Source organism: Lathamus discolor, chromosome 2 (genome assembly GCF_037157495.1).
Source record: "Lathamus discolor isolate bLatDis1 chromosome 2, bLatDis1.hap1, whole genome shotgun sequence".
Taxonomy (NCBI): Eukaryota; Metazoa; Chordata; class Aves; order Psittaciformes; family Psittacidae; genus Lathamus; species Lathamus discolor.
The window spans coordinates 156,852,508-156,983,164 of record NC_088885.1 but is presented as its reverse complement, the minus strand read 5'-3'; the positions used below and the strand labels follow the sequence as shown (position 1 = coordinate 156,983,164).

Here is a 130,657-nt window from a genome sequence, read left to right as displayed (position 1 = left end):
GACGTTCCTGGCTCTCCATCCCCTTTTCAATACAGATGGATTTGTATCCACCTCGGACAGAACGACATCATGCAACTGAAGGCAACAATGAGAATGTCCTCCATGCCCTGGTGTGGTTATATTCATCATCCCTACCCCTCCACCCAAGGCCTGTGTCTCAAGGTGCTGAGTTCTTCCTGATGGAAAAGGAAGGCATTCTATTCCCACATCCACATGATCTCAGCACTTCATAGCTAGACCATGTCCTGGGCTTCCTGAGTGGGCTTTGAGAACTGGTAGCTCCTCTGTTATAGAGATAGTCTATAATATAATATAATCAGATCAATAATTAATGGTGATGAGAAATGTATCTATGGGAAAGGCTGGGGGCACACTTGGGAATGGCTCCATGTAAGCTGTGTGCTCCTTCTCAACATTTTCCCCCTAGTGAGCTGGAAGGCAAGCAGAAGAGCAGGTCACCAGGCAAGCACTGAGCTCAGGGATGTCTGGACCTATTGCCAGTGATGGAGATGACCGTGCTGTGATCTCTGCAGCTCCCCAGAGGAGCTGGCTATAGAAAGCTCCCACCAGCATAGACGTAGCTCTGGGACAGCTATCACAGGAAGTGTATAGTGCTACCTAACCTGCCCAAGCCAAGACATATACCTGCTGTCCACAACAGCGATGAAGTGGGTCGTGTCTTCAGTCCAGCCCATGTAGTGCCTTGCCCTTCCCAAAAGTGACTGTTTCCAAGCGGAAAACTGACATCCATTTGCCTGAGCCCTGAGAAGAGCAGAGGACAGTGAACACGCAGCAACAGTAGAAGGAATTAGGGTTACTCTGTACCTGGTAGATTCATACTACTGTAGCCACAAATGGAGACTATTCCTCTTCAAAGGAAGACCATGATCCTACCTTTGTCAAGAGCAAAACTTCCAGTGATTTCAGTGGCAGCAGAAAAAAGCCTTGTGGGGAAAAAAAAAGGCAAAGAAGAAACACAGCAAATTCATAGTTTCCATAAATGTGCATCCACATCAGCTTTCTATGTGTAAAGGCTCTGCATAAGCTAACCCCATCCCGTCACCACAAGCCGTCAGCGTGCCTGTGGGTGGTCAGGGCAAGGTGGACATATATCAAGCTGCTGAGCACCCCTGCTCTGCTCTGCTCAGCGGGGAGGGCCCGTGTGCCCATGTTAGGTAGTGCTCAAGAGACACACGGATCGTGCCAATCCATCATGCCAGAGCAAGGAGACAGAGGGAAGTCAGGTGTGGGGCTGGGAGCTTCCCAGCATTGCCACATAGCATCATTTTTCCATGGTCACTCGTTCTGCATTGATTTCAGAGGCCAAATATGTTATCAATAGGACAAGATTAGGGACTGTAGTGACAGGACAAGGGGTAATGGGTTAAAACTTAAGCAGGGGAAGTTTAGACTGGATATAAGGAGGAAGTTCTTTCTTGTTAGGGTGGTGAGGCACTGGAATGGGTTGCCCAGGGAGGTTGTGAGTGCTCCATCCCTGGAGGTGTTCAAGACCAGGTTGAACAGAGCCTTGTGTGGGATGGTTTAGTGTGAGGTGTCCCTGCCCATGGCAGGGGGGTTGGAACTGGATGATCTTGAGGTCCTTTCCAACCCTATTCTATGATTCTATGATTCTAAGAAGTAATGGGTTTAAACTTAAACAGGGGAAGTTCAGGTTAGGTATAAGGAGGAAGTTCTTTACTGTGAGGGTGTTGAGGCGCTGGCACAGGGTGCCCAGAGAAGTGGTGAATGCTCCATCCCTGGCAGCGTTCAGGGCCACGTTAGATGGGGCTTGGAGCAAGCTGCTCTAGTTGAAGGTGTCCCTGCCCATGGCAGGGGGTTGGAAGTGGGTGATCTTAAGGTCCTTTCCAACCCAAACCATTCTATGATTCTATGATTATGCCGTACTGCTGACACTGTGCAGATGAAAGTGATAGAAATGGGAGTATCTGGGTATTGTTTCAAACTACAGCTTTGCTCTGAGCTCTTTATTGCCCAGGAAAAGGAAAAGGTCCAAGGCAGCTTGCTAGGCAAGGATCCTGGTATCTCCAGCTCTGGGCAGCTCACATGATGAAGAATCCTGAATGCCCACAGGAAGCCCAGCCTGTTTAGTAGCCTCCACATTAAGCAGCAGAGAACCATGGCAGGAACCAGGCAGACATGTACCATAGTCTGTTTTGGTAGGAGCTTTATCCACCTAACTGTGACTGCTGGCCTGTCAGCACCATGCAATACTCCAAGGTATGGGATGGTCTGGCCTATGCTCCCACCATAAGGGTAATTATTCTTCATTTTCCTGGCTCGTCACATAGGCAGTTAGGCTGGTGGAGCAGAAATGCCTTCTCACTCTGCCTATATGCAAAACCTCTCTCCTGAAAATCCTACAGAGTACTTAGCACACGATAGACTTGGCGATACAACTATAGGCTTGGACAGATACCAATTTTATAATGTTTTTTTTAAGTAGGGAAGCGTTGACAACCTTTTGGTGGAAAGAAGAACTTTCATGATGAAATAGAGAAGCAGATGATACGTGAGTTCGCATCTTACTGAGCTGTGTCCATCAGAAGTATTGGGGCACTGGATTCTCAGGCGTTCATCTCCAGCTCTTGTACAGAGTTCTAAGCCATCGAGCAAAGGCTTTATCAACATTTTCCTTGAGTGCTCTTCAAAGGGAAACAGTGTCGTTCCACTTGAACTTCCTTCAAGTCATCCTCATGGTGGATGTCACCATGGATAAACAAAGCGATTTTGGGGCTGGCCACAATGAAAAGGGCAGATTCTTCCCTGAACAAGAACACCAAGAGCTACCTTGCCTGCTCTTGGGCTGTTTTGGGAAGTGGGATAGAGCCCAAAAAGGCCACAGAGACCTAACTGCTGACCCATAGCAGCCTTCCAGTACCTGAAGGGGGCCTATAGGGTTGCTGGGGAGGGACTCTTCATTAGGGACTGTAGTGATAGGACAAGGGGTGATGGGTTCAAACTGAAACAGGGGAAGTTTAGATTGGATATAAGGAAGAAATTCTTTCCTGTTAGGGTGGTGAGGCACTGGAATGGGTTGCCAGGTAAGTTGTTGTCGTGGTTTAAACCCAACCACAAACCTCGTCCACTCACTCCCCCCTTCTTGCCCTCCCCCTGCTTCTGGAGGGACGGAGAGGAGAATCAAAAAGAATGCAACTCCCACGGGTTGAGATAAGAACAGTTTAGTAACTAAGGTATAACACAAATCACTGCTGCTACCACCAATGATAATAATGATAAAGGAAATAACAAGAGGAAAGAATACAACACCTCAACACCAGCTGACCAATAACTCACCCCACTCCCCCCAGCCAAGCACCGACCGGTACCTCCTCCAACCCTGCCGTCCCTCTCGCCCTTCCGGGGTAACTCCCCGTTACATCCTGGGCATGACGTGCTGTGGTATGGAATACCTCTTTGGCTAGCTTGGGTCAGGTGTCCTGTCTCTGCTTCCTCCTGGCCTCCCCTCCTCCCTGGCAGAGCATGAGGCTCAGAAAGTCCTTGGCCAGACCAAACATTCGAGCAGCAACTGAAAACATCGGCGTTATCACCACTGTTCCAAGGCCAAAAGATCAAAACACAGCACTGTACTAGCTCCTAAGAAGGAGAAAAATGACTGCTGCTGCTCAAAACCAGGACAGTTGTGAATACTCCATCCCTGGCGGTATTCAAGGCCAGGTTGGACAGAGCCTTGGGTGCCATGGTTTAGTGTGAGGTGTCCCTGCCCATGGCGGGGGGGGGGGGGGGTTGGAACTGGATGATCTTATGGTCCTTTCGAACCCTAACTATTCTATCATTCTGTTCTATGATTCTATACTGTCACAAGAGTACCACCATTCTCCTCAGTGGGACAGAAAATCCCCAAGACAATTGTACCTGAGGCCAGCTCTCCCTTTTCATCCCTTGCTTTTCAAAAGAATCACCATCGTCCAGTTCAATGCCATTCTATACCAATATAGCCCCTTCATCTCCAGAGCTCAGAAGAGTTCATTGCAACTTGGTCTTCCTGCTATTTAGGCACTATTTCCCACCTAATTCTTGCAGCGGCTTCACTAGTGTTGGAACCTCCATTCAGGTCATGATCACCATGTTTGATACAGGTTTCTTGGTCTTAGAAGGGTACACCTGAATGTCAGCCGTGTCAGCCTATGTCCACACTAGCTCAAAAAAAAGGATTACATTAAAAATAATGAGTCATCAGGTTGCTTAGTGATGTCTGAACCCAAGGTCATTATAGCCTTGATGCTACTGCAACATCTCCTTTTGATGTAGATGTCTCCACGTGTCAGTCCCTTCAGCATAGAGGCAGAGACAATAACAACATCTTACCACGTCCATTTTCCCACTAAAATAAGGATTTCTTTGACTCAATCTAAAACGCTTTCATTCCCCAGCTCCAGTGCACCAAGCTGAGTGTACATCACCTCTTCAGGCATCCCTTGGGACTAATGGGAGAGCAAGCTACGTGAGTCAGCATCCTGCCTCCGACAGTGGACGCCCAAGAAATAACATAGGCTTACAACAAATATATAACAATATTTCCTTAAACCACTTCCCATCATTCAGCAGCACAAGGGCTGGGGATTTCCCAGGTAAGAAAAGGGATCTGTGCATTTTGAAGTCTTCAGTGACCTTTCCCCCTGGAATTTTCCCATCTCTTTCTGAGCATACACAAACATCCCAGATCCACAGTCTCCTGCAGCAAGGTCCTCCATGGTTTCATGTCACACAGTGTGAACAACCACCTCTTCTTCTTGAACTTCGGTAGCTTCTTTTGGTGTCCTCTAGTTCTTGCATTGCAGGGCTTGTGAAAAGCCATTCCTTAGCTTCCACCTTTGTGCTGCTGCAGTGATATTGTCATATGCCCTTTAATCCTTACTTTTCCAGCCTGAGGACTCCTAAAGCTTGGCAGCACTGCTTCTCTGCAGAGCAGGTCAGCAGAGGGAGCTGATGGTCTGAGCCCTTCCAGCAGCTTATGAATCTTTGCCTGTTTCAGCTTTAAACGCTCAGTCTAAATATAAAACAATGTCCATTGTTCCTCCTAGCTGCATGTCCGAGAGTTTCAGAGCAATCAAACAGCCTATTAAGGCAATGCACTCAGAAGCAAGAATAATGACACTTAACATAATGTTTTGTTCTGAACAAAGGCAGATTTCGGGGCTTGTTCAAAGATCAGCCGAGAGAATGAGACAAGCAAGAGTAAAAAGCCCTGATTCAGACAACTTGACAAGGTTGACACCTTGTAGGCTGCTGTTCTCACTTGTGTTACCAGAGCATGAAAGATCCTGCCTTGAATATCATGTATCATCCGGATCTATAGGAGCATAGCTTGACTTTTGATAGAAACACCCTTTAAGCCTCAGAGACATCATCTGTGCCTCTGTTTCTCCATTCTTTTATGTTTTGTCTTCTTTATGATCGTTTCATCAGGACAAAAAGAATGCCTTGTCATAGTGGTTAGAGAAAGCCCAAGCTAATGTAACCCAGACTGAAGTCCCAGCTATTGTGACCCAGTGTGGCCCAGACTTTACCACTGTACATGAACTTTGTCATGGGTTCAGCCTGGAGGAATTAATCACCTGCAAAAAGCTCAGTTTCCAGAGTCTTTCCCCAAATTCTTGGGCATGTTTCCCCTGAACCTTTTCTGCCTTGTAAAAGGACATGGTCAAGTTTGAGGCATCCCTGCCCATGGCAGAGGGTTGGAACTGCATGATTATAAGGTCCTTTACAACCTAAACCATTGATTTCATGATTCTATGATTCTATGACTTTGCCTCGGTGCGAAGGAAACTAGAAGTTTGGGGGATGTTGCCCAAGAGAAGGTGATGTTGGTGAGGTCTGCATGATCCAGGGAACGGGAAGCTCTGCCTGTAAGCCCTGAGATCCCCACATGTCCCTAACCTGAGCCCTGCAGATACCAACTGAAGTAGAGGCTGAGCCCCTCACTACAAGAGAGGTTCTGGAGCTGGGCCAGAGAAGGGCAATGGAGCTGGTGCAGGACCTGGAGCACAAGTGTGATGGGGAACGGCTGAGGGACCTAGGGGTTTCAGTCTGGAGAAGAGAAGGCTCAGGGGGGACCTGATCGCTCCCTACAAGTGCCTGACAGGAGGATGGAGCCAGGAGGGGCTGGGCTCTGCTCCCAAGAAACAAGAGATGGGACAAGAGGAAATGGCCTCGAGCTGCACCAGGGCAGGTTTAGATGGAGCTGAGGAACAATTCCTGCCCCAAAGGGTGCTCAGGCACTGGAATGGGCTCCCAAGGGCAGGGCTGGAGTCGCCATCCCTGCAAGTGTTCACACACTGTGGAGACGAGGCCCTCAGTGCCATTCTTCAACATAAAAAGGACATGGAACTGTTGGAACAAGTCCAGAGGAGGCCACGAGGATGATCAGGGGACTGGAGCATCTCCCGTATGAAGACAGGCTGAGGAAGTTGGGGCTGTTCAGCCTGGAGAAGAGAAGGCTGCGTGGGGACCTCAGAGCAGCTTCCAGTGTCTGAAGGGGGCCTATAGGGATGCTGGGGAGGGACTCTTCGTCAGGGACTGCAGTGACAGGACAAGGGGTAATGGGTTAAAACTTAAACAGGGGAAGTTTAGATTGGATCTAAGGAGGAAATTCTTTCCTGTTAGGGTGGTGAGGCACTGGAATCGGTTGCCCAGGGAGGTTGTGAGTGCTCCATCCCTGGCAGTGTTCAAGGCCAGGTTGGACGAAGCCTTGTGTGGGATGGTTTAGTGTGAGGTGTCCCTGCCCATGGCAGGGGGGTTGGAACTGGGTGATCTTAAGGTCCTTTCCAACCCAAACTATTCTATGATTCTATGGGTTAGTTGTGGCCTTGGCAGTGCTGGGGTAAGGATTAGACTTGATGATCTTAAAGGTCTTTTCCTACCTGGTTGACTCTATGACTCCATGGGAAGCCAAATGCACCAGGTGACCCAGGGCCCTGATGCTTTCCAGTCCTCCGGAAATATCAGGAGAAAAAAAAAAGCCTGTTTTGGTCCGATCTGGCCCCAAACCAGCTCATAAAAAGAAATTACAACCCACACTCGATGGCACTTCCCGCTCAGCAGAAAGCAGCGAGCTCTCACTCCCCCATCACCCCCGGGTTTGGCACCCTCCAGACTCCACGTGCTTTGGCCGAGCATCTTTGATGCGCGGCGCAGAGGAGCCTCGCGTCTCGTTTCTGGCAGCTGCGTTGCACCGCTGGGTAATTCTGTGGCTAAACTGTTTAAACAACGTTAATGGCTTTACAAACTCGCTCTCAAAACAGCCTGAAGTGTAAAGCCAGCGCAGCTGAAGCAGCGTGCTGGGGCTTAGGCGTGTTTAGATAAGAGTGGGTGCAAAGTAAGCTTTCAGAGTGCTCCAAACGAGCTACTCGAAAGCTGCGAACTGGAGGCTTCTGCCTCTTAGCTCCATCTCCTGTGTTATAGTGGGGTGGGTGTTAGCTACAGCAGGGCAACAGTTGAAAGCCAGCACAGCTAGAGGCTTTGAGGGGTTAGTATCATAGAGTCACAGAATGGTTTGGGGTGGAAAGGAACTTAAGATAACCCAATCCTAACCCTCTGCCATGGGCAGGGACACCTCACACTAAACCATCTCACCCAAGTCTTTGTCCAACCTGGACTTGAACACCACCAGGGATGGAGCATTCACAACCTCCCTGGGCAACTCATTCCAGTGCCTCAGCACCCTCACAGTAAAGAATTTCCTCCTTATCTCCAACCTAAACTTCCCCTGTTTCAGTTTAAACCCATCACACCTCGTCCTACCACTACAGTCCCTGATGAAGAAGTACTTCTATTTGTCTTGGCAGCCAGCTCCCCACATCTCCAGCTGGAGAAAACAACAGCAGGTCCATGGGTATTCCCAGCTTTGCAAAGCAGCAATAAATAACATTCAAATAAAAACCAAAGGCTTAGCTGGGTGTGCTGAACGTGTGACAAAAGTTCAGCCTTTAAAACAGGGCAAATCTGGCTCGCACCCACCTACCTGAGGCAGAACCTGCAGTTGTGTGGCACAGTGTCATGCTCTCAGCTTTTGGTCAGGATGTGCCCTGGCTCCTCAACCAGGTAAGGAGGAGGTTGAGAAACACAGTGTAGCTTGCTAGAGGGCAAGACTCAGCTGGAGGGGAATGGCAAGAGTGCAAACCACAGTGATGAAAGGGACTCATCATCAGGGACTGTAGCAATAGGAGAAGAGGTGATGGGTTCAAACTGAAACAGGGGAAGTTCAGGTTAGATGCAAGGAAGAAGTTCTTTACTGTGAGGGTGGTGAAGCACTGGAATGGGTTGCCCAAGGAAGTTGTGAATGCTCCATCTCTGGCAGTGCTCAAGGCCAGGTTGGACAGAGCCTTGGGCAACACGCTTTAGTGTGAGGTATCCCTGCTCATGGTTGGAGCTGGATGATCTTAAGGTCCTTTCCAACCCAAACCATTCTGTGATTCTATGATTCTAAGCCAAAAAGCAGACGCAGAAACATGGCAGTGTGGGCAGTGACCACATTTCCACATCCAGACCTATTCTGGATTCAACACAGAAACCTGTCAATGTGTACCAGAGCTCTACATGCTCATGTGTATTTGGACACCTACCCCAGTGCTTGCACGGGGTTTTGTGCCCACCACACAGGTCATGCTGTGATTATGATAGTCATAACAGCACCACATCTCCTCTTAGCAGCCCAGGTTTCACAAGTTACCCACTGCATCCGCGTAGTTGCAGCTGTACTCAGTAATCGTGGCCAAAGAAAATTGGGTTAGGGATGTGTTTGTGCTGTGATTTACACCAGGATAAATCAGTTGTTCTGCCCCAGTGGCTGGCTGTCTACCAGCAAAGGAAAAGTGAGATAAGGTCAGCACAGACCTTTGGAGTGTCTGCAGGAGAGATTTAGTGCGTGACAGCGTGGCTCAGACTCGTACTTAGGAAACCAAACAGATTCAACATTAAAACTAAGGGCATGTTTTAACAATACGCATGACAAACCGCTAAAGCGAGTCAGTACGGGAAGGGGTGGATTTGTTGGTTCTTGATGGCTTCAAATCAAAACCATAGGCTTCCCTAGCCAAACACAACTTGTGGCAAGTGAGATGCTCTGAAACACCCTTCACTACAAACCATGGATGCAGTGTGAGATCAGGGTTTCTTACCAAGTAGTTTTGCAGCCAGTGGTCAGCCATCCTCACACTGGTCCTGACACCAGCTAAGAGGAAACCCAGCCATGAATGAGTAAGACCCAAAGCCCGAACACAGACCATGCTTCCAAAACAGTGCTTATCAAGCCTTTCTCTCAAGTCTGTGTCCCAACGTGAACCAGAAACAGCTGGTTCCTTCTGGATCCAACTCTTTGGTTATGCAGTGCCCTGGCCTAGACCATCCACACTCTTCCCAAGTGGAAACCATTGGGTTCCAGAGATGCTCTGCACAGAGCTGATGTGGCACAGACCTTGTGTGGTCCCAGGACTGGGTCTAGTGGGACAGTCTCACTCTCAGAGCCTGACCCAGAGCTGGATTTAGGCATTGTGTGGGGCATGGTCCACCCTGCCATGCTATTCCCATGTCACACGGTTCTGGCACATCCACTTAATGGGGACTCTTGAGTCACTGCTTTCCCATAAGCTCCTCTTCTCCAAGTGGTGAGAGGTTTTCCAATGTCAGCTGTACCCAGAAACATATGAAATGCTGCTATACACTATTCCATCAAGCTTCCCCACATCCCTTCACCTCCAATTCTAATCCCACATGTTCCATGAAAAAGGAGCTATGTCCAGAAAGATAGGAACGAATCACTTAAAAAGGGGGATTTGTGGTAAATTCCTTCCCTCTGCCAGGCCAGTAAATGCTTCTCAAGCATGTTGTTCAATCTGTGCACATCTGGAGTTAATACAGACGGTGATTGAGAGCATCCAGAGATTTACATGTGATGGCAGCCACTGGTCATCCACAGGATGCTTTTTCTTAACAGTTCCTCCCAGAACTGTCTTGGGCAATTTACTGAGCAATGATGCAAAAGCCTGAGGCTGCTGAAGTCAGGAGAAGGTCTGCCAATGACTCTGAAGGTTTGCAGTCTGGTTTTAGCATTGACAGGCTGAGAGGGATCAAACAGGAAAGAGGGTTTGGGAAGAGAGGCAGTGTCTGGCCAGCACAAAAGGCAAACCAGTTGTTTGCTACTTTACAGCGGTGGTTGTGGGGACCCTACAGTGAACATGGGCAACTGAAGGATTCAGTGATTGAGGTCAGGGCTGGCCGAGCTGGGACCTCAAGCACAATGCAAGTGTAAAGGAAATAAAAGGGTTGAAGAGAGGCTGTGTCCACTGCTGATGATGTCTCTCAGGGTAGCTCCTCCTGGCCTGGCAGCGACCTGGGACATGTCCACCCTGTGGTGATGGACATTCTATAATATGATTCCTGGGATGGTCCTGTCCCAGAATCCCCAGGTTATGAATCCAGTCTCTTGCTCCAGGACAGAGACTGGACAACCTGTATCCTTGGCATTGCGAGCTGATCATCATCTACCTCTCTAGGCTGGGGTCAGGTCCCAGCATGGGCTCAAGGGTGTCAGAGTCACCCCATTCAAAGCACCCACTGAAGAGGCAGCCCAGGGAGGATGCACAAGGAAGAGGGACCATGCTCACTGATGCTGGACACAACCTGGCAGCCTTCATCTCTCTCCAGGAGCAGGCAGGCCTTATGAGCCCACCCAAGGGGGTGCAAGGGGCTCTGCCCTTCCCACGCCTTCACTCCCCATCTCCTTTTGGCCTCTCCAGTAGGAGAGGAGGCCAAAGGAAACCAAAGGAGGCCAGAGGCACCTTGTGCTGTTCCAGGATGGCTGCAGCTCCTCACAGTTCAACCCCTCCAGCAAAGATGCCCTACAGTGCTTCTCCAGCTCACTGCCCTGATGTGATTCACGGCTCCTCTCCTGCCCTTCCTTACATGGGAACTTTGCATTTCTTCACATTTCCTGCACTGGGAAAGCCAATGCCAAAAAGCATCTTTTCATATGCTCTGCCACCAGTTTGTTCCCCTTGTCCCCTGCCAGGAGCGGGTCACAGACCCAACATGCTTCTTGGTGCTCCCCACACAACAGCTCCTTGGGGTGCCCCTGTCCCACGCCATCCCCTTCCATGTGAGTCATCACAAACGCTATCCACATCCACAAGTGCAGGTCCCTTCCCCATGTAGCAACCCCTGCTCCTTCCTGTGTCCCCAGATGATGGAGCATATGCAGCAGGTCGGTCAGGCAATGCATCCCTGCTGACCAAAGCACGTGCGAAGAGCTGTGGTGGGGTAGCCTCTCTCAACATGGGCATTCACTCTTGAGTGCTGAGAAACGCTTTGAGGTCCTCAACCATCATCATGTTTAGTTCCAGGTGGCCGAGAGCTTGAAAAGCTGGAGCTGGGAAGAACACAGGGAGAGATGGACAGGAGCCCATTTCCTTACAAACCCAGGCTAAAAATAGGGCGAGAGCAGCCCTTGAGATGGCGCCGGGTCCATCCCTTTGTGCCGAGGTGGGACCACTTCTACGAAAGCATTTGCGACACGCACTATTTATAGTCCCCTCCAGCTCCTCCCTGAGCAAGCTGCTTGTGTCTGACCCCAGCACCCTGCTCCCTTGTGTCAGGGGCACACCACAGGGCTGCCCATCTATTCCCATCAGCGGTCCTTCCCTTTGCAGCCACTGTTTATGGACCTGGAGGCTGTCACCATGTGCCTGCACCCATAAGGGACCATGGAGATGGTGGGTCCTCATCCTCTTCTTTTTGTTCCTGTTTCCAGGCACTAACTCGCAGGGATTCCAGCTCTTGCACCCAGTCAGCACAAGCCTCTGAAGCAATGAGCTCCTCCTTCACTTTTACAAAATAAAATGGAGTGATTTAAAATTAATTGTAGTAAAAGTATTTTAGTAAAGTGTTTTTTAAAGTAATTAAAAACGACATAGTTTTCCTATTTCTTTATGGTTAATTTTTGCCTCTTTATTTCATGGCTAGTATTTTCATTCCCATCTATTTCCACGGGAGATGCTTTCCTCTGATGAATGCTATCTGCTCAATTCTCTCATCCTTCCTCAGCACAGATACACCCAGATATCCCCAGCATCCTTGTGCTGTTACACATGCTATGGATCCAGCAGTCACAGGCCAGGTTGGACAGAGCCTTGTGTGACATGGTTTAGTGCGAGGTGTCCCTGCCTGTGGCAGGGGGTTTGGAACTGGATGATCTTAAGGTCCTTTCCAACACTAACTATTCTATGATTCTATGATTCTATATACAGGTTAAGATGGACCAGACCTGGTGATTCCTCAACCGTATCAAACCCACATCCTCAAAGGGGGCCAAATCCTCAGAAATGCCATCCCTGCTCTTTGCAAATCCTCCTCTTACCCTGGCAGTAGTGTCCAAGGAGACCTTGTCTCTTAGCTCACCCCTTGTTTTGAGTCAGAAAGTTTGCCTTTCCCCATCATCCTTCCTTTGTCCCATTCTGCTCCGATGGACCAGCCAGCCCCATAGAAGTTTAATACTCACTGAAAAGTTCGTTATTGTCCAGTTGCACCAAAAGCAGAATTTTGGGTTTATGCTGGGAGGTGAGGGTCTCCCTGTTTAGAACCAAAAAAAAATAAGGCTGAGGATTTATATAGGGAGAAAAAATCTAATAAAATAAAACAAAATTAAATTAAATTAAAATTAAATAAATTAAAATTTAAGAAAATAAAAAAAAAAAATATAAAATGAAATAAAATAAATCACAGCCAGAAGTGCAGTTGCCGACTCTCAGAGCAATTAATCCATGCACTTCTTACTGCTCGTGTCCTTGATGGGCAGAGTTTGCTCTGCAATGACAACCTGTCTTCTCCACAGCCCCTTCTTATCCATCAGTTTCCATACATGGGTATGCGAGACCTGGCTGTGGCAGCTGGCTCAGAAATGCTCCTTTTGCTACCAGGGAAACAACGACACTGCAGATGCGGATAAATGGGAATGGCCGTGTCAGGGGGGCAATTCCTAGGAAAAATTCTTCTGCCTTGTGAGAAGGGGATGGGAAGGAAAACCCTCTTGGGACAGCAGAGGCTGGGGAGGAAAGACGAGATGAGGCAGAACTTCAGGCAGTGCAGCTCTCTCCAAACAACACAGAAATGAAGCAAAGGAACATGAATCAAGACCAGGTGGTCACAGGGGCTTGGAGTAACCTGCACTAGTGAAAGGTGTCCCTGCCCGTGGCAGGAGGTTGGAACTGGATGAGCTTTAAGGTCCCTTCCAACCCAAACCATTCTGCGATTCTGTGATTCTATGAAAGGACGAACAAGTGTGGGGTAGGAATGAGCTGGTCAGGAATTCCGGGAAAGGAAAACCAGCCTTTTCCAAACAGATTGGACTGGAGAAGAGCATCCAGCAAGAGGGCACAAAAGCCCAGCAGGATGGGATCACTGAACAGCCGTCCCACACCCCTTCCAACCCACCTATGGCAGGCACAACACCCAGTCACAATCCCTCTAGGTCGGGGGACCATTGCAAACATTGTAAAGATGAAAAGCAGTTGGAACAAAAGGAAAAATGGACCCTGCTTGTTCCTGATCCAAAGCATAAAATGAGCTACGGGTTTTTGCAATTTTTCCCTCATCTCTTTCTGTTTTGGCACCTCCGATGTTTTCCAGGGTGACTTTGAGCTGGGTTTATCCCTCCTGCTTTCCAGTAGGACGAACTTTCCTCCCTTTCCATGCAAAACCAGCTTGTACAAATCTCCAGGGGACTGCAAAGGGATGGAACACTCTGCAGAAGTCCCCGGGGCCCTGGCTGCGCAGCCCCATTCCTGGAAGGAACAGGGATGTTTAACCAGGATGGCTCCTGTTTGCAGCTCCAACATGCACAGATGGGGTTTGCAGTTGCAGAGATTTGGCTCCAAAGCCCTGGGTGTGATTTCAAACCCAACAGTCCGTGCTGCCTCCCTGCATTGCTGCTCCTTTTCCATGTCCCCGGCAGGTGAATAAGGAAGACATGACGTGCAATCTCATGGGGCTTGCGTGATTATTGCTTCTGCTGCTCATATTCAATAGCCACATGTTCCCATTGACTTCTATTTCAGATGACATCCGTTTCTTCATACAACTATCACATCTCTCCGTATGGAATATTCAGCTTCTCTAAGCATCAAGCTGTGCTGCTTGTTCCATATGGGAAGGATCGGAAACGGTTTAGGCGGTGTTTCAAGATGGAGCTTGAAATGATGGGCTGAAAAAAGATCTTGGTTTGGTAGCACCATGAAAACATCATCTCGGGTTTCAGCAAGCTGAAAGTTAGGAATGAATGGCACGCCAGGATTTTTCAGGCTGGAAAGAAAGATGAGCAACAGGAGGGATGACAGAGATCTATAAACCCATGAAAAGCACAGGAAGGGGAGACTGAGTTTTCGTTACCTATTCTAATGCAGAATCTAGGCCTTTAATCAAACCATCACAAGGAAGCTTCGAAGCAAATGCAGGGCAGCTCTTCCTGTAATGTGTGGTCAAACTGTACAAGCCCTTGCCACTAAAAACTGCTCAACAGGAGAGTAGGTGATAAAGACAAACAATACGAAAGTTAAAGATGTAGAACTGATATGCAATTTGAAAGACCTTTAATGCACAAGTATTGGAGGCAGGGAGAGCACTTGGAGGCAATAATTCATATGTGTTTATTCAGTGTGTGTAGATGCAGACCAAAAAGCTTCAATTCCCTTGTAAGCACGGAGGAGACATCCATCCACCCGAAGCTGGGTAGCACACAGCAACTAGAAAACACCTCTGTTGCTGTTGTTTGAATCAGATGAAAACCAAATATCCCAGTCACTGGTCAGGGACAGTTTGTTCCTTTCTCAATTCCCAGTTCTTCAGGCCCTTCTCCAGCAACGAAAAGACAAGTAAAGGGAAAATCCGCATCCACTGACATCACCCTTTCCCTGAGCGGGCTGTTGGGAAGCAGTAGTTTGATTGGAGGTGACTGTGTATGTCCCAAGATACCACGAACAGCCCCACTTTGCCACGTTAAGTACCCCAAGGTGTGCATGTGAGAAGGCATCTTGGTGTTTCATCACAAAATAAACACCTAGCATCCCTGGATGTTCCTGATGCTGCTCTGAGCCAGGAGAATGGACTAGAGGCTGCAGAGGTCCATTCCAATCTGAATTACCCCATTACCATCTGATCTGGTATTTATTCACAGCCACGGTTGGATTCTTCCATTGCTTTCTTGACAGTGGATTGGTCCATCCCTGCAGGGTGAAACCCACAGCAATACCGCACAGTGTTGCAGTGTGACCAAACCACAACCAGACCCTGTAAGCTTGTGTTTAAGTTCATGGAATCATAGAATAGTGGGGATGGAATCATAGAATAGTGGGTATAGAATCATAAAACACTGACCCAGGTGCAGGACCTTGCACTTGGCCTCATTGAACCTCGTGAGGTCCACATGGGCCCACTTCTCAAGCTTGTCCAGGTCTCTCTGAATGGCATCCCATCCCTCAGGCATGCTGACTGCACAGCTTGATGTTGTCTGTAAACCTGCTGATGGTGTACTTGATCCCACTGTCTATGACATTGATGAAGATATTAAACATTCTTGGTCCCAGTCAGACCTCTGAGGGACGCTACTCACCACTGATCTCCATCTGGACATTGAGCCATTGACCACTACTCTCTGGATGTGACCATCCAGCAAATTCCTTATCCACTGATGGTCCACTCATCAAATCCATATCTCACTAGTTTAGAGAGAAGGATGTTGTGGGGGACTGTGTCAAAGGCCTTACAGAAGCCCAGATAGATGACATCTGTAGCCGTTCCTTTGTCTACTGATGTAGCCACTCCATTATAGAAAGACACAAGGTTGATCAGGCAGGACTTGCCCTTAGTGAAGCCATGCTGGCTGTCTTGAGTCACCTCTCTGTCCTCCATGTGCCTCAACATAGCTTCTAGGAGGATCTGCTCCACGATCTTCCCAGGCTGGTAGTTCCCAGTGTCCTCCTTGCTACCCTTTCTAAAAATGGGTGCAGTGTTTCCCTTTTTCCAGTCACCAGGGACTTCACCTCACTGCCATGGCTTTTCAAACACCACGGGCAGTGGCTCGGGAACTACATCAGCCATTTCGCTCAGAATTCTAGGATGCATCTTGACAGGTCCCATAGACTTATGTATGAAGACAGGCTGAGGAAGTTGGGGCTGTTCAGCCTGGAGAAGAGAAGGCTGTGTGGAGACCTCAGAGCAGCCTTCCAGTACCTGAAGGGGGCCTATAGGGATGCTGGGGAGGGACTCTTTGTCAGGGACTGTAGTGACAGGACAAGGGTAACGGGTTAAAACTTAAACAGGGGAAGTTTAGATTGGATATAAGGAGGAAATTCTTTCCTGTTAGGGTGGTGAGGCACTGGAATCGGTTGCCCAGGGAGGTTGTGAGTGCTCCATCCCTGGCGGTGTTCAAGGCCAGGTTGGATGAAGCCTTGCGTGGGATGGTTTAGTGTGAGGTGTCCCTGTCCATGGCAGGGGGGTTGGAACTAAATGATCTTGAGGTCCTTTCCAACCCTAACTATTCTATGATTCTATGAACTATTCTATAAGTTCCTCAGGTGGTCACAAACGTGATCTTCTCTTACAGTGGGAAGGACTTTGCTCCCCCAGTCCCTGCGTGCGGTCCATCCAAGTTAAGTGTATAGATCATATTCAGGTCCCTGGGATGCTCTTGTATAATTTACTGGTGTAGACATAGCCTGTGCATCTTATCTCCAGCCATGGTGGGACTCATGAAGCCAAAACACTACAAGGCTGTCATCAAGCTGTTGGGCACCATGAGTTCAGCTGTGATTTATGCCCCCAGTGTTCCTCATTGCCTATATCTGTCCGGGCATGTGCAGAGAAGAGAACATTTTCCACCTGATCTAACTCTGTTGCCGATGCTCCTGAGCACTGACAATCAGGCAGCCCTGATTTAACACTCAGCCTCTCAGCGTGTCTCTCCTGCTCCGTGCCCTCAAGTTCAGGCTTGCCTCCAGGGAATTGCAGCACGACTTGGCTCTAACCAAAATAAACTGCCCTGGCACCAGATCCTGTTTTTCAAGATGCAGCTTTAAAATAATAAGGAGCCACTTTTCCCTTTCCTTACTCTTACAGGGCTCCATTGTGAAAGCTTCTAAGATTGTCACCTACAACACCATCGTGACCCCAGAGTACCCGTCTATTTATCTTCTCATGGGAGGCAATTCTGAAGCCGATGGAGATTTATAGCTTGAAAACAGACAAGATTTTCCATGGCTTGTAAACTTGTGGAAAAACCAGAGGGACAAAGACAGCTTGAGGCTTCAGAGCTGTAAAACAACACTCAGCCCATCTGATAAGTGTCTTAGACCTTATATCAATATTGTTCTTCCATTCGGGGGGTAGGAAGAGCGATTCTTCTACCCCAACAACAAGAGAAATCTCTTGGAAACAACAACAAAACCACAGGGCTGGGTAATCCCCATTAGTATAAACAGAGCTGCGGCTCAGATTGTACAAGCTGGAACTGGGCAGATTTATTCCTGTAGTGCTCTGAGACCAAAGAGATATCAAAGTGGTCACGGAAGTATTTTGGAAGCTCCCCAGTTGCATCCTTTTGTCATCTTCTCTCCTTTAATTGAAAGGAATCGAGCTCCAAGAACTATAATCCTGCTCGGATCTCCCACTCTGTTCCTGCTGTTATTTTAACTTCAGGCACAGCAGCCCTTTGAAAAAGGCCCTGTTCCCACTGCCTGGGAGCTATGGGAAAAAGCTATCTTGGTCCTATCAGGAATGTGCCTCGCCTCTGCCCTGCGGTTGTGCTGCCTTCGGAGAAACTGGTGTCACAAAGCACCGCAGGACGGGCCACGGCGTTCCCTTGGAAGAGCTGGGGAAAGAAGGGGACAAGCGGATCAGGCTGTGCTGTCCTTTTGCTTCTTAGAGCCTTAGAGAGCTGGGATCTTTTTTATTCCCTGTTTCCTGGGGATGCGAATGTTTCAGAGAGGTGGAAAGTTTAGGACAACAAGCAGAAGGGCTTTGGAAAACCCATGACAGCTGGAGGCCGAGTGGGATGCTGGAGAGCATCTCACACAGTGCTAGGAGCAATGGAATCAAGACCTTTCTGGCTGGTCTTTGTTAACTAGCTCTCCACAGGATATAATGGGAGCTCTTACCTAGTACGTGTGCATCCATGGACATGGAGACTCCTGCATGTCTGGGTCTCACCCTGGAGCTGGAGGGATAAATTCCACCATAGGTACTGGAACCATGGAAGTTACACAGGAAGGGCTAAGTGGAGAAGAACTGGTTTTATAGCTTGGGTTTGCTGCAGTTCCTATCTGACAAAGCTCCTGGGAGTTCTTTAAACCCAAAGGATCAGTCCCTTTGAAGGTGGAAGCTATAAAGTGAGAAGAAAGGAGTCCAATGGGCAAGTACTGGCCCATGACATGAGCATCTAGTCCTTGACTTCCAGTCAGGAAGGGTGTTAAGCTGGATAACACTGCATACTGGAAAGATACATCTGGCATTCCCTAAATACAACCCCTACCCATGGAAAATTAGAGTATGCTGCTCCAGATTCCCTTAACAGGGAAGCAACCAGGAGAGTCATGCTCACGCATTGGGACACTCGATCTCAGAGGATGAGTCTGTGCGTTAGTTCAGCATTCACAACTGGAGTCAAAATCTACTTTCCATGTCAAAACTACTGTCTCCCTCTACCTGTGCCACTGCCCTCCAGCCCATGGCCTGTGCAAGCTTGAAGTTCCAAAAGTGTTTTATGCCAAGGAGGGGTCCATCTGGGCATGGAAGATCTGACCCCCCAGGAGCTGCACAAGGTCTGTGACTTGAACCAGTTGATGAGGAATATTCCTAAGGGCATGTCAAATACCACTGAATACCCCTGTTTGAGAAAGTGGAGCCTGACCACGCCTGACCGTATCCTATACATCCAAACCCAGCATCTCCATCTGATTTGTGGGGTCAGCTCATGGCAATTGGTTGCTCAGAATCCAGAAATGGGCAGTTCTTCCTTCCCTTGGTGTCCATAGCAAAACTGCCACTGATCTCAGAGTATAGGGCCAGCAATCGCAGCTCTCAGTGGTACAAAACGCACAGACGAGTGATGAGGAGGGAAACCACAGAAAACATCTTACCCAAAGCTCCCCAAACCACTGTCGAGGCTTCCTTCACCTCAAGCACATGAACTCCCATCCACAAGTGAAACTGTCAGGAATATTGCACTTGATACCAGATATTCCCCTTCCAAATACCTTCAGCTGTGAAAAGCATGGTTGGCTCCAGCCTGGAAACACAAGATGCCCTGAGAAGAGTTCTTTCCCCACTAGCTGCAATCAGATAGAGCTGCTTAATCATTTTGCAAGGGTGCTAGGCCAGCTGCCAACCTGTGCGTGGGGAAGCCATCCAAACCTGACTCATCCTCCAGCCATTCAGATTGTTCCCTTTAGTACTCTGGAAAAGGTTATCAGTTTTCTTGCTTCAGGCCAAAGCAGGATTGATGGATGCGGGGAGAGGCAACACGCACCACACTTGGCCTCCTTCAGAGATGGGGACTTTAGCTGTGGAAGGTAAATAAGAGACTGGCTTTGGGACTGATCAGTAGCTTGCCTTCCACAGAGATCTGTTTTCCATAGGAGAAATGATGGGATTTGCTCTCAGTATCTGCAGCAGGTGACCTCATGTTAGTCAATAACCCCAACTGTACTGGACAGGGACCCCATAAGGAACAAAGCAAGTGGTGAGTGAAGCAGTTGGTATGCTGCCCTTGCAGCAGCGTTCTGCAGTAAATGCATTGGCCAGAACACAAAACCCAGTCGAAGAAACGTAAGGCCCAGTGCAAGCACAGCCTGAAGCTGGGAACATCACTCTCTGCTCTCCACAGAGGTTCCCACATCCCCAAGATCATGATGTTTTCTAGACTCTGTGTGAGAATGCCTCATCTCTGCTGAACCACCAAAGGCAAGCAAGGAGATGACAAGCACCAAGCCACAGGTAGTCACTGCTTCCTTCCATCCTCCCTTTGCAGTAAGCAGGTCCTCATCTGCACACTCAGGTGAGTAGGATCTCCCGCAGTGGTCATGCAGCCACGTCAGTGTGTGCTCTGCTAATGTTGGGGCTGGTAAATAACTACAGGGACCTGTAGGAGGGAGAGGGAAGAGCAGCAGGGATACCTGGAAAGGAGCAGCGTGAGCTGGTTCTGCTGCAAACACACACAGCACCACTTGGCTCCATGCCTGGTTATCCCTCTGACTCTTCTTCATCTGAGCCCACATCTGCCCTTACAGGTACCCTAGGGAATGTTGTACCTCAATCCCTGCTGTCTTTTGTCCCTGTTCAATAGATGATCCAGAAGCTGGTCGGATTCTGTCTATCCAGCACTTGGTCTTTCCAGCCTGGTTCCAAGTGAAGGTCTCCAGATATTTTCCCTTCTCTGAAAACCTTCCACCTTGCTCTGTTGCATGCGCTTCATCCTGCCCAGCGCTGGCAGAGGATGCCTGACAATTCCCATGTATCCTGTCCACTGCAAACTGGGTGACTCTTCAGCAGAACATCATGAATTGCACAACAAAAAGAAATTGCTTGCAGTCTGCCCTTCAGGTGAGTTTAGATAGATCCACCATGGATATGGTTCTACCTATGTAATAGCAAGCTATTATACTCCAGTCTATCCACATCCCCACACACATGCCCACCTCGTGAATGGGAGATGCATCTCTTCACATGGTCATGTCTCAAGGAGCTGCCGTGAAGGGGACCTGCCTGTTTGCTTGCCAGATGCATTTACTAAACTATCACAGGAAGGGGTCACAGATACAGTTACAGCACTTTTAAGACCAAAGGAGATTTAGGAGTCCTTTTGACCAAGAAGTAATGAGCTGAAAGCAAGAACAAAGCAGATCAGAACATTATTTGCAAATACAGACTCTTTCCAAATATTGTGTCAGAATAGTCCTAATTACATCAAAGACATAAAAAGCAATATATAATCTAAATGGGAGGGCATGCTTATGTCATCATGTCCCACCCATAGTGGTCAGAAGTAACCTTGGAAGACCTCAGAACCAGAGGCTGTTTCCCATAACAGCACATAAAGGCTGCACAAAAGCATTTGTTCGTCAGTGCTTGACATGGCTTTGACTCAGATTTGTGCTGCCAGCCAAAGATAAGCAACATCAGTTCCCTGTTAATTTGTGGTCCATGCAGCCATTGGGTTCATGGAATCAAAACTGAGGTCCCTTCCAACCTGTATTCTATGATTCAAGGAGCTGCTGAGATCTATTTTTTCCCCCCATTTCTACATCCCCTGTCCTTTGCCAACCACTCCCAAAGCCAAATCAGGAGGAACAAAGGAACAAATCAATAACAGGCCTGTAATCACTTCCAGGAATGAAATGAATACCTGCTTTTAGTAACCTCCTAAAGGACAAGACCTTAGCCTCATTGCTGAAGCACACAGAATGGCTTCATAGAGTGCAAACTAACAAGCTATAAAATATACCAAGGAACAAGCTATTCCTCAATATTTCACTGCTTCTTTTTGTGTTAATAGATCTTCTTGACGGGCTTGAGGCTGAAGGCAATTTGATGGATACCACTCGCTACGCAAGTAGCTCCCAAGAAGGGAGCTTTGCACTTTCTCTTTAGGCTAGATCAGCCAAGCTTACACAATACAGCCCCTCCAACAGGCTGGTACAGATGGTGATGTTAGAGGCCAAGTGCACATCAGAAAAGAAGCATTTTCTGAGCTCAGAAGGGTGGTGACTCATGGGAGTGAGTCCTTACCAACAATGGACTCAGCATAGCATTGAGGTCATCTCCAACCAATGCTAAGTCCAGCAAGGCCCAGTCCAGCTTCACCCACCATGACCTTCCTAGCACACATGAGCTCCCACGCTCCTTTTGTGCAGAAAGGCTCTTTGGGGAACTGGTCCAGCATGGGATTAAGGAATGTTTCATTTTTCCAAGACCCTTTCACATCACTTCTCTGAGTCAGTTCCCAGGAAGCAACTCCAGCATTTGCCTGGTGCAGATAGAATCATAGAATAATAGAATCAGCTGGGTTGGAAAAGACCTTTAAGCTCATCCAGTCCAACCATTCCCCAGCACTGCCAAGGCCAGCACTAACCCATGGCACTGAGGGCCTCATCTACATGGTGTGTGAACGCTTCCAGGGACAATGACTCCAGCGTTGCCCTGGGCAGCCTGTTCCAATGCCTGAGCACCCTTTGGGGCAGGAATTGTTCCTCAGCTCCATCTGAACCTGCCCTGGTGCAGCTTGAGGCCGTTTCCTCTTGTCCTATCGGTTGATACTTGGGAGAAGAGATCAACCCCACCTCATTATAACCTGCTTTCAGGCAGTTGTAGGAAGTGATAAGGTCCCTCCTGAGCAAAAGATTAAATCCTTTGATTCCATCATCAATGTCCAAATTGTTATTACTCATCAACAAAGTGAGATTCGTTAGGAGTCTACCTAACACCAGCAGGCTGGCTTAGGCCTAATAACGCCCTGGCTATGCCTCCATTGGCTGTATTACTTTACATAAACCAAGCATGTTATTTTCTTTCCAAACATCTCAGCTCATTCCAGCCACAAATCTTAGAGTTCAGTACACCCTTAGAGCAAACTGGCCAAGAGACAGCGAGGACACATTTAACAGAACAGGACAGGCAGTGCTTGAATTAGTGAAGCTGGAAATCAAAGGGAATCACTATTTCCACCACCACCCCCCCCCCCCCCCCCTTTTCTGCTCTGGGATAATAGATAAATCCCTCTAATATCAAATTTCATATATGACCATGGTCAGCGCTGGTTTCATACCCACATATGAAATGCTGTTTACTTGTCAAACCCACTTTAAGTAGCCAAGGTGCATCACATAAATGGTCAGCTTTGCATCAAACTGGTGTTCCCATGGCACACAGCTTATGGTAACTCTTGTTAAGGTTGGGAACAGCTCTGCACACGAGTCCAGGCAGTGTTGGTACTGCTGCTGTGCTACAGGGCACCCATCCTATTGCATTGCAAGGACAGGAGCAGGTAGTTCCCTCAAGATCCCAACCATGGAGTCATAGAATCATAGAATGGTTTGGGTTGGAAAGGACCTTAAGATCATCCAGTTCCAAGCCCCTGCCATGGGCAGGGACACCTCACACTAGACCATGTCACCCAAAGCTCTGTCCAGGCTGGCCTTGAACACCGCCAACTCCATCAAAGGTTAAACCATAGAAAATCCCCAAGTATCAGATGATCTGCCACGTGCAAATCAGACATTTGTGTCCTTCTCTGGCCAATTGAACTAGGACCTACATGAGTTGTCCTGTTGACTAATGGAAAGTTAAACCTTAAAGGCTCTGAAGGTTGGGCCACTGAGCCTTAAAATCACTGTGCTCTGCCAGTTTGTCTGAGACACTTTGGGCAGTACAGGACATTGTTGTTGAGGTTTTATTTTCAATCTTAATTTTAGCCCTAATGGAAGCTCAAGACGATGGAAGAAATGTAGGGAGGGCATTTGAAATGGGCATGGAATTTTACACAGGACAGAGCGCCCAGAAATAGCTCCCAAACAGACTGCTCTAAAAGCTCTAAAATAACAGATTTTATTGGTGTTAGAAGGGTGATCTCTCAGGGCTCTATTTACTGTGGCAAGCCTAGAAGGGAGGGAATGCATATTCCTACACAACAGAAAGCTGGAGACATGCCATTACACAGCACATGAGACCAGACTACTTCACCATATACGCTGCTTAGGTGGCGGCACTGCAGTGCTGTGTGTTCATATAGCAAAATGCTGTTGTAGATACAAAGAGTACTGGAGCTATGTCCATATCATAGAAGAGTAAAGATGCAGATTGGTTACAACTGCCTTCTTCAGCGAGAAAGGGAAAAAAATATTCAGGGAACTGCTGCCATGTGTTCATTTTGTTAATATATTCCTTGTATATTGTATATATTCCTTATGTATAAATAATTCCTTGTATGTATTAGTCTGACACCTAAACTTCTGCAAAATGGGAAAGGAGGGAAAGGAAAAGCTCTCAGCAAAATCAGCTCAACCTGAATTCCCACATCCTCACCCTGAGCCCCTTTCACAGACGTCTATGAGCAGCACAGCAAGGAAAGCACAGCCTCTGAATGCAACCATCAGCTGAGGCAAATGGGCACCGGGAGGAATAATAACCCCTGGCAGGGCCCCAAATGAACCATTATGTCTTTATGAGCCACTGTTTCCCTCATTGATGGATAAGCTCTCATTCACAAAAGGCTGCTTGTGTGAGGGAAGAGGAAAAAACACATTTGAAAGCACAGGAGGTGGTTAGGGCATTATGGGAGTGTTGTGTGATCCCAGATGTTATTTACCCTGCATGGACAGTGTAGAAATGCCTTCAGGGACAAATCCACTCGTTGCTTCACTTCCTCATTCCTGCAAACGCTGCTGTGGAGTTTTCCCTACGGGGTTAATGTTTGGGGCAGCATTGCAGCTCAAGGATCTCCACCAGTTTCTCTTGCCTTCCCTCCCATCAGCACACACCCCACATCACACAGATAAGGCATTGCTCAAGGATTTAAATGAAGGTGAAAGAGGCTGAAATCTGACCCATTTCATCCCTCAATTGATCAGCTGGCCAAGTGACAAAACCAAGGGCCACTCAGCTTGGGAGAGGGTGCTTGGGTTCAATCGGGTTGGTGGCACACAAACACTGGAGTTGTCTATGAGACATTAAAGTTGTCCTTCAGCACCCAGTTAAGGCACGTGAGAGTCCAGGCAACTAAACAGCAAGCAGAGGCCAAGTTAACAGAACCTAACTGCAGAACCACAGAAAACAAAGTCAGAGGACCATGAGTGGAATTCATTGATGGGCAGTCAGAGGGTGCGCTGTTGTGTCAATTAAAACCCACAGAATGGATCCATAGACAGATGTTCCTTTCTTTAACAACCTCAGTGGTTTAAAACTTAAACAGGGGAAGTTTAAATTGGATCTAAGGAGGAAATTCTTTCCTGTTAGGGTGGTGAGACACTGGAATGGATTGCCCAGGGAGGTTGTGAGTGCTCCATCCCTGGCGGTGTTCAAGGCCAGGTTGGATGAGGCCTTGTGTGGGATGGTTTAGTGTGAGGTGTCCCTGCCCATGGCAGGGGGGTTGGATCTTGAGGTCCTTTCCAACCCTAACTATTCTATGATTCTATGATTCTATATACAGGAGGGTGCTGGGCTGTCTTATCTAGACTGGTTTTGCAAAGAAGGGTTGGAGCAGATGATCCTTGAGGTCCCTTCCAACCTGTGATTCAACGCTCATAAGGGTTCTGGAGTAGTGTGTCCTCCTGTGGTGGGTGAGAGGGATTCTGTTGGCAACATGAAGTGCTGAGCCCTTGTTGGGCTCTGTCTCTGCATATTCACTTTTGGAGACTCCTCTGCTGTTTGTGGAGTGCTCTCTGCTCTCACTCTCCCCAGGATACCTTGGATGTTCGCATCTTCAAAGCACAGAGCCATTCTCCTGCACCTACAAGCACCACCTTAGCTCCCAGCACTGGGAACTGCAGGGCATACTTCATTCCACCCTAGAAAGCTCCTCAGATATGTGCCAAGCTAAAATCTACACTGTCCCAGATGCTTTGTGCTCCTTTACACAATGTGGACTTGGAAAGCCAGTGCATCAGCTCACTGAAGTACCTCAAAAGGCTCCCCAGCAGCTTGAAGCTTTACAAGTGTGATGCTGCCTACATCCCTGCACTGGAAGAATGGGGAAGCTGGGAAAAGGTACATCTCATTCGGGGCCAAGAGCTGCTGAACACACACAGGACATCCTTAAGGAAAGGAGCAGCCAAGTCTACCCAGCAGGAGGGAGATGGTAACCCTTTTCCCTCCTGCAGATCTCCATTTAAAGTCCCTTCTGCACACCAGGGTGTTCAAATCCATCACCTGACTCAGTTTCCAAGTTAAAATATCCACGGATGAGGCCCTCATATTCACGTCTATAGAAGATCTTCCAGTTTCCACTAAGACTCCCTGTACAGACAGGGCACATTATTGTGCAGCCACATAGCCAGGGTCATGGAAGAGATTCCATGGCTGTCTCCATGAGTATAAGAGGAATATGCTTCTCCAGAGTTAACAAAGCAAGGAGTACAACACAGGTCTCCACTAGGAGCTTTCTATCGATGGGGCATGACAAAGAGACCCCAAATCTCGGCCATCCTTGGATGTTACCACCATCAAAGACTGCTTAGGCTTTTAATTCAAATTGAGAGCTCTATATACATGGCTTTTAAGTCCCTTCAGTCAGGTATAGTATGAGTAGTGGTTAGAAGACCTCATTCCCCAGACACCTCTGAGAGCCCTACCCAGGACATGCCACAATTCCCTTTCAATCCAACACCTTCATTATCATAAAATCTCCCTGAACAACCCTTCACACCCTCCAAAAAGACTGGAAAAGTCCCTGCCAGGTAAATGAAGAGTTAACATCCTTGCTACCTATGAGGTTATCACTAAAATGGGCCTCCTGCCCAGGAACGATGGCTTACGGGTACCGCTCTGCTGTGATGGTTTCTTGACAACTACTTGGTTTTCCTTCTCCTATTCAGGAGGTCCATTTGTATTAAGAATCTATAAATAGTGTGATAGGTCAGGAGGAGAAATGCAAAAGGGTCAGTGCTGGGTCATTTAACGTATAGACAAATACGTGTTCGCTTCGTGTGCCATGTAAACCTCAACTGTTTGAGTTTATCATTCACTGCCAACAATGCTATTACAGCAGCTTGAGATTTCAAAGACAGTTTTATTCCTGTTTCTGACTGACCTTTGGATGGATTTTTCAACTCAGAAAAAGGAAAAAAAATATACTTTATGTGCTCTGAAAAGGAGCTCAGCTTTAACACATTTCTAAGTATAGACGTGGTGATTTACAAGGACCTCTTTTTCTGGTTTTTATGTGACTCTGTCTTTCTTCAGCCATGAACAATGTATTGGTTCTGACAAGAACATTGGGAATCTTTGAGACTTCAACATTATTTATGATGAAGAGTATGTGATCCAATGGCCAAGAAACAGGACTTATTACTTGGCTCTGCCACGAACATGCTGAACAAACTAAAAGCTTTCCCTTCCTGTGTCTCTTCTTCTCTGCAGTGATGCTACACTAGGGTCGAAAAGCTGTTTTCTTACTACTGGTTTTCAGTAGAGCCCAATCATTGTGGGGTACCAGATAATGCTTCCTTGTGACTAATCCCTGCTCCCTGTAAGGTTTTATCACCAGTTTCCAAGGGTCAACCAGCCCAATTATATCAATGTCACCAGGTGGTTGGGGCTGTTTATGAGTGCCGGTGCCAGGATTCATACAGAATAACCTCAGTGCTTGAGATTAAATCATTGTCAGCTAAGAGGTTACAACGAATGCTTTGCCTCAAGGTATCGTACAGATGGTCTAATAAAGGATGACAAAGCAGTTGTGTTAAGAGCTGAACAAATGCATCATAGGACGGTGATCCATGACTCAGAGAGAGCACAGATGCCGTTGTGGTTGTGCAACAGTACTGGGGCAGACTCCGTATTTGCCCTTACCTGAGGCCCTAAGATCGGAGTGGTCAAGCATTTGCATCACACTACCCAAGGGAATAAACACAGAACAAAACTATCAGCATTTAGGGCACGAAAGCCTTACGTTTGGATTCCTGGAAGTCATTTGGCTGTGTAAAGAAAGCTGGTTTTGCCCCCAGCAGAGAAAGAAGCCCTAAACACTGGTGCGATTAATCTGCTCTCAGGTTCATCTGGACTGACAGGTTCCACTTACTGACAGTGTTTTCCAAATCCCTCACAAGCATCAGCCCTTTACCACACTCCAAAAACATGTCCATGCACTGTGGATGCACAGGGATGGAGGATGGATGTGCATACCATGCAGCAAAAAAAACAGGATGATATCAAAGCTTGAACCTGAGAGACCAGGATCTCAACAGGAGTTCCTTCAACCTTACAGGTGTCTAGGGAGAGGTGAGTTATTGAGGCCTTTGAATCTAAAAACTAGATGCTGTGACCTTTAAGCCTGTAAAAGGCTGATCTGTATGGATAGACAGGCATATTTGTGTGCACTTATCTACAACTGCATGGCCCATGTAGCTCATTCACCAAAGATCAGGGAAGGGCTTGTGCTCATAGTCAGGGTGCTGGTACAGGTGGAAAGCATCTTTCTGTGCCTGTAGAATCAAAGACTCACAGAATGGTTTGGGTTGGAAAGGACCAACCCCCAGTCATCCAGTTCCAACCCCCTGCCATGGGCAGGGACATCTCACACTAAACCATGTCACCCAAGGCTCTGTCCAGCCTGGCCTTGAGCACCGCCAGGGATGGAGAATTCACCACTTCTCTGGGCAACCTGTGCCAGCACCTCAGCACCCTCACAAAAAAGAACTTCTTCCTTATATCTAACCTGAACTTCCCCTGTTTAAATTTGAACCCATCACTCCTTGTCCTATAGCTACGTCCCTGATAAAGAGTCGAGCCCCAGCATCCTTGTAGTCCCCTTCAGACACTGGAAGCTGCTCTCAGGTCTTCAAGCAGCCTTCTCTTCTCCAGGCTGAACAGCCCCAGTGTTCTCAGCCTGATGGGTCAGGCCTCCAACATACCCATGTCCAGGTGATGATCTACACCCAGGGCTCCTTCTTTCGTCATTACCACCTAAAACCTCCCACGTCACAAGAACTCATCTCCAACTTATCCTGACTCCTCTCCCTTTCCAACCCTTTCCCTCCCCCCTGAAGACATCCTTTGACCAAAATGAGCCGTGGAGGCTCAAAAAGACACTGACGTCAATGTAAAAGTAAACCAAAGAGGTCTGGTTCCTGTTTCATCCCTGCTCCGGGCTGAGCGCTGAGGAGCGCGGTCACTCGGTCGAGGAATCTGGGAGCGGGCTCAGGGATCAGCAGCTGAGCTTTCTCATCCAGGCTGTGTGAGTACAGGCTGTGGCATGCTTCTGGCTGGGAGCGAGGGGGGAGAGGGAGGGAGAGCCACCAGCTGCAGCTCGGGAAGGCAGCATGCTCCGGTCCTGGCTGCGCTGGGATGCAGATGGAATCCTCAGGTAGGGACCAAAGCACGTGGGTTTGGTTGTGGTTTGGCTCCATGTGGGTGGGAACAGTGCTGGAGAGGACAGTCTTCTATGCTGGATGCTGCAGGGGTAGAGGAGGGTCAGGGAGGTTTGGGCTGGTGCAAAGGAAGAGAACATCTCATAAAGAGAAATGTGCATTTTTCTAGATACTGAGCTGATCCATTTGGGTACCAAAGTACATTTCAGTGACGTGCATGTGAGAACACGTCTGTGTGTAAAAAAGCAGGTTTGGCAGAGCCATGTGGAGGATTCTGCATGAAAGCTTGAGTATTTCTTGTTACCTCCATATACTGACAGCTTCTGCCAAGGCCAGCTGTATACCCATCCTGCATCCCTGTATAGAGATGCAGAGGTAGACACTAGGCCATGAAAAAGTGGTCTGAGTGGGCTCAGCATGAACTCTATAATAAAGGGTTAGGAAGCAGAAAACTTTTCCCCTGGGAAACAGCACGAAAATGTCCTTACTTTGGGTGCTGTGTGGATGGGGAAGTGGCTGGGTTGGAACTAGAGTGGGTGAGAGGGATGAATGGCCCCACTAGCTCCGTCAGCAAGTTGCTGCCAACTGAGTTGTGTCCAGCTGCAGTACATCATATAGAGAGCATCTCCCATGGTTTACACAAGCTATACTCAGTGGCAGCGTGATGAATTGGCAATGCAGCTCTTCAGACTCATTTCAGCTGTGTTTTGGTAACACGAGGCGCCTCTTCTTCTAACATTTCTCACATGCCAGGCCCGATTTCTCTTCTTCAGCAAAAAGCCAGCCCCAGTCCTGAAATGGCAGCTCCTTCAGCAGAGCTTAAACCCCCCCATTCAGACATAAGACAGTGGATATACAAGTTTAATCCCTATTACATGTGCGTGACAGTCCCAATTGAAAACCACCGGGGCAAATGCCTCCATCAGCCATGATTAGATGCAATGCTGCATCTCAGCTCTCTCTGTAAATCCCTCCCTGAGCAAGGGAAAGCTGGGTAGCCATGTAAAAAAAGAGGTAGAAATACCCAAAACCTCCTTGTTGAAGCATCTGCTGGCACAAATGAGGGCAGAAAACTGCCTTTGGTGGGAATGTCTTTACTAAGAAACTTTTCTACCATCTCCTTTGTGCACAGAACTCGCTCTCAACCCACAATTAGAAAGAAAACTCCCTTCTTCCTACTCCTTTCTTACCAGGAAACATGGTAATTTAGCAATGCAATTGAGCTGCTTGATTTACCAATTGATTTCAGTGCATTTTGCTTCATTCTGCTTGAACCTTCTTCCCCATCTCCCAGTGCTTTGAGATAAAACAGACAAGGAGCCATTTCTTCCCTCCCCGCAGAGCGCAAAGGTGCCAAAAGCACCCTACAAGCCTTCCTTCCCCTGTTTTGAAGAAGGAGGCAAAGGCCAAGGAAGTAAATGTACATGGAACATCTCTCACAGCACGTTCTCCTGGAGGCAGAGCAAGCAGAACAGGGGAGGCTGCTGAACAAAGCAATAAATCCCACTATGTGCACGTACAACACCGCTGCAGGCCTGCTCCCCTTTGCATGCATTGTGTCCTGGGGATGACGTGATTTCCATAGGGACATGGACTGCCCAGCCTCTACATCCTCTTTAATGGGGGAAAGGCTAAACCCTGCAATCCAGCTTGTCCAAAGGGATATGGGATTTTGGCTCTCTGCATTTTAGCAGGCTGGAGACACAAAACCAGGGATGTTTAGTACATAGGTGCTCAGCACGATTGGGAAAACATCATCCTTTAAGGAGATGCTATCTAAAAATGGAGACATCCAAATTCCTGAGCCCTTTTTAAAGTGGGAGCCAAAACCCCCCCATGGGAATAATGCTCTAACAAACACAGTGTTTGGGCTTTCCTTTACACCATGCCCTGTTAGAGCAGGTTTCTATAAATGCCCTGTTGCTAGGTTTGGGGAGGTGAGACAATATATTACCTAAATGAATCTCCTGTGACATCTAAGGTAAAGTCTACAGCCTCTTCTGAGGAATGTCTCCTGCTTCTTAGCAAGCTCATTGTAAATATTATAAGCACATTGTCATCCTTTCATGCTCTTTCTTTTGCCTCCTCTCCAGTTTTCACACTTGCATTTGAATTTGTGGCTTTTAGCTGTAAATTTTGCTCCCACTCAATAAAACTGAGTACAGAAAGCTGAGCAAATCCTATCGATGGCTTAGCACAGAAACACTTCCCATCCAGTAAGTCCTAGGGAGGCACAGCAGAGTCCAGCTAAGCATGACAAAGCCCAGAGACAGAAGTGGTTGTGCTGAGGTGAAGGATGAATGAGGGGAAGAGAAAAATGAAGCCCAGAGCAAAGGGGAACAGTGAAGCAGTGGGGTCAGATGGGACAAGGCTGAAATGGCCGTGACGCCCAAAGAAATTATGTCACCCTTCAGGATGACACTAACCAGGGATGCTGCTGTTCAATCTCAGCGTGGTATTTACTGGGATCAATATACCATTAGTGTATAGACACAGAGGAACTGAGTTCTTTATTACTTCTTATGCATGATCCATAAAAGATGTTCATCTCATCTATCACAACCTGAAAAGCACCATTACCACCCAACAGTAAGAATGACTTCTTCCACCTTGGTTCAAGAAGATTTACTGTCACAATTTACTCTCCTCTTCATTGATTTGCTCTCCTCTTCATGGCTCCAGCCTCCTTCTTTGCAAATACCTGACCAGAAGATGGGGCTCTGGGAAAGGCTAACAAACATGGGTAGGGCTCCTGATGTGGTGGTCCACTAGATAGCTCCCCATTCTTGCCTGCACTGAGGCTCTCAGCCCTTTCTATGGGAAACCTGGAGAGATGGATTCGGGGATTTGCCCCGTAATGAAGCTATCACAAGTAAGCTTTGGCCTCATGGATGAGGTTGGGGATGCTGTGAAGGATTGATGAAATGCACTTTCATCCAGAGCTATAAAAAGCTGCAAGGACCTACCTTAGAGCTGCTCATTCACCACAGGCAGGCACTGGCAAGGTGAAATGACACTGGGCTCTTAGCATGCACATAGAGACCATGGCAGGTGTTCATAAGCCACCAGCATCCTCTCAGAGTGACAACACAGAAGGATGTAGTAAACTGGGTACCTGAGCACAGCAGAAGAGGACACTGAGGAAGCTCAGCCAGCTTCTTGTATGACATGAAGAGGGTTTCTAGCATTTGAGTGCAGAGGACAGGAGATTGCTGGTGGATTACTTATGTGGCAGAGTGGCGGGCACAGATCTCCACCACACAAACCCATACTGAGCAAGCATCCTCTCCTCTCAGTGGGGTGCATAAGCACCACCTTGCTGGTCTGCCCACTCCCCAGGGGCCAGCCAGTGATCAGCGCAAATCAAACACACAGAGCATAGCTTCCCCTACAGCCGGCACAGCGTGACTTGTCATTACCCATCTCAGCAGAGAGGCCAGTGCATGGCTCTCAGAGTATTTAGCCAGGTAAAACTTCCTCCTCATCCCAAAGGTCCTTTTCTGGCAGGATGGAGAGGAAAAGCTGTGTGGTCGTACTGCGTTTCACCCACAGACACCCAGAGAGCTGCAGCTCCGCAGCAGAGCCAGGCTGGCTCCTTTTGCCTGGGTTGCATATGCCAAGTAATACATCTCTTGAGAGAAACCCAGGCGGCCAAGCTGTGTAATGCTGTCTCCAGCTACCAGTCATGTGGATAAATTGATGGTCATCAGAGTGATGAAGGAACTCAAGAAATAAAAGTGCCAGGAACAAGGCAGCCCATTTTTCACACGCCAGCATCAAGGCTTCCTGCTGCTTTGATCAAACACACAGACAATTGTCTCTAGGATGCTCTGGTGTTAGAGACACACTTGTGATGGTTTGAGCATGCCAGCATGGAACAGAGATTTATAATACCCCAATAACCCCATATTCATGCATTGATACTTTCTGAAGGGGTCCAGGGCTGAGCTATGGAACAGAGTTACACAAAGAGAGGTGGTTTTCACATCCCACTGCTGCATGAAGCCACCATAAAGCTCACTCCAACCAGCAGCTACCTTGGAGGATACCCAGGACTGAAACAGCAAGGGGCAGACGTCAGGAATCAGAGACACTGGTGGGACAGGGAAAGGAAGGGGAGTCATGCTGCCTCTGGCCCCTGCTAAGATTAGGTCTGTCTCATACCAGGGCTGTTCGTCTTCCACTCACGACAGTATTAAGTTCACCCAGAGAATCAGAGCCTCTAAGGCACTAGCAATAATAAACCCCAATGGTGTTATTCCTAGTGAGCAGCTTACCTAGCACAAGTGCATGATTATTTTAAACACACTGATTTATTAATACACTCAGGAGAGCTGCAGCCACTCATTCTTGCCCAAGGGAGCTCAGCAGCGGAGCTCAGCATCTTGACTCACAGTATTGGGACTGATATACGACTGGCTATGATCAGATGGCATGTCTAAAAATACACAGCCTGTGGTTTATTTTTCTTGGAAAATGGAAAGACACCCAAAGAAGCAGAGCCTGATTTAGCAAGCACAGAGGCCGGATGGTTGCTTTAAAGAAGCCAGCAGAATTTGACCAAAAGAAGGTGCCATATAGGTTGTGTTACAGCCATGGGGTTGATCTGTGGGTCTAGCACCATGGAGTGATCCTCAGGCTGCCCTTGCTGTGGTTCTTACTCTGTATTACAGGGATGCTGATCACATATCCCTAGCCTAGAAGACATAAGCAATAGGATTCCCCTTACCCAAAGGAGGTATCTACAGTGGGACCACTACAAATTGAGCTGTTCACTTAGTACAGACTTGTATTAATGAACTAAGCCCTGTCAGATTAAACCATCTTGCACCATGCCCAGGGAAGCTACCACAGACATCTCCGCACCAGCTATCAGGTCTGCCTTTAGTCATCCCTTCTATAGAATAAACAAGGCAAGTCCTGCTGCTCTGTCCTGGCGGGTCGTGTTTGCTGGATTTCAGGTCATTCCTACTGCTTTGGTTTGCACCTTTTCCAAGGCAAAGACACATTCCCCTTTCCTTAGCCCATTTAACACCATTTATTACATCTAATAGTGCTTTTGTAGAAAAAAAATCCCTCCAAATGACATGAAAAGCATGTCAAATAGCACCATATAGCATCTCCTAACGTAACAAAGACTGAAGCGATCAGTAACAAGACGAAGTTATGGAAAGGAATGATTCAAGAGCAGCAGGTTGAGCTTTTGCTCCTGATTAGCTTTGAGGCCATGAACATCAATTGGAGCAGGGCCTTGGTCTTCCCTCCATCATGCCATCCATTGTTCACACCTCAAGGAGTTCAAGGCCTCCATAATAACCAGCAGTGACCATCTGTTCCTGTCTATAACCTCAACCCCGGCAGAGAAAATATCCCCCAGGAGTTCTGAACCATCTGGTCCATGATTCTACAGCAAAACCCACACCACCATAAACAGTGTCTGCAGCATCTTGCTGCCCATCCATTTGCCTTCAAGAGACAACTGCTTATACCCTGACATTGCAATTTCCAGTAAGAAACCCCTATAAATCACACATAGGATTCCCTCCTTCCCTTCCTGAAAACTTCCCAGGGCACTTCTGCCCCTTGTGATTAGAGGGGCCATTTCAGCAATAGGGAAACTGAGGCTTCATCCCCAAAAGTGGTTCTTTATCCCCAACGAGGCCCCTCACACAGAACTTGGTGCTGCAGCAGGAACTGGCTGCAGGGACAGAAGCTGTAATCCCAAACAGCTGAAAACACAAAGGAAAACACCCTCTCCAAAATAACAGGCAAAAAAAACCCCAGCAAATGTACCAGAGGCAGCAGTTTTAGGAATCACTTGTAACCAGGCAGCAGCAGGGAGGCTGAGAAGGGGGGATGTCCCCACATGGGGCCCTTTCTTTTCTTCCTGTTCCTATGAACCCTATGGGTTTTCATCCCTGTGGCATTTCCTATGATAATCCATCAGATTTATGCTGCCCTGTTGCAGATCAGAGCAGTGCTGAGCTCTGTGCATGTCTAACAAAAGACAGCCCTGCCCTGAGCCACTCAAAGTCTCTACAGACCAGGCAAACAAAGGGGAGTGGAGAGGAGGATTAGCATGGTTGTGGAGGAGAGCAGGGAGAGAACGTCTCTCTCTAGAGCCATTTGAGGAGAGTGGTGTCCAAAGATCTGATTTTCTGGGTTGTAAGTGTCCTTCCTCCCTCATACAGTAAAGGGCCCTGGGAGCACCACACTGTCCCTTGCCAGGTTTGTGTTTGCTGCTAAATCAGAGTACGTGGAGGTACCAGACTGGTCCCCTAAGGTCCCACCACTTCCTTGCCATGTTTGTGAATATTCCTTCCGTGCTCTGCAGCCTCACAGGGCACAGTGCACCTCGTGTTCAAGGTTTTCCAGCTCAGCTCTGCCACGCTGTGCTTCCCACCTCCCAAAAAGAGCAGAGTGCCGAGACCTTCCTCTCAACCACCCTCAACCCACATCCCAGTGCTGCCCTCCGAGCATCCTATCAATTTCTGCTTTGAAGCCCTTGATCCAGAGCTGGGCAAGAGCTGCTTCACCCTGCTCTGACCTCCCGGGGTATGTGTGCCCAAGCGATGCCAAAGCCCTGGCTGCCTATGTAGCTTTCCCCTCCAAGCACCAGTGTCCCTGTGTGCCCAGTGACAAACAAATCCAGCAGGAAATGCCTTGCTGGGAATGGGGAGAGCTCTGCAGTGAGGCTGTGACACTGGACATTGTGTTCTTGGCATTTAGCTCCTGAAACTTTGAACAAATATCAAGAAAGGAATAAGAGGTGGCGGCTGGCCAGAGCTGGGCTGGGGGACAGAGAGGACAGAGCAGGACCCTGCAAGGGATCCCAGTGTGACTTGGACCCCAAGGGTTGACATGACATGCCTTGTTGGGTGGCCAAAGGATCTCTTGTGTCTCATTTTGCTGGTGCCTTGACTGAGGAACCTTGTCGGAAACCTCACTGTTGTGAGAGCTGTGGTGGACTGGATAGACTGGGACAGGGAGAGGGATCCTGACTCATCATAGGGTACATTTATACCAGGATAGGGCACATCTGGCTTCACACCCCTTGTCATGCAAGAACTGGAGAAAGGCAGGACTGATGTAGTCCAAACCAGTCACCTCATGGTCACGCAGAGGAGCAGCTTTCTCTTTGTTCCCTGCAGACATCTTCATTTTCCTTTTGGCTCAGCAGGTCCATCAGTAAAAATGCCATGGAGAAAAATGGGAAGGGAGGCAATGGTCAGGAAAATCAATTTCCAAATATGCAGCAGGCAGGAAACTGGCTCCTACACACTCTCTCCCCCATGACTCACCCAACAAGAGCCATGACCATCATTTGGGAACCACTTGTCTTTGCTGTTCCTCATCAAACAGACAAATCACGGCTGGGTGCAGTCAGCAGAGGCTCCCATATGGCGACTGTCTGATCTCCCTCCTTGCATAAACAGCAGATGGAGCCTGTTCAGAGGCAGGGCCACATGCTAATGGTGGCCTCTGGCCTTTGCAGTCCTCTGAGGACAGTGAGTGACAGCCACAGGGAAGCGCCTGTGAGCTGCTGGCAGAGGATGCTGGCTGCTCTCTACTGAGCTTCTTATGTCAGGTACGGGCAGCTGCCTCTGGGCCTGCTGAGATGCTGTTACAGAGGCAGCTGGACCATGTTTATGGCTCACCATTGCCTCTGTTGCCCATGCTGAGAGTCAGACATATGAGCATGAGCAGGAGGAGTGGTTCAAGCCCTCCATCTCCAGGCAGAAGCAGCCTCTTTGGTGTTTCTTTGCCTTTTTGGTGTTTCTGCCCCAAAATTGTAGGAAAAGGACAAAGGTTGTCCCTTACCCACAAATGCTGTCTAGGGATCAGTACAGAGGGCTCTGATCCTTCCTTATGCATCCTCTCCAGCTACCACGTTAGGCATAGCCACCATGAATGTTTCAGGGTTCAGATCCCAAAGGGATCTCTGATATCCCAGATCCCTGGATCACCACGAGAACAGCAGGGAACAATCTCTCAAATAGCCCAGCCCTGTCTCCAGATGAGCAAGTGCCACAAGTCCAAAGCCAGGCTGGAGACAGATGTCAGCCCCAATAGTCAAGGTACTTCTTTGAGCGGGACTTCCCATGGACTCTAACAAAGGCACCAGATAAAACCTGGATCTGCTTTCAGGATCCACCCATTTGCCATGCTATTGCTTCCACCAAGCACCAGCTTGGGAGTCACCAAAGGGGAGGGTGCTCCCACACTCCTATCCAAGGCTTTACTTCAGGGGCAAGGCAACGTAGATTCACTTCTCAACAAGGGAGCGTGATGAGGTTGAAGCACACTTGATCAAGCCCCTTTTTTAAGGACGGAAATTCTTACACATCTGGGGAGAGTCTTTGTATCCACAGATTTCTCCCTAAATCAAACTCCATGTGATGCTTTCCCGGCAGTTATGCTCTGTAAAAGGATAGTCCAGTGGAGCAGCTTCTCCACCCTTGGTCTCCCATCAATCTTTCTGGTTCTCCTGCTTCCTGGTGCAGGAGTAAGACGGTGGTTAAAATACCTCAGGAACATGTGTGTTGGAAGGAAAACAGGAGAATGTTCAATGGAGGTGGCCTGTGGTGGTGTGTGTTTAATTTCTCTGAAGCAGCTGATAAAAAGAGGTTTCCCAAACAGCTCAGTGAAGATGCCACCCTTCAGTGTCCTCTGGGCAGTGAGGATCCCATTCTTGGGTGTCCTCCACATGGTCATGACCATGGTAAAGGCTCCTCAGTTCTCTGAGCTGGTTCTGTCATGTCTGGGTCCAAGACCTTCTTGGATAGAAATTCTTCTTCACCGCTGAAGAAGATAATTTGTAAGGATCTGTCCAGTATATATAAATACATAAAATATATATATCCAGTATATATAAAATAGCCTACATTCAGCTTCTTAAAGATAAACCAGGCATGTTCAGACACCAGATTCTGGTTTGGGTCCTTACAGAGTTGGTCGACAAAGATATCTTGCAAGCTGATCTGACCATGTGCCTTGAGCCCATCTCGACTGTGTGACAGTTCATTACGCTATGTCCAATCTCAATCTCATCTGCAGGGATGAAAGGACACTCAGCTCCTCTTTTTGAAGAGGACTGGAAAAATGTATCCTTTCTCCTGACAGAAAGAGAGGAGACATCTCCCCAAGGCGATGGGTGCTATCAGCTTCCTTCCCACCTCCTTCAGAGGAGTCTGGTCTCCTGCTTTGCTGCTCTGTGTCACAGGAGGCTTTTAAACACAACCCTGTTTTACATGGCAAGGTTGAGGGATTGCTAGGAATTTATTATAAGCTAGTAGCACTCTTTCCTGCTGCAAGTATTATTCCTTCTCCTATGTACTGATTTTGATTGAGTAAATACCTTCTTCCACCTACAACCTCAAGACATCCACTCCAACATTTACTAGTTGCACATTCAACGAACAGGCTTGAAAATTTTCCACTTAGAAAGCTTAACTTTTTTCCTGCCTTTCCCCCTCCCTCCGAGATGGTGATAAAATCAGGAGATGAAGGGAGCTCCTCATTCATCAGCTACGGTTGCAACTCCTCCTGAAGCTGAGTGTGGGAACCACGTCTAGGACAAAGCATGGCCCTGAGCCCGGATGTGCCTTCTCCACCTTAACAGCAGCATCTGCTTCCCAATATGGCATGTTCTGCACTATCTCAGGCACAACTTGAAGCTTTGCAGCTGTTGCCACTCCAAGCCTAGCTCTAAATCCAGCAAGGAGGAGAGGCTGGGATAGTGGGGGAGTGCAGAGCACTCATCCTGTGCGCAGGGATGGGAACAAAGCTCAAATGCATCAAAGCACAAAACCAGATCCTTGCATAGGAATGGCCAGGTAGTTGCAGAGCAGGTGAACAGGGCATAGGTACCAATAGCTCATAGCCACCTCTTTCGTACAGTCTTGCTCCAGAAAGCTATTCCCTAAGTAGAAACGTTTTGTCAGAGTAAATGTAATCATTTGCTACCATGGGCAATAAGAATGATAGAATGAGAATCATAGGATCATGGAATCATAAAATAGTTTAGGTTAGAAGGGACCTTAAAGTTCATACAGTTCCAACCCATCTGCCATGGGCAGGGACACCTTCCACTAGGGCAGGTTGCTCCAAGCCCTGTCCAACCTGGCCTTGAGCACTGCCAGGGATGGGGCAGCCACAGCTTCTCTGCGCACCCTGTGCCAGCGCCTCAGCACCCTCACAGGGAAGAGCTTCTGCCTAAGAGCTCATCTCAGTCTCCCCTCGGGCAGGTTCAAGCCATTCCCCTTGGCCTGTCCCTACAGGCCCTTGCCCAAAGCCCCTCTCCAGGTTTCCTGTAGCCCCTTTAGGCACTGGAGCTACTCTAAGGTCTCCCCTTCAGGAGCCTTCTCTTCTTCAGCCTGACCCAGCCCAGCTCTCTCAGCCTGGCTCCAGAGCAGAGCTGCTCCAGCCCTCGCAGCATCTCTGTGGCCTCCAACAGCTCCACATCCCTCTTGTGCTGCTGCCCCAGAGCTGGATCAGGGCTGCAGGGGGCGGTCTCCCCAGAGCACAGCAGAGGGGCAGGATCCCCTCCCTGAGCTGCGCTCACGCTCTGGGGGTGCAGCCCAGCACACAGGGGCAGTTCTGGGCTCAAGCACACACTGAAGCTGGGTCACGGGGAGCTTCTCATCAACAAACACCCCTAAGTCCTTCTCCTGAGGGCTGCTCTCAATCCAGTCTCTGCCCAGCCTGGGCTTGTGCTGGGATTACCCCAGGCCTGGTTCAGGATCTTGCACTTATCCTTGCTGAGCTTTTCAACAACCACAGAGCCCAAGTTCATCCACCCTGCCCAATGGTGCATCATGGGCTAGTTTCTTCTCTTGCATTTTCCCATCATTCAGCTCCCGGAATGGAAGGAAGTCAATGCAAGCTGATTACCCAGGCAGGGGTCATGAAGACCTTCCAATCACACTTGCTTTCCAAGCCATAAGGAAGTGAAAAGTAGACGGCAGCCCAGGCACGTGCAGTTGTGAAAGGCTGGATACCTGAATCAGAAGGCACAGGAAGTCAAGGAGGATGTTCCTGAAACTGGGGGAAGAATCTGCCCTTCAATATGAGGAAACTGAAAATAGATCAATAAAATAACCAGACACAAGAGATAGGCTCAATATTTCTGGGAAAGATCCAAGGGTGAAAAACCAATTCCAGAGAATGAGGTCAACCTTCTCTAATAACCATAGCTACTGTTTGTGCTCCACTGAGACATGCATGTGTGGAGTTTACCTCCCCTCTATTTATGGGCTTGGCCTCTTGACCTGGAATTTAATGCCTCTCAGTTGATCCTGTCGTGTTGTGACGGGCCATATCCTGCATGTTTATTGCATTGGCTCCAATGTTGCCTTTATCTAACGGGTAAGGGAAAAGAGCAGTCCAGGGCTGATACTAAAATCCAGCATCCCTCCTCCCTGTCTTTCCAATCAACTAAATTTGATGCAAATTCTCACTTTGGGGTTTTTTCTGCCTTTTTCCCCAGAAGGGACCTCTAAACCCTCCTGGAGAGAACATCTGTGCAAGCCTAACAAGAGATGGCTTTTTTTGGTACCTAATTTAGAGCAGGAAGTATTCCATCATTAGGTGGGACTTAGGGGGATTCTGGAGATTTGAGCCTGTAGAGCACTGGTCAGCAGAGAGATCTTGAAAGCTGATGTGAAAAGAGAGATCTTGAAAGCAATGTACATTGAACCCATCTCAAAAACTGGATAATTCATTATGCTTTGCCTCCTCTCATTCAGCCAAGGATGAAGGGATACTTAAATCCCTGCTCCGAGAGGGACATGAGATACACAATGACTCTACCACCAGTAGGGAAGGCCTGTGTGAGGATGGAGGAACATGTTGGGGGCTCCTCAGTGGAACCTCAGACTCTCAGTTTCCACCTTTTACTCATTGTATTCACTCACTTCAGCCCAGTCCTTGGGTAGACCTTATTAACCCCTCTCCCAAATGACTGCAGTCAGAGCATCACCAAAGTGTGCAGGATCACCCTTTGTCTCCCTGTGCTGGACAGCTAGTTTGGTTAAAGCATATCACAGGCTTTGTGGCGTTTGATCCAGCACCTTCCTGTAACTGCCAGGGATGCTTCTGTCTAATCCCAGTTCACATCAGGAAGATGCAAAAAGAGGTATTTTCCTCTTGTGTCCACTAGCATTGGACACATTGGCATTGTGGTGGCCTTAAGCCAGTGAGTCATAGAGTCATAGAATCGTAGAATGGTTTGAGTTGGAAAGGACTTTAAGATCATCCAGTTCCAACCCCCTGCTATGGGCAAGGACATCTCACACTAGACCATGCCACCCAAGGCTCTGTCCAACCTGGCCTTGAACACTGCCAGGGATGGAGCATTCAGCACGTCCTTGGGCACCCTGTTCCAGTCCCTCAGCACCCTTACAGTAAAGAACTTCCTCCCTATATCCAATCTAAACTTCCCCTGTTAAAGTTTGAACCCATTACCCCTTGTCCTGTCACTACAGTGCCTAATGAAGAGTCCCTCCCCAGCATCCCTATAGCCCCCCTTCAGACACTGGAAGCTGCTCTGAGGTCTCCATGCAGCCTTCTCTTCTCCAGGCTGAACAGCCCCAACTTTCTCAGCCTATCTTCATACGGGAGGTGCTCCAGTCCCCTGATCATCCTCGTGGCCTCCTCTGGACTTGTTCCAAGAGTTCCATGTCCTTTTTATGTTGAGGACACCAGAATTGCACACAATGCTCCAAGTGAGGTCTCATGAGAGCAGAGCAGAGAGGCAGAATCACCCCCCTCAACCTGCTGGTCACACTTCTGATGCATACAGGGTACAGTTGGCAAGTCCTCATCAAGGAGACTTTATTCCCACAGAGACACAGGAAAATCAACCCATGGAGAGGACAAGAAGAGGGCAGCAACGTCAGGTTTAGGTTACTAGAGATGCTCAGGCACAGGCACTGTGAGGAAGGCTGGAGCCCTCTTTAGCATTTCCAGCACTTCATAAATTTCAGAGAGATTCAGGGCAAGGAGCCAGATGTTTGGGGCGAAATTCTGAGCACTGAAGACAAGTGGAAATATTTCTTTCTCTTTTTTTTTTTGGTAGTGTGTATTTTTTCCCATTAGTTGCAAGGCTATATTTAGAAGAGAGGGGGGAAGAGAGAGAGCACGAGAGAGAGATTAGGCATTTCTTCATATTCTTGTAGTCACTCCAGTTGTTCTGCTTGTAGGAGCAGATGTCTCTGCCCTGGAGTGATAGCATTCAGGTCCACGAGGAGATTTTCTTCCCTGCAGTTCCTCTAACATAGAAGGGAGATCGAGCCAGAGGTAAGTCAGTCCATTGTGGAAGAATACACTGCAGGGACCATTGCAGTGAATGCTCTGGGATAGTTGTCAGAGAGAAAGGGGGAGATTGGAGATGCGTCAGTAGGGGATCAGGAGGGAATTGCTGGAGACTGGACCCTAAATCCAGTGTGGAAAGCATGGCTATTGCAGTAGGAAGCAATGGAAGAGATGGCAGTGGACAGGGTCTTGCGTCAAACATGTGGATGTGCAGTTTGAGAAGCTCCTGGCTCTGCCCATGCGGCTGGTATACCATGAGGTATCCAACCTGGAGAGCCAGGCTGTGCTGGTGACTGTGAGCGGTTGCAAGGGGCTTCTCCTGCTGTGAGCTTCTCTGCTCTTAGGTTTTGGGCAGTGCTGTGATATTTGGAGATGGGGTGTGATAAAAAGTGTGCTAAAGAGCTGGTTTTCCTTCACTGAAGTACTCTGTCAGCTCTTGTGAGGAGTGGGATGATGTCTTCTTTCTATCTGTGTATTCCAAGACATAATTCAATTTGGGGGAAATGTGTTCATGGAGGTTTTGGGAGCCAGGAGGGTGCACTGGGCTCATCTGTGCCTGGGGATGTTTTACCTCTCCTTGGACATGCAGCAGGGTGTGAGCTCAGCAGTAGGAAAGATGCTGTTTCCTTTCTCTGAACCTGCCTGCTGCGTCAGCCTAAGGAGAAGCAGATCCTTTCCAAGGTCCTTACCCAGGTTGGCTCAGGAATGCTCCCTGCTTTCACAGCAATGCACTTACCAACAGCTCCAAGTGTTTCCAGGTTAACCTGGCTAATCCAGAATCTGCAAAACCCTGCAGACACTTCGGGCTCTGTCTACACAGCACAGTGTCAGGTGGAGAGCAAAGGAAACCACAGAAACCAGCCTCCCAAAGGGTTAAGATCTGCTTGTCTATCCTGGGATCCCTCAAAAAATGCCTGTTCCCTGCCCAGGTCTCCCATCTTGCTGCATTCCCTGGGCCAAGCCCACACAGGGCTCCCTCCATGCCTCAGTTTCTCCCTGCAGACAGGAGAGCAGCACAGCTTCAAGTGAGTGCTGGGCTGCAGAGCTACACCCAAGGGGGGCTGGTTTGTGCTTATGGTGTATGTGACCCTTCTCCCTGCTGCATCATCCCTACCTGCATCTGTGTCACTGTGCTTTCTGGGGTATAAGCTTTGCTTCTTCTGTCCTGCATCCCTGTGTCATGCAGGTATTCCCCAACAGCAAACCTTTGTTGCCGCTCCTTCCCCATTGTCCTTTCAGGTTTCTTGCCAGCAATAGAGCAAAAGCATATAGCTGAAGGCAGAAAGAGAGAAAAGTTATCAAAGATGCCTAAATTTGCAATTAAACTCTCCTTTTCAAAAGCTAGCAGCAATGCACGGGCCAGATACTGCTCCGTTTAGTCTCCTGTGATGTCTTTACACTGTGAAGTTCCTGTATGTGCCTATATGGTAATTTTCACTGCAGCCAGGATAGCTGTTCTTCTAAACCAACACTTGTAGCACATTGTCCCTTGCACCCTTGAAATGCCAGATGGATTTCTGTAATCCCAATTAAATCAAATGCATTTCTCTTGTACTGTTGCAGCCTCCCAAGCAGACAGGCACAAATCCATCTCTACTGGTTGGAGCTATAGAACTCCAAACCCACATTTCTTTCCAGATCTGGCTTTAAAGACATATTAAATCCTCTTGGGAGAAAATATCCACCCTCAAAAAAGAAGATATTCCTTCTCCTCACATTATACTGGTCCCCAGTGATAGAGAGGGATACATGCAGGAAGTGATGCTCTCATTTCTCTTGAAGTATCAGAGATAGAAATATACAGCATCTACCACCACAGAGATGTCACTCCATGCTCTCTTGTGACGGATGGCACTTGGTCCTGGCTATGAGATATTGGTCATTTCAATGCTAACAGCTTGATTTATAGAGCATTCACTAAGACAATATTTCTGTCACTCCAAGGCCAAGATCTGGTGTTGCAGAAAAGAGGACATGAAAAATGCAAAGGTATCAGTTGTAGACATCTAAATGTTTCAGTAGGGACTTTTTTACACAGTGTGGCATAAACTTGCAAAAGGAGGTGTAAACCCTTTATTAGCACTTGAAGGTGACAAGTACTAGGGAGCCTCATTAGAGATGTGCAGAAGGACCTCCAGGTGCCACCACTGGGTGCACATTGGCAGGTCTGGAAGGGCAATGTATGTACAATCCCATTTCTTTGTTTGCTTGTACGTGTAAATCTGAACTCCTTTTCTCAAAGGATGACACATTATTGCTGCAAATGAGCATAGAGGAGGTATAAGTCCATAAGCAATATGCCAGCACATGAGTTTCCTGTCCTGTGTATCTCTAGGAGCTTCGTCCCATATTTTCCATGCAAGCTCAGGACAGGGCTGGGGGAGGACCATGAAGATCTTTCCAAGTTTTAAATAGGTTGTCCCTGGGGTGTCCAGCACTGATCTCTCTCCTGGTTTTAAGCAGCAGGTTCAAGCCTGGATGCAGAGAATGAGCATCTGGGCCAAGCTGAATGGCCTCCTTCCCATCTGGGTCACTTTGCTCTGTGAAAAAGAGGAATGCAGTTTGGAGACTTAGCGCTCTCCCTCTTCTAACTGGCAGTGATCCCGCATGGCTTAGCATGACCTGCTGGACTAAATCACAGCTTGGGCACCCACAGGCTATTGCTTGTCGAAACTGAATCAGAGGACCTGATTTTGGCCTGAGGCTTGCAGAGGAGCATGGGGTCCATCCATGTGCATATGCACCATTGAACACAGCATGATGGGTGGAATTCAAATCACAACTCACTGCAATATCCATCACCCATGCACAGCAGGGCCTCAGAGATGAAGGAAAACATGTAGGTTAACTGGGTATAACAGGCAGGAGGCAAACAGCTCAATAGCACATCAATAACATCAGCCCAAGAACCAACATTACATTAACTTTCACACATCCTTAGTCTGAGATTGGTTAGATGACTTGAAGGACAACCCATTGCTATGCCTAGGACTGAACATCCAAGTTTTAACTCTGGCCAGATGATAAATAATGATTCTCATGGGCGACATTAGAGTCAATAAGGGAGTTAATCCCTTTTGTTGCGGGCAAAGTTCACACCTTTCTCCTTTCAAAGGCCACTAGACAGCAGGAGTTGCTGACCATCACGATGTTCATTAGACATGGGCAAGCATGCCATGGCTGGCCAGTGCAGACAAAGTAATAAACTATCATCTGTCCCCAGTCAGGCTGGTTCTGCCATAGGGAAGATATGATTCAGTGTAAACCTGAAATTACTTCATTTCAGGATAACATGAGAAGCAATGCCCTCTCTTTGCAAATCCAGCCCTGTTTGCTGTGTTTAAATGCCAAAGAAACTGTGAATTTACAGTGAATAAGACCTAAATGAAAGGCTGTGTGGTGGAGAGTGCTAGCATCTCCTCGTAGGTTCATATTAGAGGAAACGAGGATCACGGTCAGTTCCTATTTGTGTGTTTGTCAGTTCTGATTTTCTCCATCCTCCTAATGTTTTTCAATGTGTTGGCTAATTTCAGCCAAGTTTTGGCAGAAGGGAAAGATCACCTCCATTTGCAGGAAATTAGGCAGCAAAGTAAGGAGAAAGTCAAACAAGTGTCAGAGCCAAGAGCTGGAGCGTGAGTGCTCATCCAGGCAGCCAAGTGTCCACATGGGAAACAGTTATAATAAGCAACTCAAGCAGGGCAAAGCATTCATCCAGCCCTGCAAGCCACTGCAAGGCATGAGACCATAAGAAAGCAGGTGTCATTGAATGTGACACTCACAGAACTATGTGGCTTGTGTCCCTAAAGCACCTTCTATTTCCATGGCATTGGAGGCGAAGGAATAATCCAGCTCTGGATGGGGTTGGACTATTTCCAACTGCAGTTTCCAAGCAGTTTGGTGTTTAATACGCTCTATCTGACCACTCTTAGACCTAGAGGGTTCTAGGAGACATCAATTCCCAGGAATCAAGTGAGAGCAGAGACCATGCAAATATGAGATCTTCCCTGGGAACAGCCCCATTTCTGCTTCAGGATGTAATCTTTCTCCCCTGGACCTTATCTCCTTTCTCTCAGCCTGAGGGCTAGATAGGCACCAGCTTTTCCCTTTCAGCAGCTGGATTCATTCCCTTTCTTACTGTCAGAAAGCCCACCCTCCCCTGGCTGAGCATGAGGCACACAGAACAAGCTTTACCACGTATAGGGCAAGGTCTTCAACATGCACAAAACCACCATATTTGGCCAGTTTGAGCCAGAGTTGAGTGAGAGCTTGCCAGGAGAATCATACAATTTAAACTGAAAGAGAGGGACTTTAACCCTTCATTTATAAATACAATGATAAATCACCCAGGGAACTTTAAACAAGGAAAGGCTGCAAAACTAAACACATTCTGCTGCCATCCCAGGCTGCAGAGTAACACTAGCAGAGTGAGGGGGACAGGGGGGATGATAGGGGAGGCAGGTTGCTGTATGAGATGTTCTGATTCAGGGAGATGAGAAAAGCTGAAGTTGTTCATACTAAATAACACTTGCTCGTGCTTGCTAATGTCCTTTACATCTTCCAAATCCCAGCGCATGGCTCTTGTTCTCTGTCTCTGGGTCTGCACACAGAGATCCTATCTGCACACACCAATAAATAAACCTTCTGGCGAGCAGATAGGACAAATCCCAGTTTGCCTTTTCTTTTGTATCCCATTACTTAAATTGCTGAGCCAGAGCCAAAAGTCCCCTGTGTCCAGGAAGTGAACCCTGGTAACTTCAGCAAGGGTGAGGCTTAAGGCTGACAGCAAGCAAAATGCAGGGTGGGATGAAAGACAGGATGGTCAAGGATGTCTTCCTGGGGCAGATGTCCATGCCAAATGAACAAGTGTGATGCCAAGCAGCAAGAGAGCAAGGGAAGAGGCTGCAGGACCTGTTTCAGCACAGAGACCATCTGTTTCCTATTTGGCCCAAGAACGATGGAATTGGTTATGTCATGCAACAATGAGAAAGTATTTCAGAGCAAGTCCCCTCTCCCAGTGCTGAGCAGGGACCTTTATCAGAAGGAGGGAAACCAGGTTAACCTCCAGACTCCAACCCTGCCTTTATCCCATTTGCACCCAGATGCCTGCTGTACTTTTAAGGAAATGAAACCCATGGTCTCACAGACAGACAGACAAACTCCAGCCTGAGAGGTATAATATAACAGCATAAGCCAACTGGCACAGGCAGGCAGCACTCCAAAGGATGCATGTTTACCCATCATGAGCTTTGCGGACTGACAGCTCCATGGAAATCTGGGGGCTTAGAGCTGCATTAGGCATGAAGAAAGCTGAGCTCCAAACTGATTGAAGATTATAGGAAGGGGGTTCGCACAAAGGGTATTTACTCTGTAAGCAAAGATGATGGTGGTTTTCCCAGCTCATGCCATAGCTGCAAGTAATAAGCAGTGCAAAACATAGCAAGCACTTTAGAATTAGATAAATGCATACACAGCTCAATACTCTCTAGTGCATGCTAAGGGATGGGATGGGTGATTTTGTCTTCTCCACTTACTGAAGTTACCAGGGTTCATTTCCTTCACCCAGGGGACTTCTGGATCTGAATATAAGTAATGGGATATAAAACCCCAATATTTCAGCATGCGCCTCACTGACTGCTGTGTGTCACCCCTCTGCAGTGATGGGGAGCTGAAGTGACTCACTTTGACACCTGCATGAGTATTTCCTATGGCAGAGAGACCTGGTCGAGGTCATTTTTGGACTTGGCAGACCTGGGAATCTTTGGGAATGTTTGCTTTTCCTCAGGCACAAGGTCATGCTGCCTTTTTGTGCCTTGTTCACCCTGCCGCAAAACGGGGCAACACAGCTTTCTCAAGGGCTTGGAGTCCCACAATGGAAAAATACTTAGTAACTGTTAACCAGGGATTTGGTCCAGCTCTGCCTCATTAAAAGCACTCAGAAGAATGCTGCTGCTTTGTTAGTCCAGTTCTGCATCCCTTCTGCTTGTGAGCCATGAGATGACAGCACTCCCATAAAAGAAAGGAAAAGGCCATTCACCCAAGCATCCATCAGTATCAATTTGATTAGAGGAAGACTTTTCCCACTGCAGCCCAAGAGGCAGCCTGTCAGTGAGGAAATCTTCAGAATTAGCTCAATTTCTTGGGATTCTTTCATGTAGTTCCATGGATTTTGTGTTCAGAGTGGGAAGTGATGGACTGGGAAAAGACACAAACTCTAATTCAGCTCCTCTGCATATTCCATCTGGCAAACAAAATGTTACCTGCTGTTTTTTAGCAGTTTACAATATCTGGAATTCACTTCACTGCACATGAGGCTCAGAGGAACACTGTGTATGATGATGATTTTAATTCCTATGCATGGAGAGTACTCATAGATTCTTTTCTATTAGTCTGCAAAGTGCCCTACATACCTCAATAGCATTGTGAGGACGAAGAACACTTGAATGCATTTTGAGTTACTGACTACACTGAAAGGGAAAAATGTAAGATGAGTATCAGTTGTTTGTGACAATGGATCTGAAGCTGAAGATAAATTTCCCATAGGAAGCAAGCTAATAAAAAGATACCAAATCAGAGCAAAGGGCCAGTGCCTTAGAATTACAATAAGACAAATACACACAAAACTCAATAGTCTCTAGTGCATGCTAAGGGATGGGATGGGTGATTTTGTCTTCTTCACTTGCTCAACTATAGTATCATAGAATAGTTTGGGTTTGAAGGGACCTATAAAGGTCATTTGGTCCATATATATTACAAGCTTACACTGCACTCAAGGGGCAACAAAGTCTTTGTTCCCTGGTTTCTACTGGTGCAGTGACTTCCGCAGTGCTCCTCTTGACAGCATCTGCACAGAGGAATCTGGGAGTAGATCCAGGCATCTGCTCGTTTGTTTTTGTAATTCAAGAGTGAAACAAACAGAGAAGATCAGATGGTGAGAATGTTAGAAAAACATTAGAAAACAGGCCAGCATCCTGCATCCTCCCCATGCATCTTCCTCAGGTGCCAGACTTTGCAACTTCTCCATCTCCAGCCGGTCTTAGGTCTGTTTTTTCCTGTTATTCCCCATGAGCGTGCTTGGCACAAAGTGTAAAGAGACAGGACTCTCCCCCAGGAGTCTGCAGGCTCAATCAGACCCAGACAAAATAATGTGAACATGTGTGCTACTCCGGCGGCCACCGAGTTCAGTGCAGGGTGAGGTAATCTGGTCATTCCTGAAATACATGATATCCCAATGTCCAGTTGCTGCTGGAGATGGACTAAGTGCAGAAGTGGATGGAATTTAGGATTGATCCTCTTTGCTCAGCAGTTCTTTGGTATATTATAGGTGGTCTGACCACAGGCTTCAGGATTATGTTCTGCAGCATAATCTGTCCTGGGGTTTGATTTTAGAAGGGCTTTAGGGTTGAGCATCAGGCATTCTAATGGACAAGTCAACTCCTTGGGCTTGAGTGGCTACCTAAACAGAACAAATTGTCATTTGATTAGAAATATCCTTGCGAGTTAACAGCTTTTCCTTTCACACCACTTCTATAGATTGGATGAGAGGCAAGAAGACACTAGAGCATTATCAGACTCCGGGCCAACAAACCTAAGCCCTATCATGGTGGCAAAGTCACTTCTGCAGGGATTTCCATAGGGAACTTCACACCTGGTCTTCTAAATTCTCAGTCCTAATTCCTGATTTTGCCCCAGAATGTTCTGCTTCATGCTCACCTGGCTTGAATGAACCATACAGAATAACCATGACCAGGCTGTAGCATGCCATGAGGACTCTTGATCTTGAGTGTTGACCATTTACCAAACACACTTCATTCCCAGCCCTCTCCAGAATAAGAAAGACTAGGAAAGCACACACACATTGATCACTCAGTCCTCCATAGAAGCCTGCCTGGCCATATCCTGTGACCTCATTCAGCAGTACAGGCTGGCAACCGCTCTAATGAGAAGGACATGGGTATTATGCTGGACCTTAAACTGAAAACGAGCCAGCAAGCAGTGTGCACTCACTGCAGACAAGGCAAAGTACACACTGTGCTATATTAGGGGGTTCATGGTCAGCAGACAGAGGGGAGTTATTACTCCATCCTGGTGAGGTGTCTAGTTTGGGACCACGTTGTTCAGGGGAACGTTGAAAGACAGGAGAGGCTTTATGAGGATGGATGAGTGCACCAGTGCAGCCTGAAGCTAGCCAGCTGGAAAATGTGACTTGGGGGTCCTGGTGGATGCCAAGTTGCACATGGGCCAACAATGCACCCTTGTGAGAAAGAAGGCTAACAGCCTCCTGAGTTGCCTTGGGAGAAGCACTGCCAGCAACCAAGGCAAGATATCCTTCCCCCTCTGCTCAGCACTTGTGAGACACATCAGGAATGCTGTGTCCAGCAAATGCACAGAGACTTGGGAATCTCTTCACCTACATCTCAATCCCCCAGCTCTTCATCCAGAAAGCTGGAAGCCCTCTACTTTTGGCAGGAGGTGTGGAGATGTTCAATAGCTTGAGATTTACAGCTATCATGGATGTGTAGTTCATCAGCCCAACAAGCAAGCTTTTGGTGGCTGAGCGGGAAAAGGCTTTGTCACTTGCCAGGCAGGCTCAGAGTTGCTGTGATGCTCTCGGGATCCAGTTAGGACTGCTCTGCAAAACACTTGCTTTTGGCCAGCAGGAACTCTCCTCAGGAACCACTTTTCACTGGAAGGCTTCTGACCTATATAGCTTCTTCCTCAGCTTTGTGCATGGCCACTAGCAGCTTGAAGCATCTCACAGGCACCTTCAGTCCATCTTCCTGATCCCCACAAGCGGCAGAATGGATTAGTGCAGGCAGAAAGCTCACTGCCAGAGGATGGGGCATGCTTTGGGGAGCTGGATATCCAGACTCCCTTAGCAATGCAAGCCTTCCTCATTGAGACACACTGTGGTTCCTGTAGTACTGGGAGATGTGTTTGCAGCTCCAAGTCTCCTAGTCCTTCCTCACTTGGCTCTTTGGTAGCAGGGATTTCAAACTCCTATAACTCACGTCTTTCAGCACCATTCTTTGCTGATTCAAGCTGATTTTTTTTTAACCTCAAAATCCTGCTCAGCCGCTTTGAGATATTCCAGACATTTTTCAACCATTTATTTTTATTGAAAGCAGCCAAGTTTCTGTATATATTGGGCCTTTTTTTTTTAATCTTTTTAATATACAAATCAGTTTAAAATAGTGTGTAAGTCAGGAATGATTTGCAAATTAAACTGTCAAACCCTGGCAGGAGTAGCAGCTGACGCCCTTGGTTTGAAATCTCCTGGCTGCTAGTGCTGTGAGTGCAGATCTCTAGAAGATGCCACACAACCTGCTTAGAAAATGCAGCCATCCCTTGATTTAATAGACTCATAGAATGGTTTGGGTTGGAAAGGACCTTAAGATCATTCAGTTCCAAGCCTCCTGCCATGTCACCAAGGCTCTGTCCAACCTGGTCTTCAACACTGCCAGGGATGGAGCACTCACAACTTCCCTGGGCAACCCATTCCAGCACCTCGCCACCCTCACAGTAAAGAACTTCTTCCTTATATCTAACCTGAACTTCCCCTGTTTCAGTTTGAACCCATTACCCCTTGTCCTGTCACTACAGTCCCTGATGAAGAGTCCATCCCCATCATCCTTGTAGACCCCCTTCAGATACTGGAAGGCTGCTATGTGGTCTCCACACAGCCTTCTCTTCTCCAGGAGGAAGTCTGTCCCAAAATGCTGCTGCATGTAACTGGGGTCACCCAGTCAAGGGAAGGAATATGTTTTAGGAGTCAAATGCCAGGGCTATGGTTGTACCAATAGGTTGGGTAAATGTCTCCTGGCTGCCAGCACTATCATGTTCCCATTGTGGTGCAGGAAGAATCTGCAGTTGGGAAGAAGCTTCTTCAGTAGAGGAAGGATCAAAAGAATAAGCACCATGTCCAGGAAACAAGAGTTGGTAGGAGCTTCATATTGGCCTGACTCTCCCTGTCACAGCAGAAAATGGCATGTGCCTCCATGAGCATCCATGCACCCTGCCTGGACTCAACAACCCCATCTGCTTCTCTGGGCCATCCAACATGACCATGTGTAGGTCTCCAACTTCCCCTTCTCCTTTGCTCCCTTGGCATAGTCCACATCTCTGTTCTTGCTCAGGCCTTAAAACCACTTTTGCACAGGGCAGAGGAAGAGAAATTTGAAGTGGGGATTGTGTGTCTTCTCCAATACATGCACCTGGAACCAATGGAAGACAGTAATTATAAACCCAGGTATTTTCCTACTGATTACTGGTATCTCATATTGGTAGATGAAAGCTCAGAGTGCAGCAATATATAGAACTAAAGAGGATGTACAAATACATTAGTTACAATGTCCTTAGGTGTCAATATTTTGAGTCCTCAGGAATGCTGACATCCCCATCAATTTACTCTGTTTCTTCTCTTCCAGATCACTGGGAAGGCAGTGACCATGCCGACCTCCTCCACCCAACTGCCAGCCCATGACTCTATCAACACCACCCAGCAACCCAATTCCAGCATCTACTTGTTCTCCAAGTTCATCCACCCCGACACAGAACTATACACAGAATTCTACAGCCTCTGGATTGCCCTGATGGTGGTCAATGCCATCATTTTCCTGGTGGGTGTTGTGCTGAACAGCCTGGCGCTGTACGTCTTCTGCTTCCGTACCAAGACAAAAACCACCTCTGTTATTTACACCATCAACTTAATTGTTACCGATCTCTTGGTGGGCTTCTCCTTGCCTGTCCGGATCATCATGTTCTACAGTGCAGGGGACTGCCTCAAATGCTCCTTGGTTCATATCTTTGGCTACTTTGTCAACATGTACTGCAGCATCCTCTTCTTGACATGCATCTGCGTTGACCGCTACCTGGCAATCGTGCAGGTGGAGGCCTCACGTAAATGGAGGAACCCTACGTGTGCCAAGGGGATCTGTGTCTTCATCTGGATCTTTGCCACTGCGGTGACTTTCTCCATCCTGACCATGGCAATACAGTTTGCTGAGTGCTGCCTCTCCAAGATTCTGGTCCTGATGGTGTGTGAGTACTTCTTCCCCCTCATCATCATCATCTTCTTCACCACCAGGATTATGTGTGCTCTGTCCAAGCCCAGCCTCATGCATCAGAGTCGGGAGAGGAGAATGAGGGCTGTGCAACTCCTTATCACCGTGCTCATCATCTTCATGATCTGCTTCACTCCTTTTCACGTGCGACAGGTAGCAATCTCCATCAACCCGGACATGCCCCATGGTGTCAGCCTCCTCGTCTACCATGTGACAGTGACTCTGAGTAGCCTCAATAGCTGCATGGACCCCATTGTCTACTGCTTTGTCACCAATAACTTCCAGTCGACCATGAAAAACATCTTTAGGAAAACCGAACCAGAGCGAACCAGTGTGGACATCCTGGGCATGAACAAGAACTCCAAGGGCCCCAGTGCAATCATCGCCTTCTCAAACACAATAGGAAGCCCTGTGAGCTTGCCGTCACCAAGCAGTGTCCAGATATAACCCACAGCTGATGGGACACAGTAAGCCAGTGTAGTGATGCTGGAATATTGCTCAGATGCACAATACTATTGTCTTTGACCTCTTTGTATTTTAGGCTGAGGTTCAGAATGACAGTGGTGGGATTAATTCCTCATGAACATCATGGTCTGTTTGGAAAATGGAACTTGGAGTGATGTTTCTACCAATACAAAAGAGAATCCACTAATTACTGTTCCAAATGGGAAAGTTATCTTTGTATTTTAATACAGACATTTTGCTAGCAACAAATTCTTCACTGTGGTTTTCTTTCTGTGTTTGAGATTGTAATGCAACACTCCTGGGATGACTTAGAAAGCAGCAAAGCTCTGTTTTCTATGAAAGCTCTTAGGCCTTGGCCATGTGCTTAGGAGTAAAGGATAATGTTTCCAGAGCTATCCACCACAGAGTTTAGATGCCAGTGGGGTGGGAAAGAAAGTATTCTAACCCACTTGTCACTAGTAACTACTCATTTGTTTCTGATAAAGTCTGAATCTTCTCAGGGAAGAGGAGATGAAATCAAACAGTAAAGTCTCCTCTCATTATTCCAGCTACAAGGAGAAAGTACACGTGGGCGCATATGTTTTCACACACACTGTCTGGGCTTGGGGAGAGGCTAAATATTTGTTCCACCTTTATTTGGATTACTACATCTCCTAAACTGCACACAAAAAAGCATAAAAAAGAGCATACAAAAAGAGCATACAAAAACAAGCTGTGAAAATGAGCATGCTTCCCAGCAAACTCTGCTGTTCTGCTGTCTCTCCCTGAAGAACAGCCAGGATGAAAAGCAGAACCAGGCTAGGATGCTATATACTACTCTCCTTTGATTTTTCTTCCTGGCATGGTGTAAAATCAGGGCTCGCTGTCCTAATTCCCACTATCAGTTCATCCACTCAGTCACTTCATTGCTGATGCTTCCAAGGACAGAAAGAGAAGCTATCTCAGGCATCTAGGCTGACAGTCATCAGAATGATTTTCATTCACAAAGTCACTAGCATGATTTAAGAGCCATGTTTAAAAGGTGTGTGAGTCTAAGGATGACACAAAATTCTGCCCACAATGGCGGGTAAATGTTTTAGGTTATATTGTACCTGTTAAACAACGTGAATACAAAAAATCATCCTAGGAAAACCAGCAAAACCTGCAGCATGAACAGCAATAACTGTTGTTACTGCTCCATGTCTCCTCAAACACATGCCTATTGCTCCTCCAGCTGGAAGCCTACTATGAATTCAAGCCTAGTGAGTTGCTTTTCCTGGCACTCATTGGTGCTACCATTCAGAATGGCTGGTCCAAGCTAGGACATCCTAAAGTACTCTGCTTCTCTGAGGTCTGACTGTGGAACAACCATCTCCATTTCACAGGAACACCACCTAACCAATGCTTCAAACAGCCTCTTGCAACTGAGTTAGCAAGATCTTGCCTCTTGCAACAGATTTCCCCTAATCTGTTTCTCTGACCAATCTAATGGCAACACAAACTGAACAGTCAACATCACTGCAATAGAGGGATCTAGCCAGGGATGAGTATAGTTGTTCCTATGAGCACTGGGTGTCCCAGTTCCCATTCCAGACATTGCAGCCCATGAGAGTGATTCAGCTCATGGAAGCACAGACCTCCCTAGCCTCCCTATTGCCTAGATCTCCAGGGATGTAACAGGAGCTCAGACACCACCTACACATGGAGACACTCTGATGCATGCAGCTTCACTACACACTAAAGTTGACCAAGGGAAATACTCAGTTGCCAATAGGCCAGTGCCTAGTGCCATGGTAGGCATGATGGAGTGTCACCACACCTCTAGCTCCTGCTGCACACAGCTGTGGTTCTAAGTCCTGCACTGTCCTAATGGCCCTACCCCCAGTATCCCATAGTGTTCACTTCTGCTTGGGCAGCTGAGTCCTGGACCGGAAATAAAGTTATGTATCTGCAATCTAAAATGGGCAAGGTTCAGTCAGCTACTGCAGGGACCTGCAGGTCACAGCCAGAACATCAGCATGACACTGTCAGCAGCAACTGAGCCATTAACTCATGCTCTTGATCATCCTGGGGCACAGCAACAGCACTTACTAGGTGTGTGTGACCTCTCTGAGGCTTTCCTAAGCAACACAGTGCACTCAGTGCCTTTTACTGGGAGCTCTATTCCTTTGAAGAGGATTTTCCTTCCAAGAGGTTGTGATGAGAGCCACCAACACCATGGCACTATCCCATGAGGTGTAAGACTGTTGCCCTCCTCATTCATTCACATTCTAGAAATGGCCATGAACATGGTAGGCCTTCCCAGGGCCCAGCTGTGCTGGGGTTTTCCTTCTACTCCATCTATTTCTTTATTCATCTGTAAATCACTGTTACAGGTACCTAACAACCAATGCCACCTTCTTAGCAGCTCTCTGTCAAATGATGCATCAGCACACACGGATGAGGCTCTGACTTCTCAGCCAGGCTATTTCTGCCACTGTTTTCCACCAGCCCCTCATCTGGAGAAAGTATTTGATGCCTCAAAGGTCTGCACTTCCCTGCAAACTCCAACAACTCATGCCCACCAACACACTCTCAGACCTTTCCATGCTATTCAAGCTGTTAGTAATGAAAATGTGTGTCACGTACACAGCACTGTCTTTTGCCAAGACTACTTCAGAGCAACAAGAGGAAAAGCGCAAGCTCAGTGCTTGGCTTATTTTAGTTTCTTTGCTCCAACGAACTACAGCTTCACACCTCCCTTTCTTCTGCCATCACCAGCTTTTTGCCATATACAGAAATGTTTCAACATCTTTTTCAGTGCAGTTGCTCATCTGAGGTCAGGATAAAACCTCTGAGGTTATTTGCTTGGATTTTTAAGTTCCTAAACAGGATCTTAGTTGAAGCTCTGTCTTTCTGCTGTAAACTTAAACTATAGTGGTCTGAATTCCCTTTACTGTCAGTGTATTATTCACTCCCTATAAAAGCCACCTGAGACTGAATAATTCTCTTTATTTGGTAACGCCTACTGCCTTATCCAGAGCTTTCAGTCCTTCATTTTGTACCATCTCCAAAGAAGGGTCTTGTCCATTATCAAGGACACAGTCTCCAAAAGCTGGAAAGGACCTAATAATGCCCAAACTAGCTTATTTTTTTACTGACTTCTGTGTTCTTTGTTTAATGTATATTGTTTCCACATCCTGCTTTTCCTTGTGGTCTCTTACCTTTTGATCTGCACTATGTCTCTGCTCAGGGTATCTCTTTGGGTTGCCTCTTAGTCCCCAACAGGGATTGCAATAGTCTTGTTCCTACCCTAACCTGCCCTTTCTGGGATGAGAATAGCCACACACAGTACAATAGGGAATCCTCCAAGGGCAACGTAACTCCATGCATCATTAAACACATGCAGAGACTGCTAAGGTAAAGCACTTAGCTTTAGGTGTCCCTGCCCATGGCAGGGGGGTTGGAACTAGATGATCTTGAGGTCCTTTCCAACCCTAACTATTCTATGATTCTATGACAGAGATCAACTTTTGCAGGGCAGTTGTTTATGCAGAGTACTTAAAGATTTAGATGCCAAATTCCCAATGATTCCCAGTAAAATCAGGCACTTAACAGCCTTTGAGGATATGGATCACTCCCCAGAGGCTGAGATAGTAATAGGGATGGATGGCATTGCATATCATACTACCACCACCAAGTAGACAGAATACAGCGTTCTCTAAAGAGCTTAACAGCAATAAAGAGCTCTGTAAAAAGCTTGACCTTTCAGGGAATAACAGTATTCATTCCTCTTTCATGTGCTGTGGTTCTCTTGTGCATCTGAAATCCTATGAAGTGAATTAGAAATAAACCCTCTAGCTGCCCAGAGGCTAGCAAAGAAAGATCATGGAAAATCTCACATGTATTTCTTGGGATCTCATTCATTCCTGTGACAAGAGATGTCTGCTAACCATGAGCTTGCCTGCCTGAGTCACAACACACAGATGTTTGCAGTCTTTCGGCATGCCAGGGGATGGGTACCAGCGATAAAGCTCAGTTTCTTCCTCTCCTTGCTGTGTGTCTCACCTGTGTCGCATTCAGCACAGCCCATGTTCCAAAGCACTTCTGCCTTTGTAGGGCATTTCCTGCTACAGGCAAGAAACCTGTAGCAAGGCAGAGGTGCAGAATAGGCAGCTCTCAGTCCCACTGCCAACACATGGGCCCAGCAAAGCTGAAAGTCCCCAGTTCTGCACCAGAAAAGGAGCCCATGACTCCACACATGCGGTATTATGCCAAGATTAGCTTCCTTCTGGCCTCTGAGCAACTCCCTCCAGCACCGTCTTGATAACTGCAAAGAGGAAGAAACAAGGTTATATGCAAAAGCAATTTCTTCCTTCCTCATCCCTCTGGGTTTTGCTGTCTCTCAGATGTGTGCAGCAGTCTCATTAGTCAGCCCAATCAGCACTAATAAGCACTATTAGCAGGTGGAAGCTTGACTTGAGGAAAGGCTGAAGTGGAGTTGCCCATGTCAGTGCTATCAGCCCAGGCCACCTGCATTAACACTGGAGAAACACCTCACCTATCCTATACCTGTGGGCTGCCTCCTTCTAAGGTGTTAAGGGCTGGAGAGGCTGTGGGTAAGGATTTGGGAGGAGAAGGCATGTTTGATCCCCACAGCTGTTCCAGGACAAGGGAAGATGAGGAAGACATTGTGGAGGAACCAGAGCCCAAGATGAAGTAAAAAAGGAGGAAGGAAAGGAGAGAGAGCCAATGGGTTAAACAACAAGTGGAGCCCCACAGAGAGGAGAACAAGGATGAGGAAGCTAATACAGGGGAAGGCAGCCAGGGAAAACAGGGACCTGATATCCAGCAAAGGATGACACAGGAAGACAAGTGAGGACTTGGCTTGCTTTTCCCCTTCTGGGCATCATTAGTCCGAAAACAGGAGCTCTGGGGAGGATTCCAGTGCTTGGATCAGAGCTGAAAGACTCCCATTTTAGGAAGAAAAAGCCTAAAAGCAGAGCACTTTATCCCCTTCCCATGGTGAGGCCCAGGAGAGGGACAAGAGTGAACTCTCCACATCCATCTGAGCTTTTATGGTCTTGCAGTAGAAGACAGGAGGGTCTCCTGTGTGCTGGGAATAAGGAATATGGCTGTCAGCCTTCGGAAGAGGGTGCAGGGCATGCAGGAGGGGATCTGTTGCAGTGTACATGCTCGTGGGCTATCCAGCTGCATCCATTGTGTATGTTGGCTACATGATGAGCAGGATTGTCATGGGAAGTGCTGGGTGATGCCACCTGAAATTCTGGATGGTGTCACCTGAAATGTCACAACACACATCCCATGCTCTGCAGGGCATCCCAGCCAGAGGCAGACTGGGAGATGGCAGCATGTCCCCAGGCACAAGAAATGACTGACTACTTGACTGCAGTGTATCAGTGCTTCATGGTGGACACTGTTCAGTTTTGGGACCTAATAGGGATGCAGAGGGGAATATCCACTGCAATACCCACCTGCTTTCTAGCTCTCTGATCCCTTCTTTCTGAAGTGCAATTCCTTTCCCTCATGTCCTCTGTCTGCTCCATCCCTGCTCCCTTTGCTGAAAGACCTCTGCTGACTGCTGTCTGTCACTAAAATCATCTACGCAATAATCCCATCCCAAGCTGAGGACACTGGACCAACAGAGTCTGTTACCCTGGGCAAAGAACTGGCTTTACTTAGACGTGGCTCCATCCTTCCTGCATACACAGCAGATGGTACAAAAAGCACCAGAACTTCCCTGGCAGAGATGTGAGATTCTCTAAGTGTTTTTATAAGCTCCTAATGCTGAGAGTGTATCAAGGTTCATGAAACAATCCTTCTTCAGGATGCTTGACTACAGCATCAGAGGTCAGATTGATTTAGGAATGGCTTTGAGTTTTAACACAAGTGATTTTGTGTTTCCTTCATGGCTGTATGTAGAGCTAACAGCCCAGCTCAGGACTGAGGTTCTACTTTCCAGTTGCCCATGCAACAAAAAAAGAGCCTGTCAGATGAAATTAAACTGAGTTTCCATGTAGGAGAAAGTCCTTCATGGCAATCTCAGTGAAAGCTCACAGACAGGAACTTTTGCCATCCCAATGAGAAGGTAAGTAGCCCTCTCCCAGCTCCATTCCCCTTCTTGTATTTGCTTTTATAAAGCCAAGTATTCACAACGGGGAGGGCAGACTGCTGTCCATCATCTGTCAACTCTGGGCCACAGAAAAGCAGAGGTAAATATTTACCATAGATGTTCAGCTTAAGCTCCATTAATAGCAGGAAATTAAACAACTGGCAGCCCTTGCTGGTCTGCTTTCTCCATTGACTTGGCAACACAAGGCCACCTTGGCAACAGCCCACCAAAGAAGTGAAACATGCTTAGGACCACAAGGAAAGAAGAAACAAAGGAATAGAGTGGACAGTCGTGTCCCCCATCACACTTGATGTTATGTCAGTCGGAGCTGGACCAAGAAATCTCTTTACCTACCTCCTTCTAGTCCTATCACTCACTCAGCCCAGTTCTCAGGTAACACAGCTGACTTGCAGCCCCTGTGAAAGGGCTGAATGGGATGTGAAGAGTTGATTTTCCTTGAGTGCTCTGCTCTTGACTACAAGACGTCATTGCGTAGGTATGGTACAATATGTAAGCCTCTTGTAAGGAAGGAAAGGGAGTTTCTGGAGTTCTGACTTGAAGTTGCTCATTAAAAGATAAACGTGGGTAGAGATCAGGATGTGCTGCACTGCCATGCCTCAGTGAGCAAACATGATCTAGAGTTTGGTTCTCATATGGGTTATGAAGGGAATTATACTCAAGCACCAGCTGACTCTCAGCCAGCCATGTAGACATGTACAATGCTCCATGAAGGTGTAGATGTGCCAGAATAGAGCTTATTTTGTCAAAATCTTGGTCAAGAGCTCTAATCCAATCATGAGTCTTCCAACCATGTCACTTGTGCTCTTCTCAGTAGGAACAGCCAAAGAGCAAGCACTAGTCTGAGCGCCAGCCCCAAAAGACATATTCTTGGGGATACCCTCAAGGCTTTGCCTCTCTCCCTTGCAGAAGACCCCTTGGCTTCTCTTTTGTCCCTTAGCGGACGCTAACAGGACTTTCCTGACATTGCCTTAAATCAATCAAACAAAATTCCCTCTATGTGGTTCAAGCAACCAGAAGCAAAATAACAGTGAAGGTTTTACACAGAGCACCTTTACTTCCATCTCCTCCAAAAGAGGCCTCAAAACTAGGCCTAAAAGTTCTTGTGTGTCTCCACAGATGGAGATCACTGCAGGTCAGTTAAACAGATTCCGCTGAGACACTTGCTCAGGGGAAGTCCATGTTGGAATAAGGCATGGCATGGGCCCAGCCACTGGCTCACCCTTCCTTTAATCTCACAGGGAGCATCTCTCCAACCAGAGAAGGACGCCTATAAATTCATTTGTGAAGTTCATTACACAGGAGCCAGTCTCCAGCCCCTGGACGTTGCGGATAGCTTGGAGACTGCCCAAATCCTGGCTTCCCAAGGCAGGCCTCCCTTGATTGATATTATTTAGAGTTGGAAATACCAGCACTGCTTGGGAAACACGGCGGTGCTCACGACGCCGGTTCTCTGCACAGCTGCCCATTCGCAGAGTGTGTGGTGGGAATCTGTTGATAGGTTCTTGACACAAGTTATGGCTTGTTTATCTGGTAGCTTTACTTTGTGCCTCCTACCCAACCCGGAAACCCTTCCTCTTGTAACCTCTTGGCCTGCTCTTATATACAGACTAGTCTACATGATAATTTTGGTAACCATGCTTCATCTTATGACAAACATTGCACAGAGCAAACAGATTTGGATTGTCATCATTAAAGCAAACTAGTGGATGGTTTATCTATACAATCCTAACAGTTCTACCACTGCTAACATGTTACCTGGCCTCCAGAGGTTTCAGCAAGCTGTTGTAGGGTATATTAACCTGTGCAGCATCAAACCAGGCATGGCTTTGCTGCCTCCCAAGACTGGAAGGACTTGGAAGCCAGCAGGAGCTCCCTCTAAGGTTACTGCATGCCTAACAGAGATGAGAAAGCCTCATCCATTCTTCCCAGCATCAGCCCAGTTAAATCGGAGGCCCTTTTCTAGAAGAGCCTGCGGTTTTGCTCTGATGTGTCTTAGAGGTTTAAAGAAGATAAAGCACTTTCTTTCTCTTTGCAGAGTTACATTCCAAGCCACAGATATTTGCTCTGTCTTTGCCCAACAGCTTACTACATCCCTAAATGCCAGACTTTTTTCTCCCAGCAAAGGTATTTGTAAACAACACAGCATTCCTGCACTCCAGAGAAACTAAATTACTCGGTCTCTTCCTATGAGGTGTGTTTGCAGGCTCAGGTTTTCTGGGGGTTATTTGCTGAGCTGCTTATGTTGCAGCTGCCTCTTCCAGGTAGAAACATCAGAGAAAGGTAAGAGATGAGGGGGAAAGGGGTATTAGTCTATCAATTGATTTAATGGAGGTTTAAGGTCATCTTTACACTGAGGCAGTTGGGGGGTGATAAAAAGGGACTGAGGTACACAGCTTATGTTCTAGGACCATGGGAGAATGGTGCTTAATCCACTCACCACCCAAGGCTACAGGCTTGCCAGTGTGTACCCTTAACATTTTCAGTTTCCTTTTAGTATCTGGCCAGACCTGCTTAGCAGAGCCCAGGTACTCTGCATTTAGCATTCATGTGTGTAGCTCCTCCAAGCTCACAAGGACTGGAAAACAGAGAGGTGTTCTCTGCACATTGTCTCCACGTCTGCCATGTTTAATAGCAGCAGCTGCCAGCACAGGGAATGCGGATGTGCTATTTGAAACTTCACTTCCACGATCAATAGAGCAGCTGTTTGTGCTGCAAGCTCCTGCGAGGCAAGAAAAATCAATTGGCTCTGCCAAAAGAATCCCAGAGGGTCATTTGTCAGCAATGCTGAATGAGGGAGCAGGAGAATCCGAAGGGAGAGCTGCACAGAACATGGTAGGACAACTGCACAGAGGCATAGGTGCGCAAGGAGCATGTATGGGTGTCAATGCAGAGTGTGTGTTTGCAGTTATGTGATGGGAACACAGGGCAAGGAGCAGATACAGCTGCAGACAGGGAAGTTCCCTCATCTGTAGCAAGCAGCAGGAGCCTGTGAGCTGTTTAATACACCAGCAAATTCCTGCTATGTGATGGAAATCAGAGATCACCCGGATCGCAGTCCAGCACTCAGGAGCAGACAGGGATTTCAGTGGAAGGGGGATCTATTCTGGGCTATTCCTGGAAATCCTTCTCACTTGAGGCTCCAGTGGTGTGCTGCAGTTGGTGACCACAAGAAAAAGCACCTTTGATCTCCTGCCCTGGGGTCTGAGAGAGCTGAGCACCCGGCTGAATACCCAAGAACACAAACACCCTAAGAACCAGTGAAACCATAAATTCAAAGGGGATAAGTCTGTGCAATGATGTGTTCATGTGCATGTGCATGGAGAAAGAAACGCTTCACCATGGTCACCGCAGACCCCAGTCTTGAGGGTACAAACCCTGCAGAGACAGGGAGAGAGAGGCCACAGGTACAGCAGGGAGATGTCGGGTGAAAGCGAGAGGGAAACTGAGGCACAATCTGTGCATGCAGCCTCTAGTGAAAGATGTTGAGAGCTTATCTACACCACATCCAAGGTTACCTTAAGGGCCCTGTGGAGCTTCCCCCTCCCATGAGCCATGTTTCTGGTGGAAGAACAGCCAGCAGTGTGAGCACAAACAGACAACCTGAGCAGGTGAAAACCACAGGACAGCTTTTGGGGGATTAGCTTTTGACTGTCAGCTCAAAAGGGAATGAGATCCCTTCATTCCCTCTCCAGTTCCCTCAAGGACAACATTTCTTTCCTGTACATGGCAATGTACATTTCTTTCCCCTCACTATCAGCAGACTGAATAAGTTTTCATGGCTCTCCAGGGGGTCTCTTTGCCCAGCGAGCAGTGCATAAAATCACAGGAAACAGCCTGCCTGAGGTCTTTCCAAGCACTGGAGAAATGATATAGCTGCTGGGACACAGGCATAAATATCCTATCAGTTCTTTTTAGACTTGGGCATTATCCTATCATTTCTTTTTAGACTTGGGCATAATCCTAGGAAGTCTTCCTTTTGCTAGGAAGTCTTCCTTTTGCTAGAAGTCTTCTTTTTGCCTGCAGTAGGAGCAGAGAATGCTTAGCACCAGGCAAGATTGGTGTTTCACTTGCTCTCAGTTTAACACCAGAACAGGCCTCCTATTTGCCCTGGGCCCCTCCACTTTTCCAGGCTTTCATAGCTCTTCCCATCTAGAATATACATTATATATGTCATATTACTTATAATTAACACATACAGCTATTTTTTCCTGAACAATTAACCAGCCCCGATCTCTCTCTCCAGAGACTGATCCTGCCAACAGAAGTGCAGGAGCATGGAATTGCTAAAACAATTGCTATTTCCTGGCTCATCCCAGTGAGGCTGTAAACTTGTGCCATCAGGCCATATCCCCTCTATGCCTTAAGTGCTGGGTCTGTGCCATGTCCCAGAGCAGTCAGCACTGAATGTGGGGTTGGATTTTGACCTAGGTTTCACATTCAAAACTCCATATATCTGTGTGGGGAAGGGCACAGGACCATGGCAGGCAAATGGTGAGATGAAGAGTCCAAGCTGCGCAGGCAGGTCATGGCTAAGTACTTGATTTTGTTAACTTCCAGCCTCTCCAATTCCTCACAAGCTTTGCTCTGCCTTTATACTTAGAATCATAGACTCACAGAACGGTTTGGGTTTAAAAGGACCTTAAGATCATCCAGTTCCAACCCCCTGCCATGGGCAGGGACACCTCACGCTAGACCATATCACCCAAGGCTCTGTTCAGCCTGGCCTTGAACACTGACAGGGATGGGACATTTACCACTTCTTTGGGCAACCTGTGCCAGTGCCTCAGCACCCTCACAGTAAAGAACTTCTTCCTTATATCCAGCCTGAACTTCCCCTGTTTCAGTTTGAACGCATCACCCCTTGTCCTGTCACTCCAGTCCCTGATGAAGAGTCTCTCCCCAGCATCCTTATAGTCCCCTTCAGATACTGGAAGCTGCTCTGAGGTCTCCATGCAGCTTCTCTTCTCCAGGCTGAACAGCCCCAATGTTCTCAGCCTGTCTTCATACGGGAGCTGCTCCAGCCCCTGATCATCCCTGTGGCCTCCTCCAGACTCGCTCCCCAGTCATTCTCCCCTCTCCTCTCATTCACCCAGTGTCAGTGAACTGGAATCCAATTCTTCCTGCACAGAGGTGAGATCCTGCAGCACCCCCAAGGCTGCTCTGCACCGACAAGTTTGATGTCATTTCAGCTGTCACCAGCCCCATACAGAGAAATTGGCAAGGAATTCCCAGCCTTGGCTTCCTTCCCACAGCAGCATCTGGCATGCCAGCAGCCGCAGGGGGACTGTCACAGGCACTGTCCCCTGGTGTTCCCTTCCCAGGCTTTCTGGAGCAGCTCCATGCCAATTCTGCTATGCTGAAGTAACTTTCCCAAGGCCACCTTAGACACACTGCTCGGCCCAGGTGGCTGGTATCCTTGTGATGCATGAATTTTTCCATTTTCCCGCATCTCTTCCCTTCCCACGGGAACAGGATGCCCAGATGATGAGAGGCTGAGTGATATTCTTCACTCACATAGAATCATAGAATCATAGAATAGTTAGGGTTGGAAAGGACCTCAAGATCATCTAGTTCCAACCCCCCTGCCATGGGCAGGGACACCTCACACTAAACCATCCCACCCAAGGCTTCATCCAACCTGGCCTTGAACACTGCCAGGGATGGAGCACTCACAACCCCCCTGGGCAACCGATTCAAGTCCCTCAGCACCCTAACAGGAAAGAATTTCCTCCTTATATCCAGTCTAAACTTTCCCTGTTTAAGTTTTAACCCGTTACTCCTTGTCCTGTCACTACAGTCCCCGATGAAGAGTCCCCCCCCAGCATCCCTATAGGCCCCCTTCAGATACTGGAAGGCTGCTATCTGGTCTCCACACAGCCTTCTCTTCTCCAGGCTGAACAGCCCCAAACAGTCCTACTACATGAGCAGTACTGGTTACATATATGGTTTAGGGACATTTTATAAACACATACATCAGGCTTAAGATTTCGGGGTGGTTTATGTATTTCAATTAAACACTTGCAGATAAAAAAATGCCATTCTTGAAAGCCAGATTTAAACCATGCAAAGGAATAATTTATCCTTTTTTTCCTTGGACACTCTTTTATAGTTTTTCCATCTGGCACGGAGTGGGAAGAGGAAGGTTTGCTGCATTTCCCCAAGACGTTTTGCTGCAGACCCTCCCTGCACCATCTCTTTTGGATGCTCTGCAGCACTATGATTTTAGCTAATAGCGAAGTCCGCAGCAGTGGTTTAAGAGGTCTGATGCTGCCAGCCAAGTAGTGACCAAACCAACCACTGCCCTCTGCTGAACACAGCCCGAAATCCCCATGGAGCTCCCAAGGGTCGGGAAGATGATGGGAGGATGGGGAAACTTAAACTCCTCCCTATCCTTATTGTGACTCTTTCCTTTAGATCAGCTAACAAAGTCCTGTATTTTGCAGGTTCCCTGTTGACTCTACTATACCATTACATCTCTACACCATTACATCTCTACATTTAAGTACATTTAAGTATGCATTGCTACACAAGGCTTCTACAGCCACAAGGACATGGAACTGTTGGAACAAGTCCAGAGGAGGCCACAAGGATGATCAGGGGACTGGAGCACCGCCCGTATGAAGACAGGCTGAGGAAGTTGGGGCTGTTCAGCCTGGAGAAGAGAAGGCTGCGTGGAGACCAGATAGCAGCCTTCCAGTACCTGAAGGGGGCCTATAGGGATGCTGTGGAGGGACTCTTCATTAGGGACTGTAGTGATAGGACAAGGGGTAACGGGTTAAAGCTTAAACAGGGGAAGTTTAGATTGGATATAAGGAAGAAGTTCTTTACTGTGATGGTACTGAGGCACTGGAATGTGTTGCCCAGGGGGGTTGTGAGTGCTCCATCCCTGGCAGTGTTCAAGGCCAGGTTGGACAGAGCCTTGGGTGGGATGGTTTAGTGTGAGATGTCCCTGCCCATGGCAGGGGGGTTGGAACTGGATGATCTTGAGGTCCTTTCCAAATCAAACCATTCTATGAGTCTATGATTCTATGCTTTTGTGCTAAGCATTGAGCACATTCTGTGTTTATACCTGCCTGGTCCACCACCCGTCCTGGTTAAGGATTTGGGGAAATGTATAAGACAGAGAGAACAGTTTCTGATGAGAATTACCCCAGGAGCACATCCAAACAGGGGAGGACATGGGAGATGTGTTACATTTGAAGGGAATCATCCACAGACACTGATTTCTGAGGGACCATGTGAAGTCTCCATCCCAGGAGAACAAGCTCGGGTGCCCTTCTCAAAGGGCAGGAGGTGAACTCTGGCCTGTTTGGGTGAAGGCCAGATTAGGTAATTCCCCATCCCTGGCAGTGTTCAAGGCCAGGTTGGACACAGGGGCTCGGAGCAAGCTGCTCTAGTGGAAGGTGTCCCTGCCCATGGCAGGGGTTGGAACTGGATGAGCTTTGAGGTCCCTTCCAAACCCAAACCAGTCTGATTCTGTAATTCTATGATTATTCACAATTAACACAGTTTGGACTCAGTTTCCCCCATTTTGAGAGCCCAAGGAGCCCTGAGGGTCCCCTCACACACACCTGGGTGTGATGGACCCCACAGAAATCCCTGCTGGGTTCTCCTTGTGCAGCTCCATCCCACTGCGGCCAACAAACAGCACAGTTTGTGCACGGCCCAGGACAGGGAGGATTTAATGTCCTCCTCAGAGCTCATTGTACATTGACCCCCAAGTCCATGACGGCCGATCACCCCCAGGGCAGCCCTTGCTTCAGTCCCCTGCAGCTGCCCCACCATCAGATGGCTGCAGATGGCCTCCGGTGCTGCTTTTACCTCAAAACGAGCAGAAAACGGTGTCAGAGCTCAGCAGAACGCATCTTTCAGGCAGCACCTGCGGGGGGAAATGGTGTCGGTTCCTGCTCTGTGGCAGGAGCTGCATGGCCTCCCTGCCAGCACCGCAGCACGGGCTGGACCCTTCTCCCTCCTCCCTCTCCTCAGCCCTTGCCCAGGGGGCGAGCCCAGAGCCGGTTTCTGGCTCCATCGCCAGTGAGGGGTAACGCGGATGAAACCCCTGTGCCCGGCGGGCGCGGGGAGGCTGAGGGCAGAAGGGAAATGGAAGAGGAGAGAAGGGAAATGGAAGAGAAGGGAAATGGAAGAGAAGGGAAATGGAAGAAGGGAGAAGGGAAAGAGTAAGGGGAAGCGAGGAGTCAGCGCCACGTCCGCCCCGCGGCCCGCGGGCCGCCGCAAGATGGCGCTGCGGGAAAGGCCTCTGGGTGGTGGGGCTGGGGGCGGCGGTGACGGGGAGCTCCATGTCCCCTCAGGGACGGGACCTGCCCTGTGCTGGGCTCGATGTCCCCTCAGAGGCAGGACCTGCTCTGTGCTGGGCTCGATGTCCCCTCAGGGACGGGACCTGCTCTGTGCTGGGCTCGATGTCCCCTCAGAGGCAGGACCCTCACTCCATACCCTCCATGACAGGGACCAGCGTGTTGGAGCTTTATGGACACTGCTCCAGCTGCCTGTGGCAGGGGGCAGGGTCCAGGCACGGGCAAGAAGAAGCCCACTGTGACCATGACAGTAGTAAAGGACCCAGGCTCAGCAATGGAGAGAGCCCAAAGATTGCTCCAGGCAGCCCCTGCTTCCCTCCCTCTGTGAGACAAGGAAAGGGGACGTGCTCCTCTCTTCTGTTCACCTCAGCACATCACGTAGCTGAGGTTCAGCCCCATCCACTCAGCCACTCCAGATGCCCAGATGATCCCAAGGCCAGCAGCAGCCAGGCATGGAAATGCCATGTTTTCCATGGCTGGAAATGGTCTTTACATGATGCTGCACAGAGCAGCTCCTCTAGCTAAGCATATGGAAAGGATGTACGGGGCCTATAAGGATGCTGGGGAGGGACTCTTCATTAGGGACTGTAGTGACAGGACAAGGGGTGATGGGCTCAAACTGAAACAGGGGAAGTTTAGATTGGATATAAGGAAGAAGTTCTTTACTGTGAGGGTGGTGAGGCACTGGAATGGGTTGCCCAGGGAGGTTGTGAGTGCTCCATCCCTGGCAGTGTTCAAGGCCAGGTTGGATGAAGCCTTGGGTGGGATGGTTTAGTGTGAGGCGTCCCTGCCTATGGCAGGGGGGTTGGAACTGGATGATCTTAAGGTCCTTTCCAACCCAAACCATTCTGTGATTCTATGATTCTATGATGTCAGCCTGCTACAGACCCTGCTCGTACCTAGACAGTGCTGGCATCCCCTGTTCTTGTCTTGGCAAACTGTTGCATAAATGACCCTGGGATAGCCCTGGGACAACCTTTCCCACTGCAACTCCTTCCTCTGTACTTGCTGTAGACCTCATTAGGTCTAAATGACCCCTGTCATCCTGCAGACACATGGGAGGGTCACTGCCCGTGTCTTGACTTGTTGGCCACGCTGTATTCAGTGTCCTGCATGCACCTGGCTAGAGGTGCTGTACCAGTGTGCAGCTTATCCACCCCAGGGACAAGTGGTCCAAGCCCAGGCCTCCAAAGGAACTGTGGTTTGTATCTGGCACTGCTGGATCCAGGGCTTGGAACGCTCCGGGTCAGTCACATCGCAGATGGGATGTATGGGAACGCTCCAGCTCCAGCACAAACCTGCAGTTACACACCGCACTAACAGTTTCCTGTCTGAAACTGTGTTTTATTTGTCATTGTCAAGGTTTAACCACTGAGGGAAATGAACTCCATCCCAGCCAAAACCAGGACATCTCAGATTACTGATAGATCAGAGCGGGAAAAGAAAAGCTATGACTTATCCCTTCCATTCTCAGACACAAAGTGCTCCTGGTTAGGCAATACTTGCATGAGGAATTTCCTCTGGGTTACCAAGGCACTATGGAAGGGAAAGATCCTGATGGAAATAAGTCACCCCACATCAATCCTGTGAACCACTCACTGTGGAGTGCAGAGCTCCAGAGCTGGTCACCACGGTCACCTCATGCCATTTCCAAGGCATTAGCTGCAGGTCTGAAAGAGCCCCCAAGAAGCCCTGATCAGGGTCTTGCTCAACCATGTGCATCCCCAGCAGTTCACAGCCAAGGAGAGACCTGAAATACAAAGGACTTAAAAGGACCACGTGCCTTTGTAGAAAGGCAGAAGACAGCAAGTGTGCTGCCAAGTCCATTGACATGGGTCCATGTCAAATGATGTCACCCACCCTCTGCATTACAGAGGAGGAAGGACCCAGCCCAATTCCTCTCTGACGTTCAGGCTGACTCCAGGATAAATGTGGGGTGTGTGGATGCCAGGGGCACTTGAAACATTTCTTTCTCCTAAAAGCACAAATGGAGCTTCTCTGCTCCCACCCCAAGCTGAGTTTCACTTGGGACAGTCCTGTACTAACTGGGAAAGGAAACTAAAAAGCCCCAAGAACACATCAAACCCAAAGCCAAGTTCTGCGTAAAGGAGGAAAGGTTTCCTTCCTCCTGGCAGAAACCCTGAAACATGGCAATAATTCAACACAGTCAACAAACGGAGAACAGCAAGGGCCATCTCCTTCTAATGCCCTCCTGAGGATGCCAACACATCCCACACCCTCACCCAGGCACTTTGCACCTCTTCCTGCAGGAAGGCACCTCTCTTGTGCAGTCCCTTCCTCAGCTTTACCCGTTGCACACTGAAACAGGTTGGATGCCTTTCTTCAGAAAGGTTTCCTGAAATGACTCTGAGGCTTAGAAGTATTATTCTCCTTCCCAAGCTAAAGAAGTCCATGTCCAATTTATTTCCATTCGATCTCCCATTATTGCTATATTTAAGATAAATACCTTTTTCCCCAACATATTGAACATAGATTCTTCTTTTGCCTTCAAACGTCTTTTGTTTCACCTATTCTTTCAGCCTCACTAAGTGATCCGTATGCTCTTCCCACAAAATACATCCCCTATTTCCCTGATCATCCGAATGAAACTCCCTGAGACTGTGTGCAGCACTCTGGGGTCTGGCTTGTAACCCTCAGTGCTTAATTACTCCTTGACTTTACTTAGGCACAGTAACTTTAATGGTTCAAAATGCAGCAAGGGAGCCAATGTTCCCATTATCTCCCTTCCATCCCTGATTGCACACACCTCTCTCCATGACACATAGTCTGCTGCAAGGCTATGAGGCATCTATATGCTGGGAACATTTTTTGACGTTCCTTTCCTAATCCATTTGAACCCTAACAATTTGACAGGTCAGGCAGACCTAACAGGTTTTGCTACCAGCTGGCAGAGCAGATCAGAATAGCTCATCCCCCTTTAAGCAGGACCCAAAGGACCAGGAGACCATCACAGCCTCCAGCCCTGTGAAATGCACAATTCAAGAGACAATCACCAGTAATCCCGGAGCCTTCCCTCTAATTCCCACTCACGAGGACAGGGCACGGAACCTGCCGATGATTCATCTCATCCTCAGGCAAACTGCCACAGAGGAAGAGCATTCAAAATGGGCCCATGATGACTCTCCGTTGCTTCGCTCCAAATAAAACAGGAGAAGGAGCAGCAGCTGCAGAGCCTGTTTGAAAGCACAGGACCACAATGAAACGGTGACACAGCAGTTCACACAAGCCCCACAACAGAGCAGGGCTCTGACATAAGCAGCCTCTTTTACAGCCCAACCTGCAGAGGCGGGGAGCTCGCCTGGCTGGTGATGTGATCTGCTTCTGAGTGACAAGTCAATGCAGAGTAGAGCGGTGATGCATCACACTCAGAATCAGCTGTGCACAGCAGCCCAGCAGCTGCCTCCTTCCCCTTTTCCCTGTTAGCAAAGCAGGGTTGTATCCATGGGGTCGTTGCTATTACAGTGGCAGGGTCCCCAGGCTTGCAGATAAAATGTAGACTCCATGGAGGAAGTGCAATGAAGGCTACATCTGGCTAAATACCCATATGGAAAAATGATGCCACCTTTGCGCTGCTGTCCGTCAGTGTCCTGGGGCACCTTAGATCTCCTACCCTGAAACACTACCCTATCCTTACAGGCCTTATGGTTTTCTCAGCATACTGACACCTTCTTGCTTAGACAACATTAAGCATTTATGTTGACACTACGGAAACTAAAGTAACTTTATTTCTACAGAGCTTCATTCGCTTTGACCTGGTTTAACGAACACACTCCAAACTCACTTCTATTGGGCGTCCAGTTTCACTTGCAAACATGTCTCCCAGGTATAAACTCTCTTTTAACTATTCCATGCTACTTCGCTGTTACATGTTGCAGGTTTCTCTGCACTTAGGTCTAGTTTCGGAAGTGGAAGATCTGTAAACCTCAGCAGGAAGGATTAGCCTGGCTAGTATTTGTAGGGTGCTATCTACATCCTAGCTGGAAATGAATTGAACATAAGCATTGACTGTAGCTATTCCCCCCTGCATTTGCTAACACAGGACCTACCTAATCCTCTTCCTAGCCATGCTTATCTTGTGACCTGAGCCTAACCTTTTAGGTCGGAGTTGATACCAAAGCCATAGCATGGGAGGGAAGAGAGACATGCAGAGCAGGGTAAATACAGCTACACCCACCTGGGGACAGGAGCTGGAACAAGCTGGCAGGAGCAGAATGAATAGGGCAGGGATGCTAGGTAGGCAGTGTGTCCTTGGGCTTGTTGCCAAGGTGATGGAAAAGGAGTGCTAGCAGCTCAGACAGCAGTAGCAGAGGACATCCCAGTTCAGACTTCATTTGGAACTCTTAGCTCCTCATTCGTACATGCAGAAGTGGGGTGGGAGGGCATCCTCCGTCTCTCCCAGAGGAGGAAAGAGCCAAGTCGACCTCATCAGAAGATGACCCCAGCCAAAGACAAGGAAGAGGGAAAGGTGCTAGTGGCTTTTATGAGGAGGCCCAGCTGCATCCCAGAGAAGCTGTGGCTGCCCCATCCCTGGCAGTGTTCAAGGCCAGGTTGGACAGGGCTTGGAGCAAGCTGCTGTAGTGGAAGGTGTCCCTGCCTATGGCAGGGGGGTTGGAACTGCATGAGTTTTAAGGTCTCTTCTAACTCAAACCTTTGTATGATTCTCTAATCCCAAGTAATCTTGCTTGCTGACAGTACAGGAGCCAGCAAACTATGTTAGATTACCACCAAAACAGAGAACATGATTGATGTGTTCAGGAGGACTACCAAGCATGGGAAAGGAAGCTCACAGGAAGATTAAAGGAGCTACTGTATCTTCTAAGTGTAAATTATGCCTCTGCTTCACATATAGATCAGATTCCCCATGGATTGGAGACTTCGCGTTCTGAGGAATGTCCAAACTGATTCATATCACCACAAAAGATAGTCTTCATTAAACCAAGCAAGTACTTCATCATTTCAAGGAAGCCTTTGAGCACTCAAGACACTAACTTCTCCAAAATCCCCTTCTGGGGCAATTTGCTTGGAGAGTTCACCCTTCTGCTGCAGCACAGGCAGCCACTGTGTTTCAGCTGACATCCTTGTCCTGGGAGAAGGTTCAAGTCTGCCCAAGGTTATAACCAATAAGTGAAATTAGCAGTGGCTTCATCTCAGTTAACCTCAAATTGTCTACACAGACATGCCTTGAAGCAATTGAGCTCAAGCTTTGTCTTGGCCCTGGATCAAGCACCATAAATTTGCATTTGAGTTTTAGCTCATATTTCACATAAAGTTTTTCCAGACATCGGGCACAGATGAGCATTTACAATCAGCTTTCCCCTCCTTCTCCCTATTTCCACAGCAAATTAGTGAGGAGTGTTTCTGACAGCCTTTTAAAATGTAAACGGTCAAAATGCATAGGTTTGGTATTTATGGATTACTAAAGTTATAGGAGTAAAAATGAGAGTCTGCTACTGTGCTGCAAAGCTCAGATTCAGTCTACCTTAAATCATGCTGTCTGCAAGCCCCTCCATGCACAGCACAAGACCTTATCAGTGCATAGAGGTAGCATTCACACATGATACATGGCCACCATAGGTGAAGACTTACAATACTTGCAAATTGTCCCCTTCCCCCTCACCATTCCCAGCATTTTGAGGCATTCTGGGGATACATCTGGGGCTGCATTCCTGGATGTAGCTCCAGCCACTGTGTCCCACTAGGAAAAATGGGAAGCTGGAAAAATCAGTGGTGCTCTGGAGAACCTGGGAGTTTGGCTCATTGCGACCAGAGGAGGAGCTGGTGATGCAGATAGTTTATACAGACTTTGCTTCTGACATTGTCCCAATTGCACCATGATGTTGAGGAGAGCCATTGCGATGACCACTATGGACTGCTATATCAGATCTCAAACAATGAAGTTTTCAAAGACCTTAAGTTTTATGCAGATCAACACAAGCCATTTGAAATAATTTTGGTTGCTAGAGAGTGAGTTAGGCTCTATGGGGAGCATAGCAGATATGTTAGCAAGGGCAAACCCTACTCTAACTTAGACTTGTAGCATTATAGAATGGTTTGGGTTGGAAAGGACCTTAAGATCGTCAAGTTCCAGCCCCTTGCCATGGGCAGGGATACCTTCCACTAAACCAAGCTGCTCAAGGCCCTGGACCCAGCAGCAGGGCCATAGGGACAGTTAAGACCAGCCAAAGCACAGACTGATTCTTGCTCTCTGCTGCAAAGAATGGAGGTCCTCTGAAGGTCACTAGATCACTAGAGTTTGCTTTGTGGACAATGCCCTCATTAAAGCAAAAAGAGGTCTCCTCTAAATGCCTGTTTCCAGTGCTAAAGGCCATGAATTAAATCTTTGTCACTGTTGGCACTGTTGGCATTGTGGCTCTGAAGGAGCATCCATTATCAGGGGAGATGGGGAATGGATTGAGAACCCATCCACCAGGTCATCCATTCTTGTACTCATTACTTGACTATGATGAGGCCCTTTATGTTCCACAGGCCATAGACCGTCTTGCTCCTGCAGCTTGATCCAGCAACATAGACACTGGCCTGACAATGTTTCCGGAATTGGATGCACTGGGGAGGGCAGACCATGCAAAGACATGAATTAATGGCTAACATTTGGGGGGGGGGGTTTGTATAAATAGCAACGTCAACAACTATTCTTGCAAAATATAGCTACGGGTGCATCATGGCCACATCTTTTCCACAGGGCCCTAAATCTGGCAGCAATACCTTGCTGAGATACGTGCATTTGTGCACACGTAAGAAAATGCACACAGACAATCGCAAAGCCTTAATGCAGCCAGAGACAGACATGTGCCCTGTGACTTCCCACATCTCCAGGATGTCATTCCCCACAGCACACCACGCTTCACCTCAAGAAGCTATGCAGAAGAACAGCCTTGCTATCACCAGTGATATGTTGGGAAACTTCACAACGCAATCTGATTTCTTGGGATCTGGCTAGAGGAACTCAGACACAGGCCAAAAGTGTCAGGCTGGTTACAGGAAGAACAAGTTCTGGTGAGAGATATTAGCCTTCATTCTCCTCCTCTGGGGATGAAACCCACTGTGCAAATTTGAGTAGTCCATAAAACAGGTTAAAACTTAAACAGGGGAAGTTTAGATTGGATATAAGGAGGAAGTTCTTTACTGTGAGGGTGGTGAGGCACTGGAATGGGTTGCCCAGGGAGGTTGTGAATGCTCCATCCCTGGCAGTGTTCAAGGCCAGGTTGGACAGAGCCTTGGGTGACATGGTTTAGTGTGAGGTGTCCCTGACCATGGCAGGGGGCTGGAACTGGACGATCTTAAGGTCCTTTCCAACCCAAACCATTCTATGATTCTATAAAAGTCATCCAAACCGAATGATGGCTGGAGAAGGTGGCTCTTCTCAGGCTCACAGGAGAGCACAGGCTGAGCATTAGCAGATGTCTGCTTAGACACCAGCCAGGCAAAATCCCCTTTATCTCTCCCCTTACAAAACAGCGATCAGATCACCTCAAGATCCTGTGATGTCTGTGAAATATTGAGGGTCTTGGCAGAAGACACAGCAAGATGCCTAGGACTTTCTTACCTGGTTGGAGGTTGAACTGATTTCCCAGGTCAAAAGGAGAGGCTACAGGTTTTTTGTCAAGTGCCTGACATGAAGGTCTCTTCATCATTTCTGTTCCTTTATCACCTCAGAAAACTCCTCCTCTCTGCTTGTTCTCATTTCCACCTGAAAGTCTTGGCTCTTGGATGCAGGAGCTGTGATGTGAATCAGGTACTGTCCTGATGAAATGGCTACGGGTCCCTTGCTTTTAAAACAAATCATTGGTATCAATACATTTGACAATAACAATATTACTGCCTGCTGGTCCCATCCCCCTTCAGTCTGTCCCCTTTCCCACTGTCCTGGACACACAGACACTTGCGAACTATTCTATGATTCTATGATATTTCAAAGATGATTTCACAGCAGAGACAAAACAGGAGGGTGGAAGAAAAGGACACACTCCAGAAACTTCCAGAGGCTCCTTTCTCTAACACCTTCCCAAACCACAGCTCTTAAAGCCAGCATAAGAGCCAAGCAGAGGCATCTGGAAGACATCTGTGTCTCTTCAGAAGCCCTGCAGAAGCCCTCTGCAACATCTCTGCCTGGCCAAGCTGTACCACTGCACCATGGGCCATGGGAGACTGCACTGATGTACTGGTCCTCTAACAGACATAAGGCACATGCTGCTGAGCACCAGATAGTGTTCCCTTGGCCTGTTCATAAGAAAGGATGCCACTGTCAGGCAGTCCTTGCTTATATGGCCAGGCTACTCAGCATCGGGAAGACATGGGTTTTGTGCCATTAGTCATATAGATTCCTTGTTTTTCCCCTGCAAAACCTTCATGATCATATCAGCTTTAACAACACCTATAGGGTTTAAACCCCTCATGGAAACTTTGAACCAGACTCTGAGATGATATCAATGGGTATAGCACCACCAAAGTTGTTTAAGCTGCTGTAAATCAGGAAGGATCTGGATGCTTTGGTGCATCCCTGCACATTTTGTGACTTAGTGTGCAATACCTAGAGACTAACATTTAGCCCCAGTGCAGCACAGAATACCAACGTATTGCACCGGGAGTACAATAACATGACTTTGTCCTTCACCACCATAAAAGTGTCCTCACCTCCCACATCCAGGGAAACAGTGAGGTCACTCATCCCCTCATTTACACTGAAGTCAACAGGAGCAGCAGAGTCCTTGTTTCACCTGATGTTCCACTTGAGAAGGAGCAACGCGAGAGCCTCTGTCATAGCAACCGCTCGTCCCGATGCAGACGAGCTGTCTCCAGCCCTCTCCGATTACATCTTTGCCGTTATAATTCACATCCTGCACTTATTAGTGATAAGGTCAATGGCAGCAAATACAATGGGAGCTGCTGAAAACTCTGTTGTTGCACATGCTCCCAACGACACTCACTGTGCTACAGAAACCAAAAATAACTTCCTGGTCTCCCAGAGCGGCGTGGAAAATATTTCCCTGTATTTTCTAGGTTATGGATAACTTCCCTTCTTTAGGTTTGTGGTGGCTATTTCCCCAGGGGAGCTGAGCACAGATATCCCTCGGGGGCTTGTGCCGTTTTCCTTTGTGCTGTGTATGCAGAAGTGCTCTCCCCTGGAGATCTCTATGCCCTCTTTACAAGGGCAGAAAATCACCATCCCTCACCATGCACACACAGCTGTAACTTCACATTTCTCCCTTTCCATCTTTTTTTTTTTTCAGCCTTATTCTCTTACTATAGGGCTCCTAATACTTGTATGAGGGTGTGAGCTCTCAGTGAATGCCCATAGCACAGAACAGTGGCACTGCTTGTGCCCGCCGTTGTTCCTCTAAACGAAATACATGCAACCCCTGAAGGTGCCTGAGGCTTCTTTCCTCCTTGTTTTTAGAGCACGCAGAGAAAGTGCTCCAGAAGCTCTCTTTCTTCCCTAAGAGCAACCACATCTGCAAGTGCTAGACAGCATGACAGCCATGGAGCAGGAAAATTACTCCTGCTCAAGTGATGTAGATGTTTTTTCCTTCTTCCTATCACTTTTGCCATTTCTTCCCATGCTGCTTGTCACTGCCTTTGCCTGGCTCGGATGGGTGAGTGAAGAGACTGTCTCTCTGCACTGATTCATGTGTTGAAAGCTCATGAATTCTCTCTGATGGTCTGCAAATGCTATTTGTTTCTCACATACAGCTGTAAACTCCAGAACCACAATGAGTGTCAGAGGAGATTGGAATGGAATATGAGAATCCAGCTGGGTTGAGATAGTGCAAGAAGTGTATCCAGGGGTCTTTGTGAAGGTCAAGGCCTGCAGATAAGCCATTCTAGCACAAAATCCATTAGCACAAATGGTATTTCTAGTCAGAATCCCAGTCCCTTTTCCCCCATGTATCTGAAAATACAACTCACATGTACACAGGGTGAACCTAGGACTGTTATTGCAGTGACACCTGGAGATGTCAGAAGCCACCAAGGCCCCATTGTGCTGCTATATGGGGACACATGGGAAGACCCTGACCCCAAACAGAATAAACAGGCAGTGCAGAGAGGGCAGAGGACGGACAGGCCAAGTGCTGGGCAGGGGAAGAAGGGATTCAAAGCCCTCTCACTGTAGATTTATTACTGCGCTGGCCACAGAGAGGGATTCCTTTGCTGGGACTAATCACTCTGGCTGACCCCAGACTCCCAAATGAAGCACATGAACTTCAGTGGTTTTAAGCATGCTGAAGGCTTTGACTTTCCCTGATCCAGCTGCAAAAATCACCAGCTTTCCTGACAGCTACATCTGTGGTAATGACTCATTGTCGGAGCAAACATCTGTGTCTCATCTAACATATGGTTCAGCACAAAAAGGGACCGAGTTCTTCTGTAAAGAAACCAACAATGACCTGCTGATCGGGCCAAGAAGAGGAAGGATTGAAGCTGGTTTGTACTGCTCCACAGTCTCTAGAGGACTGTTAAAATGTACAAGGATATGCAAGGCCTGGAATGGGGATAATGTGCCCTTTCCTGACCTCATATGCTGCCTCCAGTTACTGAGCACCACAACTTGGGAGCAGCTGGCTGCTTAGAAAGCAAGCCGGGATTCAGTAGGAAAGATTGAATCCTGTAGGGCAGGAGTAAGATCTCCTCTGGAAGGTAAAATTCCCATCACTGTACCAAGCCTGCAAAGACTCCACAGAACTCTGCACACCTTGATTGTGGCAGAAGAATGTCTTCTACTTTGAATATACTGGTAGAAATAGCATTCTTCACGGAGTCTTCAGCCTGGGATGTCCAAGCACCTGGCCACATGTACTGCAAGTGTATTCTTGAAGTGGGAAAATGACCCAAACCTCTCAGATACCACTGCAAAATCCCTCGTTCAGTTTCAGGTCCATTGAGGAGAACAGTTCAGAAGAGTTATTCTGTCATCTAAATCAAACTCGGGTGTTCAAATGCTGCCCTGACATCAAAGCCATCATAAAAGTGATTGAACGAAACTCAGGGACATGGAGAAACCTCTTTCCCTCCTTCCCTCCTCCCCAGTCAGCCACACAACCACTGCTCAAAACCTAAGACACCTCACACCACTGCCTGTCCCACACACAGCTTCTCACCTGCATCACTACAGACTTACACCCTTTGCCTCCTTAAAACTAACCCCATGGGGAGCTGCCTGGATCGGACCCATATGGTCTATGGCCACTTCTCACCTCCATGGGCTGCCCACCAAGATGAAGTTGATTTCACACCAAACTCCTTCTGTGGTCTTGTCCTTCATCCAAGCCAGATCCCCTCCAAGACTATGGCCTCCTACCTTCTTCTCCTTCCGGCTCACCTCAGACCAAGACCCCAACCCTTATCCACCGTTCTGCATCCCCTTGACCCTGTTCTCCCCCATTCCCCATCCTCCTAAAAAAGACCCTTCCCTACATCCAACCCTTAAACCTCATCAGCTTCCTTTTCCTTTTCCATGCCTTCTATATCTTCCATGGCCCAAACCATGGGTGTTTTTACACCCCAGTGCAAAGAACCATTTGGTTTACTCCTGCTCCCTTACAGGATCAGATGTGACAGCAATGAACACAACAGAAAAGCTCTCACTAGAGGCAATATACAGAGACCAGACTTCAGATCTAATGACTGGGAACCATTTCAAGTGTTAATCGTCCTTCTTTGTTGTTCTTTATCCAAGTTGAAGCTAAACCTTAATCTCCTTAATCCCTCTATTTCCATGCGAAAGGTCTGCAGGCAACGTGGGAGATAAACTCATTTATTCTTCTTAGAAGTTATGTCAAGGAGCAGGATGGGAAGATCCGCATAGGCAGGAATTCTTAGGTACAGTCCCCCAGGGTGCAAGAGCCGTGTTCCTTTTTCAAACCTGATTAATTCTGCATCACTTGGGCACATTACAGACACTGTTCTCCTCAAGTCTACAGTGTATTCCCTGGGCCACAGCTGCTGCTTCTGCCACTACTTGCTATTTGCGGAGTGATTGCATCTGACAAATAGCAATGGGAGAGATTTCAGGAATGACTCAGAGGCAAAGGCAATTTCACATCCAATTTTACATCCAAGGCCAGCTTTTCACTTACAGAAATATGAACAGATGAGGTTTATTCTCACTGCAGCACCCACCTGGGACCACGCTGAATGTCACGTCTAAGCCATGGGCAGCCCATTGCCCTTCAGCTTTTCTCTGCTCTGGGCACAAGGGACCATGACTATCAAGTCCTCAGTATGCTTCTTGGGTTTCTCCCAGGTTGGTGGCAGTGTGCTGGGGTTGGATGTTCCCATTTATCCCCTGGAGGAGCTGCCAGTGATGGGTCTCTCCATCCTGTCCTACCTTTGTAGGTCACCGGGAGTTACTCACTGCCTTTTGTCTCCCAGTCTGGGTGTCCTCAGCCAGCGCACGTAGATGTGTTGGGATCTTGCTGGTTTGCTCATAGCGGGGCCATTTACACCTGCAATTTTTGAAGCCCTTCTGCTGTTTGTCTCTTCTGGTGCTTCTACACCAATCTTCATCCAATCCCCATGCCTGACAGCCTCAACATTCCCATTATAACTCCCCAACACATGTAGAATCCCTTCTCCCACTGACAGCATAACAACACCTTCACAATGGGGCAAGATGTTGCCAGATCTGCAGACACAGACCTCATCTGAACCAACCTGGTTTGAACCTTGTCCTTTGTCCTTTCAGGCCCACAAAGAGCACATCTGGGACCAATACACACATTTATGCATCCCAGCAACCAACTAAAATATGGGATAATGACAGACTGTCATTGCCTTGAAGCCGTGCTATTCACCTGTCTAGACAGGTGAAGATGTGCTGAGTGCTTGATGGTAGCTTAGAAAGGCATGTCCATCTATGCTCAGCAGCAAAGCACATCGGACACATTTCCCGCACAGCCCCAAGCCCCTATGGGACATATTGCCGGATCAGCAAATTCAAGCTATTGCTCTTCAGTTCCCTGCACTAGAAACAGCTGTAAATCTTTAGCTGCTGTGGTGTAAGCAGCCAAGAAACATACCCTGAGCCAGGGCTATGTGTTCACATCGAGCTGTCTCTAGGGGACTATTTTCTCTTTGCTGGTAGTGCACTGGTGTGAATTTATCTGAGGGAGGGCTAAGGCAACACTAACCCTCCCTCCCCTCCAGCACCATCCAGCAGAGCACAGGCTCTCTCTGGTCACAGACCTGGTGAGGTCTGCAACATGCTGTCTCCTCCCGTCAGCCTGGGCATGGAATCATAGAATCATTTGGGTAGGAAAGGACCTTAAGATCATCCAGTTCCAAACCCCCATGGTGCTATCTCTTCCACTCCTCAAAAGCTCAACTAGCCCATGTCCCTGTCTTTGGACACGCTCCATCACTTCAATGTCTCTCTTGTAGCGAGGGGCCCAAAACTGAACTGCATATTTGCATACTTCAACCCATCCTAGAAGCTTATGACACTTGTGGATGAGAACACAGTCCAGTTCCATGTGCTGACCACATCTCTAACAGGAATTCACCACCAACCAGTCAGGAATGTTGCAGAAAGCACTATTGGTCCTCTGCTCAACAGGGGTGACACATAAGAAAAGGGACTCCTTGTCCTTCCCCTAGGAATGCAGCAGGTTGTACTAGAGACTTCAACCTGAATTATCTTGCCATCATAGGCTCCTGCAACAAAGCCTGGATGTGAACCCTGTGCCCACCAGTGTGGATACCCAGGAAGGGTACTTTTAGGGGCAGGTGTTTGTTGATTCCGGAATAACAGCATTTGTCTCATTTGCCCTTTGCTCACATCTCCTCTGTGCCTGAAGGCCCGGGCAGCAGAGCCCAGGTTGTCCTGTGCAGACCTGGCCATGGAAAGCCAGCCAAGGCAGGGCTGCTGGGGCACACCTCCACCTCAGCCCAACAGCACAGAGGGTCAGTGCTGTCTTTGGCCCCTCGCCAGCAGTGGACTGACCCTCCAGCTTCTGAACAGGGCTTTTGACAGCAGAACATGACCAGTGTTTATCTGCAAGCCAGACAGGTAATAGGAGTTAACCCAATGCTATTACAGACACCTTTCCTTACGTGCTCCATGAGGATGATGACTTCGAGCCCTGGGCTATGGCTACACAACCAATCTGACTCCCCATCCCAGGATGCTTTGACTTTCTCTGGATCCATGTCTCTATTGATTGTACTTCATAAGAAGACCTCCCTCTACTCAGCTGGTTTGCCCATAGCACAGGACCATGAGTGGTGTGTAAGAGGTATAAAACTCAAATCTCCTCCCTCTTAACATTGGTGATTCCTGTTAGATTGAGCTTGTGATTCCCTCCTCTCGGCCCATGGCCATGAGAAGGACATTTCATTGCTCAGCACCCTGTTTAATCTCTTACACCAGGGCAAAGTCAAGGTGGGACAGATATGGTGCTCACAGGACCTAAGAGCCTGGGGAGGGGACACACAGCCAGGACCCCCATCCTGCTTCTACCACCCCACACCAGTCTGAGCCAGGACTCAACCCCTTCTGCAGCAGAATCCTCCTGGAAATCTGGGTTATTTGGAGGGCTTCAAACCACTGTTAAATCCATATCCAGCCCCCGATCTCCAAGTAATACCCTTCCTGTGCTCCACACTATGTGCCTCCCTCACCCACACGCAGTCCCTTACCTCCCCAGCCAAGGAGAAATTAACTCTTTCCCACCCATAGCAAGACTCCCTATTACACCAGGGGAGCCCTGGCCACTACCCATTAACAAACACAATCACACTGCCACAATGCTGACAGTCTCCCTAAGCCCTAAAAGGCATCAATGGGCATCCTGGCTCCCCTGGGGTCAGAAGCACCTCTGCAATCCCCATCCCCAGTGCTGTGCATTGGGGTTATTCACATTTCTGTTGGGTAAGCCCCTGGCCTTGTGCTTTTGGAAGAGCTTTGCAGGAGTAGACAGTACATGCTATGAGTTAGCACAGGTGCAGAGCAAACACCTGATGTGGCACACCCGGCACAGCATTAACCCATCAGGGTTTTGTGCAGAAACAAGAACTAGCAGCATGGCTTGATCGCGAATTTCATTGCAACATGTGCCATTGACAGTGTTTCAGGAGCTCTCTGCATGTCATTCACACTGGGGGAACAAGAGCATTGGTAAGACATAACCAGGAAGACTAAAAGAAATCTGTGTGTCACCGGCATTTCCAAAGTGGATCTTCAAGCCACTCATAGCAGGACTGGGATGGACATGAAGTGGTGACCACTTCCTTCTGCCCCAAAGCAAGATCAAGCATGCTGAACCAGTCCTATAGCTCTCAGTTTAACTTGTCCTTGGAGCATCCAGGCTCATAATACTCTGAAGGCCCCTTCCAACCCAACTATTCTATGATTCTTTTATTTGTTGTTCCCAGTTCTGCCAAGTCCCTAATTCAGTTTACCCACCTATAAAAGGAGGAACAACCAGAACAAGTGGATCCATTGCTGGGTTATTGGAAAGAAACGAATGTGGAGAGGAACCTTTGGCTGATGGTTGACGATCTGCAAGCACCTGGTGAAAAGCAAGAAGCACGGAGTATTGTGTGGGTATGGGTGTTCACAGCTGCTGACCTCACCTGGAGCATTGTGTGCAGTTCTGGTGTCCTCAACATAAAAAGGACATGGAACTGTTGGAACAAGTCCAGAGGAGGCCACGAGGATGATCAGGGACTGAAGCACCTCCTGTATGAAGACAGGCTGAGGAAGTTGGGGCTGTTCAGGCTGGAGAAGAGAAGGCTGCATGGGGACCTCAGAGCAGCCTTCCAGTAACTGAAGGGGGCCTATAGGGATGCTGGGGAGGGACTCTTCATTAGGGACTGTAGTGACAGGACAAGGGGTGATGGGTTCAAACTGAAACAGGGGAAGTTTAGATTGGATATAAGGAGGAAATTCTTTCCTGTTAGGGTGGTGAGGCACTGGAATGGGTTGCCCAGGGAGGTTGTGACTGCTCCATGGTGGGATGGTTTAGTGTGAGGTGTCCCTGCCCATGGCAGGGGGGTTGGAACTGGATGATTTTGAGGCCCTTTCCAACCCTAACTATTCTATGATTCTATGATTCTATGATTCTATAGATGCTGCACACAGAGCCAGCCTGAGGCCGGCACTGATGCAATATGAACATTCATGCCCAAACTGATGGCAGGATTTTGCACAGGATTGAGAATTGTTGATTCAGGCAAAGCGTTGATGTGACCTTAACCAGGGACCTAGACTCACCTTGACCAGCTCTGGGGCTCAGGATGTCTTCCGAAGCAGCAGAGTTCAAAGCTTGAGGGTATCACAGTTAGTGCCATAAAAATGCTGCCATGTTTAAAACACCCTTACGAGTGTACTCACAGTCATGTGCTCACACGAGTGTCAGATATCTGCAGTACATATAAATAACCTTCTTACCACTCCACTTACTGCAGTCGGATGCTGCCCAATCTACCTTGTCTGGGAAGTTTCTTGCTGTGATTCCCACACTTTTCCATACCCAATAGAATGAAAGAGCAAATTTGCTATAAACTGCAGTTAAAAGGAGCTTGGAAATCTGGTCACAGTCCCTGCCCTGCGAACTCCTTTGCAAGGCCAGTGCCCATCTTATGCTCAGAGGAGCAGAAGAAGAACCAAACATGCATACGTGTGCACACCTGGGTCATCTTGCGTAAGACACTGACAGCACTATCTGAGCTACTATAGAATTATAGAATCATAGAATGGTTTGGCTTGGATAGGACCTTAAGATTGTCCAGTTCCAATCCCTTGCCACGGGCATCCAACCTGGCCTTGAACACTGCCAGGGATGGAGCACTCACAACCTCCCTGGGCAGCCGATTCCAGTGTTTCACCACCCTAACAGGAAAGAATTTCCTCCTTATATCCAATCTAAACTTCCCCTGTTTAAGTTTTAACCCATTACCCCTTGTCCTGTCACTGCAGTCCCTGACGAAGAGTCCCTCCCCAGCATCCCTATAGGCCCCCTTCAGACACTGGAAGCTGCTCTGAGGTCCCCACGCAGCCTTCTCTTCTCCAGGCTGAACAGCCCCAACTTCCTCAGCCTGTCTTCATACGGGAGGTGCTCCAGTCCCCTGATCATCCTTGTGGCCTCCTCTGGACTTGTTCCCACAGTTCCATGTCCTTTTTATGTTGAGGACACCAGAGCTGCACACAGTACTCTCAGAGACCCTCAGAGATCTCTGCCAGCTCCTCCTAACCACTGCAGAAAGACACTGCCCAGGATCTACAGGCTCTTGGAGATTCTCCAGTGCCCCATATTAAATATTATGGCTTATCCCTGCGGAAGCAAGCATTTTCCTTGCTTCCCACAGGTATTATTTCCTGCCCAGCCACATGAGAGACGGGGAAATGGGCACCATCTCTCCACTAGGACCTGTCATCTTGAGCCAGTGCCTCAAGGACTATGTTAGATGTAACTCAAAGCAAGAAGAGAGCCTGTTTGGAGACAAGGTAGTGAAGGTGACAAACTGGGCTGCGGTTCATTGAGCCTTTCAGGTGCTGGGGCTCATTCAGAGGCACAAACCTATTTGGGCTGGCTGAAATCCCCATCTGATGCACTGCACCTCCACTGGGAAACATGGGGAGCCACAAAGAAAGGCTGAAAACCAGGCCCTTAAACCCAGATGCTCTCCTGCACTGTAACCAGAATTCAAACATAGATCCCAGAAACCACAAGTGACTCCAATTTGCAAAGGACTGAGGAAAAAAAGAGGAGACAAGTAGGAACTGGATGATCTTAAGGTCCTATCCAACCCAAACCATTCCATGATTCCATGATTCTATGATTGTTACTCATATTTGGACAGTAGTTTTGGCACTTGCCAGAAAACCGGAGCAAACCCAGATGAAGTTGGTTTGTATCCTATACCTTATTATGTACCTAATTTAGCTCTTAAGTCACTACTTAGAACACAAAACCTGTGACATTAAACCATAGAATAGTTAGGGTTGGAAAGGACCTTAAGTCCCTCGTTCCAACCATCTCACAGCCCTTCATGGAACAGTCAAGGCTCAGGATGGCCTCTGAGCATCACTGTGCATTTTAGCTCGGTTTCATTCCTGTTAGCTGAGAACTATGATGCAAATGTCTCTAGGAGACCAGTGATCAGCCATACAGCTTCTGTTCTTGCCAGATGCACAAGCCCAACTTGCCATTGATCGCAACTGCTGGAAACTAGGACCTCATGATTTATCCAAGGCTTTTAAGAGCTCGCTACCTGCTGCTCTTTTGGCAAGGAAACACAAAGTTTAGATCTCAAACCTGCCTTGAAAAGTTCTGTGCAATCCAATCAGCCAGTAAATTTCTTTCGGATGATGGCACACTGATCCTGGCGTAATCCAATGTTTCATAAACGTCTTAGAAGATTAAGGCATCGCTCTCTGCCCAAATGACAGAGGAGATTCACATCTCTGCAGAGCAAACACTGGCAAGAGACTTGCATAAGAGCCAGCAATATTGTCAGAATTCTCCTCTGTGCTTCCTTGCAAGGGCAATTACATAATGGAAGCCTTCATCTATCAAAAGCAATCCTTTTAATGAAGTGATGCTCTGGAGCAAGTGCACAAGCACACATCCAACGGGAAGGTAGGGAAGATAACAGGATTCCGTCTCCTGACTGGCCTGGAAAGAGGATTTTAACCATTCAATGACTCATGCCTGCTCCCTATTTCCCTTTGTTAACTTCCAGCTCCTGTTTGAAGGTGAGCACCAAGACTCTTAGACTCATGAATCATGGTCCCCAGCATGCAAGGCACTGTGCTTACACAGTCACACATGCCCCATCCCTCTTTATAAAGGACAAGGATTGCACCTGCAAAGGAGAAGGGGTCAGAGCAAGACTGAGGATGAAAGACCTGCGGCTGCAGAGCTGCCAAAGACAATCTCACCTCATGCTTAGAAGAACTAAGACACCATCCTGCTGAGGCAGGCTCCCTTAGGGACAAGGGAGCAGCAGTTCTGTTTCCTCTGCCATAGAGTCCCTTAGTTCCCAGCTTATCTTAAGCCGTGACAGATCTGCGAATCAGGGCAATTACTGCCTGAGTCTTCAAGCCACTGCAGGCAGGAGTGAGCGCCTGCACATGAGCTTGTCATCTTGATTCTGTAGCATCTATGGGAAGCCGTTGTCCTAGTCATGTCTGCTTCTCTCAACTGACGATGAAGGGTGAATCTGTCACAATCTGCAACTCCCCAGCTACATCTCTGCATCAGTTCTGTGAATAGATAGAGCAATGGGCACCATTGGCATCACCTCCTGATCAGCACAGAGCTACAGACAGCAGCTGTCTCAGGAAAAATCACACCAGGAGCCATATACATGTCCCGAAGGACCAAGTCCCGTTATAAAACCGTCAAACGTGCTAACTAACCTGTTACAAAAGACCATAGAATCATAAAGTCACAGAATGGTTTGTGTTGGAAGGGAGCTTAAAGCTCACCCAGTTCCAACCCCTGCCACAGGCAAGGACCCCTTCCACTGGAGCAGCTTGCTCCAAGCCCCTGTGTCCAACCTGGCCTTGAACACTGCCAGGGATGGGGCAGCCACAGCTTCTCTGGGCACCCTGTGCCAGCGCCTCAGCACCCTCACAGGGAAGAGCTTCTGCCTAAGAGCTCATCTCAGTCTCCCCTCGGGCAGGTTCAAGCCATTCCCCTTGGCCTGTCCCTACAGGCCCTTGTCCCAAGCCCCTCTCCAGGTTTCCTGCAGCCCCTTTAGGCACTGGAGCTGCTCTAAGGTCTCCCCTTCAGGAGCCTTCTTTTGTCCAGGCTGCCCCAGCCCAGCTCTCTCAGCCTGGCTCCAGAGCAGAGCTGCTCCAGCCCTCGCAGCACCTTTGTGACCTGCTCTGGACTTGCTCTAACAAGATCTCTGCTCTCTAACAAGAGCCCCTGGGGCACCCTGGCCTCTGACACATTTTGCTGCCTCACAGGAAAGCCATGGGATCTCTTGCCCTCACTGTGGCTTCCCACCCTTGAGTTGATGGCTCAGATTAGGATACATACATTGCCCTCAAGGGAGATAGGGCCAAACTGTGCAGGGGCCCAGCTGGGTTTGGGATGGGCCTCACATCTCTGCTCCTTTTATTGCCTCTGAGAGTGCATCTGCAAGAGCAAAATAAGGGACAGAAAGCATTTAACACACACAATGTCCTCTAAAGCAGCTGAGGGAGGGATGCAATTCACTGGAGTGCCTTCCCTCAGCAGCAGACACCTTCCTGACCACTGCTAATGAAATAGCAGGAAGCGGCATTTTCCTGCTCAGACCTGGCAAGCAGACAGCACAAGGGGAGGGGGTTTTTGGCAGAGCTCCTTAGGAGAGCAGAAGGTAACGTGATAACTGGATGAAGGCAAATGGGAAGCAAAGAGAAGGAGGCCACACAGCAAGGTCGCTGGGGAGGAGCTCAGTCTGCAAGAGCTCGGGACAGAGAGCTGGAAAGGGAAAGGAAGAAAGCACCAGGAGGAATGATGGAACAAGGGAGAAACGGGACAGGGAAGGAGGGGCAGGAGGTGGGTATCCCCAGACAGGACCTGCTTATGTGTCTGGGCCTCCTAAAGGGACACAGCAAAAGGCTGAAACCGGATGGATTTTGTTCAAATCTTTATCTCTGAAAAGATCCCCCCTTACATTCAGGCTGATCCATTTGTGATCTAACAGTCCCATGTTCTCTTTCACTGCCATTTCCCTGGCTTCAATTTAACTCCCTTAGGTTCCAAGGCTGAAGGAATGCAATGTCCCCACTGCCATGACCTATCCAACTGCAATACTTCCCACCAGCAGATACATTCCTGTCCATGCATCTGCAGCTGGATGCCATGAATGGCAAAAGCAGTTGATATAACCAGCGCAGACACATGTACCAAGGCTGGAGGACAGTGCTGTGGCCCTCCCTCTCTCCACCAGTATGATCCAGTCCAGAAAGACATCATCCTGCATCATTCACTGCAGTGGACAAGCTGTCCTTTGAGAAGTAGAACGATGAAACCTGTGGGGTTTAGAGACTAGAGAGGGGTTTAGAGACAGATTTTGGAGGGGTTTAGAGGCTTCTGCTGCTGGGTGATACATAGTGTACTCACAGCATTGCATTTCCATTAGTGGAGGCACTGAAAGAGACTTTTAGTCTATCCAGCAACCAGAAGTGGTACGAATTTTTCTACCTAAGATCTTTAGTGCTTCAGCAGACTTGTCTGAAATGGGTAAAGGATTCAAAGGTGTGTAAGAGTGAGGGGGAAAAGCACCTCAGAGAAGCAGGCAGTATTGTTTTCACAGCCCAGAAACCAACCATATCCTGGGCTGCATCAAAAGGAGCTTGACCAGCAGGTCGAAGGAGGTGATCCTGCCCCTCTACTCTGCTCTTGGGAGACCTCACCTGGAGCATTGTGTGCAGTTCTGGTGTCCTCAACATAAAAAGGACATGGAACTGCTGGAACAAGTCCAGAGGAGGCCACGAGGATGATCAGGGGACTGGAGCACCTCCCGTATGAAGACAGGCTGAGGAAGTTGGGGCTGTTCAGCCTGGAGAAGAGAAGGCTGGGTGGAGACCTCAGAGCAGCCTTCCAGTACCTGAAGGGGGCCTATAGGGATGCTGGGGAGGGACTCTTCGTCAGGGACTGTAGTGACAGGACAAGGGGTAACGGGTTAAAACTTAAACAGGGGAAGTTTAGATTGGATATAAGGAGGAAATTCTTTACTGTGAGGGTAGTGAGACACTGGAGTGGGTTGACCAAAGAAGTGGTGAATGCTCCATCCCTGGCAGTGTTCAAGGCCAGGTTGGACAGAGCCTTGGGTGACATGGTCTAGTGTGAGGTGTCCCTGCCCATGGCAGAGGGGTTGGAACTGGATGACATTAAGGTCCTTTCCAACCCAAACCATTCTGTGGTTCTATGATTCTATGAATGGTACTTAAAGAAGAGAAAGTGCAGGTACAAGCTGTTGATTCTGTACTCAAAGGACAGGCCTGCTCTAGCAATCCCTTTCAAATACTCAAGGATGAGGTGAAAAAAGACCTGAAGATCAATCACACTTTGCAAATGATCCCCTGTGATGGAGTTTCCATGGGACCTGGTAGGTAACACACGGGTTATGGTGGGAACAAGGGGTACGTCTCCAACCTCTGAATCTCAGCAGGGTAAACGTGATGCTGGGACAGTCAAAATGCCAGAGCCTGCACCAGGTGGGAGGAAGAATGGAAAGAAAACTGCTGATGCTGCAGCAAGGGGATTGAAGAGCTGAAGTGACTGAAAGCAGGTCACTTCCAGAGGGCTTGCAAACTGCCTGCAGATTATCCGTTCAGATGAGCGTTAGATAAGCAGAGAGGCTCTGCGGGCCTTCAGGGGAATTCAGACAAGGGGGTGATTCAGCAGCTGGGTGATGACTAAAACATTGAGGCAAGAGGGGATAAATCACTGCTCAAACACAGGACTCAGCTGGGGCTGAAGGAACCCAGGTGGCTGAGCTGGGGCAGGGGCAGGGCTGTCACCCAGGCTGAGCTATTTGAGGAAGCCGGTTTCAAGAAGGGGTTATTTGGGTTTGGGTTTGTCTTTCAGCCAGGTTCCTATGCAAATCCCCTTACGCAATCGCTGCATGTCTGTCACTCTCCCCCATGCCCAACAATTCTCACCCCACCAAGGCAGGGTTTTCACAAGTCCAAAGAAAGGTTTTTCCTACACATGCTGTGAAAACCTGTGGGTGAGGAGAGTGAGGTGCTTGGGACCAAAGGATTTGACCAGTATTATGGGGTCATACTCCCCCTGTTCCCTCCATAATACAAGGGAGAGGACCTGTTTCAGTGTAAAAGCTGGAGGACACCCATAGAATCTTGCAATGGTTTGGGTTGGAAAGGACCTTAAGATCATCCAGTTCCAACCCCTGCCATGGGCAGGAATGCCACACACATCCTCAAAGACCCATCAGATTGTGGAAATGAACAGGAGATGTGGAGCATTCCCATCTGGTGGGGACCATCTCTGCCACCCACAGCAAGGATGGGCCTGCTCTGAGACCCTGGTGAACACACTGGGCCTAATGTACAGAGCAGGGACTTGGAGGGCACCACACGTGGTCTGACACAGGACTGGCATATGAGACATCTTTGTTGCTGACAGGGACAGTGGGATTAAGTGCATCCTCCCAATGTTTGCTAATGACACCAAGCTGTGCAGTGTCACTGTGGCTGCCCCATCCCTGGCAGTGTTCAAGGCCAGGTTGGGCACAGGGGCTTGGAGCAAGCTGCTCTAGTGGAAGGTGTCCCTGCCCATGGCAGGGGGTTGGAACTGGAGGAGCTTAAAGTCCCTTCCAACCCAAACCATTCTAAAAGATAGCATGCCTGCAGACCAAGAGGGCTGGGAGACAGGATCTGGCTTCTGCCAGTGCAGAAGTACAAGCTCCTATGCCTCCAGTTCTGCTAAAAACTAAGATACAGCCCTGCAATCCTCTGCAGGAGGCCGGGCGTGTGTGTTGCCATCACAAGCCTACACTTGTGACCCTTGGAAAGGGAAAGCACACGGTTTCTCCTGCAGCCTGCAGTGAGCAGCGCCCCATAAATCAGCTGCTGGCGATTCAACGTATATCAGCATGGTTAATGGAGAACATTGAAGTCATCGCTTCCCCTTTTCTTTCCTTTCCTCTCCTTGTCAAAACAAAGATCTTCTCTTCCTTTGCTATCTGAGAAGCACAGAATAATTCAGGTCAGAAAGGACCCCTAGGCACCTCCAGTCCAGCTTCCTGCTCCAAGAAGGGTTATCTTCAACATCGGATCAGGATCTTACCCTGCTGACGTCTGAGTGCCTCCAGGTTAGCAGACTGCAGTCTCTGTGTGTACCTGTCCCAGTGTCTGCCCGTTCTCCTTTGCTGCGCAGGACACACAAGTGAAGCATTCCGGCTGGTGTGGATGGGAATGTTTTGTGTGGAGGTACCAGAAGGAATAAATGGCAGGGCAAGGGCTATGTAACTGACGCCTGCTGATGGCACCTAGCAGAGCAAGTCAGCAAGATCCCAGCACATCCCCATGCACCAGCTCAGCACAGCCCAGAGAGGAGACAAAGGCCAGTGAGTAAATGCCGGTGACTCGCAGACATGTGACAGGATGGAGGGATTCAGCATCCACTGTCCTCCATGGCTTTGAAGGGAACCCCAGACAGACAACTTTGATGCAAGCGTTTTGGTGCTGACGTGATGGGTGCACGTTTATTGCTGCTTGTGGGCATGAAGGTCTGAATGCAGCGACAACAGGGTTTCTTTTGGTTTTGGTTTAACATTTAATCAACATCCCCCTACAAAGCCTCACTTCATGCGTTACTCCACTGTCCCAACGCGATTTCCTACAGCCACAACTTGGGTTTGTTGCCTCATCCTTTCACAAGGCCCCTTGGAGAAGAGACTGACCTGGCTTCTCTATAACCTCCCCTTATGCAGCAGAACTCAATAGCCGCATTTCCCTGAGCATCTTCTTTTCCAGGCTGGTCAAACCCAGCTCCCTCAGCCTTTTCTCATGTGTCTTGTGCTCTCCACTGGACCTGATCCACTTCGTTGGTCTCTTCCTTGCACTGGGGGCACCCAAAATGGAACCCAGAGGGGAACCATCGCATACCTCAACCTGCTGCCTATGCAAGGAACCTGCAAGGCACATACAGGAAGACACCACCTCCCACTAAATACAGTGATGGGTGAATCAAAGTCTTCTCAGCAGAGCCTTATAGTCCTACTCTCCATCCCTGCATCATGTCTTCAGACACATCTGAGAAGGAGCCAGCAGATACCTCTTGTTACTTGCCACATAACTGGCTGCACAAGCAGCTCTTGCACCTTTGGCAGCACATCCCTAAGTATTTGCTGATGTGAACTAACATTCCCTGCTCCACTTTGTGTGGTTACTCTCTCTGTCTGATAAACGGGCTCCTGCATCTTCGTGTTGCTGAGTAAAAACTGATCAAGAGCAAATCTAAGAGGAATGAACAATAGGAAGTCCCTGCAGGTTTGGAGATGAAAGAGGGCTTTTAAATCATGAAGAAAACATGTTTTGGGGTATTTTTCTCATTCCAAAGCAGGAGCCCAGATCAGCTTTTAGTTATTTCTCACCCCTACAGCCTCCATTGGCAAGTTATTGCCCTGGCTGAACTGAGCCAATTGTGGTCCACAAGCAGGAGGCTGCAAGAGAGGATGTCTGGGTTCCCTTCTGAAGCCTATCCCTGTGCTGCTGTGGGAAGCACAGCTCAGCTCTGCTCTTGATGGGCCACGTTTGCAGTTGTGGAGGCGCTGAGCAGGGTTTTCATGCAGCATGCATCACTGCTGCTGTGGTTTCCACTGCACTTACCATTACGGCACCAAAATGCACCCTTGTCTTATGGAAGTGCTAGGAAGATCAGTCGGCGTTTGCTTAGCGCTGCATGGATGTGAGCAGAGGGGAAAGACTTCCTGCCCGCTCTTCCTCCTCACTGCACAGATGTGATTCCCTCCTGATGTTTGCTCAGGTCCCTGTGCTTGCTTTGCCTCCTCCCCTTGCACACGAAGTCCCAGGGCACAGCCTCTCCACCCAGCACAGCAGCAGCCTTCTCATGGGATAGAACAGGGCTCTTGAAACACTTCTTTCTTACATCTCGCTTCTGTGTCCCTGAGCTCCACTATGGACAAGGTGAGAAGCATCCTTGTTCCCCAAACTGATTTGGCCATCAACCCTAGGGCATGAAAAGTGCTCGACCCAATACTTGATGCCTTCCTTAGAGTGCACTTGTGCAAGCAGCACAATGCCCCTTTGCCGGAGATGCTTGGGGATGTTGGAAGTGGTGATGTACCCCCACACACCACAGTGACACCGCAACAGGGTGCAGTTCATCCCCTGCCACTGGCTCTGTGCACCCTCTGCAATGCAGCAGCCTTTCTCCTGCAGGTGGCCAGCCAAGAGCTAATTCAAAAGCACAAAGCCAAGCCAGGACCTGCCTCTGGCAGGGACATCCCATTCGTCGCAGCTATGGTCCTGCTGGGGCTTTCTGCCTCCATGCTGAGGACTGCCTGCATCCATCGAGCATCTCTTGATGCCTCAAAGTACATCAGGAAGATGCTGTGTCCCATAGGTCCCTTCTCCTGCCTGAGCATAGATCAGGGTATAACAGCTTGTAGGAGGCAACAGACAGATAAAGGGTGGTCAAGCTGCTCTCTCCTGCAGCCCCATGAGGCTGGGTACATTAGGAACTCTGGTTTTGTGGCCATGTCCTATACTAGGCAGCCCTTCACTTCTTCACACCATGTCCTGATCTCCCAAGCTTCATGTTTCTCTTTGCTCTCCCCCTTTCTCTAGCCATGGGCTATGCAGAGCACATGCCGCTCTGCTCCTCACTGCCTCTCCAGAGAGCTGTGGCCATTCCTCCAAGCCAACACCATCACAGTGGCAAACATTGTGGTTTTAATGAGCCCCGCGGGCAACAGCCACTGTGAATGCAGCAAAGCAGCATCACGGGTCTGAACTACTGTTTGAGGAGTGAAGAAATCCCATTTGACATGACCCTGTCTTTGCCCTGCTCCCTCCCTCTTCACTGCCTGCACCAGAGGTGCTGTGATGGACCTGTCCCCAGGAACAAGAGGCAGGTTAGCTCTGCATTAGCTCTGCAATCCCACACAGCCCAGCGCATCCAAAATCCACATAATACAAGTTAAAGCAGCGATGCTGAGAGTTGAGCCCCTCTCTGAGGCTTTTAGGGTTGCTGCAGGGTAGGGGTGCCCTAAGAGCAGAGGTGGAGCAGGGATATGAAACCAGCAGCATCACTTCAGGAGTAGCACATCTGGCTGGAGGAGGGCAGAGGGGACGCATAAATGCACTGGATTCCAGCTAAAGGCTGACTTCAGTGAACAGTGTTTGACTTGATGCCAACCCCAGAACAGGCAGATGTTGAGGGGAAAAAGCAACACAACAACAAAAGCTCCATGTGAAGCATTCCCATAGTCTCAGGGGGAAGTTTCATGAGGCTCTGACCCACAGGATTCTTCTAAACCTTCTCCTTTAACACAGCCAAAGAGAAGGCAGTCAGGAAATGGGAATCTCAGCAGCTGAGGGACATTCACTCAGCCGAGCTCTTGGGATCACCCAGCCCAGAGGCTCTTTTCATCTTGGAGCCTCTGCTCAGGCAAAGCTCCTGCTGTTGCCAAACTTTCCGTGTTTGACAGAGCACAGCATCAAGGAGAATGAATGCAGAATGTACCCACCTCTCATAAGCACAGAGTGGCCTCTCGGTATCATGGCCCAAACCACACCATGGTCACACCACTGAGACAAGCAACAAATCAGGCTCCTGCTTTTGCTGTTGGAACAAGTCCAGAGGAGGCCACAAGGATGATCAGGGGCTGGAGCAGCTCCCGTATGGAGCCAGGCTGAGAACACTGGGGCTGTTCAGCCTGGAGAAGAGAAGGCTGCGTGGAGACCTCAGAGCAGCTTCCAGTATCTGAAGGGGGCTACAAGGATGCTGGGGAGAGACTCTTCATCAGGGACTGTAGTGACAGGACAAGGGGTGATGGGTTCAAACTGAAACAGGGGAAGTTCAGGTTAGATATAAAGAAGAAGTTCTTTGCTGTGAGGGTGTGAGGCACTGGAATGGGTTGCCCAAGGAAGTGGTGAATGCTCCATCCCTGGAGGTGTTGAAGGCCAGGCTGGACAGAGCCTCAGGTGCCATGGTTTAGTGTGAGGTGTCCCTGCCCATGGCAGGGAGGTGGAACTGGATGATCTTAAGATCTTTTAAGAGGAAAAGTTTCTGCAACACACGGAGGTGCCGGCCATCACTTGCCAGTTAGCACAGGAGTGGTTGCCATGGCACTGAGAGGTAGGAAGATTTCTGGGCTGATGAGGATTAAGCATCAGCTTCCAAGGACCCAGTTCTCCTCATACCAAGCACCTCTCTGGCATTCTCTGCTGTATGAGTGCACATCCAAGTGACACAGGAGCAGCTCCGGAACACAGGGGTGAGCTGAGCACAGGTTCCTTGAAAGCTTTTGTTGTGTGTTACTGGGACACTGAACATCTACAGGTCTCCCTCCTTTCAAGCATCTCTTTGGCTCATGGGTTTGTGGCCAACTCAAACTCAAGGCTTAAGGATGGTCCATATCCATATCATTACATCCATATGAAATCCTCCCCACGTTTGCTGACAGAGGAAGCAGAGATTGTGTAAGCAATGCTGCAGAGCATCTTGCTCCTCATCTAATGGGCCCACAAAGCTCCTCGAATGACTCTGGCTAAGAGGGACCAGTGGCCATGTGCTGTTTCACACTCAGGGGTTGAAGGCACGTGGGTGTACAGCACCACACAATCTGCCCTCTTGCAAAACCCAGCACTTGCCTTTACCAAGCCCACAGTTTCCTTTTGAGCAATAATTCTGCTGTGTTGATTTGGCAATGTCCAGCAATGGAAATGTGCCCCAGCTGCTCCATGTGCATGGCCACCCGTTAAAGGCAGCAGGGCATCACACCGAACCTGAATGTATGCGGCCTCTGCCTCAGGTCCATGGATGAGGTTTGGTTTTCTCAGCGTGGCTGAAGTGATGGCAAACACCTCTTTGCATCAAACTCATCCAGGTCAGCTCCTTTGGGCACAGCAGTGTCTGATCATCCCCAGTGAGTAAGAAAAGCCTGTTCCCTGCTCTGATCCCCATGATTTCCCTCAAAGCCACATGTTCATAGAATCACTGAATGGTTTGGGTTGGAAAGGACCTTAAGATCATAAGTTCCAACCCCCCTGCCATGGGCAGGGACACCTCACACTAAACTGTGTCACCCAGTGCTCTGTCCAACCTGGCCTTGAACACTGCCAGGGATGGAGCATTCACAGATTCCTTGGGCAACCCCTTCCAGTGCCTCAGCACCCTCACAGTAAAGAAGTTCTCCCTTATCTCTAACCTGAACTCCCCCTGTTTCAGTTTGAGCCCATCACCCCTTGTCCTGTCACTACAGCCCCTGATATTACACAAGAACTTCTCAGATGTTCAGAAAGGACTGGGAAAGGCCAAACCAGCATCGTGACTCTGCCAGGCCGGTTTCTGTAGAAGAAACCATAGTGGGGGTGGGTGCAGGATGGACACACGGGTCCTGTGGGTGCTAACATCTGGGTGTGTTTTTATTACGACTCAGCATCATGAGCTGTCAGTCTCAGTGACCCCAACACACACATTGTGACACAGAGAGTGCCAGCAGCCTGGGATCTCAGTTCCAGTCATCCTGCCCATGGGCAGAGGCAGGTATCTGTCCCCAGAGCGTCCCATCCTTCCAGAGGGAGACCCTTCAGCCTGGAGACAGGCATTTGCGTTGCATTCAGGTCCAGCATGCAGCTTGTTCTCCCTAGGAGCATCACATCCCTGGGGACACTGTGGGTATCTGCAGCTCCCCGTGCTGGAGATGCGTGTGGGGATTAAGCCTGGGTCTGCCTTGTCCTTAAACCCAAACCCCAGGCAAGCAGATTATTGAATCCCTTTGATAACCCCCCCACAAGCACTGATAAACCCAAACCTCATTAAGAGCCTTTTGCACGACCTCAGTGACCCACCAGCAGGACCTTACCCAGGTTCCACCTCACACATCTCCACCCCCATTTCATCTCTGCTGTGGTTCTCTCACCAGTGCTGCTCTCTGATTGAAGCCAAGCCTCCTCCGCAGTGCTCAGCTCTGCCACAGAAGCCACTCAGCCTTCGAGATGCCTTTGATATCCCAGCTCCTGCCAAGCAGGACACTGCAGGATCCTGAGCGATGGAGGAGCCGCAGGGATGCTCCATGCAATACCTGAAGGGAAGATAGCGCGTGAGAGCTGACGGCTCACAACAAACAGGCTGCTGGCATGCACCCCAAGCCCAAGGCACCCCAGGCCACCCCCTCCCACCCTCCTGATACCATCACACCCCTCTGTGCTTAATTAAAAGAGGATTAAAGAAGGATGTGGGCGACGGCTGAGGTCAGGAGGGGCCTTGCGAGCCTATGCCAAGCCCCACGGCTGCTGCTGGGACAGTGGGATCTCTGCTGGTGATGCCAACATCTCCCAGCACTAAGGCAGGTCTAATCTGAGAGTCAGGCAATGTATCTGGGCTGCTTGTGCCCTGTAGTGCTGCTCCATAGGGAGAGCTGCAGGGGAAGGATGGGATCAGGGTATAGGAGCCTGCAGGGAAACGCTGATGCTCCTGGTAAGACAAGCAACGGTTATGGTACTCCTGATGGCCCTTCCCAGGGCTTGTGTTTGGCTCTGCCTCCTTCCAGAGCTCACAGCTTTATCCCACATGAGGCACACGCAACCGTCCCAGCCCTGGTACTGAGATTCAGCTCATTCAAGCAGCTCTGTCACAGCAGTACAGACCATTGGGGTCCGCTCTTGGTTCCCAGAATAGGAGTGTTTCACCAAGACAGAGCCTAGAGGTTTCCTCCAGCCAGACAGATGCCAAGCAGGCAGGTCCTTCCCAGATCCAGCCTTACAGAAAGCCCTGGGGATGCGGATGAGGCGCAGTGACAAGGAGGCCCCCATTTACCCGGCTGGAGGAGCCATGGCCATAGGTGGATGGAAGTCATCACACAGGGTTATGCCTGGGATTAAAGCCTCAGTATCAGCGGGATTCACCTTCAGGGGGACGCTTATTCATGAGAATGGCTTTAACCTGACAGAGGGGAGACTGAGATGAGCTCTTAGGCAGAAGCTCTTCCCTGTGAGGGTGCTGAGGCACTGGCACAGGGTGCCCAGAGAAGCTGTGGCTGCCCCATCCCTGGCAGTGTTCAAGGCCAGGTTGGACACAGGGGCACTAGTGGAAGGTGTCCCTGCCCGTGGCAGGAGTTGGAGCTGGATTAAGGTCCCTCCCAGCCCAAATGAGTCTGGGATTCCATAAGAATGTGGATAAACCCCAGCTGACTCTGAGGCTGCTCCTCCCCTGTGCACAGGTCTCCAGAGCAGTCAATCATAGAATTGTAGAATGGTTTGGGTTGGAAAAGACCTTAAGATCACCCAGTTCCAACCCCCTGCCATGGGCAGGGACACCTCACACTAAACCATCTCACCCAAGGCTCTGTCCAGCCTGGCCTTGAACACTGCCAGGGATGGAGCATTCACAACCTCCCTGGGCAACCCATTCCAGTGCCTCACCAAATGGCATAGGTGGGTAGCTCCTACACAGAGAAAAGCAGAGGACGAAGCTCAGAGGGAGAGACAGGGACAAATGAAGGGCCTGAAAGCTGGAATTTGCTAGCACAGCAACAAGGGCACGGGTTTGCGTCCGAAACCCACTCCTGAGCGATGGGACACGATGTGTGGTGGTGGAAGCGACGCCTTGGGCTGATGGATGGACTGTACTGCCCCAATGTTCCAGTTGGCTTGTATTGCTGCATGGAGAACTGCCCTGCAGAACACAGTTGCTCCATCCTCAGCAGCTTCATGGCCTACCCTAGCCTATACCATGGGGCCAATCCCTGCAGGGAGGACAAGTGAGTCCATGTAAGTGCTCCCCATTTTATCCATATCCATCCCTAAAGCATTTCAGCCCAGCCCCAAACCCACCTCTTTTGGAGTCTCTTGGCCATACCAAGCCTGAAGAGCTCAAAGAAGTTCCTCATGGTCTTTTTAGCTATAAATTCATTGCCTTCCCCTTCACAAACCCCTCAGAGCTGCTCCACACAGGATCTGACCTCTTTTCCAGGTATTTCTCCCTGCTCCCAGTTTAATTGCTGCTGTCTCGTAACCAACCCATCATCCTGTCACCCAGCCTTGGAAAGTTCTCTCCTTCCTTACCTTGCACTTGCCAGGCTGATTCATCCACTGTGTGCCTCGGGCAACCCACGCAGCCACCGATGATTGAGTTACTGAGCAATTAAGCAAAGCCTTAAATCTCTGCAGCACTTAACGTGCATTGACTAATTAATCCAAGCACCAAGCTGAGGTAGGTTGGTTCAGTCTTGCGTGTAGCTTCCAAACATGCCCACGGCTGCCTCTCGGGTCAAAGGCAGAGGCAATAGGAGGTCCACCATCAAGGGACCATGCAGCACTGCCCCTTTGTGTTGTAGGACCCATGGCCACTTGGTCACTGGGCCCAAGGACTCATATCCTCAACCTAAGACTCCTTTAAAGCTTGTCCCTGATGGGTTTTGCTCCTGCATCAATCAGGCCCTGCATGGTGGCTTCATTCCCTGGCTCCAGCACCACCAGTGCAGCACATCCAGCAGCTGAAGCCAACTCGCTATAGCAAGCAATGAGCTGCCTGAGGCTCTGCCAGGCTCGAAACCTTCCCTCGGCTACTGCTGGTAGACACCTATGAGCACCAAGAATGCAGGAGAACCAACCTGGCCCTCAGGTGACAGGAGAGCACAGCAAAGCTGCCTAAAACAGCGTGAGCAGCAGGTCAGGGAGGGGATCCTTCCCTTCTACTCTGCTATCGTGAGACCCCACCTGGAGACCTGTGTCCAGATCTGGGGCCAAAAACATAGGAAAGACCCATGGAGCTGCTGGAGCAAGCCCAGAGGAGGCCACAAAGGTGCTCCTGCTCTGGAGCCGGGCTGAGAGAGCTGAGCTGGGGCAGCCTGGAGAAGAGAAGGCTCCTGAAGGGGAGACCTTAGAGCAGCTCCAGTGCCTAAAGGGGCTCCAGGAAACCTGGAGAGGGGCTTTGGACAAGGGCCTGTAGGAACAGGACAAAGGGGAATGGCTTGAACCTGCCCGAGGGGAGACTGAGATGAGCTCTTAGGGAGAAGCTCTTCCCTGTGAGGGTGCTGAGGTGCTGGCACAGGGTGCCCAGAGAAGCTGTGGCTGCCCCATCCCTGGCAGTGCTCAAGGCCAGGTTGGACACAGGGGCTTGGAGCAAGCTGCTCCAGTGGAAGGTGTCCCTGCCCGTGGCAGGGGTTGGAACTGGATGAGCTTTAGGGTCCCTTCCAACACAAACCAGTCTGGGACTCTTATCATTCTATTAAGTCTATTCAAACAGGCTGCCTCAGCCACATCAAAACCCATGTCCCAGGCTTGCTGTCAGTTGGGAGTGAGTCCAGGTACGGGAGGCAGAGAACCCATTCCATACATGAGTTTTGTGCAGATTAGAAGGATAGGGAGATGCAGGAATGCACCCAAGGTTATGCAGAAGTCAGTACCTCTGTGAGTCCCAGCCCTGGCCTTCAGGAGAAGGAAAGGGATGTCTGCTGTAACTAAAGCTATGGGTAGAGACTGAGTTCCCAGTCACAAGCCCTGGGGCTGATCCTGACCAAATCATCCAACTTCTCCCTCCAACAGAGTCATTTTTCACCTAGCCAAGACTAAAGGAAAACACCTCATCCTTGTGCCATGCATATTCCCAAACGTTAGCTAAAGCCAAGGCCATGCCATGGTCCTCTTGCATTATAGAGTACAGCATCCCCCAGAACAAGCACAGAGACCACGGAGGTCCATGTTGCTGTTTGTCTCCCTGCCATCAAAAGATGTCGGTCCACCTGAACCCTCCAAGCATCTCAAGCCCTTTCCCTGCCTCCCTGTCACCCACAGTGACAATTCCACCTCTCTGACAGGCAGGTGATGAGGCTTGAGCAATGCTTGATGTGAAGGACCTGGCAGCAGAAAGGCACTTTGTCAACCTGAAGCAGCCAGGCAGAAGAGATCTTAATGCGAACAACCTTGCTCAGCACAGTCAGGACCGGGGAGTGAGGATCTGCTCACACCATGTGGAGTCTGTACCAGCAAGGTACCGGATTGAGTCAAAAAGCATCAGTGTGCATGTTATAAAGGCATCCCTGCTGCTTGTAATGGTACCCTTCACGTGCCCTCCATCCCACGCTGCTGAGGACGGGGTTCCTGCTACCCCGTGGATACACCATTTGCTCTCTTGTTAATGTGCCCCTAACACCAAACACAGAATAGAAACTGCCTCTGCTGCTGAAATTCACCCCAGCAAACCCTGAGCAGAGGAACTCACGGACCGACACTTTGGGTCATAAACCATCAGAGAGATGAGGATGGAATTTTCTCCCTTCTGTTTTTTTCCCTTGCCTGGATATGTGCTGATCTCATTCATCTGGGGAAAAGCACGGGGTGTTCTCATCCAGGCTCTACCTGGCAAGCTGCACACACTGTGACAGAGGCAGCGAACTTCCAAGCAGCCTCTGCGGTAGCTGCTGCTGGGCTCCTCGGGGTTTGTCTCTTGAGCCGAGGCCATCCTCTTCACCTGGCATTCCTGAGAGAGATGAAGGGTAAGTGAGCACATCAGCTCCATGCACCGCAAGCATCCTCCATCCCCTGCTTTCAGCCATGGCAGAATCAGCTCAGGTTGGGATTTGCTGGTACAATCTCTGCAGGGTTTTCATCAGTCCCCGTCCTCCCCCCTTAATTGCAAAGGGAGAAAGGAAGCAAATGTGCTGCACGGACGAGCTGTGGTACCCGGCACGGCTCAGCAAGCACTGCCGGGGAAACCAACAGGGAACATGAAATGCTCCTGATGCTATTTTAGACCCTGGCAGAAAACGCGAGCTAGCAACACTGAATCGACGGGGCTGCACCAAGCCCAGAGCAGCCACAGAGCCACGATCCCGTAGCACAGGGCTCCCACACGATGCAGGGGATGCTCTGTCAGTCGCTTGGGTTGTTGATGTATTTGCTAACTACGATGCTGCTCTGATATGTCAGCCTGGATGCCCCGGGGTCCCTCAGGCGCCTGCGTTCCAGCCCTGGGGACTCCAGCTCCGATCCCCGGGCAGGGGTTAACCATGAATCGCAGCTAAGCTGTCCAAAGGGATCCGCGCTGCCGCCAACGTGAGTGCTCGGCACCGGTGGAAGGTGCATGTCTGTATCCGAGGGGGGATGCAGCTGGAACGCACCCCTGCTCTGCCGGCTCCCTCTGGAGCATCCTTGCCTTGCTTGCCTGGGGAAGAGGGAATGCTGCAGGGTTGCTGCAGCCGGTGGGTGATGCTAAAGGCAGGGTGTGAGATTAAAGGTGGTATCTTTATAAAGATACTGCTGCAACCTTTAGCTTATGGATAATGAATATCACAGGTTTGACTGCTGCAGGAAATGTCCCTTTTGTAAATCAGGCTGTTCGGAGCAAGGAGAGCGATGATGCGGATCCGTGCTGCAGCTCATTTTGGTCGGGTTAATTTGGGAAGAGGATGTTTGCTGGCAGCTAAAGGAGAGGGGTGAAAATGCAGAATTACCAGACCTGGCTGATGTTTGGTAATGGTTTAACCATCTCAAAGCAGGAGAATGGGGTTTGGCATTATTTACCTGCTGAGAGAGTCAGGAGGAGAGAGACCTCAGCTTAGAGGGCTCCTCTTACAGAAAAGAAACCCATATTTTTAATGGTTGTGCCTGTTTTGCAAAGCCCAGACACCACGGTGATGGGCACTGCTGAAACAGGCTGCCTTGCCTGCCATAGGAATGCCAGGCCTTCCCAGAAATGCTGTTTGTGCAAGGAAAACGGCTCATTGCAGGGGAGTTTCAATGCTCTGGGTTTGTGTGTGGGTTCATGTGTGTGTGTGTGTGTGTGTGTTCAGGAGGAGGAGGTTTGAATTGCTTGTTGTACCCCAAATCTGACTCTGCAGCCCCGGTGTTACTGTAGCTGCGGTGGTGGATTTTACACAGGGCTGTGATTTAACAGGACAGCCCTGGACGGTTTTAATGTGATGATAGCTCCTGGTGCTGTCGGTGCTCACAGTCTTGGGCATCTCATTGCTGAAAGGGGAGCCTGTTTCTCAAAAGCTGGTGTCAAATGCCCACTGCTACCAGGGGAACTCCTGTGCGCAAGCAGCAAGGACACGAGATCTGCGCTGATGCGTAACTCTAACTGGGGTGACGTAGTGAAAATGGCACAGAGAGACCTGGTGGTGCTGATGTGGACAGGATGGAGATTGGGAAGAAGAGCAATAGCAGCAAATCCTCCTGGAGAGGAGGTGACCAGGGATCAGCAGGGAGAGATGGCATTTGTGGGTGCTGTGATGGTTATTGGGTTGTGGAGGGGGCGAGGGTATAAGTATGTACATGATGCAGGGACTGATCCCTACACTGACTCCCCTCTGTCTGTGCTCACCAGTGAGCACACAAAGCCACAAATGCAGTAACTTACAAGAAAAGGGACCTTTGCTCCTTCCCCACTTCTCTATTAATCTTCACATTGCAGCTCTGCTTCAGGTCTCCTCCCAGAGGGAAAAAAGCAGTCCCAATGGAGGCTGGTTCTTTAACAGCAGCAGCACAAGGAACCTAAAGCACAACCTTCCTCCTGCATAACTTTACTCTGTTGTAATTCCCTTCTTCAGGACTGGTTGCAACCAAACTACTCAGCAGCGTAAGGGCACTTCCCCTGCACATTGATTGCTGCTTCATTCCCTTTCGCTCCAGTTTTTGCACCAGATTTATGGTCTGCATTATCCTGTTGAATGCTGTCGAGAACGAAGGGCCCCCTGTACCAAGCAAATGAAACCATGCCTATGAGCCCCCACCCTGTGAAAGCACAGGGACTGACTGCTGCAGGTGCTGGTGGCAGTCGTGCTCATGTCTCTAGTCTTGATGGTTATAGAACTGAGCATAGACCAACGTTGCTATTGTCACAAAGGTCTGGTGGTAGAAGAGCAAGAACAGTGCATGAGGGAAGACTTACAGCTCTGTGGCTTGCAGGAGACCTTCCGGCTGTCTTCTACCTTCAGCCTTCACCTGAGATGGAAAAGGAGACAGTGAGGGGCGTCCCTTGTTGCTAATTTGTCAAGCAGGGGTTTGAAGGATGCTCTAGGTAACACATAGCCATTCCTGTCACTTATTTCCTTCAGCACCTAATGCTGATTCATGATCTGGATCCCCAGGAATGCCTTCATCCACCATGTGAAGCATGGTCACTGCTTTGCTTGGCAGGGATCAGAAACCTGGTTAGAATCTGCTATTGAAATGGGTGCAGCATTTTAGCCCTTCCACCTTCCCACCGTGAAGGAACCAAGCACCACCAGCAAACTGACTTGTGTGCAGTTCTGGCATCCTCAACATAAGAAGAAGGACACGAAGCAAGTCCAGAGGAGGCCATGAAAATGATCAGGGGCTGAGCACCTCCTGTATGGAGATAGGCTGAGAACACTGAGGCTGTTCAGCCTGGAGAGGAGAAGCTAATGGAGACCTCATACATGATGTTAAGGTCCTTTCCAACCCAAACCAGCCTATGTGCCTATGAGTCTATGATCATGGCTGAGCTGGTCTCCTGGCCTGACATCCCCACGGTGCTTCTCTTTGCCATAAAGTCCCGTGTCAGTGCTGTAAGATGGATCCAGACCCAAAACTAGGTGAGGACAAACACCCCAGGGCGAAGGGGATTAGATCACATGCAGAGCACATGGCTGTAGGCATATGTTGAAGCAACCACCTAGCCCGCAGCTCCAGCACAGACCTGAACAGCAGCCAGAGCCTTTTTTATGGGAAAGCACCGTTCTTGAGCAATTTTTCCAGCACTTCCCACGCAAACAGGTTTTCCTTGAGCACAGCATGGCAGCAGTCACCACCTCATGCCAGCTTTTGTCTTTCCTTATTTCAAGGAGCAGGAGGGCTCTCACGTATCACGCAGTGTTTCCATGCTGTTCTGAGCAGTGTATCCTCATGGACAGAGGAAAGAGCCAGCACTAAACCCTTTCATGGGGCCAGTTCTGCTGAAGTCAGACAAAATCCTGCCTTTCCATGCAGAAATCTGAGGCCTTCAACCTGTCACATCGCTCATACAATCACAGAATGGTTTGGGTTGGAAAGGACCTTAAGATCATCCAGTTCCAACCCCCTGCCATGGGCAGGGACACCTCACACTAGACCATGTCGGACCATGTCCAACCTGGCCTTATGTATCCAGGAGGGAATGAGAAACAAAAGCAGCGCTGTCTTTCCCACCAGTCTGCTCCTTGGTACCCACACATTGACCTGATTTGAAGAGCAAGGGGGGGAAAGGTATTTATCCAAGAGGATCTAACAAAAATCCCCCGTGTTATCTCATTCGGTAGAAGATTGGGATTCCAGTTCTCCCTTCATCTTGATCCCCCTGAAAAGTCCACTAATTTTAACCTGCCAAAAATAGGACTGGGGGAGATAAAACTTGAGCCCCAAATAAGCAAAAATATCCAGCAGAAATTGTTGATTTTCCTTTGTTTGCACCAAGATGCACTAAATAACGCTCAGAAGTGGCAAATGCCCAGGGAAAACTGTTTCATCACACAAGGGAGAAAGCAGCAAACCCTACAGTCATGTGAGGGTGGATTGAGCCCTGTCCCTGTGCAGTGCTGCAGGCAGACTGAGTAACCTTCTGTCTTCCCTGTACTTGTCCTGTTAGACCTATTTCAGGGTATTTGAGATCATCCTTAGCTAATTGTCAGGCACAGGAGCAGCTTCTGACCGGGATCATGACTGCATCATTAACTGGGGGCTCCTGTTTGATTCCTGGGTTCAGGAACATCAAGCAAATACCTGTTAGGAGAGGGACTGAGGCAGGTTCTGCCCAGTCTGTGGTCCATCCGCTGCCAAAGGATTCACTGTGCTTTGGAAAGGAGGAGGGGGAGTTTTGGATAACAATTCTCACATACACAAACCAGCAGAGAAAACAGTGATAAGCACATAGGAAAACACACCTTACCTTTGCTATAGTGACCTATGAAAACCACAGCAGTGATGCTGCACAAGGATGGCATGCTTACATCCACAATTCAAGCTCCAAGAGTGAGAAAACATTGACAACTGCTATTAAATCAGGCAGTTCTCTTCTGAACACCCTGAGCATCTGAATTCCTCCCCCAGTGAGCTGCATTAGGCTGCAGAGCAGCCCGCTATCAGGAAGCATTGGCAGCGAGGACAGAGACGCTGGATGCTCTTGGCATCCACTTTGACAAGTCTATTGTGCAGATGGGTTCACAGAGCCGTGCTGGGTACCATGGAGAACAGTGGCCTCTTCTGCGCCTGGGCAAGAGCTGTGGCTCTCCACACGTTGGGCAGCATCCGCTCCGGCCTATGGCACAAAGCCCTGGAGCAGCAGAGCCAGGACCATGGTGGCTCTTTGTATGAGGCCTGGGCAGACACATCCAGGTCACTCGCTCCAGACAGCATTCACCTCCCTGTGTTATTGCCATCTCCCATTGCCCAGAGGGGAGCTCGGTGCCTTGGCAGCAGATCTGCTGTGGCCCCAGGGTCCCTGGGCTGTGCTGCCTGCTGGAGCATGGCCGGAGTGTGCGGCAGCTCAGGCACTTGGGAAGAGGCCACCACGTCCTGCTTGGATGTGATGCGCCTCACGCCACGGTGCCTTTTGGGTTCATTTAGGCACATCATAGCTAATTCTGCGCTGGCTGAACGGAGAGACAAGAGCAGGAGTTAGCTCTAGGTCACCATCCCCTTCCTTCTTCTCCTCCTTGATCCTCTAGGAAGGATAAATGCAAATGAGTCACCCATGGCCAAGGCAAATGATGTTTATCTCTGGACCCTTGGTGGAGTCCAGCAGTCAAGCTTTGGGAAATGGATAATTAAACAGGAAAAGCCAGATTCTGGGAACTGTGAAAAGCAGAGGCCTTTACCCATGCCACAGAGAGAAAGGTGGACGTGGTTCTGGGCAAGCTGCTCTAGTTGAAGATGTCCCTGCTCATTGCAGGGTGTTGGACTAGATGAGTTTTGAAGGTCCCTTCCCACCTAAACCATTCTGAGATGAAGGTGCAGGATCAGCTGAAAAAGACGATCTTGCTGTAAGCAAACCCAGCACCCTCTGAACATCCAAGAGAGAGGAAACTGTTTGCTTTATTCCTGCACAACTGTCAATGGAAACCAATCGATCAAACACTGGGGGTTAACGTGTTCCTGCCTCCACCCCGCAGGCTGGTGGTGCTGCCTGAGCTGAACAGTGGATTGGAGTTACCATTCAGATCTGAGCTGCTAACCCTCCTCCAGTGGGATCCCAAGTCCTCCTGCAGGCTTCTTGTGGCTCTCAGTAAGGAAAGGCCAGTTCAAAGCAATTACCCCAGACATCTCATGGATACCTAATTATTACCGAAGGCTCAGCCTGTATAAAACAGAGGTTTTGACATCCTTTCCTTCCCAAACCTTCTCCATAAACCTTCTAAGACCACAGCAGGCAACACGATGTGTTATCTGAAGACACGGCTCCTGAATGCCACCTCATACCTCCCTTTCAAGGTCCATGTGTTTAGGCTGCAGTTAAACCCTATGGATTTTTCCAAGCCCAGCTTCTCCAGCCCTGCAGGTAAATCTCTTGCATACCTCTTCCTTTCTCTGTTACTAAAGTACCTTCTATGGGCCATAATCATGATCCACTCTTACCCATTCGGGATACACAGAGACTTTCCTCCTAACCTCTCCCTTTTGTCTTGCTTCCCAGTCTGTGTCCCACCACTGGCTCCTTCCTTCCCGTAACAACCAATCCAAGTCTTCTCTCCCAAAGCCCTGTGACTTCTCCAACCATGGCCATTCCCATGATCCAGCCTCTGTGGCCACCCTCCTTACCCTTTCTACCACGTTTTTGGAAGGGAAACATCCAAACCCACAGCCCATTCCCTGGTAGAAACCCATCCTTGCCCACAGTACCTCCACAGTGGTGAGGGTGCCACACAACACACAGGCAAACTTCACTTTCCTTCCCCATATTCCCATTTGCCTGAGCCCACCCATTTCCCTCAATCTTGGAATAGCAGCCGTGAGGTCTGCTGTGTAGCACAGCTTAGCCCAGCTGCAGCTTCTCGTCCTATGGCAACAGGAACAAGGAATGAAAACAGCAAGGTGGTGACTCATTAAAACCAATACCCTCGATAATTAGGATTGCTTAACTTTTCCAATTGGATCAACAACTAAAAACAAAAGGATCTTAAGTTTTTCCACTGGTTTTTACTTTTCCTGTTTCTCACACAGAAACTGCCAGTACTGGGCACTTGTTTCAGTCAAATTTCCTCTCTGCACAACATTAAACTCATAGCATAAGGTGAAACGTTTCCTTTACCCATGTTCTGCTAGTGCTAAGGACTCTCCAACACCCCTTTACTCCTGAGCAAGGAGGAGCCCAGCTCCAGCGCTGCATTGGTGCTGACACTGTTCCAGCTGCTGTTGCTATAGGGGAGAAAACAAAGGCAGAACTGTCCAAGTTTTGAGTTCCTGAAAGATCTGTTTAAATCAGAGCCTGGATGCACATCTCCCTCCAGATCTGATGCTCAGTGGGTTTGTCTCTGCCAGCCAACACTGCACTCACCAGCTGCTGGTTGAAGCTGCACACTGGGTACAGCCTCTTCTCTCTAAATAACCCTTATGTGCCCATTGCCTCTTGTCAGAAGCAGAGGATGGCATGGATCAAGACAGGAGCTGCCTATGGGATTAAGAGAGGGTGTTTGTGGGACAAGGAGCCAGCAGAAGTAGGAGAACACTTGGGAGAAGGCACCTGAGGGACAGAGGGGCAGATAGCCTAGGGGCAGTGTGGCAAAGAGACCTTAGCACAGCTCCAGTGCCTAAAGGGGCTGCAGGAAACCTGGAGAGGGGCTTTGGACAAGGGCCTGTAGGGACAGGACAAAGGGGAATGGCTTTAACCTGCCCGAGGGGAGACTGAGATGAGCTCTTAGGCAGAAGCTCTTCCCTGTGAGGGTGCTGAGGCGCTGGCACAGGGTGCCCAGAGAAGCTGTGGCTGCCCCATCCCTGGCAGTGCTCAAGGCCAGGTTGGACACAGGGGCTTGGAGCAAGCTGCTCTAGTGGAAGGTGTCCCTGCCTGTGGCAGGGGTTTGGAGCTGGATAAGCTTTAAGGTCCTTTCCAACCCAGATTATGCTATGATGCTATGATATGAGATGACTGGGCTGAAAGGGATGGAAGGACCAAACACGGAAGGAAAGGTGGGCATCAGATCCCTGAGCAGGGCCCCCTAATTCACTCTTTTCTCAGTCCTTCTCCCTGCCTTTCAGGCACACCAGGACCTCATGTTCAACCTTGCCTTCTATTTTTATTTGCTAAAGATCTCAGCACCCTGCAGCTCCCAGGCAGATGGCAGCAGGATTTGCTACCGAACCAGCACTACCCTGGTAATGGCTTAGACCAAACCTGGGTAACTGTTCCGATGGCAGCACTGGGAAGCCTTAGTGTAGACAAGACCTCAAGAACTTGACCTCCAGGATGTCCAACCTGTCCTATAGCCCCTACCCCACCAAAAACCCCACCAGTGAATACAATAACATGGTGTTAAAAATGGGCAGAGAGATGAGCCTGCTTTGTTATGCAGTTGTATATCCTGCAGTTGCTTTTGATGTAAATGTGTGAAATTACACATTTATTGCAAGATTCAAGTGTAGCCATGGCAACGTGACTATCAAACACTTGCATATGGAAGTGTAAATCCATACAGGCTTCTGGCTGGCAAGATTACACTGCCCAGGAACAGGGCTTCAGCGTACACCCAGATCATCCATGTCCAAAAGGAATCAGATCTTGCTTCTGTGCCTGGGAAAATGTCATGGTTTTGCACCCGAACTGTCTCCATTCACTTGGGCTGACCACCAGGAAGATGCAGAAGGGCTGCTGGTACCCTCAGCAGAGACACAGCATCATACAGCTCTCTGCACACTGCTATACCAGGCAATGCTGTCTTCAAGGCTGGTTTACACAAGGTCCTGTGCTCAGCCTTGCAAGGGGCAGGGAGAGTTCAATCAGGAGCTGTGGGTTTCAGTTACACCTCCAGCAATCATCAGGCTGTATTCATAGATTTACCGTGCAAGAACACAGGCTAGACAGCCAATGGCACCGTGCTGGGAGCAGCCAGGGCATCCCCCATCCACAGTGCACTCGTGTGACAGCGATCTGGTGACATCCAAAGCAGGGACAAGCAAAGCTGGTGTGTGTACTCATTGCAAGCAGGGAAAGGTTGTGCCCTTACAGCCTCAGAACTGTGACCTTGCTGGTCACACCTTGGGAACAGGGCACATCCATTAATTTTCCATAGCCTCTAGCCATACGATCACAGCCAAGAAAGATGTCACAGTCTTTTGCCTTCTCCCTGGACATGAGGCAGGCTCCATGTAGAAGTGGCTGCACAAAGACTCTGCTCAGCTCAGTCCTGTTGTGTCTGGAGTGATGAGTATATGGTCAGGTGGCCTGTGAAACCACCATAAAACTGCTGCTAAAAGAAAGAGAAAAAGGGAACATGCACCCCAGCACAGAAATAGCCAGTGAGGAGGAAATAAAACCTCAGAGTTTGGCAGCACTTGGCCATAAATGAAAGCAGAGTAGTGGAAGGGCACAGATTTGTCCTTGTTTTGCTTTTTATCCAAAGATTTGAGGTGGTTCTTTCACTGAGAAACACAAAAGTAGGGCACAGTCTCCAGCAGGCACCTCCAGGAGGTATTCACAGCTCTGAGGTTTGGGGAGCCGAGGCAGGGCCCTGGCATCCCTCTGTAATCAGTCGGGCACCTAAAGCATCCGATAGCAATGCCCTCGAGCTGTCACATAGCAATTCACAGGATGGCCTCCTGGGTAGGATGTTCCTATACTTAATTAACCCCTGATCCTTATTTCCAATGGGAACATCTCTTGTTTCTATCTCCAGCAAACAGCTCTTTGCCTAATGGAGCAGGCAGCCTGCTCAAACCTGGCACCTTCCTAAGCTGCAGGTATTTCGGGGGACTGATCAAATCCCTCTTAACCTTCCCTCCTGCAAGGCAAATATATCACAGTTCCTTGTTTCCAAACCTTCCCAGTAAGTGAAGTCCCAGATCAACTGCCCTCCTGTTCCTTTCTCTGTATAGTGAGGTTTTATAGCAGAACCTCTTTATTTTACTTAGCGATTATTATATAGTACAGGAAGTTTTTGGCTTGAAAATAGCTCTTGTCACTAACAACAGCCCCTTTCACAGTAAATACAAAGCTTTTCGGTTAGGAAAGTGGCAAATATTGTTTCTTCACTTTAAAAAGATTGATTTCCCCAAAGCCTTTTAGACAATTAATAAAGCCCATTGCTGTGCTAATGGCTATTGCAACTTTCACATCAGCTCCTGCCTGTGGCCATGCAGAGATGGGTTGTTCTGCACGTGGACCTGCCACCCCAGGCTGCAGCAGATGAAGTGTCTGGTTTTTGGTCAGCCATGAATTATCACTAAAGTAAATTCACCACAGCCCTGCCGTTAGCTCTTCCTGATGCAGTTCCCAGATGGGGGAATGCTGGTGTGCTGCAGAGCCATTCAAGCCATGCTGCTGCAGCACCTGCTCCCCAAACTTGGTCTGTGCTGCCTGCGAAAATGGATCAAACCCCTCTAAGAGGGGAGGTGAAACTGTTGCCTGCATCCCCTCATTCCCCTCACTCTGCCCTTTGTAGCTCTTTGATCTCAGTAACAGGGAATACTAATGGGAGCCCTAGAGTCTGAAGTGGCTTAAAGCCATTTTCTGTATTGCTGGATTAGTGTTGAGAGGGTCTGAAATGTCTGAGCAAGTCAAGAGCTTTCTGCTTCTCACAGCCATCAGCTGAACGAAGCAGCCTGCCTCACTCCAGCACAACTAACTGCTTTTATGAATGGAGTTTAAAACAACAGACGCTGTGAAGTTGTTGCTAAGAAGCTCTGTTTTTTTCTCCCGGTGTCCTGAATGCTCCGGCCAACACAAGCCACAGCGCTCCCGAGCCCTGGAATCGAGGAAGCAGGCAGGAAAAGCAAAGCCCAGGTTCCCTGCGTTTAGTTGAGCAATTAGACAGTTCCACATCTGTGATTATTCCTGGCAAGGTTTGCTCATCTCATGGGAGTCTTTTTGGAATAAGCCAGCGCTTTTGTAGGGAGTGTCAGCCACGAGGCGAACGTGCCTTCCAGATCTGATCTGCTTTATTTTCTTTATAAATACATAAGTAATTGTTTCTTTCACAGTTTGCTCTTTGCCTTTTCATGACTCACATCTCTACCTTGTCAGCTTTCAGCACCGACCCTGCCCTCCCTCCCAGTACTACAATCCTCCCAGTACTACAATCTCACCCACTGTGCCAGGTCACCCAGGGTGAAACAGAGAAACACAGGAACTCATTTTGCTTATTCAGATGTTCTGCTTACAAGGGGCTGCAGAAACTACAGGCACAGCAGTCAGAGGGCATAAAAACCAAGGTGCAAACCTGCCTTGAGTGCATTCAAATAGAGGTTTGTCTGTGGTTTATCATTTGGACTAATCCAGATGTGTTTTCACAGGGACAATGACAGACTCTGCTCCTCAGTGCTGCTACTGCCCCAAGTGTCTTGCTCCCATTCCAGCCTCCTGCGGTGTAAAAGTGCTCTTCAAAATAAAGAGGGAGAAAGCTTAAACATTGAGGAAATGCTTTAGCTTTAACCTCAATGATATATGACTGTGCCTGTTTAAGAGGGGGGATTTGTGTGTGTGACTTTTCCCCCTTCACTCCTCTCAGGAAAATGTATTCCACTTGAGGCAGGGAGTGATGATGGAAAATTTCAGGCTGAATGGTTAAGGCACAGCCAACTCGTAAAGAAGCTGGAACCATGGAAAGGAAAGCGTTTGGCCACGTGGGATAAAAGGTGCTGTGTATGCGGAGGGTTCATTTTCACTCCCAGCTCCTCTCCCTGACACGTTGACTGTGTTTTGACAGTTCATTAATTTCTTGTCCAATTGTAGGCTGTTGAGGGCAGATAAATTTGAGGCTATTATGGGAACACCCTATGAGTTTGTATAGAAAGGAAACTCTCTGTTTCCTGTATCATCCTTCTGGGGATCTTGAAAGAGTTCACAAAAGCCACTTAAGCAAACTTTCGTTGCTGGATAACGGAAGGAAAGGAAACTGTGAACAAGCAAACAACACTCAATTCCATGAGACAAGAGATACTCATAGGTCATTAGAGAGAAAGTGAAGTCAATGAATGCAGCACACACACACACACACACACTGGAAATCATGGCAATTTCTGCTCCTGTGCTCTATTTCTGAGCTCTAAAAAGGTAAATCCTGCAAAGCACCAGAGAGAGGGGTGGTGCAATATCCATCCCTGCAGGGCATGGAGTTTTTTGTGGTTCAAATAATACACTGTGGGCTGAGTTGGAAATGGTCATGGATCAGCTTCACTTTCTTCCTGTCATTGACAGTGCAGTTGCTAGAGGTCTGCTACAACCAACTCTGTATTTTATGTCACGTACGGGTGGAAAGTGAAGGTCTGGAGAGCTCTGTGTTTTCCTGGGGCTGGCTTCAAGTGCAGGATTCAGATGGAGCTCAGAGGGCTGGGGCTAAACACAGCATCAGGGGTGCAAATGCAGCCTCCGCCTCCAAACCCTGCAAGGACTTGGTGCCAGAGGGACTTCAAGTCCAATATTGGGAACTCCAATTTGCCCCTGTCTCTGAATTACAGAGCAGTTTTCCAAGGATGGGAGGTTGGTCCAACAGGATGTCCCCTTTCCTGACAAGTTTGAAACATCTCAGCTTCAAGCTGCATTTCAGAGGGGAATCAGAATCACAGAGTGGATGAAATGCTGCAAGTTTGTTAAAAGAAGTGGATCAAGGAGGAGATTTACGTGTGGCTCATCTGGAGCATTGATTTTGTGGTATTTGATAGAAGTAAATCCATGTGATAGAGAGACCTTGTATCTGCTTAAAGCACAGGGAAACAGGTTGAAGTTTGCAGTTAACAGCAAGCCAGAGAAGGAATGGTTTGGGGAAATGCTTGGTTAGCAGTGGGGGGAGGCAGTAAAAGGTGAATGGCACCACAGCAGCTCTTGTTTGTGGGAAGTGAACTTCAAAACAAGCCAGAAGGGACGATGTAAAGCAGGTATCTCCTACAAAACACACCTCTCTCAGAAGAGGAGGAACTTGTGCAGCAGCATGACTGAAGATCAATATGAAACGATGTGGCCATCTGACAGGTCATTTTCAGGACCATCTACCGGGAGAAAACAATCTAAATCTCAGCTCAGTTCAGTGCCCCATAGTCCCTGAATACTCCTCTGAGCTTCTCCAGCCATGCTCCAATCACAGCCTCACCAGAGCACACCAAGAGGTTGTTGCTCATGAGGGACTGGAAAATAAACCCTGAAGGAAACCTCCTGGGCTTGCTGAGCATCTCAAAAAGGAGGTGAAAGACCAAATAAGCTATGGCACCGGTGCCAGCAGCTCTCCAGTTGGAGTCTGATAGATGATAAGGAAACCCTGTTCTGTACCTGCTGTATCATTACAGAGAGGATTTCTGTCTCCAAGGGCACCGACTGGCAATTTGTGAAAGGCATTTCAGAAAACATCAATTGTGAAAACGATTCTTTTCTGACAGATTTTGTAACATATGCTTCTGGTCTGAGCACAACCACTACCAGGGGGGAAAACAGAGCGAGGAAAATGCAAGAGACTGTTGCCAGCTGGAAAAAAACACATATTATGTTCAAATTGGAGCAATCCATTCAGGCCAGTTCTTGTTTAATTGGGAGTGGGGAGGGCCTTTTCTGGGCAGAAATGTGACTGATTGCTTGACAGGAAAAATCCAAAGTCCCCCTAACCATTTCTTCTGGTCTCTCCTCAATTATCCCCAGCAACAGTGGTTCCCTAGGGAGCTTGTTAAATGTCCCAAATCACCTCATTGCGAGGAACTTTCTCTCCTCTCAATTTTATTAACTTCTTTATCTTAAGCCACAACCTCTCAGTGTGCTTTTGAGATTGCAGATAATCTCCATTCAATCTGCTTCTGAGCTTATTATCTTCCTGTACTCCAGCCCAGGTGAGTGGCAAAACATCCCTATGGAGAGCATCCACCTGCAACCAGCATAAATGCATTGCCAGGTCAGAAAAATGGGTTGAAACCCAGTCAAGGAGGAAGTATCTTTATTCCTTTTTTTTAGCATATTGAAGAAAATATTCCTTCCTGCCTCTTCTTCACTAATAGAAAAGGAAACAAAATACTAATACAAAACTTTTGGTCCTTGCAAAGCAGCCCTGGGTGTTTGAAGTACTTAAGTCAGGAGCTTAGTCTCCAGGCTCCCTTTATAAATAAGGAAAGAAGCTGCAGAACTGATAGGATTCCTAAGGAAGAGCAGCAGGAAAGCACATCTCTCTTATCCCCCTGCTCTATCTGCTGTTGGCATGGTATTCACATACACAGCTCTACAGAAAAGCAGTGCCACCTCCAGGACCCCCTCCAGCAGATTGTGTTGTATTCTTTGGGAACGTCAGGGAAGAGCTTGAGGAAAACAAAATTGCTTGAGAAGGAACTGGAAAGTGGGCTGTGAAGATGATCACAGGGCTGAAGCAGCTCTGCTCTGGAGCCAGGCTGGGAGAGCTGGGCTGGGGCAGCCTGGAGAAGAGAAGGCTCCTGAAGGGGAGACCTTAGAGCAGTTCCAGTGCCTGAAGAGGCTACAGGAAACCTGGAGAGGGGCTTTGGACAAGGGCCTGTAGGGACAGGCCAAGGGGAATGGCTTTAACCTGCCTGAGGGGAGACTGAGATGAGCTCTTAGGCAGAAGCTCTTCCCTGTGAGGGTGCTGAGGCACTGGCACAGGGTGCCCAGAGAAGCTGTGGCTGCCCCATCCCTGGCAGTGCTCAAGGCCAGGTTGGACACAGGGGCTTAGAGCCGCCTGCTCTAGTGTGAGGTGTCCCTGCCCATGCCAGGGGGGTCGGAACTGAATGACCTTAAAGTCCTTTCCAACCCAAACCAGTCTGGGTTCTATGATTTTATAGGGGTCACAGGGGACAACTGGAGGATGAGCCAATATTGTGTGAAAGGGCCTGACCATTCCCTGCCAGCCTCCGCAAGCTGAAACAAGGTTTAGGACTCTCACGTGAGTCAACGTGCGTGGTTTATTCAACAGAAAACTATTCATTCTTTCACGTAGGGCTTCCCACCAGATCAGCCAGATGAACTGACTCACCCTGAGCATATATGATCAAGGAAAAGGAAAGGAAAAGTTGCTCCTTTCGGGAGCATCTAACTTCTAAATCATTTTAGCTGTAAAGTGAAACTGGACCCCAACAGCAGTATGCAGTATCCACATTGTGCGTCAAGCAGAGAGACTTCCCCAAATCAAACACAGCATGGAAGTTGGTGGCTGGGGTGATATTCAGCTCTAGGAAAGGGGAAAAAAATCTTGAACACACTGTTTTAATTCAAAAACTGGGAATTCGTCAATTTTCACCCAATGTTTAGGGTGGGAGCAATTAAAAAAGCCCTAAAAAAAGCCTCAGTATTTTGCTGGGGATTTTAATTTTGGGGTTTGGAAATGCACTTTGGTTTTTCCACAAAGTTTAAAATGACTTTCACATGAAACACCGTGGGCTTTGCAGTCACTTGGTCGTGTTTGGGAATTCAAGCCATTAGAATAAAAAATATTCACCCAATTCATTTCAGTTCCTTGGTTACAACTACAACAAGAGTCTGCTCAGGGTTATTCTTGAAACTTACAATCATAGAATCACAGAATCATAGAATCATACAATCGCAGAATGGTTTGGGTTGGAAAGGACCTTAAGTTCATCCAGTTCTAACCCCTTCCATGGGCAGGGACACCTCACACTATACCAGGCTACTCCAAGCTCCGTCCAACCTGGCCTTGAATACTGCCACAAAAGGAGAGCATGCACAACCTCCCTGGGCAACCTGTTCCAGTACCTCGCCACCCTGACTTGTGTTGCTCAAGTCATTTAAATAGATTTCTATTTCAGAAACGAAGTGAGAGCCAACAATTTCACAATGAAAAGCTCGAGGGCTATAAAAGTTGGCTTCACCTCAGACTCTTAACATTGTTTTTATTATCTTAATCACTAGGTTCTTTACATACTAATTTTCCATCCCTTTGCCAACCAGTGCCAATCCAACTCGCTTTGCCATCACCCAGGTGAGCGTTACTCATGTTTTGAAGTGTACACAACCCCCCCTCTTGAATACAGTCAGCACAACAGTGTCTATTTTTGTGACTGCTCATGGACTTGTGCTCACACTGAGTCATAGCTGCAGAAGCCACTAGCTCAGGTGTTGCTCCTTCTGGGCTGTTTCCTAGGATTTTCCAAAAATACAGGGAACGCTGTTGGTTTTCCACATGCAGTTTTGATGACACAGGGCTAAACAATTTGAAATCCTGTCTCTGCTGGGACTCAGTATATTGCAAACACCGAGTAGGTACGTGACCGATTAGGCAAGGGAAGAGATGAGATAAATAACAACACGTTGTTGTAACAGGCCTTAGCAGAGCCAAAAGTAAAGCGAGTCCTCCAGGAAGGCTATAGAGGCTTCAGGTCACACCTGGGTGATCAAAACAGACGTGCCCAGTAACACGTGGTTTGAATAATAGGTTGATAGATGAATCCAGCTGTAGCTAAGGGCTGCAAAACAAGGGGGTGTGGAGAGGGACAAATGCTCAGTTAACTATAGGTCATGTTTCAGTGTCCAGAGGTATAGGGCAAGCATTTGTGTTGTGACCACATAAATATTATAATTTAGTCTGCACTGGACTAGCCCAGCTGGCTCTCATCTATAAATTAACCATGAGGGTGGTGTTGGTATAAGAAATCATTAAAGAACCAACATCTCCCAGGTGAAACTTCAGTGAAGTTGGCTTTAGAATCATCAGTAGAATGGCCTGAATTGGAAAGGACCCTAAGGTCGTCCAGTTCCTACCCCTTGCCATGGGCAGGGACACCTTTCACTAGAGCAGGTTGCTCCAAGCTCCGTCCAACCTGGCCTTGAACACTGCCAGGGATGGGGCATTCACAACTTCCTCGGACATCCTGTGCCAGCGCCTCAGCACCCTCACAGGGGAGAGCTTCTGCCTAAGATCTAATCTGAACTTCTTCTGTTTCAGTTTGAAGCCATCACCCCTTGTCCCATCACTTCGATCCCTGATGAAGAGTCCCTCTCCACACGGAAAGCCAGGCTGCAGGAGCCTGAAAACCAACTGGCTTTTTTTCTGTATTCACCAGTATACACTGGTGATAATACCAGCCAGTTTTCATTAGGGTAAGGTTAATGTGAATGGAGTCACCTCAGACTCAAAGAACCTCCTGGACTTCAGGCTTTGGTTCAGGCTTTGAGTTCTTTGCAAACCCAATTTGATGAAAATATATCCATTTTTCAATTTGGCTTTGAGTAAACATAGAGACTGAGGTACAAATATCCCAGTGCAGCAATGGAAACCTCATAAACATCATAGTCATGGTTTAATAGGAGGCAGCTCGGAAGGAAAACTGACTAATAGCAGCTCATTGCCCAAACTGAGAGAAACAGAAAGAGAAATAGCATAAAAGCCAGAGGTTCTGGTCTCTGCTCTGCAAGGGAAGAAGTGACTGAACTCATCAAGCCCTGCAGTCCCCAAATGCTGTCTAGCAGCATTTTAACTGCTCTTGGCACATAGGTGAGGAGTGAAAGCCACAGCTCTTGAAGACCTGTCAAATCACCCCTTGTCAACTATAAACTGCACTCAGTTTTATTGTGAAGATAATTATAGACCACATCAATTCAAGAGGCAGGGTAATTTTTTGCAGCCATTAATATCACTTTTTAGCTGTGCAAAGCAGGGGAATAATGATAGGGAGCTCTCATTCTTCAAGGCACAAACTCACAATGAGACCTCACAAGTGGCTGCAGCAAACTCATCTTACAGCCTCTACCAGCACTTTGCTGATATAACTGCTACAAACTTGAGTCTCCACCATGAGCTGTTTATTTGCCATATAGGAATGGTGTGGGGAGGTATAGCTACTGCTTTTACTCCAGGTTTCAGCACAGGAGAAAGGCAAAGAGACCCTATACCGGCACCACCCTGTTTGCTCAGGACTGTTGACATGAACCAACTGGCTCCAGATGGGTAAACTTGGGGCAGGAGACAGAGCAAAGAGCTGGGTCACTCTCTAAGCCCACATGTCCTGTCTAAAGCCATCTGGTTCTCAGAACTGAAAGTCAGTTTTGGCTACCACAAGCAAACCTCAGCTGACTGGCAAATCTGCGTGTCTGGGTCCTAGTCACGTACTCACACACAGCATCCTCTTGTCTGTAAGACCTTCATAAGACTTCTCTGTGTCCAGATAAAATATCTGTTGTTGACTTGCTGCATGTCTACAGCCCTCATCTGACAGCCAGAAACCAGAAGCATCACAATGTTTCTAGGGGGAAAAACCGAAAAAGCATCAAGGGACCATTTTACACAACCATTAAAGTTCCAGTTTAATGACAGCATATGTTGAGGGAGGGTGGGAAGAAGGATAAACAGCAGTTTCAAGCCCAGAGCACAGGTTTCCCATCAGATATCTCACCCTTTGTGAGAGATACCCTCAGGGTAAGTTACAGGCCAAATGTGTAAAAGTTGAGACTCATTTTTCATGTCCTGTTTACAAGTGTCCTGGCTGGGGAGACCTCACCTGGGCTTCACGGTGCTGAGATTTGCTTCAAATCTAGCCTCAGGCTGCCCAAACCCATGGCCACTCCCAATTAATGTGTCAAACATCATTAAGTCTGAAAGCAAGTCAAAACAATCCCATGGGCTTTTGTCCATCCAGATGAAGAATTACCTTTTCTTTTTTAAAGTCCCAGCTTTCAAAGGATTTAGGAGCAGGCTAATGCAGGAATCCCTGAGTTTCATATAAAGCAATTCACACTAGATCTGACCATTGGCAAACAGTCAGCTAAATCCATTATTGCATGATAATGCTCACACATTTCATCCTAACCAGCTGTCCTCTGCTCCCTTACCCCTTTCATCACACAAGCGTTGCTTTAACTGTCCGAGGGAGGGGAGAGGGAGGATCAGACGCAGCCTTGTAAAATTCCTTCACCCGCTTTGCCTGCGGCAGATTATTTCTCCTTGACACGCGTGTAAAATGATGGTGGGGGTGTTGTTTGTTTGGCTTGGCTGCATATGAGCTTTTCATAACAATTTTGTAAGCCAAGTACCTGCGGAGCTGAGTAGCTACAGAGTAAAGAGAACTCACGGTAGCTTACTGATGCTCTTGAGGTCTGGTTCATGAAAGTATCATATTAAATAGGGAAGACCCCCTCCTCTGATTGCTACGGCAAGACAAGGCAGGGCTTTTAGAGCAGGATGTTGGTCTCCAGCATTCAGAGGTAGATTTATTTTGTTTAAAGTCCTTGGGTATTACACAACAAACAAACCAGTGGAAGAAAGGATAAGCGAGGGATCAGTCCCTTGAGGTTTTCTCCAGCTACGTGACTCACAACATGGAAACACACACAATAAAAGTCATCAAGAAGTGACTTCTGGGTGCTTTCTTTAGGGAAAGCTCTCACCCAAGTGCCTCAAAACATTGCCTAGGGATGCAGTGAGGAAAAGGACCCATCACCATCACCCTGCTGAGGAGGGACCTGCTAAAGGCAGACATCACAAAGACCAGGGAGCAGCGCACACCTCCAACCTTGCTGTCTACCACAGTTTAGGGGGTTTCTTCCCAGCCCCACAAACATCAATCCCAAATGTAGCACACGTCTGGACAGCACAGCAGTCTCTTAACTGCCACTCATTTCTCCCCTGCCAAGACTTGAGGATGATGGGGTTATGATGGGTTAAATATCTGGAGTTAAGTAAGAACTTCAGAGGGAGAAGGTGGGTCTGTTTCCTCCTCCACTCTTTGCTATAAAAGATTGGATTTTTAAATTTAAATGTTTGTTTTATGGAAAATTACCCTTTCTGACTCTAGCTAGAGGCTGACAGACAGCAACTCTCATGTGAAACTAACATGAAGAAACAGAATGGAGAAATATCTGGACACGTCTGGACATGTCTGGCCATTGCCAGAACAGGTCTGGAACGTCAGGGTGAGGTAAGGACCACACTTCACCACAACAGCAGGCAACAAAATGTCAACAAAAAAGTCATTTTCTCCTCTTAAAGTGAGGTTTCAAAACATCAGGTAGCCCAGGCTGCCACTGATCTACGGGTAACGAGAAGCACGTCTTAGAAGTTGTAGCTACACCCACATCTTCAGATCCCTTCTTGGTGTTTTGTTTCAGGGCTGCATATAATTTCCACTAAAGTCACTGAAATCTTCTCTCTGATGAGTCATTAGACATTTCTACTGCTATAAATGCAGTTTGTTTCTTCTGTGGAGTGAACTTAAGCTATGCTACACACATTCAGTTATAATACAATGGAGGTTGTTTTATTGTCAAGAGTAGGCATTATACTGGGCTTTACCCTTACTACTTGTCTAATTAAGCAGTAAAGTAAGTAGACTTTATTATTTATTAGGCTACTTGTCTAATTAAGAGAATTATTTAGCTGTTTTTTCTTATTAGGGACTGTAGTGACAGGACAAGGGGTAACAGGTTAAAACTTAAACAGGGGAAGTTTAGATTGGATATAAGGAAGAAGTTCTTTACTGTGAGGGTGCTGAGGCACTGGAATGGGTTGCCCAGGGAAGTGGTGAATGCTCCATCCCTGGCAGTGTTCAAGGCCAGGTTGGACAGAGCGTTGGGTGAGATGGTTTAGTGTGAGGTGTCTCTGCCTATGGCAGGGGGTTAGAACTGGATGATCCTAAGGTCTTTCCAACCCAAACCATTCAGTGATTCTATGATTCTATTTTCCCAAAAAAAAAAGCTAGCATTATCCTTGCAGTATTTATACAAATTAGTATGTAAAAACCACCATCATTCTTTGGGAATCCTCACTTAAAGTACAGTTAATTTAGTGAGTTGTGCAAGACTGTGGTCACACATGCTTTTCAGTCCTTGGTCTGAATTAGCCTCTAAATAATTATACATCAAGACCAGCATTCTAGAATAAAAGATTAATGTCTTCTTTTTCCTTCCTTAAGGGCTTGCAGTATTTTTGTTAGCCTCAAGATTCACATTGCTTTCTAATAGGAAGATGTGCACACTTCTTCCATTTTGCCTTCAGTGGCTTCCCTTTCTCCCAAATCTGGCACGCTCCGCGGTTTATTTATTCATGAGCTGCAAGAGAAAGAAGTCCACCATAAATCAGACTTGCTTTGAAATACGTACTTAACGGCGTGTCAAGAAGCAGAAAACAATCACACTTATGCAACGTAACGCGCACTCTGACATGCCACTCACACTACTTTATGCGGCCCCAGTTTATGTAAGTAATGAGTATTTATTACACTGCCCTGCCCAGTGCAATCAGCACAATCAAGGCTGGGAGTCGTAAGTAAATGGGAATAAAAAGCACACTCCCGTGTTAAAAACATGGGGTGTTCTCTGGCAAGTGCGCAGGGGGTGCTCACAATGAGGCTGCAATCGGGACCAAAGGGTTTTAATTCCCCCAGGGTCAGTGCACTGTATATTGTCTGTAAGAGACGTGAATGATGAATGGCACCACTGCTCGGAGCAGGGGATGGTCACCCAGCCCTCCCCATTAAAACATGGGGCCAGATGTATGGAGGCTCATGGCCTCTGGATGGTGAAGAGCAGCAAAGCCGAGGTGAGGAGGCAGGATGGGACCTCCTGTGTGGCCGAAACTGAGCAAAAGGTGCTGTTTTCCCTCATAAGGAAGGAAAATATCAACAGTTTCGGGTCAATGTGTTCTCAGTACCTCAGGTTGGGAAGGGCGACTTCAGCACTTCCCAAGTTGTTAGCTCCATGGAACCATGGAATGGTTTGGATCGGAAGGGACCTTAAAGCTCATTCAGCTCCAACCCCTGCCACGGGCAGGGGCACCTTCCACTGGAGCAGCTTGCTCCAAGCCCCTGTGTCCAACCTGGCCTTGAGCACTGCCAGGGATAGAGCATTCACCATTTCTTTGGGCAGCCAGTGCCTCAGCACCCTCATCAGTAAAGAATTTATCCCTTACGTCCAACCTAACTCTACTTTGGTGCCGTTTGGCACAACTTTTTCAGTCAGGACAGACGGGCTCCGTGCCACGTCGCCGCCGAGTTCCTGAGGTAAACACACGCTATCTCAGCGCGGGCAGCTCATGTGCCAGCCTCCAACCGCCCTCAGATCACCGCTCGGCGGCTCCAGGGGCTCCCTATCCGCCCAGAAACCCCCCTCCAGCTACGGCACCAGCCCCGGACCCCCGGTCCCGGCCGAGGCCGCTGCACCTGACCCAGCCCCAGCGCAAGGCCGGAACACACCCCCCGCCCCTGGCGCGGTGCCCGGGGGACCCCGTAGCCCGCCGTACCCGTCGCCCTAGCAACGCCCCCCGCCCCTCCTGGTCTAAGCCACGCCCCCCTCATTTCATATTCATGACCCCCGGCGCGGGGAGGGGCGGAAGCGGAAGCGGGACGCGGTTTCCGAGGAGCCCGGTATAAAGCGGCCGCTCGTGCCCGGTGTCGCCCGCCCCGCTCGTGCCGCCGCCGGTCACTTCGCCCCTTCCTTCTCCTCCTTCCCCCCCACCCTCCCCGCCGGCCGCCGCGGGCACCTCCCGGCACCGCCGCCTCCTCCCCTCCCCCCTCCGCAAGGAGCAGGTCCCGGGTGCAGGGGGAGACCCGGGGGCAGGTACGGGGCGAGCGGGGGAGGGGGGGGGTGAGGGGGTGGTGAGGTTGAGGGAAGGCTTGGGGTGAAGATGGGGAGCGGGTGAGGGAAGGCTTGCGGAGAGGGAGATGAGGGTGAGGAAGGGTTTGGCCGAGGAGATGAACTGGTGAAGGGGCGGTTTGAGGTGAAGGCGATGAGGGAAGGTTGGGGTGAAAGGACGTGAGGAAGGTTTTGAGGTGAGGGAGATGAGGGGCTCATCAAGGTGAGGGAGGGTTTGAGATGATGAGGGGCCAGTGAAAGTGAGGGAGGTGAAGGTTTTGAGGTGGTGAGGGCTATGAGGGGCTGGTGAGAGTGAGGAAGGGTTTGGCTGGTGAGGGTGAGGAAGGGTTTGGCTGGTGAAGGTGAGGGTGAGGAAGGGTTTGGCTGGTGAAGGTGAGGGTGAGGAAGGGTTTGGCTGGTGAGGGTGAGGAAGGGTTTGGCTGGTGAGGGTGAGGAAGGGTTTGGCTGGTGAAGGTGAGGGTGAGGAAGGGTTTGGCTGGTGAAGGTGAGGGTGAGGAAGGGTTTGGCTGGTGAAGGTGAGGGTGAGGAAGGGTTTGGCTGGTGAAGGTGAGGGTGAGGAAGGGTTTGGCTGGTGAAGGTGAGGGTGAGGAAGGGTTTGGCTGGTGAAGGTGAGGGTGAGGAAGGGTTTGGCTGGTGAAGGTGAGGGTGAGGAAGGGTTTGGCTGGTGAAGGTGAGGGTGAGGAAGGGTTTGGCTGGTGAAGGTGAGGGTGAGGAAGGGTTTGGCTGGTGAAGGTGAGGGTGAGGAAGGGTTTGGCTGGTGAAGGTGAGGGTGAGGAAGGGTTTGGCTGGTGAAGGTGAGGGTGAGGAAGGGTTTGGCTGGTGAAGGTGAGGGTGAGGAAGGGTTTGGCTGGTGAAGGTGAGGGTGAGGAAGGGTTTGGCTGGTGAAGGTGAGGGTGAGGAAGGGTTTGGCTGGTGAAGGTGAGGGTGAGGAAGGGTTTGGCTGGTGAAGGTGAGGGTGAGGAAGGGTTTGGCTGGTGAAGGTGAGGGTGAGGAAGGGTTTGGCTGGTGAGGGTGAGGAAGGGTTTGGCTGGTGAGGGTGAGGAAGGGTTTGGCTGGTGAGGGTGAGGAAGGGTTTGGCTGGTGAGGGTGAGGAAGGGTTTGGCTGGTGAGGGTGAGGAAGGGTTTGGCTGGTGAGGGTGAGCTGGTGAAGGGAAGGAAGGTTTTGAGGTGATGGGAGGTTTGAGTTGAGGGACTCGTGAAGGGGAGGGAGGGTTTGGAGTGGTGAGGGGCCAGTGAAGATAAGGAAAGGTTTAGGATGAGGGGGCAGTGAGGGAGGGAAGGTTTGAGGTGAGGAGGATGAGGGTGAGGAGGGGTTTGACTGAAGCAGATGAGCTGGTGAAGGGAGGGTTTGGGATGAGGGGCTGGTGAAGGTGAGGGAGGGCTTGAGTTGTGTAGGAGAGATGTAGGTGGGACTGAAAATAACGAAGGGCTGAGAAGCTTTTGGGTGAAGGAGTTATAGGGCTGGAGAGGTGAGAAAGGGATGAGGAGCTTTGGGGTGAGGAGTATGTGGGGCTGTAAAGATGGGAAAGGGATGAGGAGCTTTGGGGTGAGGAGTATGTGAGGCTGTAAAGATGGGAAGGGGATGAGGAGGTTTGGGATGAGGATTTTATGGGGCTGTGGAGGGGGAAAGTGATGACAAATGAGAGGGGAGAGTGAGGTAAGGGAGATGTGGAGCTGCATAGGTGGAACTGGAAGGGGTTGAGGTCTGTGGTGAAGGATTGAGCCAAAGGAGATGTGTGGTTGCAGAGGCTGGGGAGGGATAAAGAATTAATGTTAGGTATAAGTATAAAGTGTATAAGTATAAAGTGTACAAGTATAAGGTGGAGAGGCTTGGTTGGGGTGTCTGGGAGAGTGAGTCCTAATGAGATGAAGATGGGATGATAAAGAGGTGGCCCAGTACCCCTTCCAGATTCTGCTGGGTGATAAATATGCTGGAAAAGCGCTTGGCAAAGCAACCAAGGAAGGACATTCATGTGGCTTTTCAGGCTGTTAAACCTCACTGGTCTGCCATTTGAATGATTTGACACTTAATCTGTAACCTGATCTCAATCTTTATCACAATACAGTGGAGTCTCACTACACCCACTCTGATGTGATGGTGGGAGAAGTCACTTGGGAGTTAACTCTTAAATCTCCCTTGAAAGCTGCAGTTTTCCTTAGGATCCTTGGTGATCTGCAACTCTAAGATGCCCTAGTTTAGCATCTTTAGCAAGTGCAGGAGCTATTTGACCTTGAAAAATACTCTTCCTGTGGGGCGGTTCTCTGTTGTAGTGATTGGCTTCCAGTGTTCTCTATGTATAGAGGAAGAAAGGAGGGGAGGAAAAGATCTAGCCAAAGCTCTGACTTGGCACTGGGTGCAGCAAGTGAATCAGTGTTGCTAGAGCTGGGCTAATGCAGTGAATTACAAATGGGAAGGGACTGGAAAGATATTGCGGGATGCTGAATATTGGACAGGGGAGGTGATTTCTCCTTCAGGAAAGATATTACAAGAGGTGCACCTAGAGGGACAGGCAGCACAAAGTGCAGAGCACAGACAGAACTGCAGTGTTATGAGGATTCATGAGAAGAAACTGCACTGTTACAGCATGTACCCTTACTGTTCTGCAGAAACTGCTCCAGTGTGATGTGTGTCGTGTTCCACTGCCTTGATCAGACAGAGCTACTAAAATATTTAGTGAAATATGGCTTGAGATGGTGCTTGAGCTCCAAAAAAGTGAGCTGGTGAATGCTCTGATTTCCTCTTAGCTGGCTGAAGTGGTTGCTGATGTGATGACACTGACACAGCTTTTGTATGCCTTCTTCACCCACACCAGTACTGCAGAAGATAAGGTCTTCCTTGCTTGGTTTGTTTAGTGATTATACTGGATTGATGCAATGTTCAGGCCTAATTTTTCCCTTCCTGAATAAGGAAAAGGGTTTTGAACAAGAGATTAAGACATTTAGTTGACACTCTGGCTATAAATGCTTCCAGAAGTACTACTTAGTGTAAGCTGGAAAAGCTGACACCACCTTAAGCTCCAAAAACTGCATCCAGCAGTGTCTGAGGCATTGAAAAACATGAGTTCCTGTGTCTGACAAAGGTAGTGGCAGCTGCTGTCTTGGAAGTGAAAGCTTCATTCCTGTATTAATGAGATTAAATTGGGTATTTAAGGGAGTTTTCATGACAAAATAACAATTTCCATGATGTAATGGATTGGATCAGTGGAACAACTTCTATTTTAGTTCGCTATTTGTAATACCAGAGGCCAGTTTACATGGGGTTGGCTCCTGTCTCTCTGAGGAAGTAAATGATAGCAGTTCTTGCACTTCATTATGTATGACTGAGGGATCTCCAGTAAAATTGAAAACGTATGCTTCTATAGATAACCCTCTTGTGTAATGCGTGTTAAATCCTGAGGGAACCTGCTGCTCTTAGGGAGTTTGAGATGGGAATGAGCAGTGTCTGCTGATGTGATCTTGTTTGGATGCTATGGGGACTGCTTGCAATCAAAAGCAATCCTTTCCTCCAGAGCCGAAATGTCTTAGCAATTCAGTCTGTGTTAAATACACTTGTCAGCCTGAGGTAGCACAATACAAGGGAGAATGTTTGCTAGAGGTGTCCTTCATTAGTGATGGGAAGGTGGTTAGACTGATGTAGCTGGTGGATTTGTGGCTCCTTCTGTGTTGTGGTACAGCAAAATTCATGAAGTATAACTCTGTTCATGGGCTTTCTCAGTGAGGCAACACAAGTGGAATACATATGTGGCTTCCAGTGAAGCATGGGGCAACTCTGTCTGAAACAATACACATGCTTGTATGTCTTAAGTACATGTGACCTGAATTTTTCATACTGAAGCAAATGTGTAGCTTATTTCTGGAGCCTTCTGAATCAACTGCCTTTACTCTGCCATGTGGAAATACAGGCTTTGAGGAGCTTAGGGAAAGCAGGCTGAATTTGGACACATCTCAAGGCTGTGACCTCAGAGGTTAATTACCTTTAAACTCCCTCCAGCCCTGCATTCACTGACAGCTAGGAAGTTAGGTCTTGGTAATGTAATATTGCTCTGCTTGTGTGCTGAGGCTGGAACATGTGATCTCTTCCTCTATCCCTCTGTAAACTTGTTTTAAATGGATCATTTCTAAAAGCTATGAGAATACTGATATTGAATGGTGCCTGCAGAGTATTTCACCAGTGAAACTGCATCTAAAATTCAAAAAAACCTCGAAGGTCAAAATTTATTATTAACTGAATAGCTCAGAAAAGATGCTTGATCTTTGAAAGGAATCTTATAAATGCCTAGGTGGGAAGCTGCTGGCTGAAATGACCCACTAGCTCCTAGATAATGCCTGCATTTGTGAACACAGTTGTGTGTAGCACTTCTCTACTTCCAGCAGACACTGATTTAGGCAATAAACAGTTCATTTACACAGTAGCATTTGATCTTGTCTAGCTTAATGTATAAACTCTGCCTGTGATGTACTCTTGTTGTTTGTCAAGGTTCTCATTACTTCAAGCTTCAATTCCTAGAGTAGGTAGCCAGTTCCACCCACAGCATACGGGCACCTCTAACTTGCATGTTAGGCAAAACCAGTGAAATCCTTTCACATGACCCATCACAAGAAGCTGGAGCTGGTAGTTCTTCTTGAGTTTAGCAGTCTGTACCTCTGTGGTTACTCCTAACAGCAGAAGCTACCCTAAAACACTTGCAAATGATCAAGCAGTGTGCGTTGAGTAACAGTGTGTTTGCAATGGTGACATGCTTGAGAGAAGAATAAGGTTCACTTACACTTCAGATTGACTTTAATGTGATGGTGAGTGTAAAAACATGCTGGATGTAGGCAAAGCTACTGGAATTTAATGGGGCTTTCCAGCTGGCTTGCTGGGAGAGCTGCTGTGGAAGTGATGAGGCTGTTGTGATGGTGGGGGAAGCTTTAGCAACTTGCAGAGTAACTGGTAACATGAAGAAATACTTTTGCTGCCCTTTATGTGAGAGTTACTCCCATTACCTTTACCTGTAATACTTGCAACATCCTGGGCTGTGACCTGTTCCAGCTGTAGGTGTAAGATTCAAAGCCATGCTAACAGTGGGATAACCTTGTGTGCAGTTTCTTCCATTAGAGAAGGCTTAACAGATTGGATATCTATTGTTAGAGCTACTGGTTCTTCAACTTGCAGCACATTGTCAGCCTTACTAAACAGCTTTCATTCAAGTGTGTGGTTAGCTGGGGGAATACAGAGTGCAATGGCTGTCACTTGGCTGAACATGCCAGCACTAAACAGGTAGGAGTGTTGAAATGGCACTTTTCCTAAGCAGAGCATTACTCCTGCCTAGTAACTGCTTTAACAAGTCCAGTAAACTTTCCAGCAGAGTTCTATGTTTAAGTTGTCATACAGAAGCAGAAAATACGAAGGATTCTGGCAAATCCAATTGCCAGAAAGCTGAAGTGGAATGAATGCCTGCTGTCAGGATGAGTGACACTGTGTGTTGCTTGAGAGATAACTGGTGTTTGAGTTGCTTTCCAAACTGAGATCCTGGACAGTTCAGAAAGCAAGCCTGGAAGCAGACACTGTTAAGCTGTGGAGCTCTGTGCTGTGAAATAAAGGCTTTACATGCTTTTGGTGAGCTGCTGCTGGTCAGGTGACTGTTTTACAGCCAACAGCTTATCAGTTACCCACACATCTTGCATTTTGGTCACAGCCCTATTTGGAGTAACCACCCAAAACTTCCACTGGTAAAGATTATTTATTCCCCAGCTGGTTCTGAGGGTCTCCTGAATCCAAGCAGTGAGTAATTATTGCTATGCTGAATAAACTGATTATTCTGTTATGCTTCTGTATCACAGTTCCCTCCTCCAAAGCGCAATAAGATACCCTGCGTGAAGAAGAGCTGAGTTAATGGTATTAAATCTAGACTTCTGCTAGAGTTGCTGGAGACTGAATTTGCCTCAAGTTAAAAGC

The 130,657-nt window shown here is 48.6% G+C and overlaps 2 protein-coding genes across 4 annotated transcripts in view; both read left to right on the top strand.

The window, feature by feature from the left end:
- The first annotated feature begins 28,910 nt into the window (after positions 1-28,910).
- Positions 28,911-54,178, top strand: GPR20 (G protein-coupled receptor 20). Of its 3 annotated transcripts, XM_065669448.1 has the most exons (3): positions 28,911-28,966; positions 42,302-42,398; positions 52,838-54,178. In XM_065669448.1, the coding sequence occupies exon 3, from the start codon at positions 52,859-52,861 to the stop codon at positions 53,918-53,920; it is 1,062 nt and encodes a 353-aa protein (XP_065525520.1). In that variant the 5' UTR covers positions 28,911-28,966; positions 42,302-42,398; positions 52,838-52,858; the 3' UTR covers positions 53,921-54,178. The 3 variants fall into 3 exon arrangements, with proteins under 3 accessions (XP_065525520.1, XP_065525522.1, XP_065525521.1); XM_065669450.1 differs by lacking the exon at positions 42,302-42,398 and having other exon boundaries at positions 28,933-28,966; XM_065669449.1 differs by lacking the exons at positions 28,911-28,966; positions 42,302-42,398 and adding an exon at positions 52,398-52,480.
- A 70,316-nt stretch (positions 54,179-124,494) lies between these two features.
- Positions 124,495-130,657, top strand: part of SLC45A4 (solute carrier family 45 member 4) — a 68,366-nt gene continuing 62,203 nt past the window's right edge. Inside the window, exon 1 of the mRNA XM_065669032.1 lies at positions 124,495-124,683. The gene's annotated coding sequence lies outside the window, so the exon portion shown is untranslated. The remainder of the gene's footprint in view (positions 124,684-130,657) is intronic.

Coding starts and splice junctions, on each gene's coding strand:
- GPR20 (XM_065669448.1), top strand. CDS start 52,859: ATGCCGACCTCCTCCACCCAACTGCCAGCCCATGACTCTATCAACACC.